This window comes from Tachysurus fulvidraco, chromosome 15, assembly GCF_022655615.1.
Source record: "Tachysurus fulvidraco isolate hzauxx_2018 chromosome 15, HZAU_PFXX_2.0, whole genome shotgun sequence".
In the NCBI taxonomy this organism is placed as follows: Eukaryota; Metazoa; Chordata; class Actinopteri; order Siluriformes; family Bagridae; genus Tachysurus; species Tachysurus fulvidraco.
In genome coordinates this window covers 23550760-23675759 of record NC_062532.1, presented here as the reverse complement: position 1 = coordinate 23675759, position 125000 = coordinate 23550760, and the positions used below count along the sequence as shown (strand labels likewise).

At 41.0% G+C, this 125000-nt stretch overlaps 6 protein-coding genes, 4 long non-coding RNA genes and 4 pseudogenes across 16 annotated transcripts in view; 6 read left to right on the top strand and 8 right to left on the bottom strand.

The window, feature by feature from the left end:
* Nucleotides 1-1533, top strand: part of bcl2l12 (BCL2 like 12) — a 10149-nt gene extending 8616 nt beyond the window's left edge. For all 3 annotated transcript variants that reach the window (XM_027155754.2, XM_027155753.2, XM_027155752.2), the window contains 2 exons: nt 673-933; nt 1208-1533. In XM_027155754.2, the coding sequence (XP_027011555.2) occupies nt 673-933; nt 1208-1246 (300 nt within the window). In that variant the 3' untranslated portion in view covers nt 1247-1533. The remainder of the gene's footprint in view (nt 1-672; nt 934-1207) is intronic.
* LOC113648515 (sialidase-2-like) lies at nt 1508-5272 on the bottom strand. The gene is made up of 4 exons (XM_047800673.1): nt 5092-5272; nt 4818-4908; nt 3099-3335; nt 1508-3000 (listed from the first exon to the last, which is right to left on the bottom strand). Exons 3-4 carry the CDS (start codon nt 3312-3314, stop codon nt 2023-2025), a joined length of 1194 nt encoding a protein of 397 aa, XP_047656629.1. The 5' UTR covers nt 3315-3335; nt 4818-4908; nt 5092-5272; the 3' UTR covers nt 1508-2022.
* Nucleotides 5273-16746: 11474 nt separating this feature from the next.
* Nucleotides 16747-19650, top strand: LOC113648536. Its single transcript, XR_007137894.1, has 2 exons — nt 16747-16964; nt 19264-19650. It is a non-coding gene; the product is annotated as an uncharacterized LOC113648536 (long non-coding RNA).
* A 16924-nt stretch (nt 19651-36574) lies between these two features.
* LOC113635391 lies at nt 36575-37842 on the top strand (annotated as a pseudogene).
* Nucleotides 37843-48566: 10724 nt separating this feature from the next.
* LOC113635392 (sialidase-3-like) lies at nt 48567-51846 on the top strand. The gene is made up of 3 exons (XM_047800674.1): nt 48567-48797; nt 50282-50509; nt 50608-51846. Exons 2-3 carry the CDS (start codon nt 50303-50305, stop codon nt 51490-51492), a joined length of 1092 nt encoding a protein of 363 aa, XP_047656630.1. The 5' UTR covers nt 48567-48797; nt 50282-50302; the 3' UTR covers nt 51493-51846.
* Nucleotides 51847-53367: 1521 nt separating this feature from the next.
* LOC113648518 lies at nt 53368-57214 on the top strand. The gene is made up of 2 exons (XR_003441939.2): nt 53368-54699; nt 56011-57214. It is a non-coding gene; the product is annotated as an uncharacterized LOC113648518 (long non-coding RNA).
* A 10443-nt stretch (nt 57215-67657) lies between these two features.
* LOC125138648 lies at nt 67658-70558 on the bottom strand. Its single transcript, XM_047800675.1, has 3 exons — nt 68856-70558; nt 68488-68770; nt 67658-68394 (listed from the first exon to the last, which is right to left on the bottom strand). Exons 1-3 carry the CDS (start codon nt 69305-69307, stop codon nt 68143-68145), a joined length of 987 nt encoding a protein of 328 aa, XP_047656631.1. The 5' UTR covers nt 69308-70558; the 3' UTR covers nt 67658-68142.
* Nucleotides 70559-71292: 734 nt separating this feature from the next.
* Nucleotides 71293-92498, bottom strand: LOC125138650. The gene is made up of 3 exons (XR_007137896.1): nt 92418-92498; nt 71596-71657; nt 71293-71500 (listed from the first exon to the last, which is right to left on the bottom strand). It is a non-coding gene; the product is annotated as an uncharacterized LOC125138650 (long non-coding RNA).
* Nucleotides 72279-73601, top strand: LOC125138651. The gene is made up of 4 exons (XR_007137897.1): nt 72279-72609; nt 72839-72967; nt 73139-73214; nt 73393-73601. It is a non-coding gene; the product is annotated as an uncharacterized LOC125138651 (long non-coding RNA).
* On the bottom strand, nt 74033-77096 carry LOC113635383 (sialidase-3-like). The gene is made up of 3 exons (XM_027134750.2): nt 76939-77096; nt 75528-75752; nt 74033-75429 (listed from the first exon to the last, which is right to left on the bottom strand). The coding sequence occupies exons 2-3, from the start codon at nt 75729-75731 to the stop codon at nt 74548-74550; spliced, it is 1086 nt and encodes a 361-aa protein (XP_026990551.2). The 5' UTR covers nt 75732-75752; nt 76939-77096; the 3' UTR covers nt 74033-74547.
* On the bottom strand, nt 84709-87820 carry LOC125138377 (annotated as a pseudogene).
* Nucleotides 92499-95054: 2556 nt separating the features above from the next.
* On the bottom strand, nt 95055-97828 carry LOC125138647 (annotated as a pseudogene).
* Nucleotides 97829-101747: 3919 nt separating this feature from the next.
* Nucleotides 101748-107601, bottom strand: LOC113635382 (tetraspanin-4-like). Of its 5 annotated transcripts, none has more exons than XM_047800681.1 (8): nt 107228-107601; nt 104710-104779; nt 104214-104405; nt 104026-104100; nt 103629-103724; nt 103438-103551; nt 103083-103166; nt 101748-102135 (listed from the first exon to the last, which is right to left on the bottom strand). In XM_047800681.1, exons 2-8 carry the CDS (start codon nt 104776-104778, stop codon nt 102067-102069), a joined length of 699 nt encoding a protein of 232 aa, XP_047656637.1. In that variant the 5' UTR covers nt 104779; nt 107228-107601; the 3' UTR covers nt 101748-102066. The 5 variants fall into 5 exon arrangements, with proteins under 5 accessions (XP_047656637.1, XP_047656635.1, XP_026990550.2 ...); XM_047800679.1 differs by lacking the exon at nt 107228-107601 and adding an exon at nt 107060-107214 and having other exon boundaries at nt 104214-104377; XM_027134749.2 differs by lacking the exon at nt 107228-107601 and adding an exon at nt 107060-107199.
* A 3256-nt stretch (nt 107602-110857) lies between these two features.
* LOC125138627 overlaps nt 110858-125000 on the bottom strand; it is a 17722-nt pseudogene continuing 3579 nt past the window's right edge.

The window sequence follows — 125000 nt, the reverse complement described above, 5'->3', positions numbered from 1 at the left end:
TCACTCACTCACTCACTCACACACTCACTGACTCACTCACACACTCACTGACTCACTGACTCACTGACTCACTCACACACTCACTCACTCATCTTTCACTTATTCATTCATTTATCAAATTTATACACATTTATAATACTCTCATTCCACTTTAATTCACTGATTCACAAACTCACTCATTCATTCACACACTGAGTCACTCATTGCTTCACTCAGAGATTGACTCACTCACTGATTCATTCACCAATTGACTCATTTACTGATTTATACATTAATTGACTAACATACTAGTTCATTCACTAATTGACTCACCCATGGATTCATTCACTAATTGACTCACCCACTGATTTATTCACAGATTGAATCACTCACTGATTTATACACTTATTGACTCACATACTAGTTCATTCACTCATTGACTCATTTACTGATTCATTCACTGATTGACTCACTCAGTGATTCACTTACTCACTCTGTAAGAACATTAGCAGGAAAGATTCCAGTATTTTTTTTTTATTTTTTTGCCAAAATTGAAGACATTGGTGATTAATTTTTAAATATGGAGATGATTTATGGGTATTACTAAATTAATATTTAGACTCATTTGTTATAAATGAGTAAATATTCTGGAGTGTGTGTAAGTGTTAGACATGTTGGATATTTATTTTACAGATTAAAGCTAATCCTCTGCTGCATAAGTCTCTGAGCCGGATGTCCTACGCGTCCTTCGCCACGCTGCTCGACTCCTGTGCCAACGAAGCTGTAGACCCGCCCCTTCCTGTGTCCGAGAGCCCCACCTTGCGGCGTGTGGCCGTCACCATGGAGATGACCCGGCGGGTCGTCATGACGACGGGCGTGACGCAGCGTGTGGAAGGATATGCTGAGCGCTACATGGAGAACTTCGCTCCCTGGGTGAAGAGTCAGGGAGGATGGGTAAGGAGCAGAGACTCTCGTTCATTCACCCACTCCCTCTCTTTTTGTCTCCCTATCATTCATTCCTATCTTCCTGTTTTTTAATCTGTTATTTTTTTCCTCATTCTTCTGTTGTTGGTGCTGTAATCTGTTTCCACACTCTAGATCTATTAGTTAGTTCAGTGTGGAGCTGTTCATCTCACCAGCAGGTGGCAGTAAATCACTTGTATTTAATAATGTGTGTGTGTGTGTGTGTGTGTGTGTGTGTGTGTGTGTGTGTGTGTGTGTTTTACAGGAAAGCATTGTGCAGAAGGAGGTGCAGGAGTTCGACTAACTGCATTGAACAATTACTGTGTGATGGAGCTCACTGTGTGTGTGTGTGTGTGTGTGTGTGTGTGTGTGTGTGTGTGTGTGTGTGTGTGTGTGTGAGCTGTGAACACACCGAGCTACATGTAAACACTACTGATGACACTTTTCTTGTCTCTTTTATACAGTCGTCTGTTTTATGTTTGAACGTTATGAATGTTTCTTTTTTTAATGTGCTGGGATTTTTTTAAACCAAAATAGAAGTAAAAATAAAATATTAATAATAAAATAAAATTATAATCTGTCTGTATTATTTTTCTTTGTAACAGAAGATTTATTAGTTTGAACATTTATGTCTTTATTGTCGTTGTTGTACACGGTCAGTAGTTCAGTAAATGTCTCTGACTCTATAATAAGGACTAAGATGCATTAAAAAGAGTTACAGGTCAAACAGGAAATGTGTAATGAAGAGTGAGAGATGGAAATGAACACAGATACAGTGGTTATAGATGTTTTTACAGCCCTGTAATAACTGCAGGGTTTTCAGTAGTCAGAAGGTTAAATCTCTGCTTTAATCTCTGTCTGTCTTTAAGACGATCTGTTCTCATCTCTGACACAAAAAGCAAGTCATTTTTTTACTCATGGTCACAAATCTTGGTAAATAAACTGTAACTGAAGGTGTGTGTGTTTCTGAACCCTGTGTCTGTCACTGAGGGGTTCAGCATCAGTCGCCTCGCCTCTGCCCTGAGTTCTGTTCTGTTTCACGTGTAGAGTCGCTTATTTTTACAGCGCAGGTAAATACAGCTACAGATTTGGATTGATATAATTGAGCTTAAACTCCACAAAAGCGATTTCTTCGCAGTTAACCGTCTTACGCTCCAGGAGGCAAGCAAAGTTTTTCTCGCCACACTGAACCACATCAGAGTATGCACTGGAGGAGGGATTGATGATCTTTGGTTCAGTCCATCCTGAGGGATCCTCAGGAGTCTTATTCAAATAAATCCCAAGATTCATTCTGTCCTTTTTGTCAGTTGTGTGTGAAAACATGAGCCATGTTTTGTCGTCATGCTTGAAGCTCACTACACTCCCCTGGCAGCCTTTAGGGGGCTCCACCAATTTCGAATTACTTTGGATTACTTGAAAACTCTCTCCTCTGTCCTCACTCAAAGCCTCCACTCTATAACCCTCAGTGCCTCTTGCACTGCAGTATAACACTTTCTTGCCCTTGATTTCCACCTCTGCCATCTCACACTCAGTGGATGTGACACTTAATCTTTTTCCAAATTTCCAGTTAGCACCATGATCGTCACTATAGAATGCAAAAGAATAGTGACTGGCGCAACAACCGCAATCACCACAACCACAGAGATTAACACAAAAACAGAAATTAGCCCAACAAATGAGATTAACACAACAACAGAGTTTACCACAAGGCCTATCTTTATAATAAACATAAGCAGGAACGATGAGTCTGCCATCAGTCATCTGAAGGCCGTGTCCAGGTCCTACACTGAACGTGGCCCAATTATGAATCTCATCACCAATCACACGTTCTGTCAAATCTGTGAAATCTGTCCAACTCTCACCTTTGTCTTTGCTTTTAATGTAACACAACTTAGCAACGTTCTTTCCTGTATTTATCTGGCAATACTCACTGACACTATCATACACACAGTTAAAAAACAGAAAGAGACATTCGGTTCGTTTGTCATAGACAGGACACGGGCTCATGGTGCGATGATCCGGCATCTGTGCTTCTGTGAGCTCTCGAACACCTGACCACTGAAAAGGAAAATGAGCAAATCAATGGCCATGATATTAAAACTTGGATTAGAGCATTTTTAAATGAAAGCTAGCCGTGTCTGCTTCAGCATTATCACCTTCACACTTCCATCCTGCAGCCGTGTTCCCCTGTTGAAGACCAGCAGTTTCGCATCCTCATCCTTAGGTGAGGTTCGCTTCTCAGCAAAAGCAAGAAAGGTTTGGTCAATGTAGATTAGAGCTGGGATTCGGTAGAACGTTTTTTCAGCATTTATGAACAGAGCTGTTGGGGACAATTCTGGCATCTCTGTGTCTCCCCCTGTGCAGTTTCCCATTTCTCCAAAATGTGACTTTATCTGAAAACACATGAGATCAGAGTCAGATGAAGTGACTTTTCTGCTCCTGATGCAGCTTGTGTTTTATTCACAAAAACATCTTATTCTAATAGATTATTAAATGAATGACACTGTAGATCCTGTATCTGTATCTGATTAAAGTGTTAAATCCCATCACTTCAGCAGGAACAGCCCTGGAGGTTAGAGGGGATCGGGGCATTTCACTCATCTCTCAGTGTGACTACGGGGTAAAATCAGCAGGCGTGTGGAGGAGCACAGGCCCGAGCTGCTGTTTTATTACTGTATGAAAGGAGACTAAAAATATTTTACATGCAGAACAGAAGAAATGTTGACTTTCATTCATCCTAATTGTAGAAAAACAATTATGTTAGATAATGAAATGAATATAAAAGTGTGTGTGTGTGTGTGTGTGTGTGTGTGTGTGTGTGTGTGTGTGTGTGTGTGTGTGTGTGTGTGTGTAAAGCTGACAACATCTTAATTAACTCACTTCCTAATATCTACTGGATATATTTTGCATGCTGGAATCCTGAGCTGATTTCATGTTGTCTTTTGTCTGTGACCTCATCTTATGATTAGGGGCATTACTGGGGTTCGAAGGGATTTGGGGGTAATTATTATTACCTCACCAACTGTTCCAATGAATGAACGACTGTCCAATGTCCGTGTAGTAACAACAGTGCCACCTGCTGAACGGTAAAGGTACTGTTCTGTTTAACGGCTCGACACGTAGGTTTTAACGTGTTAACGTGTAAAATAAGCTCTAACGGACAGTTAGACACTGGTACTCATATGTCTTGCACTTTATTTGTGGTGTAAAATGGTTTGTCTTCATAAGACCTGGGGCTTTAGACAGTACATGAGGGGATTAAACCCCACTCTCATAACTCCACTGTTTATATCACAATATAATTTAAGACCAAAAGTAATTCTTTGTTCAGTTTGAATAAAGGATGTGTTGGGTACAGACACTCTGCACACCTAACACCAGCTCCTGTTCACACCTTTATTGCAAATTGTTAATGGCTTTTGTTGCACATAAATCATGACACAGACCATCTTCCCAGTCTGTCTCACTGCAACACTGCTCGAACCCTGACTCTGTGGTTCTTCTCCAAACTAAAGCTAAACCTCAACTGGACTTGTACACAGCTCACTGTACAAATATTGACTAAACCTGCACACATTTTGCTCCTTACTCAGAAACAGATGCCACATTCATCTCAGTGGTTGTAGTACATTCATACACTATAGTTTTCTATATTTGTCTACATATATTTTCCTTGTACAGCTAATTCCAGTTATTGTACAGTTTATTCCACGTCGTGTCTGTTTGTATTTTACTTTCATGATAAGTATCAAACAGCATTTGACTACATGTCGTAAAGAGGACAAACGTGGAAGTGAGAAATCAAACCTGAATTTGAATCTAAAACACCAAACTGTGTTAAAGCTGCATGAGAATATGATCCAGATGCTGCTCACCTGCTCAGGTTCCTTCTGCACCACAGACTTTTGGTCTGTCTATATTGTGGAGGATCCTCAGAGGTGGAGAGAGAATGAAGTCAGCTACAATCTATACTCAAGCAGAGATCTATCTATTAAAGGATGAAGTTCTACAGAGAGAGTTGAAGAAAAGTCTCCTCTAAAGATGCAACATGGTTCACGATGAATATATACTCAGAAATGGGTGTTGTCAATTTACATATTATTGAATATTCATAAGGAACCAAGAAAAGTTCTCAAATAATTGGATAACCTAATCTCAAATTTTTGCTATTCATGAGTTCCCAGAAATAACAGGGTATGGATTTCCTGTGGATTTCCTGTGTTGAAAGGGTGGAGTGTGTGGAGCAGATAGCTGAGGGAGGTCCAGTGTCTCCAGTCTCTCATCTGAAACCAGCAAAATGTTGAAACTTGTTTCAGAAATCTATTTCACACAAAAAGAAATAAGGTGAAATTAGATGAGGGTGAAGGTGCAGCTAATTAATTCTAACTAATTATTATCTACAGACCCTCAGAGCCATCATCTACATTCATCACATTTAATTATCTTTCTTTCTTTCTTAATATGCTTATTGTAAGAAACTACAGTTAAATGCACCAGATTCCACTCCAAGATACACATCTAAAAGAGCTTGTTCCTAAAAAGGTTTAAGTATCATAAGGTAATACGTTTAGAACTCTAAATGAATAAAACGTAATTAAATCGTAAGTATGGGAGCCGCAGCAGGACATCAAGGATCACCAAAAACAAAGGGTCTGTGATTGTGATCACCATTTAAAGTGACCACTTGGGTGATAACTGTAACAATAACAAGCCAAGGTGTACGTGACCGCGATTAACATCCGGCTAGATCCGGCAACCTAACTTGGATTCATCGGTTCTTGCTAATTTTAGACCCATTTCAAAACTCCCATTTCTCTCCAAAATATTGGAAAAAGTTGTTTTTAGTCAATTATTAACCTATCTAGACTTGCACGGCTTGCAAGAGTTGTACCAATCTGGTTTTAAATCACTTCACAGCACGGAAACGGCCCTGTTAAAAGTTTATAATGATTTATTATTGACCACTGATGCAGGTAACTATGCTGTTCTTATGCTGTTAGATCTTACTGCTGCGTTCAACACCATAGATCACAATATACTAATCTCTCGCCTTGAGCATTGTGTTGGTATAAAGTGTGCCGCGTTACAATGGTTTAAATCTTTTCTGGGTGAAAGAACTTTCTTTGTACGTCTTGGGGAATTTGTGTCTTCTATTGCATCTCTTGTATGTGGAGTCCCTCAGGGTTCCATTCTTGGACCGATTTTATTTTCTTTATATATATTATCTTTAGGGTCCATTTTTAGGAAACATGGCATTTAATTTCACTGTTATGCAGATGACTTGCAACTCTATCTGCCTTTGAAACGGAAGGATGCAAACTCTGTAGCACCTTTGCTGAGATGTCTTGAAGATATTAAAGCCTGGATGTCCTCCAACTTCTTAAAGTTTAATGAAGATAAAACTGAAATCATTTTATTTCGACCTGGCGGTAAGATTAATACTCATGATGTAGATCTGGGTGACTTAAAGTCATTTGTGAAGCCTGTTGTCAAAAACCTGGGGGTTTTAATGGATGGTGACTTTAAACTAGAAAAACAGATTAATTTGGTAGTTAAATCGTGTTTTTTTCAGTTAAGGCAATTATCTAAAGTCAAGTCATTTGTACCTTTTACTGATTTTGAGAGGGTCATCCATGCTTTTATATCATCCCGCCTGGACTATTGTAATAGTCTCTATGTAGGCATTGGTGAGGCATCTCTAACACGCTTGCAAAGGGTACAAAACGCAGCTGCACGTTTATTAATGGGGACACGCAAACGAGAACACATTACACCTATATTGGCTTCCCTTCATTGGTTGCCCGTTCATTTTAGAATTGATTTCAAGATTTTACTTTTAGTTTTTAAATCATTAAATAAGATTGGTCCTAAGTATCTTTCAGACCTATTAAAGCCATATGCTCCATCCAGAGCACTTAGGTCTGCTGGGCAACTGCTTTTAGTCTCCCCCAACACAAGATTAAAGAGCAGAGGTGACCGTGCCTTTGCAGTAGCGGCCCCCAAACTCTGGATTAATCTGCCTTTGTACATTAGGCGGCTCCTTCACTTGCTGTTTTTAAATCACATTTAAAAACATATTTGTATGGTGCAGCATACAACTCAGTATGAGAGTTACCTGTTAGGAGTTTTTTTTAGTGTGTGTTACTAAATATTATTGTATTTATTGCATTTTTATTACTTTTATTTAGTTTTTATTTTATTTATTATTATTATTATTATTATTATTATTATTATTTTATGCTTTTTAGTTCTATTGTTTATTTTATATTGTTTGTACAGCACTTTGGAGAACACCTGCTGTTTTAAAAAGGTGCTCTATAAATAAACTTTGATTTGATTTTGATTTGAAATAACAATGTGTATCCCAGCCATTTGGGAGAGACTCAGTTCTTACGCCCAATACACATTTAAAGGGAAACATCATGCAAACTACAGAAAGGATAAACAGTATAAAATGCTTAAGCAGGATTTGTTCTGTGTTCTTACTGACTCTGATGAACCCAAAGTACTTCATGTATTTTGTCACTGCTACGTTGGAATAAACTTCTTGTTCTTCATTAAGATCTACGGTTCAGATCTAAGATTAAGATTAACGGTTAACTAGACAGCCTGTAGTCACGGAAACTGTGTATACGATTTAAGAAAGGTTTTGAGTTTGTAAAAAGTTTGAAAATGACCCTAAAAAGCCCAAGAACAACAAAGGAAAAGTTGCCAATGCACTGCAAGCAGTTCCTGCATCGTACACAGTCACTAGGAAGACTTTAAATGCATTAAAGGCAGAAAATGAGCAGACTAGTGAAATACTCTAGAAAGAAGAAATGATTAGGATGCAGAATGAGATTGCACAAATACATGGAAATATTGTTCGAAGATTTAGAGGAAGCAAAGTTTACTTTTAAATTCCTGGTAAAAAATAAAAAAACACAACTGCACAACTAGCAGCAGTAAGACATCTATATATGGCATGTTGTGTAATCAAGTTCCTGAAATGTTAGAAAGTGATGAGAACTTGGAAATAGATTCTCAGTCAGTCAGCAGTTAGAACTCAGACTGCACAGTTACAGTAGATTCCCTATGGCACCAATTCACTCAACTACAATTTCAAATACACTTCAAATACAAAACTTAAAATACTCCAATTCACTCAACTACTCTACTACTATCTGTGCTCTGTAGAGTTTAAAGGTACGGTGGTTTTGTCCCACGTACTGAGACATCGTTTTAAACTAATGTTTTAAGTCCAAAAGTGCTGTGGCTAAGAAGACAAAAGAACCTGATGTACTGTGGTTTTGTCTGACTTACTGTGAATGTGTTACATTTATACTGTTTGTTTGTTAGTGTTTGTGAGTTGTGAGTGTTTTTGTTTGTGAGTTGTGAGTGTTTTTGTTTGTGAGGTGTAAGTGTTTTTGTTTGTGAGGTATAAGTGTTGTTGTTTGTGAGGTGTAAGTGTTTTTGTTTGTGAGTTGTGAGTGTTTTTGTTTGTGTATTGTGAGTGTTTTTGTTTGTGAGTTGTGAATGTTTTTGTTTGTGAGGTGTAAGTTTTGTTTGTGAAGTGTATGTTTTTGTTTGTGTGTTGTGAATGTTTTTGTTTGTGAGGTGTGAATGTTTTAGTTTGTGAGGTGTATGTGTTTTTGTTTGTGAAGTGTGTGTTTTTGTTTGTGTGTTGTGAATGTTTTTGTTTGTGTGTTGTGAGTGTTTTTGTTTATTAGTGTTTTGTTTGTGAGGTGTGAATGTTTTTGTTTGTGAGTTGTGAATGTTTTTGTTTGTGAGTTGTGAGTGTTTTTGTTTGTGAGTTGTGAATGTTTTTGTTTGTGAGGTATAAGTGTTTTTGTTTGTGAAGTGTGTGTTTTTGTTTGTGAGTTGTGAGTGTTTTTGTGTGTTGTGAGTGTTTTTGTTTGTGACTTGTGAATGTTTTTGTTTGTGAGGTTTGAATGTTTTTGTTTGTGAGTTGAGTGTTTTTGTTTGTGAGGTGTAAGTGTTTTTGTTTGTGAGTTGTGAATGTTTTTGTTTGTGAGGTGTAAGTGTTTTTGTTTGTGAGTTGTGAATGTTTTTGTTTGTGAGGTGTGAATGTTTTTGTTTGTGAGTTGTGAGTGTTTTTGTTTGTGTGTTGTGAATGTTTTTGTTTGTGAGTTGTGAATGTCTTTGTTTGTGAGGTGTGAATGTTTTTGTTTGTGAGGTGTAAGTGTTTTTGTTTGTGAGGTGTGAATGTTTTTGTTTGAGTTGTGAGTGTTTTTGTTTGTGTGTTGTGAATGTTTTTGTTTGTGAGTTGTGAGTGTTTTTGTTTGTGAAATGTGTTTTTGTTTGTGTGTTGTGATTGTTTTTGTTTATTAGGTGTAAGTGTTTTTGTTTGTGAGGTGTGTATTTTTGTTTGTTACTTGTGATTGTTTTTGTTTGTGAGGTATAAGTGTTTTTGTTTGTGAGTTGTGAGTGTTTTTGTTTGTGAGGTGTGAATGTTTTGTTTGTGTGTTGTGAATGTTTTTGTTTGTGAGTTGTGAATGTTTTTGTTTGTGAAGTGTGTGTTTTTGTTTGTGAGTGTTTTTGTTTGTGAGTTGTGAATGTTTTTGTTTGTGAGGTATAAGTGTTTTTGTTTGTGAGGTATAAGTGTTTTTGTTTGTGAAGTGTGTGTTTTTGTTTGTGAGTTGTGAGTGTTTTTGTGTGTTGTGAGTGTTTTTGTTTGTGACTTGTGAATGTTTTTGTTTGTGAGTTGAGTGTTTTTGTTTGTGAGTTGTGAATGTTTTTGTTTGTGAAGTATCTGTTTTTGTTTGACTTGTGAATGTTTTTGTTTGTGAGGTATGTGTTGTTGTTTGTGAGGTATGTGTTGTTGTTTGTGAGGTATAAGTGTTTTTGTTTGTGAGGTATGTGTTTTTGTCTGTGAGTTATAACTGTTTTTGTTTGTGAGTTGTGAATGTTTTTGTTTGTGAAGTATGTGTTTTTGTTTGTGAGTTGTGAGTGTTTTTGTTTGTGTGTTGTGAGTGTATTTGTTTGTGAGTTATAAGTGTTTTTGTTTGTGAAGTATGTGTTTTTGTTTGTGAGTTGTGAGTGTTTTTGTTTCTGAGTTAGTGTTGTTGTTTGTGATTTGTGATTGTTTTTGTTTGTGAGGTATGTGTTGTTGTTTGTGAGGTATAAGTGTTTTTGTTTGTGAGGTATAAGTGTTTTTGTTTGTGAGGTTGAGTGTTTTTGTTTGTGAAATATGTTTTTGTTTGTGAGTTGTGAGTGTTTTTGTTTGTGAGGTATGTGTTGTTGTTTGTGAGGTGTAAGTGTTTTTGTTTGTGAGGTGTAAATGTTTTTGATTGTGAGGTGTAAGTGTTTTTGTTTGTGAGGTGTGAGTGTTTTTGTTTGTGAGATGTAAGTGTTTTTGTTTGTGAGTTGTGAGTGTTTTTGTTTGTGAGGTGTAAGTGTTTTTGTTTGTGAGTTGTGAGTGTTTTTGTTTGTGAGGTATGTGTTTGTTATGAATGAAACATCTGCCACATCTCCCGTCCGCCACCAGAGGGAACCTTCACCTTCACAATCCACCACTCCTGTCATGATTACACCACCATGATTTGTTTACCGATTCTGATTATTTGCTCTCTACATTGTTGTGTTTGCCGGCTCTGACCCCCAACTATTGTACTACGATCTCCTAATAAAGCGTGCATATGGATCCTCCGTCTCCTGAGCTTTGTTACAGTGTTTTTGTTTGTGAGGTGTAAGTGTTTTTGTTTGTGAGGTGTAAGTGTTTTTGTTTGTGAGGTGTAAGTGTTTTTGTTTGTGAGGTATGTGTTTTTGTTTGTGAGTTGTGAGTGTTTTTGTTTGTGAGGTATGAGTGTTTTTGTTTTTGAGGTGTAAGTGTTTTTGTTTGTGAGGTGTAAGTGTTTTTGTTTGTGAGGTGTAAGTGTTTTTGTTTGTGAGGTATGTGTTTTTGTTTGTGAGTTGTGAGTGTTTTTGTTTGTGAGGTATGTGTTTTTGTTTGTGAGTTGTGAGTGTTTTTGTTTGTGAGTTGTGAGTGTTTTTGTTTGTGAGGTGTGAATGTTTTTGTTTGTGAGGTATGAGTGTTTTTGTTTTTGAGGTGTAAGTGTTTTTGTTTGTGCGTGTTTGTGAATGTTACTGTAGTTGAACTCGAGGACAGGTGCAGTGTGTTTGTGCCCAAAGCAGGGAGACTGTTGAGTTCAAAAGCCTGACGTTTTGTGGCTGATTTGTTCGTTTGTGTCCGAAGTAATGGAGCTGTGAATAAATCGACGAAAGGTTAACTAGACAGCCTGTAGTCACAGAAACTGTGTACAAGATTTAATAAAAGCTTTGAGTTTGTAAAAATGGAACAGCTGATTGTTAAGTACATCTCTAAACACGGTTCTCAGGGAATCTTTGATGGAATAGAGAACATTGTTCATAAACCGTATGAGTATGAGGGCTATTAATAAGATTGAAAATGACCCTAAAATGCCCAAGAACAACAAAGGAAAAGTTGCCAATGCACTGCAAGCAGTTCCTGCATCGTACACAGTCACTAGGAAGACTTTAAATGCATTAAAGGCTGAAAACGAGCAACTGCAATCTAGACTAGATGATGCAATAATGTCTAAAAGACAATGAGATTGCACTGCTTAGAACTAACAATAGCATGCTTAGTTCATCTGTGGAAAAATTGTTCAAAGATTTAGAGGACGCAAAGTTTGTGTGTCAAATCCTGATAATAAAATAGCACAACTGCACAACTAGCACCAGTAAGATATCTATATGTGACATGTTGTGTAATCAAATGTTCCTGAAATCTTGGTATCTGAAGTATGTAACTGTAATGAGGAGTCGTAAGGCTGGTGATCCATTTGCAGCGTTTAATCGACACTCGTAAGCAGGCAGGCAGGGTCAGAATCGGCAAACACGATATCGTAGGGCAGGCAGAAATCAGACACGAAAAGACAGGCAGAAGGTCAGGGCAGGCAGCAAACAATCAGGGAACCAGAACACAGACACTAGATCAAAACCGGAACTAAGACAAACGAGGACGGTCAGAATGATTGCTAACGCAGATCGAGACTTCGCACAAGAGTCAAGGTCAAGTTCTTATATATAGGAACTGGCTGATAGGAATCAGGTGGCGAAGCAATCGGTCTTCGTGATGGGTGATGGGAGGTGTAGTCCGAAAGCGATTATCGGAGGCATTTAAAACTTTCAGTGGCAATCCTGATATTACACCTAATAATGATGCTTTGATTAACAAATGTGACCCACTCACCTGTTCTGGGTTGCAAATTTCCCCTTAAGAGCACAGGCCCTAAAACGGCCTTAACCCAGTTACAGGCTACAGTAAACACACTGAGAAAGGAGCTCAAGAATCTGTGAACAACCTGCCTGTTGTTGTTCACCAAGCTACTCAGCAAATTTGCCAAAGCCAGAAAAACAAAATGCATTCTGGTCAGAATGTTCACCATCACAAATTTGGAATTAGTGTTGAAGTCATGGTAAAGAATGACCAACTTGAGGGTCCATGATCTGAGACCATGCAGAGATTCATGTCACAAGCTGTGCCACAAAAGTAAAAACTGACAACCGATCATTCCACATAGATCCATTAATAGCATAAAAATCTGTTGGCAGTCATAAGCACCTATGTAAACAGGCAAGTTTATGTTGTATGTGTTTGTCATGTTTTTTTTGTGTTGTGTTTATAAAAAACAAGAGGGGGGGGGGTAAATTTAGTATGTTTTCAAGTGTTTTTCAGATCAAATAGAAATAAAGATGTGGGGATGGACAAGAAAGGCAGCTCTCGTGGCATCATTAAAAGCCCTGTTCGGACGGGACTAGTTTTACAGGGGGTCGTTAGAGACATTTCAGTTTCACAGACGTACTTTGTGATTTTAATCCCGTCCGAATCTGCCATGTCTGGCTTTTTCTCACACGACCTGTGTAAAAATCCCAGAGCAAATTACCTACAAACTCAACGCTCCTCTGAGAAATCTAATCCCATCCGAATGCAAATATCTGTGATTGGCAAAATTTCTTTTTTCCAAAACGCGTTTTCTTGTCTGTTTTGTTCAACGTGAACTAACGTATTAACTCTAGCACACCTGTATTCAGGTTTCTGCTTTCTGCACACCAATAATGGATGTTAATGTGTTTGTTACCCGAGAAGAAATAAAAAAAATAAATCAACAAGAAGAGCCAAATCACGTAAATTGTTAAGACTGGCTTCTGTAATATCAGTTTCAGGTATCAGTTTTTCATGTCCATAGTCAATTACACAAAAAATTGTGTAATTCACGTGAAAAATCACGTGAAATTATATCAAACGTATTTATTCCCGTGGGTTTCTAAGAAGTTCTATATAAAACCATATGATGTTCATTTTTTACATTTGTTTTTTTTTATTATTATTTTTAATATCATTATAACGTGTATAACATTTTTAAACACTTAACAAGTTAGAATGTTTACATTTTTTTAAGTGCTTAAATATAAATCTACTTAATTTCAAAATACATTTTATCATATTTTATCACATATGACCATACGCAATCCACGCATCCTGGACATGTGGTCTTGTGCAACGCCCACATGTAAAACACAGACACTCCTACCTCCGTAATAAACACAGAGATGTTAGTCCCGTCCGAATCCATACATGAAATGACAGACGTCGGCTGAAAAAATTCTAACTCTAACGACCCCCTGTAAATCTAATCCCGTCCGAATAGTGCTAAAGACACAAGAGTGCCCAACGCTGTCCCAAAGTGCTTATCTACAATGGATCCATGTTCCGGTCTTGGTGAACCTTACAGCATGGTCTCCAGACCAAGATGAACAGTGAAACAGAGAGTGTGACAGGAATGTATAAGGTCTTCTTGACAACAGCATTCCTGAGGTATCACAGTGCTGTTGCAACCAGTTCATCACCTCTTTAGAGAACATCTTCAATTAAATAATCACAAGGGACAATTGTTTGATAGGATTCTAAGCATTCTAAAATGTTATCGGTCAGACAGGTAGGATCTAAACCAGCTTAAAGCCTGACCATGAATACCTGTGTAAGTTTGTAAGCGATCTAGAAGAATCTTGTGATCTATAGTGTCGAATGCAGCACTAAGGTCAAGTAGAACTAATAGTGACATACAGTCTTGGTCCAAAGCTAAGAACAAGTCATTTGTAACTTTAACAAGTGAAGTTTCTGTGCTATGGTGGGGCCTGAAACTTGACTGAAACTCTTTGAGGATGTTCTCCTGTAAGATGGAGCTCAGGTGAACAGACACAACCTTTTCTAGTATTTTAGACATAAACTGGAGATGTGAGATAGGTCTGTAATTTGATAGGTCATTTGATCTAAATTAGGTTTTTTGATGAGTGGCCTAATAACTGCCAACTTGAAGGATTTGGGGATGTAACCTAAAGATAGCGAGGAGTTAATAATATAAAGAAGAGGCTCACCAGCTTTATGTAACATTGAAGACATTGGTGATTAATTTTTAAATATGGAGATGATTTATGGGTATTACTAAATTAATATTTAGACGATTAATTTGTTATAAATGAGTAAATATTCTAGAGTGTGTGTAAGTGTTAGACATGTTGGATGTTTATTTTACAGATTAAAGCTAATCCTCTGCTGCATAAGTCTCTGAGCCGGATGTCCTACGCGTCCTTCGCAACGCTGCTCGACTCCTGTCATAGATATCTACAGACTAGATGTCGCCTTGGGGTCCTAAAAATGACATGATAATCTAATCCATGATAGTTACCCATTAGTTAGTGACAGTTAGGGAAACAGACAATGTTAGTAGATTCTGAAGCTCTTAATAAGGACATTAAAAATTGACCCATGCTTTTTTGCTTAAAGGTGAAAAGACCCCACTTTATGTATGTTCTGTAAGATTCCCTTATCTGTCTAACATGTTTTATTAGATTGTCCTGGACTTAACACAAGCAGAATGCTCTTTTATTAAGTTACTTCACTTAAGGACAGATTTAATGACATTATGCCTGAAAAAGGTTTGGATTTTTTTTTGTTAATTAAAATAAAAAAATTATAATATGACTTGCTGTTTATATTTGTTTTGTTTTTATTGCATTTATATGATATTTGTATTTTTGTAATTGAATTTTGCCATGAAAATAGCTTTTGATTGCTGACATGGTATTAAATAAAATAATCAGAATCTGAATCTGTTTGTAGATTCCCAAGTGATGAACAGAGACGTCAGTCATGGACAAGTTGCAGGGAAACTAAACACTTTTTTTAATGGTTAACTCAGCTGATAGTCCTGGAAGGATGTCACCAGTTAGGTTGGCAGTGTAACTGTAACGTGTCTGTCTGTTTCCCCTTGTTTCTGTCTGCCGTCTCTCCCTGATGTTAATTGTTGACCCCGCCCACCTATCTGTTACCATGGACACTAATTACATTCAATCTCTTCCTCAGGTGTTTTGTCTTAGTCCTTGTCTGTCTCTGTTTTGTGATTGGTTCTCGTTCACCATATATACTCTGTCTGTTCACTTCAATGTTGTTGGTCGTTGTTGGTGTGTGCATGTCCGTGTTCCCGTTTCCTGTTTGTTCCGCGTTGCCTGCCTGTTTGTTTGTGTTTTGTTTATTAAAAACCTTAAACTGAGTTTGGATCCTCACCCGCCTTTGTCTCACCGTGTCACATCGTGACAGTAACACACAAGTTCAGCCTCAAAGTCAAACTTTTTATTTATTTATTTTATTTATATGACTTTATTATATACTTATTTAATCTGGCAAAAGTATTGCAGAAAAGGAATAAATATAAGATTGAACGGTCTTTAGCACCTCGACTATCTAACTTTCACATTATGTTCCTCTTGAATTTGTGTATCATATTTAATAAACAATATATATAACAATAATATATTAATACAATTTAAATATTTAAATGAACATCTATAGTCACACCATTGTAGCAGTGTTACATGCAGTAGAGATTACTCAAGTGGAAGAATGTAAGTAATAAACTTACACCTACTAGCACTACTAACACATTATATTGTGAAAAAGTAGATTATCTTAATATCAAAGCCTTAAATTTTCTCTGGACTTAATGATAAATACATGTCTGACCTTTGGAACGAATAAAAAAAACTAGAAACGCATTAATGACGACTTATGGTGATTTTATTTCTTTGCCTACATTGACGCTACTGCATTAAGAGGAGGGGGTCGCCGTACCAAGATGGCGGCTCAATTGACGCATTCGTTCCAATGTACTGCCCTATATAAGGCGACATCTAGTGTGTAGATATCTATGACAGGAGTCGAGCAGCGTGGCGAAGGACGTGTAGGACATCCGGCTCAGAGACTTATGCAGCAGAGGATTAGCTTTAATCTGTAAAATAAACATCCAACATGTCTAACACTTACACACACTCCAGAATATTTACTATATTTACTCATTTATAACAAATTAATCGTCTAAATATTAATTTATTAATACCCATAAATCATCTCCATATTTAAAAATTAATCACCAATGTCTTCAATTTTGGCAAAAAAAAATAAAAAATACTGGAAACTTTCCTGCTAATGTTCTTACAGAGTGAGTAAGTGAATCACTGAGTGAGTCAATCAGTAAATGAATCAGTAAATGAGTCAAAGAGCGAATGAACTAGTATGTGAGTCAATAAGTGTATAAATCAGTGAGTGACTCAATCTGTGAATAAATCAGTGGGTGAGTCAATTAGTGAATGAATCAGTAAATGAGTCAATTAGTGAATAAATCAGTAATTGAGTCAATCTGTAAATGAACTAGTATGTGAGTCAATTAATGTATAAATCAGTGGGTGAGTCAATTAGTGAAAAAGCTGGATTTAGCAAAATTATACAATTCTATAAAATACAATTCCGAATTTTTCATTTATTTATGTTTATTATTAACATCATGTTAAATTTGAAGATGATTTCAGCAGCAGCAGCAGTGTGGTGGTGATCTCACTTGTCTGTCTCTGTGTCACAGCCTTGTTATGAAAAGGCCAAGGCTTGGGTTCTAGACAACATCACCTGGGTTCTGGGCTTCGGCATGTGTCTTGGCATCGTGCAGGTAAATTCATTTGTGAAATTTCATCCCTGTTAGATGTTCCACAGTCGACTGTTAGTGACATTATTGGAAAGTGGAAACATTTAAGAACAGCAGAAGCAGAAGACATGTAAACTCACCAAGCGGTGACTGAGTGCTGAGGTCCATCCATCTTCTACCACTTATCCGGGGCCGGGTCGTGGGAGCAGCAGTCTAAGCAGGGATGTAAACAGTGTGGGCAGGGCACTGCTTCCCTCTCCTGAGGCTCCGGACGGTTTGTCAGAATATCTTCGAGGCCAACCGATAGTCCTTCTCCATGGCCTCACCGAACTCCTCCCAGACCCGAGTTTTTGCCTCCGTAACCACCCGACCTGAAGCTCGCTTGGCTCTTCGGTACTTATCAGCTGCCTCCGGAGTCCCCCGAGCCAACCAGGCTCGATAGGACTCCTTCTTCAGCTTGACGGCATCCCTTACTTCCGGGGTCCACCACAGGGCTCGGGGATTGCCACCACGACAGGCACCGGAGACCTTACGACCACAGCTCCGAGCGGCCACGTCGACAATGGAGGTGGAAAACATGGTCCACTCGGACTCAATGTCTCCAACCTCCCTCGGGATCTGGGTGAAGCTCTGCCGGAGGTGGGAGTTGAAGATCTCTCTGACCGGAGACTCTGTCAAACGTTCCCAGCAGACCCTCACAGTACGTTTGGGTCTGCCAAGTCTGTCCTCTTCCTCCCCCGCCATCGGATCCAACTCACCACCAGGTGGTGATCAGTTGACAGCTCCGCCCCTCTCTTTACCCGAGTGTCCAAGACATACGGCCGGAGGTCAGATGAAACAACCACAAAGTCGATCATCGACTTCCGACCTAGGGTGTCCTGGTGCCATGTGTACTGATGGACACCCTTATGCTTGAACATGGTGTTCGTTATGGACAAACTGTGACTAGCACAGAAGTCCAATAACAGAACACCACTCGGGTTTAGGTTGGGGGGCCGTTCCTCCCAATCCCGCCCATCCAGGTGTCACTGTCACTGCCCACGTGAGCGTTGAATTCCCCCAGTAGAACGACGGAGTCCCCCGTCGGAGCACTTTCCAGCACCCCTTCCAGACACGCCAAGAAGGTCGGGTATTCTACACTGCCATTTGGCCCGTAAGCACAAATAACCATGAGAGACCTATCCCTGACCCGTAGGCACAGGGAAATGACCCTCTCGTTCACTCGGGTTCAACCAATGCTCCAACACATGGTTGCTGAGTTGGGGGGCTATGAACAAGCCCACAACCCCCCGCCCGCCGCCTCTCACCATGGGCAACTCCAGAGTAGTAGAGAGTCCAGCCTCTCTCAAGGAGTTGGATTCCAGAGCCCAAGCTGTGTGTTGAGGTGAGCCCAACTATATCTAGTCGGTATCTCTCAACCTCCCGCACCAGCTCAGGCTCCTTCCCCCCCAGCGAGGTGACATTCCATGTCCCTGGTGCCAGATTCCATGTCCGGGGATTGGGTCACCGAGGCCCCTGCTGAGGTGGAACAGGTTTTGTGTCTCCATGTCTGAGCAGCTGTATGCAAGCCTCACATCACCAAGTAGAATGCTAACGTGTGGTGTAAAGCTGGTCGGCTCTGCACTGTCGAGTCACGCAGTCTGATGAGTCGGCCTGACTTTGGTGGATGCCAGGAGAACATAATCTGCCTGAGTGCACTGTAAACATTGGTGGAGAAAGTTTCAGACCAGTTTGTGGAAGAGTGTTTTCTGTATCACAATGACTGAGCCTCAGTGCACAAAGTGTGGAAGAATTTGTCTAGAACCCTGACCTCAACTCCATCTGGAGAAGAGACTGTGAGCCATTCCTTCTTATTCTACATCTGTGCCTGACCTCAAAAATGCTCTACTGGTTGAAAGGGCAAATATTCCCTCAGAAACACTCCAGAATCTGGTGGAAACTCTGTCAAGAAAAGTTGAACCTCTTATAACTGCAAAGCAGGGAACCAACTCCAAGCAGTGTTCATCACTTTCTAGATCAACATTATAAATCAACTGAATTATATTAGAGTTTTGTGAAATGTGTAAAAGTATAAAAAGGTAATATTTCAGTGTGACAGATGAGGTGTAAGGTCCTGGTCTTGAGTTTTGCTTTTAATACTGAACCCCAACACAAGCCAACACTTCAGTATCTGATATTCAGAACCTCTGTCAGTGGCTTTTATCATGACTGATATTGATTTCCTGAAAATGACTTCACCTTTCCTGATAAACACACAAACCTTCAGTGTGTGTAATTTGTGGTTTGTAGATGGACTCACAAGACTTTTCTTTTCCTCCCTCAGATCCTGGCTCTGGCCTTCTCCATGCTGATGTACTGCCAAATCCTGAGAGTGGAAAAGTACATGGACTGATCCTGAGCTTTAATAAGAGCTAAGAGAATTCCAGTGTACCAGGACGCCAAATTCAACAAAACCCTGATTTACTGGTTTTAGTTTAATTTACTTCCATGTTTTTCAGCTGAACTTTTCTACCTGTTTCTGTAGTTTATTAAAGTCCACTTCCATGCAGATGAAGTGGTTTACTCCAATACTGCACACTTTAGTTATTAATAAACTGTGTGTACTGATCACATGTATTACTTTAAATATGTTGAGAGTGATGATGAAGTTGAGCTTAATGAGCGTTCTGTATGACGTGTTACTGTCTAATAAAGTCTTGTCAAATATTAACAACTGTTTTGTTTATTAGAACAGATAGAACAGTACAACAGCTAAACCAACAACATGTTCACTAGACCCCATTCCAACTAAATTACTGAGAGAAGTGTTACATAAAGCTGGTGAGCCTCTTCTTTATATTATTAACTCCTCGCTATCTTTAGGTTACATCCCCAAATCCTTCAAGTTGGCAGTTATTAGGCCACTCATCAAAAAACCTAATTTAGATCAAATGACTTATCAAATTACAGACCTATCTCACATCTGCAGTTTATGTCTAAAATACTAGAAAAGGTTGCGTCTGTTCACCTGAGCTCCTTCCTACAGGAGAACGTCCTCAAAGAGTTTCAGTCAAGTTTCAGGCCCCACCATAGCACAGAAACTTCACTTGTTAAAGTTACAAACGACTTGTTCTTACAGTAGCTTCGGACCAAGACTGTATGTCAATCAAGCCTCACGTTAGTTCAGGCAGGTCATGCAGTAAGCTGCATCTGCTGCTAATCAGCCGTCCACAGGCGCACCAATCCGGTTACGACTTCTGTAATCTCCTCCCTTTAAAACCTCGCCTGCGACACGACGAACCTCAACGAACCTCACCGATTCTACAACACCTGCTCTGCCGGCCCCCGGTGCTTCCTCAATCTCCTCACCAGCTTTCAGGAACATTTGATTACACAACATGCCACATATAGATATCTTACTGGTGCTAGTTGTGCAGTTGTGCTATTTTATTATCAGGATTTGACACACAAACTTTGCGTCCTCTAAATCTTTGAACAATTTTTCCACAGATGAACTAAGCATGTTATTGTTAGTTCTAAGCAGTGCAATCTCATTGTCTTTTAGACATTATTGCATCATCTAGTCTAGATTGCAGTTGCTCGTTTTCAGCCTTTAATGCATTTAAAGTCTTCCTAGTGACTGTGTACGATGCAGGAACTGCTTGCAGTGCATTGGCAACTTTTCCTTTGTTGTTCTTGGGCATTTTAGGGTCATTTTCAATCTTAGAAATAGCCCTCATACTCATACGGTTTATCAACAATGTTCTCTATTCCATCAAACATTCCCTGAGAACCGTGTTTAGAGATGTACTTAACAATCAGCTGTTCCATTTTTACAAACTCAAAGCTTTTATTAAATCTTGTACACAGTTTCTGTGACTACAGGCTGTCTAGTTAACCTTTCGTCGATTTATTCACAACTCCATTACTTCGGACACAAACGAACAAATCAGCCACAAAACGTCAGGCTTTTGAACTCAACAGTCTCCCTGCTTTGGGCACAAACACACTGCACCTGTCCTCGAGTTCAACTACAGTAACATTCACAAACACGCACAAACAAAAACACTTACACCTCACAAACAAAAACACTTACACCTCAAAAACAAAAACACTCATACCTCACAAACAAAAACACTCACACCTCACAAACAAAAACACTCACAACTCACAAACAAAAACACTTACACCTCACAAACAAAAACACTCATACCTCACAAACAAAAACACACCTCACAAACAAAAACACTGTAACAAAGCTCAGGAGACGGAGGATCCATATGCACGCTTTATTAGGAGATCGTAGTACAATAGTTGGGGGTCAGAGCCGGCAAACACAACAATGTAGAGAGCAAATAATCAGAATCGGTAAACAAATCATGGTGGTGTAATCATGACAGGAGTGGTGGATTGTGAAGGTGAAGGTTCCCTCTGGTGGCGGACGGGAGATGTGGCAGATGTTTCATTCATAACAAACACATACCTCACAAACAAAAACACATACCTCACAAACAAAAACACTTATACCTCACAAACAACAACACATACCTCACAAACAAAAACAATCGCAAATCACAAACAAAAACACTTATACCTCACAAACAAAAACATTCACAACTCACAAACAAAAACATTCACAACTCACAAACAAAAACACTCACAACTCACAAACAAAAACACATACTTCAAACAAAAACACTTATACCTCACAAACAAAAACACTCACAACACACAAACAAAAACACATACTTCACAAACAAAAACATTCACAACTCACAAACAAAAACAGTTATAACTCACAGACAAAAAACACCACATACCTCACCAAACCAAAAACACGTACACCTTCACAAACAAAACACTTATACCTCACAACAACAACACATACCTCACAAACAAAAACATTCACAACTCAAACAAAAACAGATACCCACAAAAACAAAAACACTCACTCACAAACAAAAACATTCAAACCTCACAAACAAAAACACTTACACCTCACAAAACAAAAACAACTCACACCTCACAAACAAAACTACATACTTCACAAACAAAAAAACACTTATACCTCACAAACAAAAACACTTACACCTCACAAACAAAAACACTTACACCTCACAAACAAAAACACTCACAACTCACAAACAAAAACACTCACAACACACAAACAAAAACACTCACAACTCACAAACAAAAACACTTACACCTCACAAACAAAAACATTTAAACCTCACAAACAAAAACACTTACACCTCACAAACAAAAACACTTACACCTCACAAACAAAAACATTCACAACTCACAAACAAAAACACTCACAACACACAAACTAAAACACACCTCACAAACAAAAACACTCATACCTCACAAACAAAAACACTCACACCTCACAAACAAAAACACTCACAACTCACAAACAAAAACACTTACACCTCACAAACAAAAACACTCATACCTCACAAACAAAAACACACCTCACAAACAAAAACACTGTAACAAAGCTCAGGAGACGGAGGATCCATATGCACGCTTTATTAGGAGATCGTAGTACAATAGGTGGGGGTCAGAGCTGGCAAACACAACAATGTAGAGAGCAAATAATCAGAATCGGTAAACAAATCATGGTGGTGTAATCATGACAGGAGTGGTGGATTGTGAAGGTGAAGGTTCCCTCTGGTGGCGGACGGGAGATGTGGCAGATGTTTCATTCATAACAAACCATGACCTCACAAACAAAAACCATACCTCACAACAAAAACACTTATACCTCACAAACAACAACACATACCTCACAAACAAAAACAATCGCAAATCACAAACAAAAACACTTATACCTCACAAACAAAAACATTCACAACTCACAAACAAAAACATTCACAACTCACAAACAAAAACACTCACAACTCACAAACAAAAACACATACTTCAAACAAAAACACTTATACCTCACAAACAAAAACACTCACAACACACAAACAAAAACACATACTTCACAAACAAAAACATTCACAACTCACAAACAAAAACAGTTATAACTCACAGACAAAAACACACATACCTCACAAACAAAAACACTTACACCTCACAAACAAAAACACTTATACCTCACAAACAACAACACATACCTCACAAACAAAAACATTCACAACTCAAACAAAAACAGATACCTCACAAACAAAAACACTCAACTCACAAACAAAAACATTCAAACCTCACAAACAAAAACACTTACACCTCACAAACAAAAACACTCACACCTCACAAACAAAAATACATACTTCACAAACAAAAACACTTATACCTCACAAACAAAAACACTTACACCTCACAAACAAAAACACTTACACCTCACAAACAAAAACACTCACAACTCACAAACAAAAACACTCACAACACACAAACAAAAACACTCACAACTCACAAACAAAAACACTTACACCTCACAAACAAAAACATTTAAACCTCACAAACAAAAACACTTACACCTCACAAACAAAAACACTTACACCTCACAAACAAAAACATTCACAACTCACAAACAAAAACACTCACAACACACAAACTAAAACACACCTCACAAACAATAACAATCACAAATCACAAACAAAAACACTTATACCTCACAAACAAAAACACTTACACCTCACAAACAAAAACACTCACAACTCACAAACAAAAACACTTACACCTCACAAACAAAAACACTTACACCTCACAAACAAAAACATTCAGAACTCACAAACAAACACACATACCTCACAAACAAAAACACTCACAGCTCACAAACAAAAACACATACTTCACAACCAAAAACATTCACAACTCACAAACAAAAACACTCACAATACACAAACAAAAACACATACCTCACAAACAAAACACTTATACCTAGCAAAAAAAACACTCACAAATCACAAACAAAAACATTCACACCTCACAAACAAAACACTTATACCTAGCAAACAAAAACATTCACAAATCACAAACAACAACACTTACACCTCACAAACAAAAACATTCAGAACTCACAAACAAAAACACATACCTCACAAACAAAAACAATCACAACTCACAAACAAAAACACTTATGCATCACAAACAAAAACACACACTTCACAAACAAAAACACTTATAACTCACAAACAAAAACACTCACAACCCACAAACAAAACTTACACCTCACAAACAAAAACACTTATAACTCACAAACAAAAACATTCACACCTCACAAACAAAAACACTTATAACTCACAAACAAAAACACTTATAACTCACAAACAAAAACACTCACACCTCACAAACACTAACAAACAAACAGTATAAATATAACACATTCACAGTAAGTCAGACAAAACCACAGTACATCAGGTTCTTTTGTTATTTTTTAAAACAGTCTTCTTAGCCACAGCACTTTTGGACTTAAAACATTAGTTTAACACGATGTCTCAGTACGTGGGACAAAACCACAGTACCTTTAAACTCTACAGAGCACAGATAGTAGTAGAGTGGTTGAGTGAATTGGAGTATTTTAAGTTTTGTATTTGAAGTGTATTTGAAATTGTAGTTGAGTGAATTGGTGCCATAGGGAATCTACTGTTACTGTGCAGTCTGAGTTCTAACTGCTGACTGACTGAATCTATTTCCTAGTTCTCATCACTTTCTAACATTTCAGGAACTTGATTACACATGTTTGTGATTTGTGATTGTTATTGTTTGTGAGGTATGAGTGTTTTTGTTTGTGAGGTGTAAGTGTTTTAGTTTGTGAGTTGTGAGTGTTTTTGTTTGTGTGTTGTGAGTGTTTTTGTTTGTGAGTTGTGAATGTTTTTGTTTGTGAGGTGTAAGTGTTGTTGTTTGTGACTTGTGAATGTTTTTGTTTGCTAGGTATAAGTGTTTTGTTTGTGAGGTGTGAATGTTTTTGTTTGTGATTTGTGAGTGTTTTTTTTTTTTGCTAGGTATAAGTGTTTTGTTTGTGAGGTATGTGTTTTTGTTTGTGTATTGTGAGTGTTTTTGTTTGTGAGTTGTGAATGTTTTTGGTTGTGAAGTATGTGTTTTTGTTTGTGAGGTGTGAATGTTTTTGTTTGTGAGCTGTGAGTGTTTTTGTTTGTGAGGTGTAAGTGTTTTTGTTTGTGAGGTGTAAGTGTTTTTGTTTGTGAGGTATAAGTGTTTTTGTTTGTGAAGTATGTATTTTTGTTTGTGAGGTGTGAGTGTTTTTGTTTGTGAGGTGTGAATGTTTTTGGTTGTGAAGTATGTGTTTTTGTTTGTGAGCTGTGAGTGTTTTTGTTTGTGAGTTGTGAGTGTTTTTGTTTGTGAGGTGTAAGTGTTTTTGTTTGTGAGGTGTAAGTGTTTTTGTTTGTGAGGTATAAGTGTTTTTGTTTGTGAAGTATGTATTTTTGTTTGTGAGGTGTGAGTGTTTTTGTTTGTGAGGTGTGAATGTTTTTGTTTGTGAGTTGTGAGTGTTTTTGTTTGTGAGGTGTAAGTGTTTTTGTTTGTGAGTGTTTTTGTTTGTGAGTTGGGAATGTTTTTGTTTGTGAGGTGTAAGTGTTTTTGTTTGTGAGGTTTGAATGTTTTTGTTTGTGAGTTGAGTGTTTTTGTTTGTGAGGTATCTGTTTTTGTTTGAGTTGTGAATGTTTTTGTTTGTGAGGTATGTGTTGTTGTTTGTGAGGTATAAGTGTTTTTGTTTGTGAGGTGTAAGTGTTTTTGTTTGTGAGGTATGTGTGTTTTTGTCTGTGAGTTATAACTGTTTTTGTTTGTGAGTTGTGAATGTTTTTGTTTGTGAAGTATGTGTTTTTGTTTGTGTGTTGTGAGTGTTTTTGTTTGTGAGTTATAAGTGTTTTTGTTTGTGAGGTGTAAGTGTTTTTTTTTGTGAGTTGTGAGTGTTTTTGTTTGTGAGTTGTGAATGTTTTTGTTTGTGAGTTGTGAATGTTTTTGTTTGTGAGGTATAAGTGTTTTTGTTTGTGATTTGCGATTGTTTTTGTTTGTGAGGTATGTGTTGTTGTTTGTGAGGTATAAGTGTTTTTGTTTGTGAGGTATATGTGTTTTTGTTTGTGAGGTATGTGTTTTTGTTTGTGAGGTATGTGTTTGTTATGAATGAAACATCTGCCACATCTCCCGTCCGCCACCAGAGGGAACCTTCACCTTCACAATCCACCACTCCTGTCATGATTACACCACCATGATTTGTTTACCGATTCTGATTATTTCTCTCTACATTGTTGTGTTTGCCGGCTCTGACCCCCACCTATTGTACTACGATCTCCTAATAAAGCGTGCATATGGATCCTCCGTCTCCTGAAGCTTCGTTACAGTGTTTTTGTTTGTGAGGTGTAAGTGTTTTTGTTTGTGAGGTGTAAGTGTTTTTGTTTGTGAGGTGTAAGTGTTTTTGTTTTTGAGGTGTAAGTGTTTTTGTTTGTGAGGTATGAGTGTTTTTGTTTTTGAGTTGTGAGTGTTTTTGTTTGTGAGTTGTGAGTGTTTTTGTTTGTGAGGTGTGAGTGTTTTTGTTTGTGCGTGTTTGTGAATGTTACTGTAGTTGAACTCGAGGACAGGTGCAGTGTGTTTGTGCCCAAAGCAGGGAGACTGTTGAGTTCAAAAGCCTGACGTTTTGTGGCTGATTTGTTCGTTTGTGTCCGAAGTAATGGAGCTGTGAATAAATCGACTAAAGGTTAACTAGACAGCCTGTAGTCACAGAAACTGTGTACAAGATTTAATAAAAGCTTTGAGTTTGTAAAAATGGAACAGCTGATTGTTAAGTACATCTCTAAACACGGTTCTCAGGGAATGTTTGATGGAATAGAGAACATTGTTGATAAACCGTATGAGTATGAGGGCTATTTCTAAGATTGAAAATGACCCTAAAATGCCCAAGAACAACAAAGGAAAAGTTGCCAATGCACTGCAAGCAGTTCCTGCATCGTACACAGTCACTAGGAAGACTTTAAATGCATTAAAGGCTGAAAACGAGCAACTGCAATCTAGACTAGATGATGCAATAATGTCTAAAAGACAATGAGATTGCACTGCTTAGAACTAACAATAACATGCTTAGTTCATCTGTGGAAAAATTGTTCAAAGATTTAGAGGACGCAAAGTAAGTGTGTCAATTCCTGATAATAAAATAGCACAACTGCACAACTAGCACCAGTAAGACATCTATATGTGGCATGTTGTGTAATCAAATGTTCCTGAAATCTTGGTATCTGAAGTATGTAACTGTAATGAGGAGTCGTAAGGCTGGTGATCCATTTGCAGCGTTTAATCGACACTCGTAAGCAGCAGGCAGGGTTCAGAATCGGCAAACACGATATCGTAGGGCAGGCAGAAATCAGACACGAAAAGACAGGCAGAAGGTCAGGGCAGGCAGCAAACAATCAGGGAACCAGAACACAGACACTAGATCAAAACCGGAACTAAGACAAACGAGGACGCTCAGGAATGATTGCTACAGCAGATCGAGACTTCGCACAAGAGTCAAGGTCAAGTTCTTATATATAGGAACTGGCTGATAGGAATCAGGTGGCGAAGGAATCGGTCTTCGTGATGGGTGATGGGAGGTGTAGTCCGGAAAGCAATTATCGGAGGCATTTAAAACTTTCAGTGGCAATCCTGATATTACACCTATAATGATGCTTTGATTAACAAATGTGACCCACTCACCTGTTCTGGGTTGCAAATTCCCCTTAAGAGCACAGGCCCTAAAACGGCCTTAACCCAGTTACAGGCTACAGTAAACACAACTGAGAAAGGAGCTGAAGAATCTGTGAACAACCTGCCTGTTGTTGTTCACCAAGCTACTCAGCAAATTTGCCAAAGCCAGAAAAACAAAATGCATTCTGGTCAGAATGTTCACCATCACAAATTTGGAATTAGTGTTGAAGTCATGGTAAAGAATGACCAACTTGAGGGTCCATGATCTGAGACCATGCAGAGATTCATGTCACAAGCTGTGCCACAAAAGTAAAAACTGACAACCGATCATTCCACATAGATCCATTAATAGCATAAAAATCTGTTGGCAGTCATAAGCACCTATGTAAACAGGCAAGTTTATGTTGTATGTGTTTGTCATGTTTTTTTTTGTGTTGTGTTTATAAAAAACAAGAGGGGGGGGGTGGTAAATTTAGTATGTTTTCAAGTGTTTTTCAGATCAAATAGAAATAAAGATGTGGGGATGGACAAGAAAGGCAGCTCTCGTGGCATCATTAAAAGCCCTGTTCGGACGGGACTAGTTTTACAGGGGGTCGTTAGAGACATTTCAGTTTCACAGACGTACTTTGTGATTTTAATCCCGTCCGAATCTGCCATGTCTGGCTTTTTCTCACACGACCTGTGTAAAAATCCCAGAGCAAATTACCTACAAACTCAACGCTCCTCTGAGAAATCTAATCCCATCCGAATGCAAATATCTGTGATTGGCAAAATTTCTTTTTTCCAAAACGCGTTTTCTTGTCTGTTTTGTTCAACGTGAACTAACGTATTAACTCTAGCACACCTGTATTCAGGTTTCTGCTTTCTGCACACCAATAATGGATGTTAATGTGTTTGTTACCCGAGAAGAAATAAAAAAAATAAATCAACAAGAAGAGCCAAATCACGTAAATTGTTAAGACTGGCTTCTGTAATATCAGTTTCAGGTATCAGTTTTTCATGTCCATAGTCAATTACACAAAAAATTGTGTAATTCACGTGAAAAATCACATGAAATTATATCAAACGTATTTATTCCTGTGGGTTTATAAGAAGTTCTATATAAAACCATATGATGTTCATTTTTTACATTTGTTTTTTTTTATTATTATTTTTAATATCATTATAACGTGTATAACATTTTTAAACACTTAACAAGTTAGGATGTTTACATTTTAAAGTGCTTAAATATAAATCTACTTAATTTCAAAATACATTTTATCATATTTTATCACATATGACCATACGCAATCCACGCATCCTGGACATGTGGTCTTGTGCAACGCCCACATGTAAAACACAGACACTCCTACCTCCGTAATAAACACAGAGATGTTAGTCCCGTCCGAATCCATACATGAAATGACAGACGTCGGCTGAAAAAATTCTAACTCTAACGACCCCCTGTAAATCTAATCCCGTCCGAATAGTGCTAAAGACACAAGAGTGCCCAACGCTGTCCCAAAGTGCTTATCTACAATGGATCCATGTTCCGGTCTTGGTGAACCTTACAGCATGGTCTCCAGACCAAGATGAACAGTGAAACAGAGAGTGTGACAGGAATGTATAAGGTCTTCTTGACAACAGCATTCCTGAGGTATCACAGTGCTGTTGCAACCAGTTCATCACCTCTTTAGAGAACATCTTCAATTAAATAATCACAAGGGACAATTGTTTGATAGGATTCTAAGCATTCTAAAATGTTATCGGTCAGACAGGTAGGATCTAAACCAGCTTAAAGCCTGACCATGAATACCTGTGTAAGTTTGTAAGCGATCTAGAAGAATCTTGTGATCTATAGTGTCGAATGCAGCACTAAGGTCAAGTAGAAACTAATAGTGACATACAGTCTTGGTCCAAAGCTAAGAACAAGTCATTTGTAACTTAACAAGTGAAGTTTCTGTGCTATGGTGGGGCCTGAAACTTGACTGAAACTCTTTGAGGATGTTCTCCTGTAAGATGGAGCTCAGGTGAACAGACACAACCTTTTCTAGTATTTTAGACATAAACTGGAGATGTGAGATAGGTCTGTAATTTGATAGGTCATTTGATCTAAATTAGGTTTTTTGATGAGTGGCCTAATAACTGCCAACTTGAAGGATTTGGGGATGTAACCTAAAGATAGCGAGGAGTTAATAATATAAAGAAGAGGCTCACCAGCTTTATGTAACATTGAAGACATTGGTGATTAATTTTTAAATATGGAGATGATTTATGGGTATTACTAAATTAATATTTAGACGATTAATTTGTTATAAATGAGTAAATATTCTAGAGTGTGTGTAAGTGTTAGACATGTTGGATGTTTATTTTACAGATTAAAGCTAATCCTCTGCTGCATAAGTCTCTGAGCCGGATGTCCTACGCGTCCTTCGCAACGCTGCTCGACTCCTGTCATAGATATCTACAGACTAGATGTCGCCTTGGGGTCCTAAAAATGACATGATAATCTAATCCATGATAGTTACCCATTAGTTAGTGACAGTTAGGGAAACAGACAATGTTAGTAGATTCTGAAGCTCTTAATAAGGACATTAAAAATTGACCCATGCTTTTTTGCTTAAAGGTGAAAAGACCCCACTTTATGTATGTTCTGTAAGATTCCCTTATCTGTCTAACATGTTTTATTAGATTGTCCTGGACTTAACACAAGCAGAATGCTCTTTTATTAAGTTACTTCACTTAAGGACAGATTTAATGACATTATGCCTGAAAAAGGTTTGGATTTTTTTTTGTTAATTAAAATAAAAAAATTATAATATGACTTGCTGTTTATATTTGTTTTGTTTTTATTGCATTTATATGATATTTGTATTTTTGTAATTGAATTTTGCCATGAAAATAGCTTTTGATTGCTGACATGGTATTAAATAAAATAATCAGAATCTGAATCTGTTTGTAGATTCCCAAGTGATGAACAGAGACGTCAGTCATGGACAAGTTGCAGGGAAACTAAACACTTTTTTTAATGGTTAACTCAGCTGATAGTCCTGGAAGGATGTCACCAGTTAGGTTGGCAGTGTAACTGTAACGTGTCTGTCTGTTTCCCCTTGTTTCTGTCTGCCGTCTCTCCCTGATGTTAATTGTTGACCCCGCCCACCTATCTGTTACCATGGACACTAATTACATTCAATCTCTTCCTCAGGTGTTTTGTCTTAGTCCTTGTCTGTCTCTGTTTTGTGATTGGTTCTCGTTCACCATATATACTCTGTCTGTTCACTTCAATGTTGTTGGTCGTTGTTGGTGTGTGCATGTCCGTGTTCCCGTTTCCTGTTTGTTCCGCGTTGCCTGCCTGTTTGTTTGTGTTTTGTTTATTAAAAACCTTAAACTGCGTTTGGATCCTCACCCGCCTTTGTCTCACCGTGTCACATCGTGACAGTAACACACAAGTTCAGCCTCAAAGTCAAACTTTTTATTTATTTATTTTATTTATATGACTTTATTATATACTTATTTAATCTGGCAAAAGTATTGCAGAAAAGGAATAAATATAAGATTGAACGGTCTTTAGCACCTCGACTATCTAACTTTCACATTATGTTCCTCTTGAATTTGTGTATCATATTTAATAAACAATATATATAACAATAATATATTAATACAATTTAAATATTTAAATGAACATCTATAGTCACACCATTGTAGCAGTGTTACATGCAGTAGAGATTACTCAAGTGGAAGAACGTAAGTAATAAACTTACACCTACTAGCACTACTAACACATTATATTGTGAAAAAGTAGATTATCTTAATATCAAAGCCTTAAATTTTCTCTGGACTTAATGATAAATACATGTCTGACCTTTGGAACGAATAAAAAAAACTAGAAACGCATTAATGACGACTTATGGTGATTTTATTTCTTTGCCTACATTGACGCTACTGCATTAAGAGGAGGGGGTCGCCGTACCAAGATGGCGGCTCAATTGACGCATTCGTTCCAATGTACTGCCCTATATAAGGCGACATCTAGTGTGTAGATATCTATGACAGGAGTCGAGCAGCGTGGCGAAGGACGCGTAGGACATCCGGCTCAGAGACTTATGCAGCAGAGGATTAGTTTTAATCTGTAAAATAAACATCCAACATGTCTAACACTTACACACACTCCAGAATATTTACTATATTTACTCATTTATAACAAATTAATCGTCTAAATATTAATTTATTAATACCCATAAATCATCTCCATATTTAAAAATTAATCACCAATGTCTTCAATTTTGGCAAAAAAAAATAAAAAATACTGGAAACTTTCCTGCTAATGTTCTTACAGAGTGAGTAAGTGAATCACTGAGTGAGTCAATCAGTAAATGAATCAGTAAATGAGTCAAAGAGCGAATGAACTAGTATGTGAGTCAATAAGTGTATAAATCAGTGAGTGACTCAATCTGTGAATAAATCAGTGGGTGAGTCAATTAGTGAATGAATCAGTAAATGAGTCAATTAGTGAATAAATCAGTAATTGAGTCAATCTGTAAATGAACTAGTATGTGAGTCAATTAATGTATAAATCAGTGGGTGAGTCAATTAGTGAAAAAGCTGGATTTAGCAAAATTATACAATTCTATAAAATACAATTCCGAATTTTTCATTTATTTATGTTTATTATTAACATCATGTTAAATTTGAAGATGATTTCAGCAGCAGCAGCAGTGTGGTGGTGATCTTACTTGTCTGTCTCTGTGTCACAGCCTTGTTATGAAAAGGCCAAGGCTTGGGTTCTAGACAACATCACCTGGGTTCTGGGCTTCGGCGTGTGTCTTGGCATCGTGCAGGTAAATTCATTTGTGAAATTTCATCCCTGTTAGATGTTCCACAGTCGACACTAGTGTCATCCATCTTCTACCACTTATCCGGGGCCGGGTCGTGGGGGCAGCAGTCTAAGCAGGGATGTAAACAGTGTGGGCAGGGCACTGCTTCCCTCTCCTGAGGCTCCGGACGGTTTGTCAGAATATCTTCGAGGCCAACCGATAGTCCTTCTCCATGGCTTCACCGAACTCCTCTCAGACCCGAGTTTTTGCCTCCGTAACCACCCGACCTGAAGCTCGCTTGGCTCTTCGGTACTTATCAGCTGCCTCCGGAGTCCCCCGAGCCAACCAGGCTCGATAGGACTCCTTCTTCAGCTTGACGGCATCCCTTACTTCCGGGGTCCACCACAGGGCTCGGGGATTGCCACCACGACAGGCACCGGAGACCTTACGACCACAGCTCCGAGCGGCCACGTCGACAATGGAGGTGGAAAACATGGTCCACTCGGACTCAATGTCTCCAACCTCCCTCGGGATCTGGGTGAAGCTCTGCCGGAGGTGGGAGTTGAAGATCTCTCTGACCGGAGACTCTGTCAAACGTTCCCAGCAGACCCTCACAGTACGTTTGGGTCTGCCAAGTCTGTCCTCTTCCTCCCCCGCCATCGGATCCAACTCACCACCAGGTGGTGATCAGTTGACAGCTCCGCCCCTCTCTTTACCCGAGTGTCCAAGACATACGGCCGGAGGTCAGATGAAACAACCACAAAGTCGATCATCGACTTCCGACCTAGGGTGTCCTGGTGCCATGTGTACTGATGGACACCCTTATGCTTGAACATGGTGTTCGTTATGGACAAACTGTGACTAGCACAGAAGTCCAATAACAGAACACCACTCGGGTTTAGGTTGGGGGGGCCGTTCCTCCCAATCCCGCCCATCCAGGTGTCACTGTCACTGCCCACGTGAGCGTTGAATTCCCCCAGTAGAACGACGGAGTCCCCCGTCGGAGCACTTTCCAGCACCCCTTCCAGACACGCCAAGAAGGTCGGGTATTCTACACTGCCATTTGGCCCGTAAGCACAAATAACCATGAGAGACCTATCCCTGACCCGTAGGCACAGGGAAATGACCCTCTCGTTCACTCGGGTTCAACCAATGCTCCAACACATGGTTGCTGAGTTGGGGGGCTATGAACAAGCCCACAACCCCCCGCCCGCCGCCTCTCACCATGGGCAACTCCAGAGTAGTAGAGAGTCCAGCCTCTCTCAAGGAGTTGGATTCCAGAGCCAAAGCTGTGTGTTGAGGTGAGCCCAACTATATCTAGTCGGTATCTCTCAACCTCCCGCACCAGCTCAGGCTCCTTCCCCCCCAGCGAGGTGACATTCCATGTCCCTGGTGCCAGATTCCATGTCCGGGGATTGGGTCACCGAGGCCCCTGCTGAGGTGGAACAGGTTTTGTGTCTCCATGTCTGAGCAGCTGTATGCAAGCCTCACATCACCAAGTAGAATGCTAACGTGTGGTGTAAAGCTGGTCGGCTCTGCACTGTCGAGTCACGCAGTCTGATGAGTCGGCCTGACTTTGGTGGATGCCAGGAGAACATAATCTGCCTGAGTGCACTGTAAACATTGGTGGAGAAAGTTTCAGACCAGTTTGTGGAAGAGTGTTTTCTGTATCACAATGACTGAGCCTCAGTGCACAAAGTGTGGAAGAATTTGTCTAGAACCCTGACCTCAACTCCATCTGGAGAAGAGACTGTGAGCCATTCCTTCTTATTCTACATCTGTGCCTGACCTCAAAAATGCTCTACTGGTTGAAAGGGCAAATATTCCCTCAGAAACACTCCAGAATCTGGTGGAAACTCTGTCAAGAAAAGTTGAACCTCTTATAACTGCAAAGCAGGGAACCAACTCCAAGCAGTGTTCATCACTTTCTAGATCAACATTATAAATCAACTGAATTATATTAGAGTTTTGTGAAATGTGTAAAAGTATAAAAAGGTAATATTTCAGTGTGACAGATGAGGTGTAAGGTCCTGGTCTTGAGTTTTGCTTTTAATACTGAACCCCAACACAAGCCAACACTTCAGTATCTGATATTCAGAACCTCTGTCAGTGGCTTTTATCATGACTGATATTGATTTCCTGAAAATGACTTCACCTTTCCTGATAAACACACAAACCTTCAGTGTGTGTAATTTGTGGTTTGTAGATGGACTCACAAGACTTTTCTTTTCCTCCCTCAGATCCTGGCTCTGGCCTTCTCCATGCTGATGTACTGCCAAATCCTGAGAGTGGAAAAGTACATGGACTGATCCTGAGCTTTAATAAGAGCTAAGAGAATTCCAGTGTACCAGGACGCCAAATTCAACAAAACCCTGATTTACTGGTTTTAGTTTAATTTACTTCCATGTTTTTCAGCTGAACTTTTCTACCTGTTTCTGTAGTTTATTAAAGTCCACTTCCATGCAGATGAAGTGGTTTACTCCAATACTGCACACTTTAGTTATTAATAAACTGTGTGTACTGATCACATGTATTACTTTAAATATGTTGAGAGTGATGATGAAGTTGAGCTTAATGAGCGTTCTGTATGACGTGTTACTGTCTAATAAAGTCTTGTCAAATATTAACAACTGTTTTGTTTATTAGAACAGATAGAACAGTACAACAGCTAAACCAACAACATGTTCACTAGACCCCATTCCAACTAAATTACTGAGAGAAGTGTTACATAAAGCTGGTGAGCCTCTTCTTTATATTATTAACTCCTCGCTATCTTTAGGTTACATCCCCAAATCCTTCAAGTTGGCAGTTATTAGGCCACTCATCAAAAAACCTAATTTAGATCAAATGACTTATCAAATTACAGACCTATCTCACATCTGCAGTTTATGTCTAAAATACTAGAAAAGGTTGCGTCTGTTCACCTGAGCTCCTTCCTACAGGAGAACGTCCTCAAAGAGTTTCAGTCAAGTTTCAGGCCCCACCATAGCACAGAAACTTCACTTGTTAAAGTTACAAACGACTTGTTCTTACAGTAGCTTCGGACCAAGACTGTATGTCAATCAAGCCTCACGTTAGTTCAGGCAGGTCATGCAGTAAGCTGCATCTGCTGCTAATCAGCCGTCCACAGGCGCACCAATCCGGTTACGACTTCTGTAATCTCCTCCCTTTAAAACCTCGCCTGCGACACGACGAACCTCAACGAACCTCACCGATTCTACAACACCTGCTCTGCCGGCCCCTGGTGCTTCCTCAATCTCCTCACCAGCTGGCGTAAACCTAAGCTTCCTCCCCCTCGGCACGCTAGCGACGGCCCTTCCAGCTCCCACCGCCAGCGCCCCCTTCTTTCCACCTGCAGCTGCGATCTCTCCCCACCTGTGCGCCCAGATTCTCGCAGGTAATGACATTAACCTAGTTAAGATCCTGCTGGGCTCCGAAGTCCAGGACAAACGCATGGTCGACTGCGGGGACGTTTCCGTGTTCTTAAAAGACAACGACCTGAGGCTGTCCAATCGCCTAACCATGCCCGAGTTCAATGTAGGTTTCGCCGTTTTTAGAGACGTCATCTGCAACTCCTATCCGGAGCGCAGGGCAGAGCTAGTCACCTACCTGGCTATCATCTCGGACCTCGCCATGACTTATGGAGGGACCCTTTTCTATGACTATCACAAATCCTTCTCGGCCAAGTCAGCTATGTTCATCCAAAGGCTCAACCAAAGATTAGATTGGTCGGCCATAGACCTAGCTCTTATCAGCAGGCATTTCACCGGTCACCGTGCGGCGCTTTCACGCACACCCCTCCTCTGTGCCCGAGGTCCGCCAAATTCGCCACTCCGGCCGAACGCCCCCCCAAAGCCAAAGACAACGAACAGGTCTATCCCACGATTCGTACTCCCATGTGTTATAGTTTTAATGAAAGCGTATGCACCTTTTGTAATTGCAAATTTATCCACGCTTGCAGCTACTGCGGAGACGGGCATCCAAAGTCCGTCTGCCCCCGGCGAACGCACGCTCCCTCCAGAAAGAGGAAGTAATACCAACTCCGGTCAATATCCCCAAACTGGACAAAGCACATACAAAGCATCCTGACCGCTGTTTCATCCATTATCTGATCACCGCACTCACCCAAGGCGTTCCTACATCTGCAACAACCTCCAGTCCGCTCTCAAAGAACCCGACGCGGTTGATTATCTCCTGGCTAAAGAGGTAGATAAGGGGTACATGATCGGCCCTTTCGACAATCCCCCCTTCCCAATCGGCGTGGCGACACGCAAGTATTCCGGCAAGAAACGTCTAATCATAGACTCTTCAGTTCCCCATGATATCGCTCACGTCCCGAGCATTAACAGCCTGATTCCTCTCCCCAAATTTTCCCTGTTCTACGCCTCGGTCGACAATGCCATTCAACTCATCAAGACAGCCGGAAACGGGGCTTGGCTGGGCAAAGCCGACATCGTGGATGCCTTCAAAATTATGCCGCTCCACCCATCCCAGTGGCACCTGTTCGGAGTGCAATGGCGCGGCAAACAATGGTGCTGCAATTCGTCCTCCACCTTTTAGACAACTTCCTCGTCATCGACTATCCCAATTCTCTCCCCGAGCGAAGTATCAACATCCTGAAGGAAAGCTTTAAGAAATTGGGCATCACCCTCTCGGACAAAAAAACCGTGGGTCCCTCAAGTTCTTTAGAATTCCTCGGAATTAATCTAAATAGCAATCTCATGCAAGCTTCGCTACCCCTCGATAAACTCGTCCGCATAAGGGAAATTATGTCAGACACAGTGGAACGTGACTCCATTTCCAAAAGAGAGCTGCTCTCTCTGCTAGGACATTTCAATTTCGCCATGCGTATCATCCCGCAATGTCGCTTATTCATTTGTAGACTCCTAGACATTTCAAAAACGGCCAAGCATTTGCACGATTCTTTAACTCTGGACCCTGGCTGCAAGTCCGACTTGCATTTCTGGTCCCTGCTATGTGCAGGATGGAACGGAATCTCCTTCTTTTACAACGATACGGTCGAGACTTCCGTCGCGCTTAAATTCTATAAAATCCCCTCAAGAGGCTCCGGAGGTCTTTTTAATGGCCAGTGGTTCGCCAGCCCATGGCCAGAAGAGTTGTCAGCCCTTCCCCCCAATGCTCTCTCTACCGCTTTATTAGAATTATATCCCATAGTCATGGCGTGCATCCTCTGGGGCGATCAGTGGTCCAGGAAACGAATTCTGGTGTACTGCGACAACGAAGCAACCGTCCACATCATCAACAAAGGGCGTTCCTCCATCCCCTTCATTAACAAGTTGCTAAGACGCCTTACGTGGACATGTGTCACCTGCAACTTCATATTGCGCACGGCTCACATTCCCGGGATTGACAATAAAATTGCTGACTGTCTGTCTCGTTTTAAATTTCAGGAGTTCCAGGCGCTGTGACCAGATGCCTCTCCCTCAGGCCTGCCCTGCCCAGCATTCGCCCTGACCTTCCTCGACTAAGCTCTACCCTGCAGTCTTACCTCTCCGCAGCCTCACTGTACATGAGATCAAGCCTAGCCGAATCCATTTAAAAGCCTACGACTCCGCGTGGTTTCGCTTCACCAGCTTTAGCGCCGCCTGCTCAGCCCCCTTTCTGCCAGTCAACCTAGCCATCGTGAGCACCTACATCGTGCACTGTATTCAGGCTCAAAAAATGCAACCCTCCTCCGTCAAAAGCCAAGTCGCAGGCATCCAATTCCACCTGAGGTGTTTGGACCTGTCCGCATGCAGTCTGCTGGGGCATCCGTCCATCCGTCTGCTCCTCACCGGCATCAGGAAACAGACACCAAAAGGCGCAGACAAGAGTCTCCCTCTCACCCTCCCTCTCGTCAAAAAACTGGTCACTAGGCTGAGACAGGGGCGCTTCAGTCCTTACCAGGATCTTCTCCTGGAAGTGGTGTTTTTATGTGCCTTCTACGGCTTCTTCAGGGTGGGTGAATTCACGACACATAGCAACAAATTCAACGCCTCCCATGACCTCACGGTGTCAGACATCAAGCTAGACAAACATTATTTTTCAATTTTCCTAAAACACTCATAATCCGACAAACATTTCAAAGGTATTCCCGCACTAATAACTCGCACTAACACAGAGTTCTGCCACTTTTTTTCCATGTCCCGTTATCTGGGTCTTCACCCTCACACCTGGCCCGACGAACCGTTGCTACTGACCGAGGAGAGTAAAGCCATGTCAAAGTCATGGTTCGCCGCCCATCTACGCATGGCCTGCCAATTCTGCAGCATCTCACCGGAGCTTTACAAACCACATTCCTTCCGCATCGGAGCCGCGACAACCGCAGCCTCGGTCACCTCAACTCCCGACCTAAAAAATCTAGGACGATGGTCCTCCACGGCTTATGAACGCTACGTCCGTCCGGGAACCACGGACATGTTAAAGGCCCAAAAAGCTATGGAACCCCCTAATCTTGTCTGCCCTCCATGCTGGTTCCCTTCCCACCCTCTTACCAACTCCGCTCCTCGCACCCCCACTCAGCCGTCCCCCCATAGCGCGCCACTCTCACCGCTCCCAACTCCGCTCCCCAGGACGCACCGCTCCGCCCCCCCCCCCCCCCCTAGCGCAAGACGCGTGTGTTTGGCCGGGATCCGGTGCTAAGCTGCTCGTGGGATTCCAATAATAAATAAATCAATAAACGAATGACCAACCTTCGGCCAGCAGCGGGGCCCCTGGCTCCCTCTTCCCACGACCCACGCTTAGCTCCGACCCAGCCTCGCACTCCGCACGCCGCCCGCTCTGCAAATACGCCGCCCGCGTTTCATGGTCCCTTCGCCACGCATCGGTTATGTTGGGGGGTCCCCCTCTGGCATATGGTTTTGTTTTGGGGGTCTATTCTTTCCCCAGCTGCTGCTTCCCCGCCCCGTCCATGCATGCGCACGGACAGGCGCGCGGGAAAAATTCTCCCAGAACAGAACCATCCCGCCAACACTAACTGTATGCTCTCATCCTTCTTTACGAAGTGGTCCTGACTGAACTATTAGTTCTACTTGACCTTAGTGCTGCATTCGACACTATAGACCACAACATTCTTCTAGATCGCTTACAAAATTACACAGGTATTCATGGTCAGGCTTTAAGTTGGTTTAGATCCTACCTGTCTGATCGATACCATTTTAGAATGCTTAGAATCCTTTCAAATAATTGTTCCTAGTGATTTTTTAATTGAAGATGTTCTCTAAAGAGGTGATGAACTGGTTGCAACAGCACTGTGATACCTCAGGAATGCTGTTGTCAAGAAGACCTTATACATTCCTGTCACACTCTCTGTTTCACTGTTCATCTTGGTCTGGAGACCATGCTGTAAGGTTCACCAAGACCGGAACATGGATTCATTGTAGATAAGCACTTTGGGACAGCGTTGGGCACTCTTGTGTCTTTAGCACTATTCGGACGGGATTAGATTTACAGGGGGTCGTTAGAGTTAGAATTTTTTCAGCCGACGTCTGTCATTTCATGTATGGATTCGGACGGGACTAACATCTCTGTGTTTATTACGGAGGTAGGAGTGTCTGTGTTTTACATGTGGGCGTTGCACAAGACCACATGTCCAGGATGCGTGGATTGCGTATGGTCATATGTGATAAAATATGATAAAATGTATTTTGAAATTAAGTAGATTTATATTTAAGCACTTAAAAAAATGTAAACATTCTAACTTGTTAAGTGTTTAAAAATGTTATACACGTTATAATGATATTAAAAATAATAATAAAAAAAAAACAAATGTAAAAAATGAACATCATATGGTTTTATATAGAACTTCTTAGAAACCCACGGGAATAAATACGTTTGATATAATTTCACGTGATTTTTCACGTGAATTACACAATTTTTTGTGTAATTGACTATGGACATGAAAAACTGATACCTGAAACTGATATTACAGAAGCCAGTCTTAACAATTTACGTGATTTGGCTCTTCTTGTTGATTTATTTTTTTTATTTCTTCTCGGGTAACAAACACATTTACATCCATTATTGGTGTGCAGAAAGCAGAAACCTGAATACAGGTGTGCTAGAGTTAATACGTTAGTTCACGTTGAACAAAACAGACAAGAAAACGCGTTTTGGAAAAAAGAAATTTTGCCAATCACAGACATTTGCATTCGGATGGGATTAGATTTCTCAGAGGAGCGTTGAGTTTGTAGGTAATTTGCTCTGGGATTTTTACACAGGTCGTGTGAGAAAAAGCCAGACATGGCAGATTCGGACGGGATTAAAATCACAAAGTACGTCTGTGAAACTGAAATGTCTCTAACGACCCCCTGTAAAACTAGTCCCGTCCGAACAGGGCTTTTAATGATGCCACGAGAGCTGCCTTTCTTGTCCATCCCCACATCTTTATTTCTATTTGATCTGAAAAACACTTGAAAACATACTAAATTTACCCCCCCCCCTCTTGTTTTTTATAAACACAACACAAAAAAAACATGACAAACACATACAACATAAACTTGCCTGTTTACATAGGTGCTTATGACTGCCAACAGATTTTTATGCTATTAATGGATCTATGTGGAATGATCGGTTGTCAGTTTTACTTTTGTGGCACAGCTTGTGACATGAATCTCTGCATGGTCTCAGATCATGGACCCTCAAGTTGGTCATTCTTTACCATGACTTCAACACTAATTCCAAATTTGTGATGGTGAACATTCTGACCAGAATGCATTTTGTTTTTCTGGCTTTGGCAAATTTGCTGAGTAGCTTGGTGAACAACAACAGGCAGGTTGTTCACAGATTCTTGAGCTCCTTTCTCAGTGTGTTTACTGTAGCCTGTAACTGGGTTAAGGCCGTTTTAGGGCCTGTGCTCTTAAGGGGAAATTTGCAACCCAGAACAGGTGAGTGGGTCACATTTGTTAATCAAAGCATCATTATTAGGTGTAATATCAGGATTGCCACTGAAAGTTTTAAATGCCTCCGATAATTGCTTCCGGACTACACCTCCCATCACCCATCACGAAGACCGATTCCTTCGCCACCTGATTCCTATCAGCCAGTTCCTATATATAAGAACTTGACCTTGACTCTTGTGCGAAGTCTCGATCTGCGTTAGCAATCATTCTGAGCGTCCTCGTTTGTCTTAGTTCCGGTTTTGATCTAGTGTCTGTGTTCTGGTTCCCTGATTGTTTGCTGCCTGCCCTGACCTTCTGCCTGTCTTTTCGTGTCTGATTTCTGCCTGCCCTACGATATCGTGTTTGCCGATTCTGACCCTGCCTGCCTGCTTACGAGTGTCGATTAAACGCTGCAAATGGATCACCAGCCTTACGACTCCTCATTACAGTTACATACTTAAGATACCAAGATTTCAGGAACATTTGATTACACAACATGCCACATATAGATGTCTTACTGGTGCTAGTTGTGCAGTTGTGCTATTTTATTATCAGGAATTGACACACTTACTTTGCGTCCTCTAAATCTTTGAACAATTTTTCCACAGATGAACTAAGCATGTTATTGTTAGTTCTAAGCAGTGCAATCTCATTGTCTTTTAGACATTATTGCATCATCTAGTCTAGATTGCAGTTGCTCGTTTTCAGCCTTTAATGCATTTAAAGTCTTCCTAGTGACTGTGTACGATGCAGGAACTGCTTGCAGTGCATTGGCAACTTTTCCTTTGTTGTTCTTGGGCATTTTAGGGTCATTTTCAATCTTAGAAATAGCCCTCATACTCATACGGTTTATCAACAATGTTCTCTATTCCATCAAACATTCCCTGAGAACCGTGTTTAGAGATGTACTTAACAATCAGCTGTTCCATTTTTACAAACTCAAAGCTTTTATTAAATCTTGTACACAGTTTCTGTGACTACAGGCTGTCTAGTTAACCTTTAGTCGATTTATTCACAGCTCCATTACTTCGGACACAAACGAACAAATCAGCCACAAAACGTCAGGCTTTTGAACTCAACAGTCTCCCTGCTTTGGGCACAAACACACTGCACCTGTCCTCGAGTTCAACTACAGTAACATTCACAAACACGCACAAACAAAAACACTCACACCTCACAAACAAAAACACTCACAACTCACAAACAAAAACACTCACAACTCAAAAACAAAAACACTCATACCTCACAAACAAAAACACTTACACCTCAAAAACAAAAACACTTACACCTCACAAACAAAAACACTTACACCTCACAAACAAAAACACTTACACCTCACAAACAAAAACACTGTAACGAAGCTTCAGGAGACGGAGGATCCATATGCACGCTTTATTAGGAGATCGTAGTACAATAGGTGGGGGTCAGAGCCGGCAAACACAACAATGTAGAGAGAAATAATCAGAATCGGTAAACAAATCATGGTGGTGTAATCATGACAGGAGTGGTGGATTGTGAAGGTGAAGGTTCCCTCTGGTGGCAGACGGGAGATGTGGCAGATGTTTCATTCATAACAAACACATACCTCACAAACAAAAACACATACCTCACAAACAAAAACACATATACCTCACAAACAAAAACACTTATACCTCACAAACAACAACACATACCTCACAAACAAAAACAATCGCAAATCACAAACAAAAACACTTATACCTCACAAACAAAAACATTCACAACTCACAAACAAAAACACTTATAACTCACAAACAACAACACATTCTTCACAAACAAAAACACTTACACCTCACAAACAAAAACACTTACACCTCACAAACAAAAACACTCACAACTCACAAACAAAAACACATACTTCACAAACAAAAACATTCACAACTCACAAACAAAAACAGTTATAACTCACAGACAAAAACACACATACCTCACAAACAAAAACACTTACACCTCACAAACAAAAACACTTATACCTCACAAACAACAACACATACCTCACAAACAAAAACATTCACAACTCACAAACAAAAACACTTACACCTCACAAACAAAAACACTCAACTCACAAACAAAAACATTCAAACCTCACAAACAAAAACACTTACACCTCACAAACAAAAACATTCCCAACTCACAAACAAAAACACTCACAAACAAAAACACTTACACCTCACAAACAAAAACACTCACAACTCACAAACAAAAACATTCACACCTCACAAACAAAAACACTCACACCTCACAAACAAAAATACATACTTCACAAACAAAAACACTTATACCTCACAAACAAAAACACTTACACCTCACAAACAAAAACACTTACACCTCACAAACAAAAACACTCACAACTCACAAACAAAAACACTCACAGCTCACAAACAAAAACACATACTTCACAACCAAAAACATTCACACCTCACAAACAAAAACACTCACACCTCACAAACAAAAATACATACTTCACAAACAAAAACACTTATACCTCACAAACAAAAACACTTACACCTCACAAACAAAAACACTTACACCTCACAAACAAAAACACTCACAGCTCACAAACAAAAACATTCACACCTCACAAACAAAAACACATACTTCACAACCAAAAACATTCACAACTCACAAACAAAAACACTCACAATACACAAACAAAAACACATACCTCACAAACAAAACACTTATACCTAGCAAAAAAAAAAAACACTCACAAATCACAAACAAAAACATTCACACCTCACAAACAAAACACTTATACCTAGCAAACAAAAACATTCACAAGTCACAAACAACAACACTTACACCTCACAAACAAAAACATTCACAACTCACAAACAAAAACACTCACAACACACAAACAAAAACACTCACAACTCACAAACTAAAACACTTACACCTCACAAACAAAAACACTCATACCTCACAAACAATAACAATCACAAATCACAAACAAAAACACTTATACCTCACAAACAAAAACACTTACACCTCACAAACAAAAACACTTACACCTCACAAACAAAAACATTCAGAACTCACAAACAAAAACACACCTCACAAACAAACACACATACCTCACAAACAAAAACACTCACAGCTCACAAACAAAAACACATACTTCACAACCAAAAACATTCACAACTCACAAACAAAAACACTCACAATACACAAACAAAAACACATACCTCACAAACAAAACACTTATACCTAGCAAAAAAAAACACTCACAAATCACAAACAAAAACATTCACACCTCACAAACAAAACACTTATACCTAGCAAACAAAAACATTCACAAGTCACAAACAACAACACTTACACCTCACAAACAAAAACAATCACACCTCACAAACAAAAACACTTATAACTCACAAACAAAAACATTCACACCTCACAAACAAAAACACTTATAACTCACAAACAAAAACACTTATAACTCACAAACAAAAACACTTACACCTCACAAACAAAAACACTTATAACTCACAAACACTAACAAACAAACAGTATAAATATAACACATTCACAGTAAGTCAGACAAAACCACAGTACATCAGGTTCTTTTGTCTTCTTAGCCACAGCACTTTTGGACTTAAAACATTAGTTTAACACGATGTCTCAGTACGTGGGACAAAACCACAGTACCTTTAAACTCTACAGAGCACAGATAGTAGTAGAGTAGTTGAGTGAATTGGAGTATTTTAAGTTTTGTATTTGAAGTGTATTTGAAATTGTAGTTGAGTGAATTGGTGCCATAGGGAATCTACTGTAACTGTGCAGTCTGAGTTCTAACTGCTGACTGACTGAGAATCTATTTCCAAGTTCTCATCACTTTCTAACATTTCAGGAACTTGATTACACAACATGCCATATATACAGTGCCTTGCGAAAGTATTCGGCCCCCTTGAACTTTGCGACCTTTTGCCACATTTCAGGCTTCAAACATAATGATATGAAACTGTAATTTTTTGTGAAGAATCAACAACAAGTGGGACACAATCATGAAGTGGAATGAAATTTATTGGATATTTCAAACTTTTTTAACAAATCAAAAACTGAAAAATTGGGCGTGCAAAATTATTCGGCCCCTTTACTTTCAGTGCAGCAAACTCTCTCCAGAAGTTCAGTGAGGATCTCTGAATGATCCAATGTTGACCTAAATGACTAATGATGATAAACAGAATCCACCTGTGTGTAATCAAGTCTCCGTATAGATGCGCCTGCACTGTGATAGTCTCAGAGGTCCGTTTAAAGCGCAGAGAGCATCATGAAGAACAAGGAACAAACCAGGCAGGTCAGAGATACTGTTGTGGAGAAGTTTAAAGCCGGATTTGGATACAAAAAGATTTCCCAAGACATCCCAAGGAGCACTGTGCAAGCGGTAATATTGAAATGGAAGGAGTATCAGACCACTGCAAATCTACCAAGACCTGGCCATCCCTCTAAACTTTCAGCTCATACAAGGAGAAGACATCAGAGCTGCAGCCAAGAGGCCCATGATCACTCTGGATGAACTGCAGAGATCTACAGCTGAGGTGGGAGACTCTGTCCATAGGACAACAGTCAGTCGTATACTGCACAAATCTGGCCTTTATGGAAGAGTGGCAAGAAGAAAGCCATTTCTTAAAGATATCCATATAAAGTGTTGTTTAAAGTTTGCCACAAGCCACCTGGGAGACACACCAAACATGTGGAAGAAGGTGCTCTGGTCAGATGAAACCAAAATTGAACTTTTTGGCAACAATGCAAAACGTTATGTTTGGCGTAAAAGCAACACAGCTCATCACCCTGAACACACAATCCCCACTGTCAAACATGGTGGTGGCAGCATCATGGTTTGGGCCTGCTTTTCTTCAGCAGGGACAGGGCAGGTGGTTAAAATTGATGGGAAGATGGATGGAGCCAAATACAGGACCATTCTGGAAGAAAACCTGATGGAGTCTGCAAAAGACCTGAGACTGGGACGGAGATTTGTCTTCCAACAAGACAATGATCCAAAACATAAAGCAAATTCTGTCAGGACCACTTTGTCACAAGGGAATGATGATATGCATACAGTTAGTGTTGGCGGTATGGTTCTGTTCTGGGCAGGAATCCACGTGCCCGTCAGAGCGGGGAGAGCAGCGACTAGAAAATAGAATAGACCCCCCCCCCCAACAGAACCACTAGCATGCATAGTATTGATAATCTCACTCACACATTTTTGGAAAGTAATAAATGAATGGATAGATAGATAATCAAATACTTAGAGAGAGAGGGAGAGAGAGAGAAAAATATGTGGAGATTTAAGACAACTGGTACAGCGAACACGGGTTCCGGCGTGGTGGAGACGGGGTCGGAGGAGGGAGTTTAGATCGCGGCAGCAGCGAAGCGCTGAACGGCTCTATGAATGGGAATTTAAATGGTCGGGTAATACGGATGTCGTAACCGGATTGGTGCACGTCGTGGACAGCTGATTAACAGCTGATGCACGCTTGATGACGTGACCTGCCAGAACTAACGCCATGCTTGATATCTACAATGGAATGGTTCAAAAATAAACATATGCAGGTGTTAGAATGGCCAAGTCAAAGTCCGGACCTAAATCCAATCGAGAATCTGTGGAAAGAACTGAAAACTGCTGTTCACAAACACTCTCCATCCAACCTCACTGAGCTCGAGCTGTTCTGCAAGGAGGAATGGGCAAAAATTTCAGTCTCTCGATGTGCAAAACTGATAGAGACATACCCCAAGCGACTTACAGCTGTAATCGCAGCAAAAGGTGGCGCTACAAAGTATTGACTTAAGGGGGCAGAATAATTTTGCATGCCCAATTTTTCACTTTTAGATTTGTTAAAAAAATTTTTGAATATCCAATAAATTTCGTTCCACTTCATGATTGTGTCCCACTTGTTGTTGATTCTTCACAAAAAATTACAGTTTCATATCAAAGTTCAAGGGAGGCGAATAATTTCACAAGGCACTGTAGATTTTTTTAATCAAGAATTGAAAACTAAACTTTGCTTCCTCTAAATTTTTGAACAATGAACAATTGAATTGAACAATATTTCCATGTATTTGTGCAATCTCATTCTGCATCCTAATCATTTCTTCTTTCTAGAGTATTTCACTAGTCTGCTCATTTTCTGCCTTTAATGCATTTAAAGTCTTCCTAGTGACTGTGTACGATGCAGGAACTGCTTGCAGTGCATTGGCAACTTTTCCTTTGTTGTTCTTGGGCTTTTTAGGGTCATTTTCAAACTTGGAAATAGCCCTCATACTCATACGGTTTATGAACAATGTTCTCTATTCCATCAGACATTCCCTGAGAACCGTGTTTAGAGATGTACTTAACAATCAGCTGTTCCATTTTTACAAACTCAAAACCTTTCTTAAATCGTATACACAGTTTCCGTGACTACAGGCTGTCTAGTTAACCGTTAATCTTAATCTTAGATCTGAACCGTAGGTCTTAATGAAAAATAAGAAGTTTTCCAACGTAGCAGTGACAAAATACATGAAGTACTTTGGGTTCATCAGAGTCAGTAAGAACACAGAACAAATCCTGCTCAAGCATTTTATACTGTTTATCCTTTCTGTAGTTTGCATGATGTTTCCCTTTAAATGTACATTTGGCGTAAGAACTGAGTGTCTCCCAAATGGCTGGGATACACATTGTTATCTAGCCGGATGTCTTTAAATGTTAATCGCGGTCACGTACACCTTGGCTTGTTATTGTTACAGTTATCACCCAAGTGGTCACTTTAAATGGTGATCACAATCACAGACCCTTTGTTTTTGGTGATCCTTGATGTCCTGCTGCGGCTCCCATACTTACGATTTAATCACGTTTTATTCATTTAGAGTTCTAAACGTATTACCTTATGATACTTAAACCTTTTTAGGAATGAGCTCTTTTAGATGTGTATCTTGGAGTGGAATCTGGTGCATTTAACTGTAGTTTCTTACAATAAGCATATTAAGAAAGAAAGAAAGAAAGATAATTAAATGTGATGAATGTAGATGATGGCTCTGAGGGTCTGTAGATAATAATTAGTTAGAATTAATTAGCTGCACCTTCACCCTCATCTAATTTCACCTTATTTCTTTTTGTGTGAAATAGATTTCTGAAACAAATTTCAACATTTTGCTGGTTTCAGATGAGAGACTGGAGACACTGGACCTCCCTCAGCTATCTGCTCCACACACTCCACCCTTTCAACACAGGAAATCCACAGGAAATCCATACCCTGTTATTTCTGGGAACTCATGAATAGCAAAAATTTGAGATTAGGTTATGCAATTATTTTAGCACTTTTCTTGGTTCCTTATGAATATTCAATTATATGTAAATTGACAACACCCATTTCTGAGTATATATTCATCGTGAACCATGTTGCATCTTTAGAGGAGACTTTTCTTCAACTCTCTCTGTAGAACTTCATCCTTTAATAGATAGATCTCTGCTTGAGTACAGATTGTAGCTGACTTCATTCTCTCTCCACCTCTGAGGATCCTCCACAATATAGACAGACCAAAAGTCTGTGGTGCAGAAGGAACCTGAGCAGGTGAGCAGCATCTGGATCATATTCTCATGCAGCTTTAACACAGTTTGGTGTTTTAGATTCAAATTCAGGTTTGATTTCTCACTTCCACGTTCGTCCTCTTTACGACATGTAGTCAAATGCTGTTTGATACTTATCATGAAAGTAAAATACAAACAGACACGACGTGGAATAAACTGTTCAATAACTGGAATTAGCTGTACAAGGAAAATATATATAGACAAATATAGAAAACTATAGTGTATGAATGTACTACAACCGCTGAGATGAATGTGGCATCTGTTTCTGAGTAAGGAGCAAAATGTGTGCAGGTTTAGTCAATATTTGTACAGTGAGCTGTGTACAAGTCCAGTTGAGGTTTAGCTTTAGTTTGGAGAAGAACCACAGAGTCAGGGTTCGAGCAGTGTTGCAGTGAGACAGACTGGGAAGATGGTCTGTGTCATGATTTATGTGCAACAAAAGCCATTAACAATTTGCAATAAAGGTGTGAACAGGAGCTGGTGTTAGGTGTGCAGAGTGTCTGTACCCAACACATCCTTTATTCAAACTGAACAAAGAATTACTTTTGGTCTTAAATTATATTGGGATATAAACAGTGGAGTTATGAGAGTGGGGTTTAATCCCCTCATGTACTGTCTAAAGCCCCAGGTCTTATGAAGACAAACCATTTTACACCACAAATAAAGTGCAAGACATATCAGTACCAGTGTCTAACTGTCCGTTAGAGCTTATTTTACACGTTAACACGTTAAAACCTACGTGTCGAGCCGTTAAACAGAACAGTACCTTTACCGTTCAGCAGGTGGCACTGTTGTTACTACACGGACATTGGACAGTCGTTCATTCATTGGAACAGTTGGTGAGGTAATAATAATTACCCCCAAATCCCTTCGAACCCCAGTAATGCCCCTAATCATAAGATGAGGTCACAGATAAAAGACAACATGAAATCAGCTCAGGATTCCAGCATGCAAAATATATGCAGTAGATATTAGGAAGTGAGTTAATTAAGATGTTGTCAGCTTTACCCACACACACACACACACACACACACACACACACACACACACACACACACACACACACACACACACACTTACATTTATATTCATTCCATTATCTAACATGTTTTTCTACAATTAGGATGAATGAAAGTCAACATTTCTTCTGTCTTGCATGTAAAATATTTTTAGTCTCCTTTCATACAGTAATAAAACAGCAGCTCGGGCCTGTGCTCCTCCACACGCCTGCTGATTTTACCCCGTAGTCACACTGAGAGATGAGTGAAATGCCCCGATCCCCTCTAACCTCCAGGGCTGTTCCTGCTGAACTGATGGGATTTAACACTTTAATCAGATACAGATACAGGATCTACAGTGTCATTCATTCAATAATCTATTAGAATAAGATGTTTTTGTGAATAAAAAACAAGCTGCATCAGGAGCAGAAAAGTCACTTCATCTGACTCTGATCTCATGTGTTTTCAGATAAAGTCACATTTTGGAGAAATGGGAAACTCCAAAGGGGGAGACACAGAGATGCCAGAATTGTCCCCAACAGCTCTGTTCATAAATACGTTCTACCGAATCCCAGCTCTAATCTACATTGACCAAACCTTTCTTGCTTTTGCTGAGAAGCGAACCTCACTCAAGGATGAGGATGCGGAACTGCTGGTCCTCAACAGGGGAACACGGCTGCAGGATGGAAGTGTGAAGGTGATAATGCTGAAGCAGACACGGCTAGCTTTCATTTAAAAATGTTCAAATCCAAGTTTTAATAACATGGCCATTGATTTGCTCATTTTTCTTTTCAGTGGTCAGGTGTTCGAGAGCTCACAGAAGCACAGATGCCGGGTCATCGCACCATGAATCCGTGTCCTGTCTATGACGAACGAAACAAACGTCTCTTTCTGTTTTTTAACTGTCTGTATGATCGTATCAGTGAGCAACACCAGATAAGGACAGGGAAGAACGCTGCTAAGTTGTGTTACATTACTAGCAGTGACAAAGGTGAGAGTTGGACAAAATTGATAGATTTGACAGAACGTGTGATTGGTGATGAGATTCTTAATTGGGCCACGTTCAGTGTAGGACCTGGACACGGCCTTCAGATGACTGATGGCAGACTCATCGTTCCTGCTTACGCTTATTATAACTACTGGTTGTGGGTTACACCCTATTCTTTTGCATTCTATAGTGATGATGGTGCTAACTGGAGATTTGGAAAAAAATTAAGTGTCACATCCACTGAGTGTGAGATGGCAGAGGTGGAAATCAAGGGCAAGAAAGTGTTATACTGCAGTGCAAGAGGCACTAAGGGTTATAGAGTGGAGGCTTTGAGTGAGGACAGAGGAGAGAGTTTTCAAGTAATCCAAAGTAATTCGAAATTGGTGGAGCCCCCTAGTGGCTGCCAGGGGAGTGTAGTGAGTTTCCAGCATGAAGATAAAACATGGCTCATGTTTTCACACACAACTGACAAAAAGGACAGAATGAATCTTGGGATTTATTTGAATAAGACTCCTGAGGATCCCTCAGGATGGACTGAACCAAAGATCATCAATCCCTGCTCCAGTGCATACTCTGATGTGGTTCAGTGTGACCAGGACAACTTTGCTTGCCTCCTGGAGCGTAAGACGGTTAACTGCGAAGAAATCACTTTTGTGGAGTTTAAGCTCAGCGACATTAAGCCAAATCTGTAGCTGTATTTACCTGCGCTGTAAAAATAAGCGACTCTACACGTGAAACAGAACAGAACTCAGGGCAGAGGCGAGGCGACTGATGCTGAACCCCTCAGTGACAGACACAGGGTTCAGAAACACACACACCTTCAGTTACAGTTTATTTACCAAGATTTTTGACCATGAGTAAAAAAATGACTTGCTTTTCTTGTCAGAGATGAGAACAGATCGTCTTAAAGACAGACAGAGATTAAAGCAGAGATTTAACCTTCTGACTACTGAAAACCCTGCAGTTATTACAGGGCTGTAAAAACATCTATAACCACTGTATCTGTGTTCATTTCCATCTCTCACTCTTCATTACACATTTCCTGTTTGACCTGTAACTCTTTTTAATGCATCTTAGTCCTTATTATAGAGTCAGTGACATTTACTGAACTACTGACCGTGTACAACAACGACAATAAAGACATAAATGTTCAAACTAATAAATCTTCTGTTACAAAGAAAAATAATACAGACAGATTATAATTTTATTTTATTATTAATATTTTATTTTTACTTCTATTTTGGTTTAAAATAGAATTTTAGTAATAGTAATTGTTAGTCGAACTCCTGCACCTCCTTCTGCACAATGCTTTCCTGTAAAACACACACACACACACACACACACACACACACACACACACACACACACACACACACACACACACACACACACACACACACACATTATTAAATACAAGTGATTTACTGCCACCTGCTGGTGAGATGAACAGCTCCACACTGAACTAACTAATAGATCTAGAGTGTGGAAACAGATTACAGCACCAACAACAGAAGAATGAGGAATCTCAGAAACAGGAAGGGGCGGGTCTACAGCTTCGTTGGCACAGGACATAGATATATACACACTAGATGTCGCCTTGTATACAGCAGTACATTGGAACGAATGCGTCAATTGAGCCGCCATCTTGGTACGGCAACCCCATCCTCTTAATGCATTAGCGTCAATGTAGGCAAAGAAATAAAATCACCATAAAGCGTCATAAATGCGATTCTATTTTTTTTTTGGTTCGTTCCAAAGGTCAGACATGTATTTATCATTAAGTCCAGAGAAAATTTAAGGCTTTGATATTAAGATAATCTACATTTTCACAATATAATGCATAGTGCTAGTAGGTGTAAGTTTATTACTTACATTCTTCCACTTGAGTAAACTTCATATGAACAATCACTACTTACCTTATAACCTACTGCATGCAACACTGCTGTGTGACTATACATGTTCATTTAAACATTTAAATTATATTGGTTTATTAAATAGGATTCACAAATTCAAGAGGAACATAATGTGAAAGTTAGTCAAGGTGCTAAAGACTGTTCAATCTTATATTTATTCCTTTCCTGCAATATTTTTGCCAGATTAAATAAGTATATAATAAAGTCATATAAATAAAATAAATAAATAAATAAAAAGTTTGACTTTGAGGCTGAACTTGTGTGTTACACTGCCAACCTAACTGGTGACATCCTTCCAGGACTATCAGCTGAGTTAACCATTAAAAAAAGTGTTTAGTGTCCCTGCAACTTGTCCATGACTGACGTCTCTGTTCATCACTTGGGAATCTACAAACAGATTCAGATTCTGTTTATTTTATTTAATACCATGTCAGCAATCAAAAGCTATTTTCATGGCAAAATTCAATTACAAAAATACAAATATCATATAAATGCAATAAAAACAAAACAAATATAAACAGCAAGTCATATTATAATTTTTTTATTTTAATTAACAAAAAAAAATCCAAACCTTTTTCAGGCATAATGTCATTAAATCTGTCCTTAAGTGAAGTAACTTAATAAAAGAACATTCTGCTTGTGTTAAGTCCAGGACAATCTAATAAAACATGTTAGACAGATAAGGGAATCTTACAGAACATACATAAAGTGGGGTCTTTTCACCTTTAAGCAAAAAAGCATGGGTCAATTTTTAATGTCCTTATTAAGAGCTTCAGAATCTACTAACATTGTCTGTTTCCCTAACTGTCACTAACTAATGGGTAACTATCATGGATTAGATTATCATGTCATTTTTAGGACCCCAAGGCGACATCTAGTCTGTAGATATCTATGACAGGAGTCGAGCAGCGTTGCGAAGGACGCGTAGGACATCCGGCTCAGAGACTTATGCAGCAGAGGATTAGCTTTAATCTGTAAAATAAACATCCAACATGTCTAACACTTACACACACTCCAGAATATTTACTCATTTATAACAAATTAATCGTCTAAATATTAATTTAGTAATACCCATAAATCATCTCCATATTTAAAAATTAATCACCAATGTCTTCAATTTTGGCAAAAAAAAAAAAAAAAAAAAAATACTGGAAACTTTCCTGCTAATGTTCTTACAGAGTGAGTAAGTGAATCACTGAGTGAGTCAATCAGTGAATGAATCAGTAAATGAGTAAATGAGTGAATGAACTAGTATGTGAGTCAATAAGTGTATAAATCAGTGAGTGACTCAATCTGTGAATAAATCAGTGGGTGAGTCAATTACCGAATAAATCAGTGGGTGAGTCAATTAGTGAATAAATCAGTGGGTGAGTCAATCTGTAAATGAACTAGTATGTGAGTCAATTAATGTATAAATCAGTAAAAGAGTCAATTAGTGAATGAATTAGTGAGTGAGTCAATCAGTGAGTGAATCAGTAAATGAGTCAATGAGTGAATGAACTAGTATGTGAGTCAATAAGTGTATAAATCAGTGAGTGACTCAATCTGTGAATAAATCAGTGGGTGAGTCAATTAGTGAATGAATCAGTGGGTCAGTCAATTAGTGAAAAAGCTGGATTTAGCAAAATTATACAATTCTATAAAATACAATTCAGAATTTTTCATTTATTTATGTTTATTATTAACATCATGTTAAATTTGAAGATGATTTCAGAAGCAGCAGCAGTGTGGTGGTGATCTCACTTGTCTGTCTCTGTGTCACAGCCTTGTTATGAAAAGGCCAAGGCTTGGGTTCTAGACAACATCACCTGGGTTCTGGGCTTCGGCATGTGTCTTGGCATTGTGCAGGTAAATTCATTTGTGAAATTTCATCCCTGTTAGATGTTCCACAGTCGACTGTTAGTGACATTATTGGAAAGTGGAAACATTTAAGAACAGCAGAAGCAGAAGACATGTAAACTCACCGAGCGGTGACTCAGTGCTGAGGTCCATCCATCTATCTTCTACCGCTTATCCGGGGCCGGGTTGGGGGGGCAGCAGTCTAAGCAGGGGTGTAAACAGTGTGGGCAGGGCACTGCTTCCCCCTCCAGAGGTGCCGGACGGTTTGCCAGAATTTGTTCGAGGCCAACCTTCTAGTAGTCCTTCTCCATGGCCTCACTGAACTCCTCCCAGACCCGAGTTTTTGCCTCCGTAACCACCCGAGCTGAAGCTCGCTTGGCTCTTCGGTACCTATCAGCTGGCTCCGGAGTCCCCCGAGGCAACCAGGCTCGATAGGACTCCTTCTTCAGCTTGACGGCATCCCTTACTTCCGGGGTCCACCACAGGGCTCGGGGATTGCCACCACGACAGGCACCGGAGACCTTACGGCCACAGCTCCGAGCGGCCACGTCGACAATGGAGGTGGAAAACATGGTCCACTCGGACTCAATGTCTCCAACCTCCCTCGGGATCTGGGTGAAGCTCTGCCAGAGGTGGGAGTTGAAGATCTCTCTGACCGGAGACTCTGTCAAACGTTCCCAGCAGACCCTCACAGTACGTTTGGGTCTGCCAAGTCTGTCCTCTTCCTCCCCCGCCATCGGATCCAACTCACCACCAGGTGGTGATCAGTTGACAGCTCCGCCCCTCTCTTTACCCGAGTGTCCAAGACATACGGCCGGAGGTCAGATGAAACAACCACAAAGTCGATCATCGACTTCCGACCTAGGGTGTCCTGGTGCCATGTGTACTGATGACTAGCACAGAAGTCCAATAACAGAACACCACTCGGGTTCAGGTTGGGGGGCCGTTCCTCCCAATCCCGCCCATCCAGGTGTCACTGTCACTGCCCACGTGAGCGTTGAATTCCTCCAGTAGACCGACGGAGTCCCCCGTCGGAGCACTTTCCAACACCCCTTCCAGACACGTCAAGAAGGTCGGGTATTCTACACTGCCATTTGGCCCGTAAGCACAAATAACCGTGAGAGACCTATCCCTGACCCGTAGGCGCAGGGAAACGACCCTCTCGTTCACGGGGGTGAACTCCAACACATGGTTGCTGAGATGGGGGGCTATGAACAAGCCCACACCAGCCCGCCGCCTCTCACCATGGGCAACTCCAGAGTAGTAGAGAGTCCAGCCTCTCTCAAGGAGTTGGATTCCAGAACCCAAACTGTGTGTGGAGGTGAGCCCAACTATATCTAGTCATGTCTCTCAACCTCCCGCACCAGCTCAGGCTCCTTCCCCCCAGCGAGGTGACATTCCATGTCCCTAGTGCCAGATTCCGTGTCCGGGGATTGGGTCGCCGAGGCCCCTGCTGAGGTGGAACAGGTTTTGTGGAATGGGTCTCCATGTCTGAGCAGCTGTATGCAAGCCTCACATCACCAAGTAGAATGCGAACGTGTGGTGTAAAGCCAGTCGGCTCTGCACTGTCGAGTTACGCAGTCTGATGAGTCGGCCTGACTTTGGTGGATGCCAGGAGAACATAATCTGCCTGAGTGCACTGTAAACATTGGTGGAGAAAATTTCCAACGTTGAAACAGTTTGTGGAAGAAGAGAGTTTTCTGTACCACAATGACTGAGCCTCAGTGCACAAAGTGTGGAAGAATTTGTCTATAACCCTGACCTCAACTCCATCTGGAGAAGAGACTGTGAACCATTCCTTCTTATTCTACATCTGTGCCTGACCTCAAAAATGCTCTACTGGTTGAAAGGGCAAATATTCCCTCAGAAACACTCCAGAATCTGGTGGAAACTCTGTCAAGAAAAGTTGAACCTCTTATAACTGCAAAGCAGGGAACCAACTCCAAGCAGTGTTCATCACTTTCTAGATCAACATTATAAATCAACTGAATTATATTAGAGTTTTGTGAAATGTGTAAAAGTATAAAAAGGTAATATTTCAGTGTGACAGATGAGGTGTAAGGTCCTGGTCTTGAGTTTTGCTTTTAATACTGAACCCCAACACAAGCCAACACTTCAGTATCTGATATTCAGAACCTCTGTCAGTGGCTTTTATCATGACTGATATTGATTTCCTGAAAATGACTTCACCTTTCCTGATAAACACACAAACCTTCAGTGTGTGTAATTTGTGGTTTGTAGATGGACTCACAAGACTTTTCTTTTCCTCCCTCAGATCCTGGCTCTGGCCTTCTCCATGCTGATGTACTGCCAAATCCTGAGAGTGGAAAAGTACATGGACTGATCCTGAGCTTTAATAAGAGCTAAGAGAATTCCAGTGTACCAGGACGCCAAATTCAACAAAACCCTGATTTACTGGTTTTAGTTTAATTTACTTCCATGTTTTTCAGCTGAACTTTTCTACCTGTTTCTATAGTTTATTAAAGTCCACTTCCATGCAGATGAAGTGGTTTACTCCAATACTGCACACTTTAGTTATTAATAAACTGTGTGTACTGATCACATGTATTACTTTAAATATGTTGAGAATGATGATGAAGTTGAGCTTAATGAGCGTTCTGTATGACGTGTTACTGTCTAATAAAGTCTTGTCAAATATTAACAACTGTTTTGTTTATTAGAACAGATAGAACATTACAACAGCTAAACCAACACCTTGTTCACTAGACCCCATTCCAACTAAATTAGTGAGTGAGGTTAGCCTCTTCTTACTATCATTAACTCCTCGCTATCTTTAGGTTACGTCCCTAAATCCTTCAAGTTGGCAGTTATTAGGCCACTCATCAAAAAAACTAATTTAGATCAAATGACCTATCAAATTACAGACCTATCTCACATCTCCAGTTTATGTCTAAAATACTAGAAATGGTTGTGTCTGTTCACCTGAGTTCCTTCTTACAGGAGAACATCCTCAAAGAGTTTCAGTCAAGTTTCAGGCCCCACCATAGCACAGAAACTGCACTTGATAAAGTTACAAATGACTTGTTCTTAGCTTCGGACCAAGACTGTATGTCACAATTAGTTCTACTTGACCTTAGTGCTGCATTCGACACTATAGACCACAACATTCTCCTAGATCGCTTACAATATTACACAGGTATTTATGGTCAGGCTTTAAGTTGGTTTAGATCCTACCTGTCTGATCGATACCATTTTGTAGAATTAAATGGTGAATCCTCAAGTTTATTACCAGTTAATTATGGGGTCCCTCAAGGATCAGTTCTAGGACCTCTGCTTTTCTCGATATACATGCTTCCATTAGGGAACATTATTAGAAGGCATGGGATTAATTTCCCGACTTTGTGAGAATCCTGAAACATCTAAAGATCTACCAGCTCCAGTTGGACACTGTGATACTAAGAGGAGATCTGAACTCCATGTGATCCTTACACCAACATAACATTTGTTTGACTGTATATTTATGAGGATGAGATTCCCCTTTGAGTCGAGATAGATAGATAGATAGATAGATAGATAGATAGATAGATAGATAGATAGATAGATAGATAGATAGATAGATAGATAGATAGATAAACTTAATAAGATTGAAGAATGTGTGAAGGACATCAGACAGTGGATGCTTACTAACTTCCTCCTGCTTAACTCTGACACACAGAAGTTCTTGTACCAGGAGTGGTCAATTTAAATGGTAATCGTGCTCACAGACCCTTTGTTAGTGGCGATCCTTGATGTCCTGCTGCGGCTCACATACCGTACTTCGACTTAATCAAGTTTTATTCATTTAGAGTTCTAAACGTATTACCTTATAATTCTCAAACTGGAACTGTTTGCCGCGCGCCAGTCGCATTTATTTGCTTGGCTATGTATTTTGAGTTATTTTTTTGAGTTATCCTGAGTTTATACTTTACACTTCTTACTTTCTACAAAGGCAGTAGCATCTTAAGAGTAGTACTTGCTCGTAATACTTTTGATACCAACATTTTATTTGCTTTCCTGAAAACGTCTACTTCTAGCTAGTTAACATCACTAGCCTGTTAGCCGGTTACCCCTAGTACAACTTCTTCACACTATCCCTGTTGTACTTGCCCGATAACACCATGTAGCTTGTGTTGCTTTTGAGTGCAGGTGAGGACATGGTCGAGCTGCACTCGGTGGAACTGGAGCTGGAGGTGGTGGGGAAGCAAATCCGCGACCTACAGGTGAAGCAGGCCGAGCTGCGGGAGCGGAAAGCCGTGCTGGAAGCTTCCCGGTCGCTTGCTCACCCTTCTCAGACAAATTCCCGGCGTGAAATTACTACTCCCTCCACCTCTACTCCGTGTGTTTCTATGTCCAGGCCCAGCGCACCCAGGAAGCGGCCTGCCCAGGTGCTGTTCACTCCGGCACCAGGGTACCGTGGACCCTGGGTGCAGCAGCGGAATATGCGAGCCAGCCCCCGGGCCAGGATCTTCGTGTCTGGACTGCTTCCAACGTACCAGCGAGGAATTGAAAGGTTCAGTAGACTTTTTGCTTTAAATGAATGGTTACAGTCATGGTGTCAGGCTCAGAAACTGCTCTTTATCGATAATTGGAATGTTTTCTGGGAGTGTCCTAGGCTATTCCGTGCTGATGGCCTGCACCCCAGCAGACCCCTTCGGACTGGTAATCTACTCTTTAAATTTAAATCTCAATAGCCATCCTTCACCTCAGCACACAAAAAATGCACACATAGCTCACCCTATAGAAACTGTGTCTGTTCCCCGAGCAGTGAGATCAAAAAGTAAATACATGAGAAGTTCTCAAAATAATCTTACTTTAATTAGACCAGAAAAATGCCAAAGAAACAAACAAAAACAGTTCTTAAGGTTTGGACTTCTTAACATTAGATCGCTTGCACCCAATGCACTTATTGTAAATGAAATGATCTCAGATAATAGCCTTACTGCACTCTGCCTCACCGAAACGTGGATTAAACCAAATGAATACATCAGTCTAAACGAGTCTACACCATCAGGATATATCTATAAGCACGAGCCTCGTCTGACTGGTCGTGGAGGTGGTGTCGCCACTATCCTTAGTGATTACCTCACTGATTACCTCACTGAGAACACAGCATAGATTTAGTTCTTTTGAAGTGCTCGTCCTTAATGTTACACTATCGCACATGCACACGAAGAAATCCCTGATGTCTCTTGCTCTAGCGACCGTGTACAGACCCCCAGACCCCCAGGGCCCCAGACCCCCAGGGCCCTACACAGTTTTTCTTAGAGAATTCACAGATTTTCTCTCAGACCTACTGATTAACTTTGACAAAGCATTAATTGTAGGAGACTTTAACATTCATGTTGACGACACAAACGACGCTTTAGGACTCACATTTATGGACTTACTAAACTCATTTGGGCTCAAACAAAACATCACTAGTGCAACTCATCGACGTAACCACACACTAGATTTAATAATATCACACAGAATAGATGTCACTGATATCTATATCATACCTCAAAGTGATGACATCACAGACCATTACCTCATAATGTACACACTACCTATAGAACAGACTAACTGTGTCTCACCACGTTATCGACTCGGTAGAACCATTATTCCGACCACCAAAGACAGATTCACAAATAACCTGCCTGATCTGTCTGGACTTCTTACTGTACCCTTAAACTCAAACGACCTAGATGTAATGACTAACAGCATAGATGCTATATTCACTAGCACATTAGACACTGTTGTCCCAGTCAGATTACAGAAGGTTAGAGATAAAACACTTGCACCATGGTATAATAGTCATACTCACACCCTCAAGAGGGAGACCTGTAACCTCGAACGGAAATGGAGAAAAACTAAATTAGAGGTGTTTAGAATTACGTATAAGGACAGTATGTCCAGCTATAGACAGGCTCTAAAAGCTGCTAGGGCTCTGAGCACCTGAGCAAACTCATAGGAAATAACCAGAACAATCCCAGGTTTTTATTTTGCACAGTGGCTGGTTTAACAAAAACACAGAAATCTGAACACACTATTCCATCACATTTCAGTAGTGAGGACTTTATGAGATTCTTCACTGATAAAATCGAAAGTATCAGGAATAAAATAGGTGACGCTCAACATATGAGAGCAACCAGTGACACAATCTCACCTAAGGCTTTACACAGCTTTACAAGTACAGGACAGGAAGAGTTAGATAAACTTATTACTACAGCTAAATCAACAACATGTTCACTAGACCCCATCCCAACTCTTCTTAATATCATTAACTCCTCGTTATCTTTAGGTTACGTCCCGAAGTCTTTTAAGTTAGCAGTTATTAGGCCACTCATCAAAAAACCTAACTTAACCTTTAACTACTGTTAAGTATAGAATTGACTACAAACTGCTGCTACTTACATACAAGGCTCTTAATGGTTTAGCTCCCATGTATCTAACTAGTCTTCTAACACGTTACAATCCTTCACGCTCTCTGAGATCACAAAACTCAGGGCTTCTGCTAATTCCCAGAATATCTAAGTCTACTAAAGGTGGTAGAGCGTTTTCTTATTTAGCTCCCAAACTTTGGAATAGTCTTCCTGATAGTGTTCGGGGCGCAGACACACTTTCCCAGTTTAAATGTAGATTAAAAACTCAGCTCTTTAGTCAGGCGTAGACATAATACATCCCATAATATCATGCACCAGTACATCAGACCAGCACATTTTTATGAACAGCAGATATGTTAATCCCTTTCCACTGCTCCAGACAAAAAACCTGGGGTGGCATCCAGATACTGTACCAGCTCCCAACGTCCTCTGTGGGACGAAGCCTTTGGACGTCCACTGAGCCGAGGCCGACTCTAAGAATCCTGAGACATCTCCAGTTAGACTCTGTGGTACTCAGGAGATCAGAAGTCCTTGAACCTCACACCAATACAACATTTATCTGACTGTATATTACAATCACACCCCCAGTGTCACCCATATGAGGATGGGTTCCCCCTTGAGTCCGGTTCCTCTCAAGGTTTCCTCCTTTACCAATTTAAGGCAGTTTTTCCTCGCCACTGCTGCCTGAGTCACCTCAGACTTGCTCATAGGGGAATAAATACATACACACTGTGAACTATATACATCTAATAATAATCTAGAAATTTTATTCTGTTAATTCTTATTTCTTTTATTATTCGTTATTTCCTTTATCATTAATTATGTTTACCTTCTGCTCTGTGTTTATGTTCTGTAAAGCTGCTTTGAGACTATTGTAAAAAACGCTATACAAATAAACTTGAATTGAATTGAATTGAATACTCAGAGTGGGTGGGCCCTAACCCAGAAGTAGGCGGGACTTGTCTTGAAATGGGCGGGGCTTTAACCGGTATGTTATTAATTAATGTGCTTGCAAATCACATTCTTATTCTTTTGCATACTTATTATTATTCTTCCGGACACTTTTTCGGCGCGTAACTTGTCCTGCAGCTTTTGTTCTAGACCCATAAATGAGGTGTCAAATCGACCGGCTCATTGAGGAGAGGTGTGCAATGGTTTTTATAAGCGATCGGAATTCCAGAATTCCCAGTATGGAAGCTCAAAGGGGTGTTTTTTCCCCATAGACTTGAATGGGAAATTCTTAAAATCTCTCTGTAGATGTGCTAACATCCAAAAGAGGGCAGGAGACACCAGTGAATCTGTGTAAAGGTTTTTAAAGCTTGTTGCTATATTTCACAGTTGTTAGAATTGGTGAGCTTCCAGTTTCATTTCATATATATATATATTGTGGGATCGCCCCCTATTTTCATGATTTTCGTTTGATTTGTTTAGGCCCTGGACTACAAATCTGACGCCTCAGTGTAGTTTTATAAGCCTCCTAGGACAAGTGAGAGCCGAAACAAAAGACGGAAGTGAACTGCTGTTTACATTTTTCGGTCAGAAACGTAATATTTGTTCGGTCAGAAACATAATAGTTGTGAGGCGAGCGTTTTGGATTAAAGCGTTTTGGATTAAAAGGCTTACATATTCCAGTTCCTTAGACTCTTGGGGATTTTTTACAAGCATTTGTTTTGGAAATTATTACCCTAGTGAAGAAAGGGGAGCGTTTAAATGTAAGTAAACAACTGGACTAGCGCCACCTAGTTCATGTGACTATCAACTTGGATTAAATTAGTATGATGGCTATAAATCATATTATGCTTTGTGTGTGGGCTTCATAAAATCCTGAGAGTCTAAGCTTTCAAACAATATAACATTTAACTGTGTATTTAGAGGATTTAATGCTTAAAACTAGTGGTGGTGTGCCGTGGACAGTACGGCGGTCACATATGTTGTTTTTTCTGCCATTTGTAAAAAACTGACTTTTTGTTGTTTTCAACTATCAGTGTAGTTTTAATAATTTTTTATTTCAGTTTAAACTAATGTCCTTTTAAGAGCCACCCATTAATTCAAATTTTTTCTTTGTCTCCTCACATTACATAATTATTTTTTAAACATATGACACATGTACATCACAAAGAATGAGAAGAATGACTTTAATATAATAAAGTTTGGGTACTGAAAGACGCGCCATTCTTCACATTAGTGAATTAATACTTAAAACCGCAAAGGCTTTCTCGTGTTCCTGGATGGCCTAGTGGATAGCGATTCTGTTTAGCATGCAAGAGTTTCTGGGTTCGAAACCACCCTTGTACAGTATTTTTTCTAACACTTTATAATAAAGGTTCATTAGTTGACATTAGTTACCACATTACTTAACATGAACTAATAATGAACTGCACTTCTACAACATTTATTAATTTTGTTCATGTTAATTTCAACATTTACTAATACATTATTAACACCGTGTTAACGTTACTTAATATACTGTGAACTAACATGAACAAAGAATAAACTTTATTTTAACAAAGATTACTAAATACAATAATTTATTGCTCACGGTTAGTAAATGTTAGTTAATACATTACATTTGAACTAATGATCCTTATTGTAACGTGATTATATTTTTTCCCAGTAAAATCACTGATTGATGCTTTAGTTCAAGATCTTCATGGCGCTTGTTTCAGGAAAAGATAAATGGATTTTCAGGTGTGCTCTTTTGTTGCAGGTGAGAAACTAGTCTGAAAATATAACCATAGTAACTGTGCAGCCATACCCTAGCAACCATGTAGTGCACCTTACGAACCATATTGCAATATAAAGAAGCCATATCTCAGTTACACAACATAAAACACTCAGCACGATGAGGGGAACTGACATCACGTGTAGCCCCGCCCCAAAATTAGCGAAATAAAAAAATTAGCACAACATGGACATGTCATATATCAAAACACTCAGCACGATGAGGGGAACTTGCCACGTGCAAGCACATTCACATTTTCTTTAGGAAATGTACTGTTCTAGTTTTAAGCATGCAATTGATATGGGTTGATCAGAAATTGTTATATTTATTGCTGATTAGAAAAATATTTACAGGACAGCATCAGGATTGAGCTTCAGATCAATGGTTTTGATCACGATAGCAAACGAACTATATTACAGAACAAGTTTTGCAACAATGAAAACAAAACAATGCAGTGCAATTATGAAGTAAAATGTAATGAACAACATCACTTTCTTTTTTAACTTTTCATTTATTTATTTTTTTATTTCCACACCAGGTGTGTGTGTGTGTGTGTGTGTGTGTGTGTGTGTGTGTGTGTGTGTGTGTGTGTGTTTGAGAGAGAGAGAGAGAGAGAGAGAGAGAGAGAGAGAGAGAGAGAGAGAGAGAGAGAGTGGGGGGGACTGTATTCTACGGATCAAATAGTCCGACGCTGTTTTTCAGATCTGCACTACCTTTATTTTTTATGAAATACAGCAAAAAAGTGTCAGACACTCAGTGCGTGAAGTAAAAAAAAAAACTGGTTAGAACCAGCTGACTTTAAAAAACCTCTGTAGAGAGAGAGGGAGTGTGTGTAGCTTAATAATTAATTTGTAATATTTATAACACTAGCTTACTACCTTTATGTTTTTATGAAATACAGCAAAAACGTGTGAGACACTCAGTGTCTGGTTACTGGTTAGAGACAGCTGAAGGTTTAAAAAAGACAAAATCTCCGACAGGCAGAGACGCAATGCGAGACGCATTCTACCAAGCGAGCGAACGAACTCACGTTTACCAAAACTCTACTGGGGGGTATTCCAGAAAGCAGGTTATGTGACATACCTGGGTATGTTTAAGGGTAAGTTCGTGGATAACCTCAACTTTCGGTTCCAAAAACGGAGGTAACTTTCTGGGTATGTATGTAACCATAGCAACTGACTCTCTGAAGATAACCTGCTCTGGAGCAGGTTATGTTTCAGTGTAACGTCGTTGCAGAAGGTTGGTGAGCATGGCGTGTCCTTTTGATGAGGATCCTGTGGACGTAGAAGCACAAATTATACGAGTTTTTTTCGTCGGGAGAGGGTTATAAGACCGCGTATTGATGTGTTTGCATACCCTAATGTATATTTGAAAGAGCGTTATCGTTTTTCAAAAGATTCGTTAGTTTATTTAACACGTCTTTTAAAACCGCATATCGCGAATGTGACAAACCGTGGTTCTGCATTTTTTGTACAGTGTGGGCGATTCAGAGCATGTGGGAAAGGCAACTGTGTGTAGAGCCGTTCGTACAGTATGTCTGGCACTTAAACAGTTCTTACCCACGTTTGTGCAGTTCCCTGGCCATAAACCTCTGCTTGTTATTACAGTTTTTTCTGATTGCTTAAGCACATTTTTTATAACTATTGGCTATTTTTGCAAAACTCTACACACAAATAAGAAAACCTTTCACCCAATTATCAAAACATTGTAGTTCTCTTGCAAAAGCGAACACAGCTAGATAAACTCTTCACACCTTCATAAAAATTGTGTTTTTGTATCAAACAGTAAACACAAGCCATCATCTACTAAGCAGATTCAAGGAACACAGGATAAGATGTTACTATCCTTTGTGCAAGCATTTCCAAGAGTTCATGATCAGAGAACCTGAAGAAATTTAGGAACGCATCATCAGTAGTGTACCTTTGGTTCCTAGGGTGTTTTGGCCTTTCACACTATACACCCTCCCCAGAGGCGGCCAGCGACAGGGTGATCAGTCCTACGCTTGCGTCCCATACCCAATTAGTCATAGGAGTTGCCTTGTTGTTGATAGCCAACATCCCATGGGACTATGCATGGCAGGGGCGTCCTCCTCCCTGAGTCAAACATTCTTGACCGCATACCTCCTGATCCTCTCACTTCGGGGCCCAGCTTGGGTCTTTCCTCTTCATCCAGAGCCATTGACTGCTGCCTTCTGCCGCCTCCGATACAGCTCTGATTGCCGAACACTGGCTCTGGCCCTTAATTCCCAGGTCTCTAAACAGTCTGGTCAAAGATGTTGCCACAAAACCTCTGCAGCCCACCTCCACTGGTCGGACTTCTGTGTTCCAGCCATGATGCCATGCTTTGGCAGCTAGATCGGCATAGCGCAGATGTTTTCGCTCATAGGCCTCATCTACCGAGTCCTCCCAGGGTACTGTGAGCTCAATAATGAAGAGCTTCTTTAGCGAACAGGACCAGAGCACCATGTCAGGTCTTAGGGTGGTGGTTGCGATCTCCGGCGGAAACACAAGTTGCCGACCAATGTCAGCTAGCATTTTCTAATCGCGGGCCAAGCACAGCTGGTCTCGCTCTGATGGCGTAGAGCTGCTCTTCTGTGGTTTTGCCCCTTCGCGGACAAAAGTCGTCCATAAGGGGTGTGATGCTGCTGGGGGGTGGTAGGGAGTTAGTGGCAACTCGTTTGTCCTCCAGGGCAGACGCAAGGTTTTTTAAGACTTGGTTGTGATGCCAAGTGTAGCGTCCTTGGGTGAGGCTTGTTTTACACGCTGTGAGAATGTGCCTGAGGTTAGCTGGCATGGAACAGAGGGCACATTCCGGATCTTCACCACACCATTGGTGAAGATTATCTGGTGTTGGAAGGACATCATATGTTGCTCTGATGGAAAAGCTCAACCGCTTCGCTTCCATGGCCCACAGTTCCTTCCAGCTGATCTTCCTCTTTTCCACACTGTCCCATCGAGTCCTCTGTCCCTGTTTGCCAAGAGAGACTGCCTTAGCCCACCTTGCAGCCTCCTGCTGATGGCGTACTTCCTGCACTACCATTATACACCGCTCTGGTGCAGTGGCCTTACTCCAGACAGCATGGCTAGTTAGCCCAAGGCCTCCTCTTCCTTGCTGGACATGACCCACAATGTCAGCATGTCTGAGGGCTGCTATTGCCTGGACTGCCTTTCCTGGCCTCCATTTGCACCCGGTTGCCAAGGTCGTTGCATTATTGCTCACCACTGGGTCTCGAGATTCATTCAGTGTCATCTGGAGCCTGCTTTTTGCACACTTGAATTCCTCTGTTAGACTTGTGAGGGGCAGCTTGAGGACACCATCTCCATAGAGGCATATGGTGGTAAGGCATTGTGGAACTCCAAGCCACTTCTTTAGGTAGGCTGTGACTCCTCTTTCTATCTTCTCCACTATTGAGATTGGAACCTCATACACTACTAGGGGCCACAACACCCGGGGTAGGAGACCAAACTGCAGACACCAGGCCTTTAGCTTTCCAGGTAGCTGGGTATTGTCGATGGACTACTGATGTCTTTGCGCAGCTGTTGCACCTGGTCTTTATCGTTCAGGCTTGCATCATACCACCTTCCAAGGCTTTTTACTGGCTGCTCAGACACTGTTGGGATTTGGACATCTCTGATGAAGAATTTCAGATGAGAGAGTACTCCCTTCACAATCGAGATGCTGCGTGACTTGGATGGATTGATCTTCATACGGGCCCAGTGGATGTTCTCCTCGAGTTTTCTGAGCAGTCTCCTGGTGCATGGAACAGTGGTGGTCAGTGTTGTAATGTCGTCCATGTAGGCTCTGAGTGGAGGGAGGCGGAAACCAGAGTCGACTCGCTGTCCACCAGCAACCCATTTTGAGGATCTGATGATAACCTCCATTGCCATTATACACAATGTGCCAACTACACACTGATGGTATGAATACAAAACACATCTGGCTTTTGCTTTCTCTGTGTACAGATGTCAATTTGAGGTCATACTTTTGTCATAGTGTCATGTAAACATACAAGGATCCAAACTTCAAGTATTGGTGTTTATTCACACTCAGCAAAACCAAGACAAAGTCAGAACACAAAATAGTAATTTCACAAAAAAAAAAACAACAAACAACAATCAGCCTACATCATGTCGTCTTTCTGGGTTCGGCCACAAAATTTCGTTCACATCGCATGCGATATCCTTCAGTCCAAGGCACCGGGGAAAATATCTCCTTGAATGCCGTATCCAGGCCTGACATGATGCCTGATCAATATCTCCACATGCCTCCTCCATTGCCTGTAAAAGGGCTACCTGTTGATGAGGATGACGGTCATACACTTTCCAGCACCAGGCAGAGAAGAACTCCTCGAAGGGATTTAAGAATGGAGAGTATGGAGGGAGGTCGAGTGCCATGAAGAATGGGTGGTCTGTAAACCAGTTGCGGACCAAAGCAGCCCTATGGCAACTAACATCGTCCCATATGATGACATATCGGGTATGCTCTGGTCTCTGAACAGTGAGCATGTCATGTAAGGTGTTCAGGAATGCAATAATGTGTGCAGTATGGGCCTATGGTTGCATGATGGTGAACAACACCATTTTGGCTTATAGCTGCACACATGGTTATGTTACCACCACGTTGTCCTGGGACATTGATGATGGCATGGTGTCCAATAATGTTCCTGCCAGGTCTCCTGGTTTTACTGAGGTTAAAACCGGCCTCATCTACAAAAAGTAGCTCATGTCCCATGGCATCTGCTTCTAGTTCCATCACTCTCTGGACAAGACAAAACAAATGCAACACATCAGGCCCATGCACAGCACTACAGTATGCACTTCCAAATTCAGAACCAATGACACTATAGCTTACCTGCACATAGTCATATCGCAGTTGCTTTACACGTTCTGTGTTTCTCTCGAAAGGAACTCTGTAAATTTGCTTCATTCTTATTCTGTGGCGCGCAAGTACACGACTTAGTGCAGAAATGCTTACACTGTGTATATTTTGAAAGATGGTGTCATTATCAATTATGCACTGTTGTATTTCACGCAGTCTTATTGCATTATTGGCAATCACCATGTTCACTATATGGGTCTCTTGCTCTGGAGTGAACATTCTTCCTCTGCCCCCAGCATCTGGATGTCTCGCAATTCTGTAAAGTAAGAGTTTCAGCATTTTTGCATGTATGGTACTGTTGTGTTTCTCATTAGAGTATGACAGGGCCACAAAGTACTTACCGATTCTCATTTCGAAATGTCCTAATGATGCTTACTACAGTGTAGAGGCTCAAATTAGGCTGGACCCGTTGGCCAGCTTCCCTCCGGGTCATCCCATGGTTGATGACATGGTCCACTATTGTAGCTCTGATGTCATCAGTTATTCCATTTCTTACTCTTCTTACCCTTCCTCTTTCCCCTCCTCGTCCTCTTCTTGCTCCTCCTTGTCCTCTTCCTCTAACTTCCTCTAACCCTCTCGCTTCTTCAACTCCATGTCCTCTTCCTCCTACTTCTACACCTCCACGTCCTCTTCCTCCTCCTCTTCCTCCTACTTCTTCACCTCCGTGTCCTCTTCCTCCTCTTTCTTCACCTCCGCGTCCTCTTCCTGCTCTTCCTCCTCTTTCTTCACCTCCACGTCCTCTCCTTCGGCCTCCTCTGATTCTCACTCTTCTCACTCTTACTGCTCCTTCCATCGTACTCCACACAGACAGCTTACCTGTGGCTTATTTATAGTGCTTAGGCTGATTGCAAAGTGAACTAATTATCTAAAACAGTTTTCACATGTGAAAGTGTGCCAGACAGTTGGCAAAATAGTGTTAATGATAGCCATACATGTGTATAATTTTGCTAGGAGTGTGTTGGAAATTTGGTAATTGAGTGTAAGCAGTGAGTTGTGTTTAAAGTTCTGCAAAAAGAGTGTTGTGCAGTGAATTGTGCCTACAGTTTTGCAAAGTGTGTGTTACAAAATTGCAAACTGAGTGCAAAGCAGTGTTTGTGTTTTTTAGTTTTGCAAACTCAGTGAGTGGTTTTGCTATACGTATTAATAGTTTTAGAAATTGTGCTACAAGAATCACGATTAGCGCTTAAGCATTCAGAAAAAACTGTAAAGACGAATTCCACAGAGTGGCAGGTTTCTCCTTTGTAGTAAAATCTATGACACATATTTAATATTTAGTCATATTATTTATATCTATACATGTATTCATTATGCGCACACACACACTTCATACTTCCATAACTTTCTGTTTCATGGTTTCCAAATGTAATTGGGTGCATTGATGACACTCACATTCCTATTAAAGCTCCACCAATAAATGAGGGAGACTATGTTAATAGGAAATCTATTCATAGTATCAATGTGCAGATAACAACTTATTTTTTCCCTTCTTAAAATCATTAAAGTCATTACTTTTTCCACTAACTAGGTAATATGTGAGGCAACCCAAATCATTACCAATGTCTAGGCAAAATGGCCAGGATCTGTGCATGTGTTATGAGAGCCACGAGGGCTCCCTCTGCTGGCCTGCAGAGGATTTGCTGCACTTGAGCATCAGGACTCTATTTCCCACTATTCATTGCACAGCACACCTGTTTCCTATTTGTAATCACCCGGTCTATTTAAGCTCACTCACAACGCTTTCGTGTTGCGAGGTATTGTTAGCACTGTCTTCATACTAAGTGTTTATTCTGTTCTGTTTCCCTGTTTTTGACCTTGCTTGTTGTTTGTGTTTGTGAATGTTCGCTGCCTGCCCTGACCTACGCCTGGACTATTGACTTCTGCTTTTGGATTTCCTTTGATGTTGTTGTTTGCCTGATGTGTGACCCTTTCCTGTCTTGGATACTGCCTAATAAACCAGCATTTGGATCTAACCTGTTTCACGTCGTGACAGCATGATGCCAGAATTTTCCGCGAGTAATCTTTATGCCAGACATTTCAGCAGGGTATGTTTTGCTTTATACAATTTTTTATTTTTTTTTTTTTTTTTTTTTACATTCTATTTGTGTTGTACACTTCAATCATTACAGGACAGTACAATGGTTACTTGCTGGGGGACAGAGGATACCCTTGTCTGCCCTATTTAATGACACCCTACCCTGAACCTGAGCCTGGACCACAGACACGGTTTAACCTGGCTCACAGCCGAACACGGGCCAAGGTGGAGATGACTATAGGATCCTCAAATCTCGGTTTCAGTGTCTGCGTGGGCTCCGGGTTAGTCCAGAGAGGGCATGCGACATTATAGTGGCTTGTGTTGTGCTTCACAATATTGCCACTATAAGAGGAGAGAGCCACCCTCCTTGTAATGAGGAAGATGGTCCAGAGGAACACCTACATTTTAGAGGTAGACTAAGTCTTTTAGACCGAAGACTTTTGAGAGACAGGATCTGTCAATTACTTTTATTAATTTTTTTGCACTGGTCTGCCAGGCAGGTTATTTCTTTATTTCCTGAAAAACAAAAGTAAAATTCAATAAAATGTTTTGTTTATATTGCTTTACACATACAAACACACACAGCTGTATAAGGTCCATCTCCATGTCACTTTCTTATTTGTTTTTGAAGATGGACCTTATACAGCTCCTTTGCTGGCAACTAGGAAGGTGGAAAAAATGTAACGAATGAGGTTGTTTGGTCAGACAATAAAATTCAAATATGGACACCTGGACACAAATTCTTACCCTGCTTCGATTGTGTGCTGAGGTTGAAGGACCCTCATGTGTGGGCAAATCCCTAGGTATGTACTGTGAAAGGACAATGACAGTTTGTAATGCCAAAAGGGGCCATACATTATAATGGTATGCATCATACCTCAGTGGATCTACAAGCATTGTCCACTTCTGTCACAGCAGATGTGGTCTCTTCATCGTCATCTTCATCATCTTCATCTTACAGGAGAAATATTCAAGTATACATTATCTGGCAAATAAAAAAACAAAAAAACCTAAAAGCAACTAAAGGTACCTGACAACAAATCACTTACAACTGTGACAGACTGTGTTCTTTCTGGAGGGTCCAATAATACAATCCGTCCATCATCAGTATCTATAAGAACACACAACCCATTAAATTCTCAATATTATCAAAGAAAATAATACATGAAAAGAGTAACATGTCAGACTAAGATCACAGTAGCCTTTACATCATATGCAGTTAAATAAAATAAGCCTACATAAAAATTAATCTTGTTCAAAAAGCCTTTGTGACAGAGATAGTAATTTATTAGGACAAAAAATTAAAACAAATCAGAGGTAAACTTACATGTCACCATTTTTTCACCATCAACTGTGGTGCATGGTGTGTGCGAGGAACTGCCCCCTGGAATGCCAGCAACCACTGGTCGCCCTTTATTAAGGGACAGAGCCAGCTCCTCAGATGGGGTGAGGGGAGGTGGTGGTGGGCCCCCACCAGTTAGACGGGCTTCAGTCTTCTTTCTGTTAGCTACATGACTGAATGAATATACTAAATCCTGTTATAATAATAGTTCAGTAATTGTGTAATCAAATATTACCTTTTTGCAGAATGTATTTGTGTTTCATTTTGACTTGCCCCACATGGAAAGAATCTATATGTGGATATATGCGCATATATGGCAATATATATGCTGCATATATGCGTATATATGCAGCATATAGGCAAAAGTGAGGTGCATATATGCGTATACAGGCCTCCTATTGCTTCACATATATCCACATATAAGCCCTATACATACAAGATATGTCTTCTATATAGCTAATGGCAGGATCATTTTGTAGCTCATATCTCATTTTGGCAACTGTGGATCCATACTAATGCTTTTCTTGCGTCTTATTTCCATAACGTTATTGTACTGGCAAGCTCAGATCGACCGCTACAGCGTCGCGTAGTTGATGACGTTATCCGCATGCGGCCCAGCGCACTGCGTAGTTGATGACATCACCCGAATGCGTCCAGCGAGCTGTATTTCATTTTTGGCGCCGAAAGATAGTGGCTGGGAGCACCGAGCCAGAATTATTCAGTAAGTTAAAGTTACACGCAAACTTTACCTGCCGTTATGTAGTTAAATACCACATTAAATGGTTTTGCTCGTACTTAGAGAAGTATAAAATGAATCTTGCTAGGTACCTGAATATAGCTTAGCTTTCATGTTAGCCATGTTAAATAATTTGCTTTAGTTGTTAGATTTGGTAAACATGATTAGACAAACGTTTGCAGTTCATGATAACATTTAAATGTTATTGCACCAGAACTTGAAAAAACTCTCCAGATTAAACTGATCGAGATGGAGAAAGATGGCACACAATGGCAAATAAAACGTCCTCAACTCAAAGTACAGTGAGCAGCAGGGGCCGAATGAGAAGGCTTCAACGTAAAAGGTAACTGACTTGGTTATCTCTCTCTCTCTTGTTTCTTAATGTGTAGGCATGTGTGTAGATTTGTAATTGTGTCATCTATGATGATTTTATGTGCTGTGTTGACAAGATGCATATGCAAGGTGGTGTAAATAAGTTAAAGTTGGGCTAATCAGTTTGTTTCTCTCTCTCAAGGTTGACAATAAAAAGGGAGGGGCTTCCAAATACGAGCGCCAGGAGGGAGGGTCATGACAGACTTTCAAAGAATAAGGTACACTACCAGTCTGCATCCTGTGTGTGTTGTTACATTACAATACATCCATGATGAGTAAGATTTTTATGGGGGATAAGGGAATCTTATTTGTATAGTGTTTTTTATAAGACACAAGTCCTGATGAAACCTATAGTATAATAATAATAATAATGTCTTATTATTTTGTCTTCTCTAGATGCTACGTTGAAGAAGTGGCGGCAGCCAGCCGAGGGCAGATAGGCACATCTATTAATTCGAAGCTCACGGAGCTGAGAAGAGCAAAAAGATAATTTTTTTTTTCTGTTCAGTTTTTTGTCTTATTTTTGTTCTTGTACTATTTGATTGTTCTTGTAAATACATAATGTACAGTACATTTCTATATTTTGGACTTTTATTTATGGTGCCTAGTAGTTTTTTTTCTTATTTTTGTTGTACTATATTTTGTTTTGTACCATTTGATTGATCTGAAGTAAATAAATAATGTACATTTCTACATTTTGGACTTTTATTTATGTTGCCTAGCAGCTATGGATTTTAATTTTACTATTATATAGGTGAACATATAGGTGCATAATATACGTGCATATATGTACATATAATATAGGGAAACGGCCAATTTTTGTCGCATATATCAAAACCTACATTGAAACATATGTTTATATAGGTTTTTTCCATGTGGGCACCGAGCTACATGTAAACACTACTGATGACACTTTTCTTGTCTCTTTTATACAGTCGTCTGTTTTATGTTTGAACGTTATGAATGTTTCTTTTTTTAATGTGTTGGGATTTTTTTAAACCAAAATAGAAGTAAAAATAAAATATTAATAATAAAATAAAATTATAATCTGTCTGTATTATTTTTCTTTGTAACAGAAGATTTATTAGTTTGAACATTTATGTCTTTATTGTCGTTGTTGTACACGGTCAGTAGTTCAGTAAATGTCTCTGACTCTATAATAAGGACTAAGATGCATTAAAAAGAGTTACAGGTCAAACAGGAAATGTGTAATGAAGAGTGAGAGATGGAAATGAACACAGATACAGTGGTTATAGATGTTTTTACAGCCCTGTAATAACTGCAGGGTTTTCAGTAGTCAGAAGGTTAAATCTCTGCTTTAATCTCTGTCTGTCTTTAAGACGATCTGTTCTCATCTCTGACACAAAAAGCAAGTCATTTTTTTACTCATGGTCACAAATCTTGGTAAATAAACTGTAACTGAAGGTGTGTGTGTTTCTGAACCCTGTGTCTGTCACTGAGGGGTTCAGCATCAGTCGCCTCGCCTCTGCCCTGAGTTCTGTTCTGTTTCACGTGTAGAGTCGCTTATTTTTACAGCGCAGGTAAATACAGCTACAGATTTGGCTTAATGTCGCTGAGCTTAAACTCCACAAAAGCGATTTCTTCGCAGTTAACCGTCTTACGCTCCAGGAGGCAAGCAAAGTTTTTCTCGCCACACTGAACCACATCAGAGTATGCACTGGAGCAGGGATTGATGATCTTTGGTTTAGTCCATCCTGAGGGATTCTCAGGAGTCTTATTCAAATAAATCCCAAGATTCTTTCTCTGCTTTTTGTCAGTTGTGTGTGAAAACATGAGCCATTTTTTATCTTCATGCTGGAAGCTCACTACACTCCCCTGGCAACCATAAGGGGGCTCCACCAATTTCCTATCACCTGGGATTACTTGAAAACTCTCTCCTCTGTCCTCACTCAAAGCCTCCACTCTATAACCCTTAGTGCCTCTTGCACTGCAGTATAACACTTTCTTGCCCTCGATTTCCACCTCTGCCATCTCACACTCAGTGGATGTGACACTTAATCTTTTTCCAAATCTCCAGTTAGCACCATCGTCACTATAGAATGCAAAAGAATAGGGTGTAACAGAACTATCTTTATAATAAACATAAGCAGGAACGATGAGTCTGCCATCAGTCATCTGAAGGCCGTGTCCAGGTCCTACACTGAACGTGGCCCAATTAAGAATCTCATCACCAATCACACGTTCTGTCAAATCTATCAATTTTGTCCAACTCTCACCTTTGTCACAGCTAGTAATGTAACACAACTTAGCAGCGTTCTTTCTTTTCTTTATCTGCTCTTGCTCACTGATATGATCATACACACAGTTAAAAAACAGAACGAGACGTTTGTTTCGTTCGTCATAGACAGGACACGGATTCATGGTGCGATGATCCGGCATCTGTGCTTCTGTGAGCTCTCGAACACCTGACCACTGAAAAGAAAAATGAGCAAATCAATGGCCATGTTATTAAAACTTGGATTTGAACATTTTTAAATGAAAGCTAGCCGTGTCTGCTTCAGCATTATCACCTTCACACTTCCATCCTGCCGTGTTCCCCTGTTGAGGACCAGCAGTTCCGCATCCTCATCCTTGAGTGAGGTTCGCTTCTCAGCAAAAGCAAGAAAGGTTTGGTCAATGTAGATTAGAGCTGGGATTCGGTAGAACGTATTTGTGAACAGAGCTGTTGGGGACAATTCTGGTATCTCTGTGTCTCCCCCTGTGCAGTTTCCCATTTCTCCAAAATGTGACTTTATCTGAAACCACATGAGATCAGAGTCAGATGAAGTGACTTTTCTGCTCCTGATGCAGCTTGATTTTAATGCTAAAAGATTATTAAACTGTAGATCCTGTATCTGTATCGGTGATCCCATCACTTCAGCAGGAACAGCCCTGGAGGTTAGAGGGGATCAACTGTGTAAAGCTGACAACATCTTAATTAACTCACTTCCTAATATCTACTGCATATATTTTGCATGCTGGAATCCTGAGCTGATTTCATGTTGTCTTTTATCTGTGACCTCATCTTATGATTAGGGGCATTACTGGGGTTCGAAGGGATTTGGGGGTAATTATTATTACCTCACCAACTGTTCCAATGAATGAACGACTGTCCAATGTCCGTGTAGTAACAACAGTGCCACCTGCTGAACGGTAAAGGTACTGTTCTGTTTAACGGCTCGACACGTAGGTTTTAACGTGTTAACGTGTAAAATAAGCTCTAACGGACAGTTAGACACTGGTACTGATATGTCTTGCACTTTATTTGTGGTGTAAAATGGTTTGTCTTCATAAGACCTGGGGCTTTAGACAGTACATGAGGGGATTAAACCCCACTCTCATAACTCCACTGTTTATATCCCAATATAATTTAAGACCAAAAGTAATTCTTTGTTCAGTTTGAATAAAGGATGTGTTGGGTACAGACACTCTGCACACCTAACACCAGCTCCTGTTCACACCTTTATTGCAAATTGTTAATGGCTTTTGTTGCACATAAATCATGACACAGACCATCTTCCCAGTCTGTCTCACTGCAACACTGCTCGAACCCTGACTCTGTGGTTCTTCTCCAAACTAAAGCTAAACCTCAACTGGACTTGTACACAGCTCACTGTACAAATATTGACTAAACCTGCACACATTTTGCTCCTTACTCAGAAACAGATGCCACATTCATCTCAGTGGTTGTAGTACATTCATACACTATAGTTTTCTATATTTGTCTACATATATTTTCCTTGTACAGCTAATTCCAGTTATTGAACAGTTTATTCCACGTCGTGTCTGTTTGTATTTTACTTTCATGATAAGTATCAAACAGCATTTGACTACATGTCGTAAAGAGGACAAACGTGGAAGTGAGAAATCAAACCTGAATTTGAATCTAAAACACCAAACTGTGTTAAAGCTGCATGAGAATATGATCCAGATGCTGCTCACCTGCTCAGGTTCCTTCTGCACCACAGACTTTTGGTCTGTCTATATTGTGGAGGATCCTCAGAGGTGGAGAGAGAATGAAGTCAGCTACAATCTATACTCAAGCAGAGATCTATCTATTAAAGGATGAAGTTCTACAGAGAGAGTTGAAGAAAAGTCTCCTCTAAAGATGCAACATGGTTCACGATGAATATATACTCAGAAATGGGTGTTGTCAATTTACATATTATTGAATATTCATAAGGAACCAAGAAAAGTTCTCAAATAATTGGATAACCTAATCTCAAATTTTTGCTATTCATGAGTTCCCAGAAATAACAGGGTATGGATTTCCTGTGGATTTCCTGTGTTGAAAGGGTGGAGTGTGTGGAGCAGATAGCTGAGGGAGGTCCAGTGTCTCCAGTCTCTCATCTGAAACCAGCAAAATGTTGAAACTTGTTTCAGAAATCTATTTCACACAAAAAGAAATAAGGTGAAATTAGATGAGGGTGAAGGTGCAGCTAATTAATTCTAACTAATTATTATCTACAGACCCTCAGAGCCATCATCTACATTCATCACATTTAATTATCTTTCTTTCTTTCTTAATATGCTTATTGTAAGAAACTACAGTTAAATGCACCAGATTCCACTCCAAGATACACATCTAAAAGAGCTCATTCCTAAAAAGGTTTAAGTATCATAAGGTAATACGTTTAGAACTCTAAATGAATAAAACATGATTAAATCGGAAGTATGGGAGCCGCAGCAGGACATCAAGGATCGCCAAAAACAAAGGGTCTGTGATTGTGATCACCATTTAAAGTGACCACTTGGGTGATAACTGTAACAATAACAAGCCAAGGTGTACGTGACCGCGATTAACATTTAAAGACATCCGGCTAGATAACAATGTGTATCCCAGCCATTTGGGAGACACTCAGTTCTTACGCCAAATGTACATTTAAAGGGAAACATCATGCAAACTACAGAAAGGATAAACAGTATAAAATGCTTGAGCAGGATTTGTTCTGTGTTCTTACTGACTCTGATGAACCCAAAGTACTTCATGTATTTTGTCACTGCTACGTTGGAAAACTTATTTTTCATTAAGACCTACGGTTCAGATCTAAGATTAAGATTAACGGTTAACTAGACAGCCTGTAGTCACGGAAACTGTGTATACGATTTAAGAAAGGTTTTGAGTTTGTAAAAATGGAACAGCTGATTGTTAAGTACATCTCTAAACACGGTTCTCAGGGAATGTCTGATGGAATAGAGAACATTGTTCATAAACCGTATGAGTATGAGGGCTATTTCCAAGTTTGAAAATGACCCTAAAAAGCCCAAGAACAACAAAGGAAAAGTTGCCAATGCACTGCAAGCAGTTCCTGCATCGTACACAGTCACTAGGAAGACTTTAAATGCATTAAAGGCTGAAAACGAGCAGACAGGTGAAATACTCTAGAAAGAAGAAATGGTTAGGATGCAGAATGAGATTGCACAAATACATGGAAACATTGTTCGAAGATTTAGAGGAAGCAAAGTTTAGTTTTCTATTCCTGATAAAAAAAAACACAACTGCACAAATAGCAGCAGTAAGACATCTATATATGGCATGTTGTGTAATCAAGTTACTGTGAATGTGTTACGTTTTATACTGTTTGTTTGTTAGTGTTTTGTGAGGTGTAAGTGTTTTTGTTTGTGTGTTGTGACTGTTTTTGTTTGTGACTTGTGAATGTTTTTGTTTGTGAGTTGTGAATGTTTTTGTTTGTGAGGTATAAGTGTTTTTGTTTGTGAGTTGTGAGTGTTTTTGTCTGTGTGTTGTGATTGTTTTTGTTTGTGAGGTGTAAGTGTTTTTGTTTGTGAGGTGTGTGTGTTTTGGTTTGTCAGTTGTGAGTGTTTTTGTTTGTGAGTTGTGAGTGTTTTTGTTTGTGTGTTGTGAATGTTTTTGTTTGTGATTTGTGAATGTTTTTGTTTGTGAGGTGTAAGTGTTTTTGTTTGTGAGTTGTGAATGTTTTTGTTTGTGAGGTGTAAGTGTTTTTCATTGTGAGTTGTGAGTGTTTTTTTTGTGAGGTATGATTTTTGTTTGTGAGTTGTGAGTGTTTTGTTTGTGTGTTGTGAATGTTTTTGTTTGTGAGGTATAAGTGTTTTTGTTTGTGTTTTTTCTGTGTTGTTGTTTGTGTGTTGTGTGTTTTTGTTTGTGAAGTGTGAGTGTTTTTGTTTGTGAAGTGTGAGTGTTTTTGTTTGTGAGGTATAAGTGTTTTTGTTTGTGAGGTGTAAGTGTTTTTCATTGTGAGTTGTGAGTGTTTTTGTTTGTGAGGTATGATTTTTGTTTGTGAGGTGTAAGTGTTTTTGTTTGTGAAGTGTGAGTGTTTTTCATTGTGAGGTATAAGTGTTTTTGTTTGTGAGTTGTGAGTGTTTTTGTTTGTGAGGTGTAAGTGTTTTTCATTGTGAGGTATAAGTGTTTTTGTTTGTGAGTTGTGAGTGTTTTTGTTTGTGAAGTGTGAGTGTTTTTGTTTGTGAGGTATAAGTGTTTTTGTTTGTGAGGTGTAAGTGTTTTTCATTGTGAGTTGTGAGTGTTTTTGTTTGTGAGGTATGATTTTTGTTTGTGAGGTGTAAGTGTTTTTGTTTGTGAAGTGTGAGTGTTTTTCATTGTGAGGTATAAGTGTTTTTGTTTGTGAGTTGTGAGTGTTTTTGTTTGTGAAGTGTGAGTGTTTTTGTTTGTGAGGTATAAGTGTTTTTGTTTGTGAGTTGTGAGTGTTTTTGTTTGTGAGGTATGATTTTTGTTTGTGAGGTGTAAGTGTTTTTGTTTGTGAAGTGTGAGTGTTTTTCATTGTGAGGTATAAGTGTTTTTGTTTGTGAGTTGTGAGTGTTTTTGTTTGTGAGGTGTAAGTGTTTTTCATTGTGAGGTATAAGTGTTTTTGTTTGTGAGTTGTGAGTGTTTTTGTTTGTGAAGTGTGAGTGTTTTTGTTTGTGAGGTATAAGTGTTTTTGTTTGTGAGGTGTAAGTGTTTTTCATTGTGAGTTGTGAGTGTTTTTGTTTGTGAGGTATGATTTTTGTTTGTGAGGTGTAAGTGTTTTTGTTTGTGAAGTGTGAGTGTTTTTCATTGTGAGGTATAAGTGTTTTTGTTTGTGAGTTGTGAGTGTTTTTGTTTGTGAGGTGTAAGTGTTTTTGTTTGTGAGGTGTAAGTGTTTTTGTTTGTGACTTGTGAATGTTTTTGTTTGTGAGGCATAAGTGTTTTTGTTTCTGTTTTGTCTGTGTTTTTGTTTGTGTGTTGTGTGTTTTTGTTTGTGAGGTATGAGTGTTTTTGTTTGTGAGTTGTGAGTGCTTTTGTTTGTGAGGTGTAAGTGTTTTTGTTTGTGAGGTGTGTTTTTGTTTGTGAGTTGTGAGTATTTTTGTTTGTCATTTGTTAGTGTTTTTGTTTGTGAGTTGTGACTGTTTTTGTTTGTGACTTGTGAATGTTTTTGTTTGTGAGGTGTGAATGTTTTTGTTTGTGAGGTATAAGTGTTTTTTTGTGAGGTATGATTGTTTTTGTTTGTGAGGTGTAAGTGTTTTTGTTTGTGAAGTGTGAGTGTTTTTGTTTGTGAGGTATAAGTGTTTTTGTTTGTGAGGTGTAAGTGTTTTTCATTGTAAGTTGTGAGTGTTTTTGTTTGTGAGGTGTAAGTGTTTTTGTTTGTGAGGTGTAAGTGTTTTTGTTTGTGACTTGTGAATGTTTTTGTTTGTGAGGCATAAGTGTTTTTGTTTGTGAGGTGTGAATGTTTTTGTTTGTGAGGTATACGTGTTTTTGTTTCTGTTTTGTCTGTGTTTTTGTTTGTGTGTTGTGTGTTTTTGTTTGTGAGGTGTGAGTGTTTTTGTTTGTGAGTTGTGAGTGCTTTTGTTTGTGAGGCGTAAGTGTTTTTGGTTGTGAGTTGTGAGTATTTTTGTTTGTCAGTTGTTAGTGTTTTTGTTTGTGAAGTGTGAATGTTTTTGTTTGTGAGGTATAAGTGTTTTTGTTTGTTAGTTGTGAGTGTTTTGTTTGTGTGTTGTGAATGTTTTTGTTTGTGAGGTATAAGTGTTTTTGTTTGTGTTTTTTCTGTGTTTTTGTTTGTGTGTTGTGTGTTTTTGTTTGTGTGTTGTGAATGTTTTTGTTTGTGACTTGTGAATGTTTTTGTTTGTGAGGCATAAGTGTTTTTGTTTGTGAGGTGTGAATGTTTTTGTTTGTGAGGTATAAAAGTTTTTGTTTCTGTTTTGTCTGTGTTTTTGTTTGTGTGTTGTGTGTTTTTGTTTGTGAGGTATGAGTGTTTTTGTTTGTCAGTTGAGTGTTTTTGTTTGTGAGGTGTGAATGTTTTTGTTTGTGAGGTGTAAGTGTTTTTGTTTGTGAGGTGTGTTTTTGTTTGTGAGTTGTGAGTGTTTTTGTTTGTGAGGTGTGAGTGTTTTTGTTTGTGAGGTGTGAGTGTTTTTGTTTGTGTGTTGTGAATGTTTTTGTTTGTGAGGTGTGAGTGTTTTGTTTGTGAGTTGTAAGTGTTTTTGTTTGTGAGGTATGTGTTTTTGTTTGTGAGTTGTGAGTGTTTTTGTTTGTGAGTTGTGAGTGTTTTTGTTTGTCAGTTGTGAGTGTTTTTGTTTGTGAGTTGTGAGTGTTTTTGTTTGTCAGTTGTGAGTGTTTTTGTTTGTGAGGTGTGAGTGTTTTTGTTTGTGAGGTGTAAGTGTTTTTGTTTGTGAGGTATGTGTTTTTTTGTGAGTTGTGAGTGTTTTTGTTTGTCAGTTGTGAGTGTTTTTGTTTGTGAGGTGTGAATGTTTTTGTTTGTGAGGTGTGAATGTTTTTGTTTGTGAGGTATGTGTTTTTGTTTGTTAGTTGTGAGTGTTTTTGTTTGTGAGTTGTGATTGTTTTTGTTTGTGTGTTGTGAATGTTTTTGTTTGTGAGGTATAAGTGTTTTTGTTTGTGAGGTGTGAGTGTTTTTGTTTGTGAGGTATGATTTTTGTTTGTGAGGTGTAAGTGTTTTTGTTTGAGGTGTGTTTTCGTTTGTCTGTTCTGATTGTTTTGTTTGTGAGGTATAAGTGTTTTTTGTTTGTGAGTTGTGTATGTTTTTGTTTGTGAGGTATGATTTTGTTGTGAGGTTGTAAGTGTTTTTGTTTGTGAGGTATAAGTGTTTTTGTTTGTGAGTTGTGTATGTTTTTGTGTGTGAGGTATGATTTTTGTTTGTGAGGTATAAGTGTTTTTGTTTGTGAAGTGTGAGTGTTTTTGTTTGTGAGGTGTGAGTGTTTTTGTTTGTCAGTTGTGAGTGTTTTTGTTTGTGAGGTGTAAGTGTTTTTGTTTGTGAGTTGTGAATGTTTTTGTTTGTGAGGTGTGATTTTTGTTTGTGAGGTGTAAGTGTTTTTGTTTGTGAAGTGTGAGTGTTTTTCATTGTGAGGTATGATTTTTGTTTGTGAGGTGTAAGTGTTTTTGTTTGTGTTTTGTCTGTATTTTTGTTTGTGTGTTGTGTGTTTTTGTTTGTGAGGTGTGAGTGTTTTGTTTGTGAGTTGTAAGTGTTTTTGTTTGTGAGGTATGTGTTTTTGTTTGTGAGTTGTGAGTGTTTTTGTTTGTGAGTTGTGAGTGTTTTTGTTTGTCAGTTGTGAGTGTTTTTGTTTGTGAGTTGTGAGTGTTTTTGTTTGTGAGTTGTGAGTGTTTTTGTTTGTCAGTTGTGAGTGTTTTTGTTTGTGAGGTGTGAGTGTTTTTGTTTGTGAGGTGTAAGTGTTTTTGTTTGTGAGGTATGTGTTTTTTTGTGAGTTGTGAGTGTTTTTGTTTGTCAGTTGTGAGTGTTTTTGTTTGTGAGGTGTGAATGTTTTTGTTTGTGAGGTGTGAATGTTTTTGTTTGTGAGGTATGTGTTTTTGTTTGTTAGTTGTGAGTGTTTTTGTTTGTGAGTTGTGATTGTTTTTGTTTGTGTGTTGTGAATGTTTTTGTTTGTGAGGTATAAGTGTTTTTGTTTGTGAGGTGTGAGTGTTTTTGTTTGTGAGGTATGATTTTTGTTTGTGAGGTGTAAGTGTTTTTGTTTGAGGTGTGTTTTCGTTTGTCTGTTCTGATTGTTTTTGTTTGTGAGGTATAAGTGTTTTTGTTTGTGAGTTGTGTATGTTTTTGTTTGTGAGGTATGATTTTTGTTTGTGAGGGTAAGTGTTTTTGTTTGTGAGGTATAAGTGTTTTGTTTGTGAGTTGTGTATGTTTTTGGTGTGAGGTATGCTTTTTGTTTGTGAGGTATAAGTGTTTTTGTTTGTGATGTGTGAGTGTTTTTGTTTGTGAGGTGTGAGTGTTTTTGTTTTTCAGTTGTGAGTGTTTTTTTTTGTGAGGTGTAAGTGTTTTTGTTTGTGAGTTGTTAATGTTTTTTTTTTTGAGGTGTGATTTTTTTTTGTGAGGTGTAAGTATTTTTGTTTGTGAAGTGTGAGTGTTTTTCATTGTGAGGTATGATTTTGTTTGTGTGGTGTTTGTTTTTTTGTTTGTGTTTTGTCTGTATTTTTGTTTGTGTGTTGTGTGTTTTTGTTTGTGAGGTGTGAGTGTTTTGTTTGTGAGTTGTAAGTGTTTTTGTTTGTGAGGTATGTGTTTTTGTTTGTGAGTGTGAGTGTTTTTGTTTTGTGAGTTGTGAGTGTTTTTGTTTGTAGTTGTGAGTGTTTTTGTTTGTGAGGTGTGAGTGTTTTTGTTTGTGAGGTGTAAGTGTTTTTGTTTGTGAGGTATGTGTTTTTTTGTGAGTTGTGAGTGTTTTTGTTTGTCAGTTGTGAGTGTTTTTGTTTGTGAGGTGTGAATGTTTTTGTTTGTGAGGTGTGAATGTTTTTGTTTGTGAGGTATGTGTTTTTGTTTGTTAGTTGTGAGTGTTTTTGTTTGTGAGTTGTGATTGTTTTTGTTTGTGTGTTGTGAATGTTTTTGTTTGTGAGGTATAAGTGTTTTTGTTTGTGAGGTGTGAGTGTTTTTGTTTGTGAGGTATGATTTTTGTTTGTGAGGTGTAAGTGTTTTTGTTTGAGGTGTGTTTTCGTTTGTCTGTTCTGATTGTTTTTGTTTGTGAGGTATAAGTGTTTTTGTTTGTGAGTTGTGTATGTTTTTGTTTGTGAGGTATGATTTTTGTTTGTGAGGTGTAAGTGTTTTTGTTTGTGAGGTATAAGTGTTTTTGTTTGTGAGTTGTGTATGTTTTTGTGTGTGAGGTATGATTTTTGTTTGTGAGGTATAAGTGTTTTTGTTTGTGAAGTGTGAGTGTTTTTGTTTGTGAGGTGTGAGTGTTTTTGTTTGTCAGTTGTGAGTGTTTTTGTTTGTGAGGTGTAAGTGTTTTTGTTTGTGAGTTGTGAATGTTTTTGTTTGTGAGGTGTGATTTTTGTTTGTGAGGTGTAAGTGTTTTTGTTTGTGAAGTGTGAGTGTTTTTCATTGTGAGGTATGATTTTTGTTTGTGAGGTGTAAGTGTTTTTGTTTGTGTGTTGTGAGTGTTTTTGTTTGTGACTTGTGAATGTTTTTGTTTGTGAGGTATAAGTTTTTTTGTTTGTGTTTTGTGTTTTTGTTTGTGAGGTATAAGTGTTTTTGTTTGTGTTTTGTGTTTTTGTTTGTGAGGTATGTGTTTTTGTTTGTGAGTTGTGAGTGTTTTGTTTGTCTGTTCTGAGTGGTTTAATAATAACTAATAACTGCCAACTTGAAGGATTTAGGGATGTAACCTAAAGATAGCGAGGAGTTAATAATATAAAGAAGAGGCTCACCAGCTTTATGTAACACTTCTCTCAGTAATTTAGTTGGAATGGGGTCTAGTGAACATGTTGTTGGTTTAGCTGTTGTACTGTTCTATCTGTTCTAATAAACAAAACAGTTGTTAATATTTGACAAGACTTTATTAGACAGCAACACGTCATACAGAACGCTCATTAAGCTCAACTTCATCATCACTCTCAACATATTTAAAGTAATACATGTGATCAGTACACACAGTTTATTAATAACTAAAGTGTGCAGTATTGGAGTAAACCACTTCATCTGCATGGAAGTGGACTTTAATAAACTATAGAAACAGGTAGAAAAGTTCAGCTGAAAAACATGGAAGTAAATTAAACTAAAACCAGTAAATCAGGGTTTTGTTGAATTTGGCGTCCTGGTACACTGGAATTCTCTTAGCTCTTATTAAAGCTCAGGATCAGTCCATGTACTTTTCCACTCTCAGGATTTGACAGTACATCAGCATGGAGAAGGCCAGAGCCAGGATCTGAGGGAGGAAAAGAAAAGTCTTGTGAGTCCATCTACAAACCACAAATTACACACACTGAAGGTTTGTGTGTTTATCAGGAAAGGTGAAGTCATTTTCAGGAAATCAATATCAGTCATGATAAAAGCCACTGACAGAGGTTCTGAATATCAGATACTGAAGTGTTGGCTTGTGTTGGGGTTCAGTATTAAAAGCAAATCCCAAGACCAGGACCTTACACCTCATTTGTCACACTGAAATATTACCTTTTTATACTTTTACACATTTCACAAAACTCTAATATAATTCAGTTGATTTATAATGTTGATCTAGAAAGTGATGAACACTGCTTGGAGTTGGTTCCCTGCTTTGCAGTTATAAGTGGTTCAACTTTTCTTGACAGAGTTTCCACCAGATTCTGGAGTGTTTCTGAGGGAATATTTGCCCTTTCAACCAGTAGAGCATTTTTGAGGTCAGGCACAGATGAAGAATAAGAAGGAATGGTTCACAGTCTCTTCTCCAGATGGAGTTGAGGTCAGGGTTATAGACAAATTCTTCCACACTTTGTGCACTGAGGCTCAGTCATTGTGGTACAGAAAACTCTCTTCCACAAACTGTTTCAACGTTGGAAACTTTCTCCACCAATGTTTACAGTGCACTCAGGCAGATTATGTTCTCCTGGCATCCACCAAACTCAGGCCGACTCATCAGACTGCGTGACTCGACAGTGCAGAGCCGACTGGCTTTACACCACACGTTCGCATTCTACTCGGTGATGTGAGGCTTGCATACAGCTGCTCAGACATGGAGACCCATTCCACAAAATCTGTTCCACCTCAGCACTGAGTCACCGCTCGGTGAGTTTACATGTCTTCTGCTTCTGCTGTTCTTAAATGTTTCCACTTTCCAATAATGTCACTAACAGTCGACTGTGGAACATCTAACAGGGATGAAATTTCACAAACAAATTTACCTGCACGATGCCAAGACACACGCCGAAGCCCAGAACCCAGGTGATGTTGTCTAGAACCCAAGCCTTGGCCTTTTCATAACACGGCTGTGACACAGAGACAGACAAGTGAGATCACCACCACACTTCTGCTGCTGCTGAAATCATCTTCAAATTTAACATGATGTTAATAATAAACATAAATAAATGAAAAATTCTGAATTGTATTTTATAGAATTGTATAATTTTGCTAAATCCAGCTCTCGCTCTTGATGATCTTCCACATGGCACAGATTTTGAATGCCAGAGTGAGTTGGACCCCCCCCCCCCCAGCCGATCCCTGCATTTTAACTGTGACCCCTGACCTCTTCCCAGCGGTGACAGGGGGGCGAGTGGTCTCTGCAGCAGGAGGCAGGGTGCAGTCCTTCTGTCGTCTGGTTGTACCAGTCACTGTGGTTGCTCACGCCGCAGCATTTAAACTGCATCAGACACAAAAATAGATTTAAAATCAGATCTATCCTGAAGATGGATAAAGAGAAAAGTAAAATCCTCTCACGATTCTCTGCATGCTGTCCCAGGACTTCTTCAGATTAGGGTCCCTGTCATATTTCTTCATTCCATCAATCAGGTTCTTCTTCGCTTTTTGGTCCAGCTGGAAAACACACAAAAAAAACAGAGGACAAATCAGTCAGAAGAAACCTTTATTAATGTCCCAGAATCATTACAGAACAGAAAAGTTTTTTCTTCACATATCCCAGAGCTGGAAGGTGGAGTCAGAGCACAGGGGAACATGTTGGTGTCTGTACAGAACCTTGATTGACAGGAAGCCTCCCTCTGTGGCAGGGTTTTAAGTAGAAGAGTTTGAAGAACCTTTGTGTTACCATAGTAAGAATGGACTGAAGAATCTCTGCATGTGTGGGTGCAGCCATGTGTGAGGCTCTGCAGGTCCTCACCTCTTTGTGGAAGAGCCCTAGAAGGAGGACGAGTGCTGCTTCAATCAGGAACAAAAGCAGGAGGATCACGAAAAACTGGGAAAAGAACAGAAGAACCGTGAGCCCTCTGAGCACCGGATGAGAACCTCATGTGCTCCATGTTAGCTGTAGTGGCTGTGATGTCATCAGTCTGTGCCAGAGCGCCTCACCGTCATTAGCAGACACCGCTGCTCCTTCAGAGCCCCCAGACAGCCCAGGAACCCCGTCACCCATGGTAACACCCCCAGCGACCAGTAGCAGATTGGCGACCGAGAGCGACGGGAAGGAGAGTGGGAGGTATGAGATCTCAGCCTGGCGGAAGGAAAGCCACACCCCTACGCCAAATAGGCCACACCCACCCAACTATTCATCAGACAAGCACATGTAAGGATAAAGTCATTCCTCTTCTTCTTCCTCTTATTATTATTATTATTATTATTATTATTATTATTATTATTATTATTATTATGTTGTTGTTGTTGTGCTTAGTTATTATAATAATAGTTATACAGTAGAATGAAGAGACTTGATGATAACAAACAAAAAAACAAACCAACAATAGCATTAATCAGAAGGTGAGAGTTTGGTGTTAAAGGTGAGCTGCTGAAGCGTAATCCTGCTCCATCGCACTCCTAAAGATTCACACTTCCAGTCACTGAACTCACCCAGAAGATGAGGTTGAAGATGAACATGAGATATTTGACACAGCACAAACAGCCTCGCGACACGGCCATGCTGCAGGAGACACCAGACATGCTTAGTCACATGGAGAACATCACCAACACACACTGTTACACACTACATCCATCCACCCACCCATCTATTTATACTGTGTGGTGTGTGTGTGTTGTGTGTGTTGTGTGTGTGTGTGGTGTGGTGTGGGTGTGTGTGTGTGTGTGTTTTCAGTCCACAGAAGCCTGTACGGTACTGAGCATCTCATCACTCTTCAGCCCCTCCACACCATCTTCTTATCCTCTCATTATATCATCTTCTCAGAAACCTGTTCACTTCTCACTCCTTTTTTTCCTCACTCACCTCTCTCCTCACTCCTCTTCCTTCTTCCTCACGCCTCACTCTCTTTCCTTCCTCTTTCCTCACTCCTCTCTCCACAACTGCTCTTTCCTCACTCCTCTCTCCACACTGCTCTTTCCTCACTCTCTCTCCTCTCTCCTTTCCTCTCTCCTTTCCCTCTCTCCTCTCTCCTCTCTCCTCCTTTCCTCACTCCTCTCTCCTCTCTCCTCCCTCCTTTCCCTCACTCTTCTCTCCTCTCTCCACCTCCTCTCTCCTTTCCTTCATCCTCCTCTCTTCCTTCCCTCCCTCCTCTTTTCCTTTCCTCACTCCTCTTTCCTTTCCTCACTCCTCACTCCTCTCATCCTCTCTATAGAACTCTCTAACGTCCTTTCCTTATACAAAAGGGTTTCAGTACAAAACCTTTCTGAGTCGAAGCACCACTTAGTAACACTATTTGTAGAGCTTTACACAGAAGAACAACTCCTCATTTCTCTTCGGTAATATTACAAACCTTCCCTTATGTAATGTCTCTGTGTGTTATTGGGGATTTATTTAAGATCAGTAAGAGAATGTAGATAAAGAAAGGATCAATATATAGAAATGTTTTACTATGTAATGCATGTCTTCTTTGTTTTAGCTGAAATCATTGTACTGTGTGTGTGTGTTTGTGTGTGTGTCTGTGTGTGTGTGTGTGTGTGTGTGTGTGTATGTGTGTGTGTGTGTGTGTGTGAGAGAGAGAGAGAGATAGGGAGGATATCAGCCTTCACTTTGACTCCAGTGGTATTCCATGACCTCCTCCATGAACAGGAAGTGCCTTTTTCCTGACAGGAAGTAAACACCCAAGTATGTAATGCTGATATTGTTTAATTACTCAGACAGAACAGATCTGAGTCTCACTTACAACAACGACTAACAGTTTCTCCTTGTGTCGTGTCACTGGTAGGAGGAAAAGTGGTATCACATGCAGGTATGATCAAAAGATATTACATACACACACTTAGGGCATTTAGCAGACACCCTTATCCAGAGTGACTTACAACTGAGCAACTGAGGGTTAAGGGCCTTGCTCAGGGGCCCAGAAGTGGCAGCTTGGTGGACCTGGGGTTCAAACTCATGACCTTCCGATCAATAGCCCAACACCTTAACCACTGAGCTACCACATACACACACACATACTCACACAAACACACACACCTACACATACACACACACATACTCACACAATCCTACACATATTCAAAACACACACACACTCACACATATTCAACAGAAACACATATACACACACACATATATATACACACTCAAAACACATATACACACACACATATATACACACTCACACAACACATATACACACACTCACACACACACAGATACTGACACACACACACAGAGATACTGACACACATACTGCAAACACACACCCTCACATTTACACACAAAAAACACACATATACACACATACACCCACACAACTCACACAAACACCACACATACTCAAACACCACCACCCCCTCACACATATTCACACCACAAACACTAACACACACACACACACGCATACACACTCACACACACATATACACACACATATACACACTCACACACACATATACACACTCACACACACTCACACACACACACAGAATCTCCAAGCTACAGATGTGTCCTGAGGAAATGACCCTGATCTCATGTACAAAAGGAAACAGAGAAGAGTTTATACTTCAGTGCAAAAGTTTGTACCCCTGTTTCTTGTTTGTGGATGAAAAAAGGTCAAAATTTTAGATCTTCAAAAAGATTTATCAACATAATCAACATGTGAAGATATTTCCCACCACCTGCAGATGTGATTACTCGAGTCATCTGAAGGCACATTCTTCATCACAGTGTCTAATGAGTCAAACATCCACATGCAGAAAGTCTTTCAGCTGAGCTGTCGAGCGATCAGTCACAATTATCTCTCCACAACAATCATCACACACATACTGTACTACTGCAAAACTCACATGAAAGGGCTCTGTAGTAAAGATTAAAACTTGGATTTGAACATTTTTAAATGAAAGCTAGCCGTGTCTGCTTCAGCATTATCACCTTCACACTTCCATCCTGCAGCCGTGTTCCCCTGTTGAGGACCAGCAGTTCCGCATCCTCATCCTTGAGTGAGGTTCGCTTCTCAGCAAAAGCAAGAAAGGTTTGGTCAATGTAGATTAGAGCTGGGATTCGGTAGAACGTATTTATGAACAGAGCTGTTGGGGACAATTCTGGCATCTCTGTGTCTCCCCCTTTGGAGTTTCCCATTTCTCCAAAATGTGACTTTATCTGAAAACACATGAGATCAGAGTCAGATGAAGTGACTTTTCTGCTCCTGATGCAGCTTGTTTTTTATTCACAAAAACATCTTATTCTAATAGATTATTGAATGAATGACACTGTAGATCCTGTATCTGTATCTGATTAAAGTGTTAAATCCCATCAGTTCAGCAGGAACAGCCCTGGAGGTTAGAGGGGATCGGGGCATTTCACTCATCTCTCAGTGTGACTACGGGGTAAAATCAGCAGGCGTGTGGAGGAGCACAGGCCCGAGCTGCTGTTTTATTACTGTATGAAAGGAGACTAAAAATATTTTACATGCAAGACAGAAGAAATGTTGACTTTCATTCATCCTAATTGTAGAAAAACATGTTAGATAATGGAATGAATATAAATGTAAGTGTGTGTGTGTGTGTGTGTGTGTGTGTGTGTGTGTGTGTGTGTGTGTGTGTGTGTGTGTGTGTGTGTGGGTAAAGCTGACAACATCTTAATTAACTCACTTCCTAATATCTACTGCATATATTTTGCATGCTGGAATCCTGAGCTGATTTCATGTTGTCTTTTATCTGTGACCTCATCTTATGATTAGGGGCATTACTGGGGTTCGAAGGGATTTGGGGGTAATTATTATTACCTCACCAACTGTTCCAATGAATGAACGACTGTCCAATGTCCGTGTAGTAACAACAGTGCCACCTGCTGAACGGTAAAGGTACTGTTCTGTTTAACGGCTCGACACGTAGGTTTTAACGTGTTAACGTGTAAAATAAGCTCTAACGGACAGTTAGACACTGGTACTGATATGTCTTGCACTTTATTTGTGGTGTAAAATGGTTTGTCTTCATAAGACCTGGGGCTTTAGACAGTACATGAGGGGATTAAACCCCACTCTCATAACGATACCCTTGTCTGCCCTATTTAATGACACCCTACCCTGAACCTGAGCCTGGACCACAGACACGGATTAACCTGGCTCACAGCCGAACACGGCCAAGGTGGAGATGACTATAGGATCCTCAAATCTCGGGTTCAGTGTCTGCGTGGGCTCCGGGTTAGTCCAGAGAGGGCATGCGACATTATAGTGGCTTGTGTTGTGCTTCACAATATTGCCACTATAAGAGGAGAGAGCCACCCTCCTTGTAATGAGGAAGATGGTCCCGAGGAACACCTACATTTTAGAGGTAGACTAAGTCTTTTAGACCGAAGACTTTGAGAGACAGGATCTGTTCAATTACTTTTATTAATTTTTTGCACTGGTCTGCAGGCAGGTTATTTCTTTATTTCCTGAAAAACAAAAGTAAAATTCAATAAAATGTTTGTTTATATTGCTTTACACATACAACAACACACAGCTGTATAAGGTCCATCTCCATGTCACTTTTTCTTATTGTTTTTGAAGATGGACCTTATACAGCTCCTTTGCTGTTGGCAACTCGGAAGGTGGAAAAAATGTAACGAATGAGGGTGTTTGGTCAGACAATAAAATTCAATATGGACACACCTGACACAAATTCTTACCCCTGCTTTCGATTGTGTGCTGAGGTTGAAGGACCCTATGTGTGGGCAAATCCCTAGGTATGTTACTGTTAAAGGACCATGACAGTTTGTAATTGCCAAAAGGGGCCATACATTATAATGGTATGCATCATACCTCAGTGGATCACAAGCATTGTCCACTTTCTGTCACAGCAGATGTTGGTCTCTTCATCGTCATCTTCATCATCTTCATCTTACAGGAGAAATATTCAAGTATACATTATCTGGCAAATAAAAAACAAAAAAACCTAAAGCAACTAAAGGTACCTGACAACAAATCACTTACAACTGTGACAGACTGTGTTCTTTCTGGAGGGTCCAATAATACAATCCGTTCCATATCATCAGTATCTATAAGAACACACAACCATTAAATTCTCAATATATCAAAGAAAATAATACATGAAAAGAGTAACATGTCAGACTAAGATCACAGTAGCCTTTACATCATATGCAGTTAAATAAAATAAGCCTACATAAAAATTCATCTTGTTCAAAAAGCCTTTGTGACAGAGATAGTAATTATTAGGACAAAAATTAAAACAAATCAGAGGTAAACTTACATGTCACCATTTTTTCACCATCACTTGTGGTGCATGGGTGTGTGCGAGGAACTGCCCCCTGGAATGCCAGCAACCACTGGTCCGCCCTTTATTAAGGGACAGAGCCAGCTCCTCAGATGGGGTGAGGGGAGGGTGGTGGTGGGCCCCCACCAGTTAGACGGGCTTTCAGTCTTCTTTCTGTTAGCTACATGACTGAATGAATATACTAAATCCTGTTATAATAATAGTTCAGTAATTGTGTAATCAAATATTACCTTTTGCAGAAGGTATTTGTGTTTCATTTTGAACTTGGCCCCACATGGAAGAATCTATATGTGGATATATGCGCATATATGGCAATATATATGCTGCATATATGCGTATTATGCAGCATATAGGCAAAAGTGAGGTGCATATATGCGTATACAGGCCTCTATTGCTTCACATATATCCACATATAAGCCCTATACATACAAGATATGTCTTCTATATAGCTAATGGCAGGATCATTTTGTAGCTCATATCTCATTTTGGCAACTGTGGATCCAACTAATGCTTTTTCTTGCGTCTTATTTCCATAACGTTATTTGTACTGGCAAGCTCAGATCGACCGCTACAGCGTCGCGTAGTTGATGACGTTATCCGCATGCGGCCCAGCGCACTGCGTAGTTGATGACATCACCCGAATGCGTCCAGCGAGCTGTATTTCATTTTTGGCGCCGAAAGATAGTGGCTGGGAGCACCGAGCCAGAATTATTCAGTAAGTTAAAGTTACACGCAAACTTTACCTGCCGTTATGTAGTTAAATACCACATTAAATGGTTTTGCTCGTACTTAGAGAAGTATAAATGAATCTTGCTAGCCTACCTGAATATAGCTTAGCTTTCATGTTAGCCATGTAAATAATTTGCTTAGTTGTAGATTTGGTAAACATGATAGACAAACGTTTGCAGTTCATGATAACATTTAAATGTTATTGCACCAGAACTTGAAAAACTCTCCAAATTAAACTGATCGAGATGGAGAAAGATGGCACACAATGGCAAATAAAACGTCCTCAACTCAAGTACCAGTGAGCAGCAGGGCCGAATGAGAAGGCTCAACGTAAAAGGTAACTGACTTGGTTATCTCTCTCTCTCTCTTGTTTCTTAATGTGTAGGCATGTGTGTAGATTTGTATTGTGTCATCTATGATGATTTTATGTGCTGTGTTGACAAGTGCATATGCAACGGTTGGTGTAAATAAGTTAAAGTTGGGCTAATCAGTTTGTTTCTCTCTCTCAAGGTGACATAAAAGGGAGGGCTTCCAAATACGAGCGCCAGGATGGGAGGGTCATGACAGACTTTTCAAGAATAAGGTACACTACCAGTCTGCATCCTGTGTGTGTTGTTACATTACAATACATCCATGATGAGTAAGATTTTTATGGGGGATAAGGGAATCTTATTTGTATAGTGTTTTTTATAAGACACAAGTCCTGATGAAACCTATAGTATAATAATAATAATAATGTCTTATTATTTTGTCTTCTCTAGATGCTACGTTGAAGAAGTGGCGGCAGCCAGCCGAGGGCAGATAGGCACATCTATTAATTCGAAGCTCACGGAGCTGGAAGAGCAAAAAGATAATTTTTTTTTTTCTGTTCAGTTTTTTGTCTTATTTTTGTTCTTGTACTATTTGATTGTTCTTGTAAATACATAATGTACAGTACATTTCTATATTTTGGACTTTTATTTATGGTGCCTAGTAGTTTTTTTTTCTTATTTTTGTTGTACTATATTTTGTTTTGTACCATTTGATTGATCTGAAGTAAATAAATAATGTACATTTCTACATTTTGGACTTTTATTTATGTTGCCTAGCAGCTATGGATTTTAATTTTACTATTATATAGGTGAACATATAGGTGCATAATATACGTGCATATATGTACATATAATATAGGGAAACGGCCAATTTTTGTCGCATATATCAAAACCTACATTGTCGCATATATCAAAACCTACATTGAAACATATGTTTATATAGGTTTTTTCCATGTGGGCACCGAGCTACATGTAAACACTACTGATGACACTCTTCTTGTCTCTTTTATACAGTCGTCTGTTTTATGTTTGAACGTTATGAATGTTTCTTTTTTTAATGTGTTGGGATTTTTTTTAAACCAAAATAGAAGTAAAAATAAAATATTAATAATAAAATAAAATTATAATCTGTCTGTATTATTTTTCTTTGTAACAGAAGATTTATTAGTTTGAACATTTATGTCTTTATTGTCGTTGTTGTACACGGTCAGTAGTTCAGTAAATGTCTCTGACTCTATAATAAGGACTAAGATGCATTAAAAAGAGTTACAGGTCAAACAGGAAGAATGTGTAATGAAGGAGTGAGAGAATGGAAATGAACACAGATACAGTGTTATAGATTGTTTTTACAGCCTGTAATAACTGCAGGGTTTTCAGTAGTCAGAAGGTTTAAATCTCTGCTTTAATCTCTGTCTGTCTTTAGACGATTGTTCTCATCTCTGACACAAAAAGCAAGTCATTTTTTTACTCATGGTCACAAATTCTTGGTAAAATAAACTGTAAACTGAAGGTGTGTGTGTTTCTGAAACCTGTGTCTATCACTGAGGGGTTTCAGCATCAGTCGCCTCGCCTCTGCCCTGAGTTCTGTTCTGTTTCACGTGTAGAGTCGCTTATTTTTACAGCGCAGGTAAATACAGCTACAGATTTGGCTTAATGTCGCTGAGCTTAAACTCCACAAAAGTGATTCTTCGCAGTTTAACCGTCCTTACGCTCCAGGAGGCAAGCAAAGTTTTTCTCGCCACACTGAACCACATCAGAGTATGCCACTGGAGCAGGGATTGATGATCTTTGGTTCAGTCCATCCTGAGGGATCCTCAGGAGTCTTATTCAAATAAATCCCAAGAATCCTTTCTCTGCTTTTTGTCAGTTAGTGTGTGTGAAAACATGAGCCATTTTTTATCTTCATGCTGGAAGCTCACTACACTCCCCTGGCAACCATAAGGGGGCTCCACCAATTTCCTATCACCTGGGATTACTTGAAAACTCTCTCCTCTGTCCTCACTCAAAGCCTCCACTCTATAACCCTTAGTGCCTCTTGCACTGCAGTATAACACTTTCTTGCCCTTGATTTCCACCTCTGCCATCTCACACTCAGTGGATGTGACACTTAATCTTTTTCCAAATCTCCAGTTAGCACCATCGTCACTATAGAATGCAAAAGAATAGGGTGTAACAGAACTATCTTTATAATAAACATAAGCAGGAACGATGAGTCTGCCATCAGTCATCTGAAGGCCGTGTCCAGGTCCTACACTGAATGTGGCCCAATTAAGAATCTCATCACCAATCACACGTTCTGTCAAATCTATCAATTTTGTCCAACTCTCACCTTTGTCACAGCTAGTAATGTAACACAACTTAGCAGCATTCTTTCTTTTCTTTATCTGCTCTTGCTCACTGATATGATCATACACACAGTTAAAAAACAGAACGAGACGTTTGTTTCGTTCGTCATAGACAGGACACGGATTCATGGTGCGATGATCCGGCATCTGTGCTTCTGTGAGCTCTCGAACACCTGACCACTGAAAAGAAAAATGAGCAAATCAATGGCCATGTTATTAAAACTTGGATTTGAACATTTTTAAATGAAAGCTAGCCGTGTCTGCTTCAGCATTATCACCTTCACACTTCCATCCTGCCGTGTTCCCCTGTTGAGGACCAGCAGTTCCGCATCCTCATCCTTGAGTGAGGTTCGCTTCTCAGCAAAAGCAAGAAAGGTTTGGTCAATGTAGATTAGAGCTGGGATTCGGTAGAACGTATTTGTGAACAGAGGTGTTGGGGACAATTCTGGTATCTCTGTGTCTCCCCCTGTGCAGTTTCCCATTTCTCCAAAATGTGACTTTATCTGAAACCACATGAGATCAGAGTCAGATGAAGTGACTTTTCTGCTCCTGATGCAGCTTGATTTTAATGCTAAAAGATTATTAAACTGTAGATCCTGTATCTGTATCTGTGATCCCATCACTTCAGCAGGAACAGCCCTGGAGGTTAGAGGGGATCAACTGTGTAAAGCTGACAACATCTTAATTAACTCACTTCCTAATATCTACTGCATATATTTTGCATGCTGGAATCCTGAGCTGATTTCATGTTGTCTTTTGTCTGTGACCTCATCTTATGATTAGGGGCATTACTGGGGTTCGAAGGGATTTGGGGGTAATTATTATTACCTCACCAACTGTTCCAATGAATGAACGACTGTCCAATGTCCGTGTAGTAACAACAGTGCCACCTGCTGAACGGTAAAGGTACTGTTCTGTTTAACGGCTCGACACGTAGGTTTTAACGTGTTAACGTGTAAAATAAGCTCTAACGGACAGTTAGACACTGGTACTGATATGTCTTGCACTTTATTTGTGGTGTAAAATGGTTTGTCTTCATAAGACCTGGGGCTTTAGACAGTACATGAGGGGATTAAACCCCACTCTCATAACTCCACTGTTTATATCCCAATATAATTTAAGACCAAAAGTAATTCTTTGTTCAGTTTGAATAAAGGATGTGTTGGGTACAGACACTCTGCACACCTAACACCAGCTCCTGTTCACACCTTTATTGCAAATTGTTAATGGCTTTTGTTGCACATAAATCATGACACAGACCATCTTCCCAGTCTGTCTCACTGCAACACTGCTCGAACCCTGACTCTGTGGTTCTTCTCCAAACTAAAGCTAAACCTCAACTGGACTTGTACACAGCTCACTGTACAAATATTGACTAAACCTGCACACATTTTGCTCTTTACTCAGAAACAGATGCCACATTCATCTCAGCGGTTGTAGTACATTCATACACTATAGTTTTCTATATTTGTCTACATATATTTTCCTTGTACAGCTAATTCCAGTTATTGTACAGTTTATTCCACGTCGTGTCTGTTTGTATTTTACTTTCATAATAAGTATCAAACAGCATTTGACTACATGTCGTAAAGAGGACGAACGTGGAAGTGAGAAATCAAACCTGAATTTGAATCTAAAACACCAAACTGTGTTAAAGCTGCATGAGAATATGATCCAGATGCTGCTCACCTGCTCAGGTTCCTTCTGCACCACAGACTTTTGGTCTGTCTATATTGTGGAGGATCCTCAGAGGTGGAGAGAGAATGAAGTCAGCTACAATCTGTACTCAAGCAGAGATCTATCTATTAAAGGATGAAGTTCTACAGAGAGAGTTGAAGAAAAGTCTCCTCTAAAGATGCAACATGGTTCACGATGAATATATACTCAGAAATGGGTGTTGTCAATTTACATATTATTGAATATTCAAACGGAACCAAGAAAAGTTCTCAAATAATTGGATAACCTAATCTCAAATTTTTGCTATTCATGAGTTCCCAGAAATAACAGGGTATGGATTTCCTGTGGATTTCCTGTGTTGAAAGGGTGGAGTGTGTGGAGCAGATAGCTGAGGGAGGTCCAGTGTCTCCAGTCTCTCATCTGAAACCAGCAAAATGTTGAAACTTGTTTCAGAAATCTATTTCACACAAAAAGAAATAAGGTGAAATTAGATGAGGGTGAAGGTGCAGCTAATTAATTCTAACTAATTATTATCTACAGACCCTCAGAGCCATCATCTACATTCATCACATTTAATTATCTTTCTTTCTTTCTTAATATGCTTATTGTAAGAAACTACAGTTAAATGCACCAGATTCCACTCCAAGATACACATCTAAAAGAGCTCATTCCTAAAAAGGTTTAAGTATCATAAGGTAATACGTTTAGAACTCTAAATGAATAAAACATGATTAAATCGTAAGTATGGGAGCCGCAGCAGGACATCAAGGATCACCAAAAACAAAGGGTCTGTGATTGTGATCACCATTTAAAGTGACCACTTGGGTGATAACTGTAACAATAACAAGCCAAGGTGTACATGACCGCGATTAACATTTAAAGACATCCGGCTAGATAACAATGTGTATCCCAGCCATTTGGGAGACACTCAGTTCTTACGCCAAATACACATTTAAAGGGAAACATCATGCAAACTACAGAAAGGATAAACAGTATAAAATGCTTGAGCAAGATTTGTCCTGTGTTCTTACTGACTCTGATGACCCAAAGTACTTCATGTATTTTGTCACTGCTACGTTGGAAAACTTCTTATTTTTCATTAAGACCTACGGTTCAGATCTAAGATTAAGATTAACGGTTAACTAGACAGCCTGTAGTCACGGAAACTGTGTATACGATTTAAGAAAGGTTTTGAGTTTGTAAAAATGGAACAGCTGATTGTTAAGTACATCTCTAAACACGGTTCTCAGGGAATGTCTGATGGAATAGAGAACATTGTTCATAAACCGTATGAGTATGAGGGCTATTTCCAAGTTTGAAAATGACCCTAAAAAGCCCAAGAACAACAAAGGAAAAGTTGCCAATGCACTGCAAGCAGTTCCTGCATCGTACACAGTCACTAGGAAGACTTTAAATGCATTAAAGGCTGAAAACGAGCAGACAGGTGAAATACTCTAGAAAGAAGAAATGATTAGGATGCAGAATGAGATTGAACAAATACATGGAAACATTGTTCGAAGATTTAGAGGAAGCAAAGTTTAGTTTTCTATTCCTGATAAAAAAAAACACAACTGCACAACTAGCAGCAGTAAGACATCTATATATGGCATGTTGTGTAATCAAGTTACTGTGAATGTGTTACGTTTTATACTGTTTGTTTGTTAGTGTTTTGTGAGGTGTAAGTGTTTTTGTTTGTGTGTTGTGACTGTTTTTGTTTGTGACTTGTGAATGTTTTTGTTTGTGAGTTGTGAATGTTTTTGTTTGTGAGGTATAAGTGTTTTTGTTTGTGAGTTGTGATTGTTTTTGTTTGTGAGGTGTAAGTGTTTTTGTTTGTGAGGTGTGTGTGTTTTGGTTTGTCAGTTGTGAGTGTTTTTGTTTGTGAGTTGTGAGTGTTTTTGTTTGTGTGTTGTGAATGTTTTTGTTTGTGATTTGTGAATGTTTTTGTTTGTGAGGTGTAAGTGTTTTTCATTGTGAGTTGTGAGTGTTTTTTTTGTGAGGTATGATTTTTGTTTGTGAGTTGTGAGTGTTTTGTTTGTGTGTTGTGAATGTTTTTGTTTGTGAGGTATAAGTGTTTTTGTTTGTGTTTTTTCTGTGTTGTTGTTTGTGTGTTGTGTGTTTTTGTTTGTGAAGTGTGAGTGTTTTTGTTTGTGAAGTGTGAGTGTTTTTGTTTGTGAGGTATAAGTGTTTTTGTTTGTGAGGTGTAAGTGTTTTTGTTTGTGACTTGTGAATGTTTTTGTTTGTGAGGCATAAGTGTTTTTGTTTGTGAGGTGTGAATGTTTTTGTTTGTGAGGTATACGTGTTTTTGTTTCTGTTTTGTCTGTGTTTTTGTTTGTGTGTTGTGTGTTTTTGTTTGTGAGGTATGAGTGTTTTTGTTTGTGAGTTGTGAGTGCTTTTGTTTGTGAGGCGTAAGTGTTTTTGGTTGTGAGTTGTGAGTATTTTTGTTTGTCAGTTGTTAGTGTTTTTGTTTGTGAAGTGTGAATGTTTTTGTTTGTGAGGTATAAGTGTTTTTGTTTGTTAGTTGTGAGTGTTTTGTTTGTGTGTTGTGAATGTTTTTGTTTGTGAGGTATAAGTGTTTTTGTTTGTGTTTTTTCTGTGTTTTTGTTTGTGTGTTGTGTGTTTTTGTTTGTGTGTTGTGAATGTTTTTGTTTGTGACTTGTGAATGTTTTTGTTTGTGAGGCATAAGTGTTTTTGTTTGTGAGGTGTGAATGTTTTTGTTTGTGAGGTATAAAAGTTTTTGTTTCTGTTTTGTCTGTGTTTTTGTTTGTGTGTTGTGTGTTTTTGTTTGTGAGGTATGAGTGTTTTTGTTTGTCAGTTGAGTGTTTTTGTTTGTGAGGTGTGAATGTTTTTGTTTGTGAGGTGTAAGTGTTTTTGTTTGTGAGGTGTGTTTTTGTTTGTGAGTTGTGAGTGTTTTTGTTTGTGAGGTGTGAGTGTTTTTGTTTGTGAGGTGTGAGTGTTTTTGTTTGTGTGTTGTGAATGTTTTTGTTTGTGAGGTGTAAGTGTTTTTGTTTGTGTTTTGTCTGTATTTTTGTGTGTGTGTTTTGTTTTTTTGTTTGTGAGGTGTGAGTGTTTTGTTTGTGAGTTGTAAGTGTTTTTGTTTGTGAGTTGTGAGTGTTTTTGTTTGTGAGTTGTGAGTGTTTTTGTTTGTCAGTTGTGAGTGTTTTTGTTTGTGAGGTGTGAGTGTTTTTGTTTGTGAGGTGTAACTGTTTTTGTTTGTGAGGTATGTGTTTTTTTGTGAGTTGTGAGTGTTTTTGTTTGTCAGTTGTGAGTGTTTTTGTTTGTGAGGTGTGAATGTTTTTGTTTGTGAGGTGTGAATGTTTTTGTTTGTGAGGTATGTGTTTTTGTTTGTTAGTTGTGAGTGTTTTTGTTTGTGAGTTGTGATTGTTTTTGTTTGTGAGGTATAAGTGTTTTTGTTTGTGAGATGTGAGTGTTTTTGTTTGTGAGGTATGATTTTTGTTTGTGAGGTGTAAGTGTTTTTTTTTGAGGTGTGTTTTCGTTTGTCTGTTCTGATTGTTTTTGTTTGTGAGGTATAAGTGTTTTTGTTTGTGAGTTGTGTATGTTTTTGTTTGTGAGGTATGATTTTTGTTTGTGAGGTGTAAGTGTTTTTGTTTGTGAGGTATAAGTGTTTTTGTTTGTGAGTTGTGTATGTTTTTGTGTGTGAGGTATGATTTTTGTTTGTGAGGTATAAGTGTTTTTGTTTGTGAAGTGTGAGTGTTTTTGTTTGTGAGGTGTGAGTGTTTTTGTTTGTCAGTTGTGAGTGTTTTTGTTTGTGATGTGTAAGTGTTTTTGTTTGTGAGTTGTGAGTGTTTTTGTTTGTGAGGTGTGATTTTTGTTTGTGAGGTGTAAGTGTTTTTGTTTGTGTGTTGTGAGTGTTTTTGTTTGTGACTTGTGAATGTTTTTGTTTGTGAGGTATAAGTTTTTTTGTTTGTGTTTTGTGTTTTTGTTTGTGAGGTATAAGTGTTTTTGTTTGTGTTTTGTGTTTTTGTTTGTGAGGTATGTGTTTTTGTTTGTGAGTTGTGAGTGTTTTTGTTTGTCTGTTCTGAGTGGTTTAATAATAACTAATAACTGCCAACTTGAAGGATTTAGGGATGTAACCTAAAGATAGCGAGGAGTTAATAATATAAAGAAGAGGCTCACCAGCTTTATGTAACACTTCTCTCAGTAATTTAGTTGGAATGGGGTCTAGTGAACATGTTGTTGGTTTAGCTGTTGTACTGTTCTATCTGTTCTAATAAACAAAACAGTTGTTAATATTTGACAAGACTTTATTAGACAGTAACACGTCATACAGAACGCTCATTAAGCTCAACTTCATCATCACTCTCAACATATTTAAAGTAATACATGTGATCAGTACACACAGTTTATTAATAACTAAAGTGTGCAGTATTGGAGTAAACCACTTCATCTGCATGGAAGTGGACTTTAATAAACTACAGAAACAGGGTAGAAAAGTTCAGCTGAAAAACATGGAAGTAAATTAAACTAAAACCAGTAAATCAGGGTTTTGTTGAATTTGGCGTCCTGGTACACTGGAATTCTCTTAGCTCTTATTAAAGCTCAGGATCAGTCCATGTACTTTTCCACTCTCAGGATTTGGCAGTACATCAGCATGGAGAAGGCCAGAGCCAGGATCTGAGGGAGGAAAAGAAAAGTCTTGTGAGTCCATCTACAAACCACAAATTACACACACTGAAGGTTTGTGTGTTTATCAGGAAAGGTGAAGTCATTTTCAGGAAATCAATATCAGTCATGATAAAAGCCACTGACAGAGGTTCTGAATATCAGATACTGAAGTGTTGGCTTGTGTTGGGGTTCAGTATTAAAAGCAAAACTCAAGACCAGGACCTTACACCTCATCTGTCACACTGAAATATTACCTTTTTATACTTTTACACATTTCACAAAACTCTAATATAATTCAGTTGATTTATAATGTTGATCTAGAAAGTGATGAACACTGCTTGGAGTTGGTTCCCTGCTTTGCAGTTATAAGTGGTTCAACTTTTCTTGACAGAGTTTCCACCAGATTCTGGAGTGTTTCTGAGGGAATATTTGCCCTTTCAACCAGTAGAGCATTTTTGAGGTCAGGCACAGATGTAGAATAAGAAGGAATGGCTCACAGTCTCTTCTCCAGATGGAGTTGAGGTCAGGGTTCTAGACAAATTCTTCCACACTTTGTGCACTGAGGCTCAGTCATTGTGATACAGAAAACACTCTTCCACAAACTGGTCTGAAATTTTCTCCACCAATGTTTACAGTGCACTCAGGCAGATTATGTTCTCCTGGCATCCACCAAACTCAGGCCGACTCATCAGACTGCGTGACTCGACAGTGCAGAGCCGACTGGCTTTACACCACACGTTCGCATCCTACTTGGTGATGTGAGGCTTGCATACAGCTGCTCAGACATGGAGACCCATTCCACAAAATCTGTTCCACCTCAGCACTGAGTCACCGCTCGGTGAGTTTACATGTCTTCTGCTTCTGCTGTTCTTAAATGTTTCCACTTTCCAATAATGTCACTAACAGTCAACTTTGGAACATCTAACAGGGATGAAATTTCACAAACAAAAATTTACCTGCACGATGCCAAGACACACGCCGAAGCCCAGAACCCAGGTGATGTTGTCTAGAACCCAAGCCTTGGCCTTTTCATAACACGGCTGTGACACAGAGACAGACAAGTGAGATCACCACCACACTGCTGCTGCTGCTGAAATCATCTTCAAATTTAACATGATGTTAATAATAAACATAAATAAATGAAAAATTCTGAATTGTATTTTATAGAATTGTATAATTTTGCTAAATCCAGCTCTCGCTCTTGATGATCTTCCACATGGCACAGATTTTGAATGCCAGAGTGAGTTGGTGGGCCCCCCCCCCCCCCCCCCCCCCCCAGCCGATCCCTGCATTTTAACTGTGACCCCTGACCTCTTCCCAGCGGTGACAGGGGGGCGAGTGGTCTCTGCAGCAGGAGGCAGGGTGCAGTCCTTCTGTCGTCTGGTTGTACCAGTCACTGTGGTTGCTCACGCCGCAGCATTTAAACTGCATCAGACACAAAAATAGATTTAAAATCAGATCTATCCTGAAGATGGATAAAGAGAAAAGTAAAATCCTCTCACGATTCTCTGCATGCTGTCCCAGGACTTCTTCAGATTAGGGTCCCTGTCATATTTCTTCATTCCATCAATCAGGTTCTTCTTCGCTTTTTGGTCCAGCTGGAAAACACACAAAAAAAACAGAGGACAAATCAGTCAGAAGAAACCTTTATTAATGTCCCAGAATCATTACAGAACAGAAAAGTTTTTTCTTCACATATCCCAGAGCTGGAAGGTGGAGTCAGAGCACAGGGGAACATGTTGGTGTCTGTACAGAACCTTGATTGACAGGAAGCCTCCCTCTGTGGCAGGGTTTTAAGTAGAAGAGTTTGAAGAACCTTTGTGTTACCATAGTAAGAATGGACTGAAGAATCTCTGCATGTGTGGGTGCAGCCATGTGTGAGGCTCTGCAGGTCCTCACCTCTTTGTGGAAGAGCCCTAGAAGGAGGACGAGTGCTGCTTCAATCAGGAACAAAAGCAGGAGGATCACGAAAAACTGGGAAAAGAACAGAAGAACCGTGAGCCCTCTGAGCACCGGATGAGAACCTCATGTGCTCCATGTTAGCTGTAGTGGCTGTGATGTCATCAGTCTGTGCCAGAGCGCCTCACCGTCATTAGCAGACACCGCTGCTCCTTCAGAGCCCCCAGACAGCCCAGGAACCCCGTCACCATGGTAACACCCCCAGCGACCAGTAGCAGATTGGCGACCGAGAGCGACGGGAAGGAGAGTGGGAGGTATGAGATCTCAGCCTGGCGGAAGGAAAGCCACACCCCTACGCCAAATAGGCCACACCCACCCAACTATTCATCAGACAAGCACATGTAAGGATAAAGTCATTCCTCTTCTTCTTCCTCTTATTATTATTATTATTATTATTATTATTATTATTATTATTATTATTATTATGTTGTTGTTGTTGTGCTTAGTTTATTATAATAATAGTTATACAGTAGAATGAAGAGACTTGATGATAAACAAACAAAAAAACAAACCAACAATAGCATTAATCAGAAGGTGAGAGTTTGGTGTTAAAGGTGAGCTGCTGAAGCGTAATCCTGCTCCATCGCACTCCTAAAGATTCACACTTCCAGTCACTGAACTCACCCAGAAGATGAGGTTGAAGATGAACATGAGATATTTGACACAGCACAAACAGCCTCGCGACACGGCCATGCTGCAGGAGACACCAGACATGCTTAGTCACATGGAGAACATCACCAACACACACTGTTACACACTACATCCATCCACCCACCCATCTATTTATACTGTGTGTGTGTGTGTGTGTGTGTGTGTGTGTGTGTGTGTGTGTGTGTGTGTGTGTGTGTGTGTGTGTTTTCAGTCCACAGAGCCTGTACTGTACTGAGCATCTCATCACTCTTCAGCCCCTCCACACCATCTTCTTATCCTCTCATTATATCATCTTCTCAGAAACCTGTTCACTTCTCACTCCTTTTTCCTCACTCCTCTCTCCTCACTCCTCTTTCCTTCTTTCCTCACTCCTCACTCCTCTTTCCTTCTTTCCTCACTCCTCTCTCCACACTGCTCTTTCCTCACTCCTCTCTCCACACTGCTCTTTCCTCACTCCTCTCTCCTCTCTCCTTTCCTCTCTCCTTTCCTCTCTCCTCTCTCCTCTCTCCTTTCCTCACTCCTCTCTCCTCTCTCCTCCCTCCTTTCCTCACTCTTCTCTCCTCTCTCCACACTCCTCTTTCCTTTCCTCACTCCTCTTTCCTTTCCTCACTCCTCTTTCCTTTCCTCACTCCTCACTCCTCTCTCCTCTCTATAGAACTCTCTAACTCCTTTCCTTATACAAAAGGGTTTCAAGTACAAAACCTTTCTGAGTCGAAGCACCACTTAGTAACACTATTGTGTAGAGCTTTACACAGAAGAACAACTCCTCATTTCTCTTCTGTAAATATTACACCTTCCCTTATGTAATGTCTCTGTGTGTTATTGGGGATTTATTTAAGATCAGTAAGAGAATGTAGATAAAGAAAGGATCAATATATAGAAATGTTTTACTATGTAATGCATGTCTTCTTTGTTTTAGCTGAAATCATTGTACTGTGTGTGTGTGTGTGTGTGTGTCTGTGTGTGTGTGTGTGTGTGTGTGTGTGTGTGTGTGTGTGTGTGTGTGTGTTTGTGTGTGTGTCTGTGTGTGTGTGTCTGTGTGTGTGTGTGAGAGAGAGAGAGAGATAGGGAGGATATCAGCCTTCACTTTGACTCCAGTGGTATTCCATGACCTCCTCCATGAACAGGAAGTGCCTTTTTCCTGACAGGAAGTAAACACCCAAGTATGTAATGCTGATATTGTTTAATTACTCAGACAGAACAGATCTGAGTCTCACTTACAACAACGACTAACAGTTTCTCCTTGTGTCGTGTCACTGGTAGGAGGAAAAGTGGTATCACATGCAGGTATGATCAAAAGATATTACATACACACACTTAGGGCATTTAGCAGACACCCTTATCCAGAGTGACTTACAACTGAGCAACTGAGGGTTAAGGGCCTTGCTCAGGGGCCCAGAAGTGGCAGCTTGGTGGACCTGGGGTTCAAACTCATGACCTTCCGATCAATAGCCCAACACCTTAACCACTGAGCTACCACATACACACACACATACTCACACAAACACACACACCTACACATACACACACACATACTCACACAATCCTACACATATTCAAACACACACACACTCACACATATTCACACAGAAACACATATACACACACACATATATATACACACTCACAAACACATATACACACACACATATATACACACTCACACACACATATACACACACTCACACACACACAGATACTGACACACACACACAGAGATACTGACACACATACTCAAACACACACACTCACATTTACACACAAACACACATATACACACATACACACACACACTCACACAAACACACACATACTCAAACACACACACACACTCACACATATTCACACACAAACACTAACACACACACACACACGCATACACACTCACACACACATATACACACACATATACACACTCACACACACATATACACACTCACACACACTCACACACACACACAGAATCTCCAAGCTACAGATGTGTCCTGAGGAAATGACCCTGATCTCATGTACAAAAGGAAACAGAGAAGAGTTTATACTTCAGTGCAAAAGTTTGTACCCTGTTTTCTTGTTTGTGGATGAAAAAAGGTCAAAAATTTTAGATCTTCAAAAAGATTTATCAACATATCAACATGTGAAGATATTTCCCACCACCTGCAGATGTGATTTACTCGAGTCATCTGAAGGCACATTCTTCATCACAGTGTCTAATGAGTCAACATCCACATGCAGAAAGTCTTTCAGCTGAGCTGTCGAGCGATCAGTCCACAATTATCTCTCACACACAATCATCACACACATACTGTACTACTGCAAAACTCACATTAAAGGGCTCTGTAGTAAAGGGTGCACTAATTTTTGCACGTATCCATTCGAACATTGAAGACAAAGTAAATATGGAATCGTAGATCACAGATCAGGCCTCTGCAACTGGAAGCCATTTATTACACCTCCGTAATGACATTGAGCTGAAAAGACAGTTTTAATTTACCTGCTACGTAAAGGAGGAGGAGGAGGAGGAGGAGGAGGAGGAGGAGGAGGAGGAGCGCAGACTGGAATGCGGGAAGAAAATCACAGACTGCTGCCAGGAATCATTCAGAAAAAAAGAATCGCAAAAGTTTGATAGTTTCAGAGTTAGATATCACCGCTGGGCTGCTTCAGATAACAGCAGATGAGAGGATGAGTTTATTCAGTGCTGGAGTTCTGATGGTCCTCGGTTCCTCGGTTCCTCGGTTCCTCGGTTCTTTTCCTGTTTCCTCCTTCAGCTCTTTGTTTTGTTTAAAAACGAGATTCAAAGCTTTTCATGGTCAGAGCAGGCGTCGACTTTTAATTCCAAACTCCACATTCTTCATTCTTCTCATGCCTGTCTCTTCTGTATAGATCTCTCCCTCTCTCTTTTCGTCTCTCTCTCCTCTCTCTTTTCTGTCTCTCTCTCTTCTCTCTCTGCTCTTTGTCTGTTTCCCCAATTAATAAGTTACAGATGTAGTTTAATGCCCTCCCCTCTTTCTCTCTCTCTCTCTCTCTCTCTCTCTCTCTCTCTCTCTCTCTCTCTATGTCTGTGTTCCCAATAAGTTCCAGATGTAGTTTAATGCCCTCCCCTCTTTCTCTCTCTCTCTCTCTCTCTCTCTCTCTCTCTCTCTCTCTCTCTCTCTCTGTCTGTGTTCCCAATAAGTTCCAGATGTAGTTTAAGCCCCCCCCTCTCTCCCTCTCTTTCTCTCCCTAGCTCTTTCTTCAGCTTTCCTTTTTGTCAAAGGAGAATCCATTTTATTCCAAGACCCTCCTACTGGTCTACTCTCTCTCTCTCTCTCTCTCTCTCTCTCTCTCTCTCTCTCTCTCTCTCTCTCTCTCTCTCTCTTTCTCAAACACACACACACACACACACACACACACAATTGTTTTAAACAGTTGTGATGGATTGTGTTTGCCCCCCCACACACACACACATTTACTTACCCACACATATACACACTCACACACACTTACACACACAATCATACACACACTCACAATAAGTACAACTGAAAGAAGGAGAAATGATGAACAGATATTGAAACTGGTAAAGCTTGGCAGAGGATCTGAGCATCACCTGTGTGTGGCGTGTGTGTGTGTGTGTGTGTGTGTGTGTGTGTGTGTGTGTGTGTGTGTGTGTGTGTGTGTTTGAGTGTTTGTGTGTGTGTGTTTGTATGTTATTGTGTGTGTGTGTGTGTGTGTGTGTGTGTGTGTGTGTGTGTGTGTGTGTGTGTGTGTGTGTGTGTGTGTTTGTATGTTGTTGTGTGTGTGGGTGTGTGTGTGTGTGTGTGTGTGTGTGTGTGTGTGTGTGTTTGAGTGTTTGTGTGTGTGTTGTAGTGTTTCACACGTGCGTCTTCAGCTGTCTGCTTTATTAGAACGGAGAAGCACAGGTACGTGCACGTGCACGCGCAGTCAGAGCTGGAGGCGTTTATCTATAACGTTAATCGGCGGAAAGACGCAAAGACGGCAACCAAAAGCAATGAAATGTCACTATTCTTATTACCAGAGTTGTCATATAATATATAATATAGAACTCTTCTTGTTTTAAATTCTCACTGAGGGCCAAAACCCCCTAAAGATGAAACCCTAGAACTGCCCCTGGTGTCAACCCAAAAAACACGAAGTGCTTAATTTAATGAACATTAATTTTGTCATTTGTAAAACATCACAATAATTTTGAGTTGTTTTGAAGCACAGAGCTGGAATATCCCTACAGTTTGGGATATGGCCTTGGTGATACACTTGGTATACATTATATTTCCAAAAGTATTGGGTCACCTGACCTTTCCTGCTATATGTGGTTGTTTTCTGATCTCATCCCTACTGAACACCTTTGGGATGAATGTGAACGCTGACACCACCCTACCTCTCACTCAACATTGACAAGACCAAGGAGCTGGTGGTTGATTTCAGGAGACAGAGCAGAGAACACAGACCCATCACCATCGACAAGACACCTGTGGAGCGTGTGAGCAGCTTTAAGTTTCCTGGTGTTAACATCAGTGAGGATCTCACCTGGTCCACACACCGACACAGTGCTGAAGAAGTCACACCAACGCCTCTTCTTCCTGAGATGGCTGAGGAAGTTTGGAATGAGCCCCAGCGTCCTCAGCACATTCTACACCTGCACTATAGAGAGCATCCTGACGGGTTGCATCACCGCCTGGTTTGGAAACAGCACCGCTGGCAACCGTAAGGCTCTGAAAAGGGTGGTGCAAACTGCCAGCCACATTGTTGGAGGTGAGCTTCCCTCCCTCCAGAACATCTACAACAGGCGGTGCATAAGGAAAGCTCGGAGGATCACTAATGACCCCAGCCACCCATCCCACAGACTGCTCTCTCTGCTCCCCTCATGAAGACGTCTCCGCAGCATCCGATCCCGCACTAGTCGACTGAGGGATAGCTTTTTCCCTCAGGCCATCAGACTAATTAACAGCCATAAATAACACAGCACACAGCATATTCAACAGTTCAACACCGGACTATACACACATGCACACACGCACACGGTATTCGTACTGCATCAATACACATGGGACTATACACACACGGTATTCGTACTGCATCAATACACATGGGACTATACACACACACTGCATTTAATTTAAAATAACAATCTATCTGACAATAAGCTATCGGTACCACAGGACATTTCTGTATCTGTACAGTCTGTTGCACCTTAACATGTTACATAATATTACATGTATATAATACTTTATATATATATATATATATATATATATATATATATATATATATATATATATATATATATATATATATATATTTATATTTATACTTATACATTACATATACTGTGTGCACTGACTATGTATGAACACATTGCATCCTTTCCACATTTTCCACATTTGCACATTTCAATGATACTGAGCATTTTGCACATTTTTTTCTAACCTGTCTGTAAACTGTTCTATTTATGTTTATGTTACTACTGTATGTAAACAATAAAGGTGACTTGACTTGACTTGACTTGTGTGTGTGTATCTGAGTGTGTGCGTGTGTGCAAGACTGTGTCTGAGTGTGTGTGTAAGAGTGTGTGTGTGTGTGTGTGTGTGTAAGAGAGTGTGTGTGCATGTGTGTAAGATTGTGTGCGTGTAAGATTGTGTGCGTACGTGTGTGTCTGAGTGTGTGTACATGTGTGTAAGAGTGTGTGTAAGATTGTGTGTGTGTGTAAGATTGTGTGTGTACATGTGTGTAAGTGTGTGTGTAAGATTGTGTGTGTGTAAGATTGTGTACGTGTGTGTAAGTGTGTGTAAGAGAGTGTGTGTGTGTGTGTGTGTGTGTGTAAGAAAGTGTGTGTGTGTGTAAGAGAGTGTGTGTGTGTGTAAGAGAGTGTGTGTGTGTGTAAGTGTGTGTAAGATTGTGTGTGTACGTGTGTCTGAGTGTGTGTACGTGTGTAAGAGTGTGTGTGTAAGATTGTGTGTGTGTGTAAGAGAGTGTGTGTGTGTGTGTGTGTAAGATTGTGTGTGTATGTGTGTGTAAGAGTGTACATGTGTGTAAGATTGTGTGTGTACGTGTGTGTCTTAGTGTGTGTATGTGTGTGTGTAAGATTGTGTGTGTGTAAGATTGTGTGTGTACGTGTGTGTCTGAGTAAGAGTGTGTGTAAGAGAGTGTGTGTGTGTAAGAGAGTGTGTGTACATGTGTGTCTGAGTGAGTGTGTGTACGTGTGTGCGCGTGTGTCAGTGAGTGTGCGTGTTTATGTGTGAGCGTAACGCTTCTCACGGTTATCAGCCACCATCTAAAAGCATTGAGGAACATCACACACGCTTCAGTAAACACACCTCACAGCAGGTACACATGAACCTACATGACGTCTGACAGGTGATGGGTTGAGGAACATCACATCACACACGCTTCAGTAAACACACCTCACAGCAGGTACACATGAACCTACATGACATCTGACAGGTGATGGGTTGAGGAACATCACACACACGCTTCAGTAAACACACCTCACAGCAGGTACACATGAACCTACGTGACGTCTGACAGGTGATGGGTTGAGGAACATCACACACACGCTTCAGTAAACACACCTCACAGCAGGTACACATGAACCTACATGACATCTGACAGGTGATGGGTTGAGGAACATCACACACACGCTTCAGTAAACACACCTCACAGCAGGTACACATGAACCTACGTGACGTCTGACAGGTGATGGGTTACTCAGGTACGTGTTCACACCTCACCACTGCTTTTACACTTAAACTTCGCCGTTAATAAATAATCTAAATACTGACCAGGAGTCAATGATTCGGTTAAACACTAGTTTATATTCTACATACGGAATTTAAATACGGATATGCAAATGAGCTTCTAACAAGAGGAAGGTGACTCGTCACATGACCGTCACATGACCATGAGAGCAGTTTGTACCTGTCTGATGTTCTGACCCACGTACTCGATGACCATCTCGTCTGCGGCGATGGGCTCCATGGCGAACAGACCCCACTCGTGGATGCAGCTGCGTCCGAAGCGCAGTTTCTTCTTGCGGAACTGCGGGCGGAGACGGAGACACGGACATCACATTAAAAATGTCTCGGCAGATTGTTTTGTTTGACTGTCAAACGCTCGGTAATGGAACACGAACCGGTCAAAGTTCAGACTTGGTGTAACATCATTCTGAGTTTCTGTTGTTATTCACAGATTCCTATCTTTCCACATCACAGACTGCACTTTATCTCACTTTAAATGCTCAGCAGGGGAAAAAAAAAAGGGTCGAAGTTGAATCTCCTTGAACTCTGAATGTGACATAAAATCAGAAGGTTTTAGATTTAAAGCAGCAGTGTGTGATTTTTACAGCCCCTGTAGTGAGAAGTGTGACTACAATAAAAACATCGACGGATCCCGTCCTTGCGTTTCTGAACCTTTTCGGTTCGACCTCAGACAATAAAACCCCACGACAAGGTCAGCACGCGGCCCGTGATCGGAGCCGAGCGTGCGATAAGGAGGAGTAAAGGTCGCAGTGTGATGCTTCACCTTGAGCTGGTTGAGTTTGAGCAGGTCCGAGTCCATGACGGCGGGCATGCCGATGGCGCTGAGGAGACGCCTCTGCTCCGAGCACCTCTCCGACAGCACGCGGTTCGATCCCTGAGGGCAAACAGCACCGTGTCAGAGTTCAGTTTAATAATAAACCTTCTGTAAACATCCATCAGCACACACACACACACACACACACACACACACACACACGTTTCTGTAACGATTAACCGTTAGATGGCCGTAAATTTAAATAAAACAATAATCGATACAGAACCGAACATGATTCAGATATAAAACTAAGACCACAATTATAGTAACGTTATTTTGAAAGAAAATATTAAAGATCCGGTTGTTGTAATTTAATGTGGGACTCTGTGTTCAGTGTAATGACAGTAAGTCTCTCTGTGAGTGGGGACACACCGAGATGTCGTAGTCTACGGACTCCTGCATGGCCTCGGCGAGGTCCAGGTCCAGGTACACGTCCTTCTCTTTGCGGCTGATGGCGTAGTAACCCTCGCTGCGGGCGCAACCTGTCACGTGCTGCCTCAGCTGGCTGTCCACTGCCTTCTTCTTACGCCGTGGGTTTGGGATGTTAGTGAGTGCAAACAGGGGTCAAGGGTCATAACTTACAGACTAGAAACATTAAGTACACATCAGAGACCAGTGAGACCAGAGGGAACAGTGAGACCAGAGAGACCAGAGGGACCAGTGGGACCAGAGGGATCAAAGAGACCAGAGGGACCAGTGAGACCAGAGGGAACAGAGAGACCAGAGGGAACAGAGGGACCAGTGAGACCAGAGGGAACAGTGGGACCAGAGGGAACAGTGGGACCAGAGGGAACAGAGGGACCAGTGAGACCAGAGGGAACAGAGAGACCAGAGGGAACAGAGGGACCAGTGAGACCAGAGGGACCAGAGGGAACAGTGGGACCAGAGGGAACAGTGAGACCAGAGGGACCAGTGGGACCAGAGGGATCAAAGAGACCAGAGGGACCAGTGAGACCAGAGGGAACAGAGAGACCAGAGGGAACAGAGGGACCAGTGAGACCAGAGGGAACAGTGGGACCAGAGGGAACAGTGGGACCAGAGGGAACAGAGGGACCAGTGAGACCAGAGGGAACAGAGAGACCAGAGGGAACAGAGGGACCAGTGAGACCAGAGGGACCAGAGGGAACAGTGGGACCAGAGGGAACAGTGAGACCAGAGGGACCAGTGAGACCAGAGGGAACAGTGAGACCAGAGGGAACAGAGGGAGCAGAGGGAACAGTGGGACCAGAGGGAACAGTGGGACCAGAGAGACCAGAGGGAACAGAGGGACCAGAGGGAACAGTGAGACCAGAGAGACCAGAGGGAACAGTGGGACCAGAGGGAACAGTGAGACCAGAGCTGCACAATATTTCATCATCATGATCATCACAAAACTGATGTTTACATCTACATTTCATTCAGAGCGCAGAAACAGAAACATGGGAAAGGATATTAGTGTGAGGGACCCAGTGTGTGTCGTTGAGCCAGTCTGCGTTGTGGTCATCCTGCAGCAGCTTCTCATACGTGACCCTCAACAGACACATGTCCTCCTGGTCCAGCCCGGTGTTCCAGATGTCATAAAGGATGGTCATCTGTTCAAACTCGCTGCGCTGTTTGTATGAGAACAGAGCGGCTGGGAGAGAAGGCAGGACCAGGTTGGACTTCCTCTGGGTCGACGGTGTGATTCCGGCTTCCTGCAGGAAGAGACGCTCACTTTTCCTCACCTCCTCACGTTCGAACCCGAGGTGCTCGTCCAGGCCGAAGTCCGAATCGCCGGAGTCTGAGCTGGAGGTGGAGCTGGACAGATCGGCTGTCTCCAACTGCTCCACGTCCACGTCCTCCTCCGGGGCGAAATCCTGACAGCAAACAGGGAACTTAGAGATTATAATCTGTGCTCCTTCTTACAGAACAGAATGAATAACATCTTACTCTCAGGTTATTATCTACACTGGAGCTACAATGCTAACGAATAATGATGACGTGGAAGCCTAGTGGTTAAGGTTTTAAACTGATCACAAGGTTGTGTGTTTGAATCCCAGGTCCTGCTAATCCTGGGCCCTGAGCACCTCGGGTTCTGTATATAATCCCAATCAGATTAAACTAGTATACAAAAAAAGTCTATAGCTGAAACATAAGACATTTTTAAGACAAAGAGGAAATGAGTGTCTGCTGATATATTTTCTTGTTTACAGGAAGTCCTAAACGCTCTAAACCACACCGACTCCACGTGTCACTTACGTCCGAAAAGTAACGACGTTTTATTGCGACGAAAACACTGAAATTCAGGAATGGAGAAATAACCACAACATGGCTGCTTGCACATGAAGCGGATGTTTGCAAATTATTCAACCTTATTTCATAAACCTGGTGTCAAAACGAGGCGGCAGCCTGGAGATACTCACCTCCAACTTCCCTCTCTTCTGTTTCCTGCCGTGGTCCTGCTTTCAGCAGGCTTGAACGAGCCTCTGCGTTTAGACACGGGGCTGAGCACACGCACTCCGGCCTCGTCTCCGAACAGCCCCATGCCGTAGAACTTGGGCGTGTCTGAGAGTCTTCGATGACCTCCTCCGGAGCCTCCTGGACGCAGTGTTGATGGAAGTCTGTAGGGAGCAACACTGCGGCGTCCTGTTTCTGCCTCCGTTGAACAGCGGAGGATGCAGGAGAAATAGGGGGAACGAGGAAAGGTGCAGACTTTGAGTAGTTGTGCTCCTGGAGGACGAGCATTCCGCCTGGATCTAACTTGAAAAGCCGAGCAACTTCGTCCTCTTCCAGTTTGTGCTCTTCGGCTTCATCTGACGTCTCGGTCTCTTCCGAGTCAATGTCTCCGTCCATCTCTGCAGCCACGTGAGCTAGCACGGAGAGATCGGGTATGGATGCGGATGCTAGCTGCAGCAAACTGGATGCTCCGAGCTGCTCCCTGAGCTTCAGTCGCTGCTCCAGAAGCTCCTCATTTTCATCTTCATCAAACTCATCCTCCTCCAGTAGCGACGGTGTGGAGGGAGACGACATGCTGACGGGACCTTTCTGATTGGCCGGGAGCGACATCGGGCCTCTTCGTAGGCCACCCGAACCAGAGAGGCATGGTCCAGCGGAAGGTTCTGGACAGTGAGGCAGACAGGAGTGGGAGGGGTTCTGGGCGATTCTTTGCCACGTCTGAGAGGAGACTTGGCAGGGGTCGACTGTGGGGATGGAGAATGTTTCCTGGGTTCCACTGGACGCAGCGAACGAACAGGAGGAGGGACTGTGAGAACCGAGGTGGGAGACGCTGAAGGGGGCGTGGCCTTGGTCGAACGTGAAGCGAACGGGCGAAGCATCGGGGCAGGTTTGGATGATGTGGCCAAAGTGGAAGCGGTGGGTGATGATGTAATAAGCTGATCTGGTGGTTGTGATTTGACCGGAGAAAGGAGGAGCGATGGAGAAGCGGAGGAGGAAGGTGAGAGAGGAGCTACAGGGACATGGATGGAGGGTTTGCTTTCACTCTCCTCCATGGAGAAGGACACGGTCTTGCGCCGTTTCTTCAGAGGAGGCAGGATGGGAGAAGACGGGCGAGGACAAGGAGGAGACGGTGGCCGGTGATTTACAGGCACGGCCGGAGCCATCTTGTCTTCTTTAATATAAAAAATAAAAAGTCACAAACCAAAAACAGTACTAATATTTATACTAGTATATAAAAATAATCAATGTTTATTTATATATAAACTCTGTGTAGATGCCGTTTTAATAAACTTTATGTAAACGAGTGTTTGTTCTGTAAATGTAAACATTTATAAACTTTTTGTAATTAAAGTCACTGACCTGATTTGACCTCAGCAGCAGCCACAGCAGGCGACTCGCCTCCGTTCGCTTTCTCCCTGTGACACAAAACAAACACACAATTAAACTGAAGTTCGTTTGTTCTGATGAGGAGAGGAAATATAAAACTACTACACACTTCTCCATGGCAACGCTGTCCATCGTCGACTCGTCCATCGTGTCCAAGGCCTCGCTCTCGTCTACCTGCTCCAGCTCCTCATCGTCTTCCTCATCTGAAGATGAAGACGACGACGACGACGACAGGCTTTCGGATGAAGAGGAGAGGCTCTCATCATCGCTGTCTGCACTGAGGGCTTCATCTGCAGTGACAAATAAATAAATAAATAAATAAATAAATAAATAAATAAATAAACTCGTTTGAAAACAGTTTTAAAAAAACGGGAATGAATTGAACCGGAACGCCGCTTACCCTCGGACTCGTCTTTCTCGCTGTCGTCTTCATCCTCCTCCTGAACACATTAACACAACGTTAATAACGTATCCACGTTAAAGTTATCAACGTTGTCAGATCTCCAGTCTAAACTGAAATCGCCAGAGCTTTGATCACACAAAGAACACTGCTGCCACCTACTGTTTACTCCATGCAATTACAAACACAATACAACCTAGTTTAGACAAAACTATGTGCACCCCTGACCATCACTGAGATGTGTGTGTGTGTGTGCTGTAGTGTTCTAGTTTCCCCTTCACTGAAAGTAAACCCTGTTCCAGCATGACGATGTCCTGGTGCACAAAGCAGCTCCAAGAAGACACGCTGTGTTAAGGTTGGAGAAAGTGGAAGATTCTGACACCACCCACTGAACACATCTGGGATGAACTGAAATCCCCACAGACCCTTCATGAGTGGAGCTGATTAGAACAGTAAAGAGGACAATAAACCTGGACTGAGACGTTCAACACACACAGACATGGGGTGTGATGCTCAGGGGTGCACATACTTTTGCAGCATTGTGTAGTACAGCGCTCTGGGTTGCGTCTCACCGACGGAAAATTAAATGTGCTGCTTTCGTTAAAAAAAGAAAGTTTCTTCTTAGGTTTAGAGTCATGATGGTTAAATGTCTTGCTCACTCACACACACACACACACACACACACACACACACACACACACACACACACACACACACACACACACACACAGTGCTCGTGTTCACAACCTACACTGTGAAAAAGATTTGCTCTCATATCAGTAAAGACTGCAGGGAGAGACTACAGTCACTACCCACTACCCAGTCACTCACTTCACACACACCCAGATAGACAGACACACACACAACCAGACAGACACACACACCCAGACAGACACACACACACAGACAGACACACACACACACACCCAGACAGACAGACACACACACAACCAGACAGACACACACACCCAGACAGACACACACACACAGACAGACACACACACACACACCCAGACACACACACACACACACACACACACACACACACACACACACACACACACACACAGACAGACACACACCCAGAGAGACAAACACACACACACAGACAGACACACACACCCAGACACAGACACACACACACCCAGACAGACACACACCCAGACAGACACACACACACACCCAGACAGACAAAGACACCCAGACAGACAGACACACACACACACACACACACACCCAGACACACACACACACCCCCAGACACACACACACACCCAGACAGACACACACACCCAGACAGACACACACACACACCCAGACAGAAACACACACACACAGACAGACACACACACACACCCAGACAGACACACACACACACACACACACACACACACACACACACCCAGACACACACACACCCAGACACACACACACACACCCAGACACACACACACACACCCAGACACACACACACACACCCAGACACACACACACCTTTTCAGATGACGACTCATCAGATGTCTCCTCTCCTTCACTGTCCAGGTCGTAAGCTTTGCGTGGTTTGCGTCTCTTCCTCCTCTGTACTGAGTCTCTCTCTGCTGCTCGGGTCTCCTCCGGCCGGCTTGGACGGTCAGACCCTTTACCCTGGTACGAGTCTAAGGGGGCACACACACAAATTAAGACATGACATACACACTACACTAAAACACTACACACACTCCGTATAACACTCAGCTATACTGAGGAGGGGACTGCACCTTTCTAAGCTTTTAAATCTAATGACATTCATAATTGTGTGTGTGTGTGTGTGTGTGTATATATATATACACACACACATATAATAATAATAATTGTCATATGTGTTTGGATATAACGCAGCAGAATGCCCAAATGCACCACGTGATGAAACCCGAGCTTGTGGGTAAAGGTCTGACTCGGCTGAAACGATAATTGCCCCGGTCTTGTGGTGTGTATGAGGCCTGAATATTTCACCTTCGTCCTCCTTGTCTGGTGGAGTCGAAGGCCTGACTCGTTTCAGTGACACGTCCTCTGCCAGTGACACGTCCTCTGTCCTCTTTTTTTTTCACCTGCATAAAAGAAAAGAAAAGTTAACTTTTTGGTTTAACTCGTACACTTACACTACACGTGTGTGTGTGTGTGTGTGTGTGTGTGTGTGTGTGTGTGTGTGTGTGTGTGTGTGTGTGTGTGTGTATCTGCAGGTAACGTAATTGAACAGGTCGACATGTCAGGTGAGATTCCACATGTACCTTGAATGAAGGCAGGCGCAGAGCCCCACGCAGAGAGAACCCTTCCATGCCTCCGCTCTTGGCCCAGTCCACCAGAGACATCAGCGGCTCACGCGGCCGACTGCTCGTCTTCTCTTCCTTCTTCTCGTCGTCCCGCACAGCAGACACGGCCCTCATCGCGGTCTGGAACGGCTGAGAGAAAGAAAAAGGTGAATAAACAGAAATGTCTGAACAACATTTTTTGGGTTAATTTTTAGAGCGTTATTTAGGACAGAAGAGTTAATCAGGCACACAAAAAAAACCTCACAGTGGATCAAAGCAGTGTTCGAACCATCATACCCATAATGCACTGCATGGTCTGGGGGTGACGTGTGGCTTTGCATAAACGTTACTGCATGTAAATTCTCAGTGGGCGATGTGGAGAGGGTTGTTTTATTGAAGCTCACGATACAACCAAAATACAACCAAAATGTTGACTAAGACGCGAGAGACCAGGGGCTTGGCGTGCTCTAAACCCTCCAGAAGCTTCCACATACACACATCAACACCTACCATCACTAGGTGCCATTACTTTTGGCCAAACAGCTAGTCTTTTTTTTTCCATTTACTGATTTATTTCCAAGTGAACAACGTGACGCAGATTTCACCTGAGGTTTACGCTAAAGAGATAAAAACGTTCATCTCCAAATTAAATGGATTTTCTCGAGCGTGTTTTTTATTGTGCGTCCTGAGCCTCACCTTAGCCTTCCTCTCTTTACGCTCCCACCACTCGTCGAAGGTTCCAAAGGCGACGTTCTCCACCATCTTGCGGTTCAGATCCCTCTGCATGATGTTCTTCATCTCATCGATAAGAGAAGCAAGAACCAGCTGGACCGTGGCCTCGTGAGGGTTCTGACCCATCATGGGAATGGTGTACTGCTCGCCTTCCAGCCCTTGCACAGCATTGTATGTCGGAGGTGGGTAGTGGGAGGGGTAATGCTGGGGTAGGACATGAGGAGGCCATGGGGAGTGAGGTGGTGGAGGCAGAGCGTGGGGGTGGTGAGGGGGCAGCTGGGCGGCGTGAGGGTCAGGGTACGGATACGTAGGCATGTGAGGGGGCATGTAGGGGTTCCCAGCAGCTCCATCTTGGTCCATGTAGGGGTGATGAGGATGTGGTGCATGTGAGGGAGGAGGCAGAGAGTGGAGGTGGTAAGAGGGTGGTTACTCTGAGCCAGGCGCGTGCTTTTCTCGTAGCTGGTGCAGACGACTGAGCATGTGTGCTTGCATCTGGAAGGACGTGCCGGCGTACTGGCACATCAGCTCTACGGAGTTGGCGTAGTCGTACAGGTGAGGCGGCATGGCGTACTCCGGGTGAAGCTCCATGTGAGGCAGGGGAGGGGGCACACCCGGGGGAGGATGACGGGGCTGGAGAGAAAATCCGGGCAGGGGTGGAGGTGGCAGGTGATGAGGGTATGAGGGTATGTGAGGGGGTGGCATCGAGGCGCCGAAGTGCTGCGTGTTATCTGGGGGCGAAGCGGACGAGAGGTCGGCGCTCTGAGAGGGCAGGGCCGACTGAGACGACGGGGCGAGACATCTCCAGAGGAATGTGGGGAAGGCTGAAAGAGGAGGAAGAGAAGATGATGAGAGATGTGACCAATAAACAGCAGGTTAATCCCACAGTGCAGGTGAACATGAACCCCGCCGGGACGTACAGGTCATATGTCTTACTGCACTGTACATAAGAACTCTCAGCATTTACAGAGTAAGCAAAAGAGACGAGAAATAGGGACCGCAAACGGGACACGAGTGTGTGTTATGCTGACGGCTGCGATGCTCGTCAATTCCCTCTGGGACCTTGTAGGGAAACTGCAGTATATGGAGCGGCCAATGAGGTACAATTTTATGGCCTTTGACCTTTGAGCTTGAAACTATCTCCTGAAATTGGATCATACATAGCAAGTGAAACAAGCACGGGGCTGATAGCTGGTAGGTAAGACTGCACTCACCTGTCGTTCTCCATTGTAGGTGGGTGGTGTGTGTGCACCTGCGACCTTCTGCGTGTCGGATGCTGCGTGTACCTCTTGTATGAGGACCTGCTGTCCCTGTGACGTCTCAGACAGTGACGCGGAGAGGTAGGCGGAGGATGGAGCCGTTTCCGTCCGTCTCTCAGTCTCCGCCCTCTTCCCGCAGCTTCCTCGAGCCTCCTTGGGCGCCTTCGTCCTTCTTGTCTTCGTCCTCGTCGTCAGAGGCAAGGAAGGACAACTTGGATTTCTGCTCCTTTAGCAGCATCTCAATGTGCGAGTCCAAACTGCTGCAGCGGTGAACAATCGGGAGGCTCTCGTTGGTGGAGTCCGGCTCCGGAGAGGAGGAGTCTCGTTGTGCGTGGGGTGGGGATAGAGACGCAGTGGACGAAGGGTGGTGGTGAGGCAGAGAGGTAGAGGATGGTGAAGTGGATGATGAAGGAATGGAGGCATGAGTAGGGGAGGATGGTGGAGGGGTATGGGGGGGCTGCTGTGGGGTGCCTCTTGGGTTTGCTCCATTGCTCCCACGTACTGGGCTCTCCTGGCCAAAATTTTATTTATTTATTTATTTGAATTAGGACAGTGCACATTAATCAACAAATCAGCAATAAGTATCAGTGTAAATAAGCCAGAATTATCACAATAGCTAAATTTCATCCGTTGTCCTAAGGCAAGTATCATAAAACACAAAATACAAATTACTTACAAACACAATATGCATGTAGAATGTTACACAGAACAACACAGACTAAGTACAGTAAACAGCAGTCACATAAAAGGCCACTATGAACAGACATCCAATGAGAAAAAGATTTACACATGGGTACACTGCTGGTTTGATTTCAGCCAATGTTTAGCGTTTTTTTTAAAGGTTAAGTAATTGTCACAATTCCTAACTTGAGTTGGTAATGTGTTCCAAGACTGTGTGCCTCTGATAGACACCACCATTTGGCTAAACATTGCGCCATTGTACATTACAGTCTCCTCTGGTTAATGCTCTAGTGTTTACTCTAATGTGGGGGGGATTTTTTGTATAAAATCTCTTAATGGTGACAGGGCAAGCCCATTCAAAACTTTAAAAATGAGACAGACATCCCAATACGTCTGATAACTGTCAAGATTTAAAATATTATATTTACATAGAATATTACAGTGATGAAAATGTATAGGCTTCCTGTCTAGAATATTCAATGTTTTCTTGAAGAGAGACTTGAGAGGTTTTAAGATGCTCTCGGTTGTATGAGACCAAGTTGTATAACAGTATGTTATGTGACTAAATATCATTGCATGCATATAAGCCTTTGCTGACTCAGCAGAAAGAAAAGGCCTTATATGTTGGAAATTTGACAAGTTAAATTTTATACTATTTGAGTTTTTTTTACATGCTGCTTAAATGTCAGATGTGAATCAAAGACCACACCAAGATACTTAAATTGTTCTACCACCTCTAGTCTCTATCCACTGACTAAGACAGATGGCTCTGGCCCCTCTGCTGGCTGCCGAGAAAAGAACATGCAAACAGTTTTTGTAATATTCAGATGTAAACATGAATTTCGGGGGCCAATGGGACACTGGTACCATGGCCCCAGAAAGTATTGCAGCAACTTCTTGTTTTGTTTTTGCATGAGTATACAATACTGTATCATCAGCGTATAATTGTATTTTGATATTTCAACAGACATTTGGTAAGTTATTAACATAGAGACTAAATAAAATTGGCCCCAATATTGAGCCTTGTGGGACTCCAGCAGAACAAGTAAGATAAGATGACTGTGAATTTCCTATTTGTACAGCTTGTGTTCTATCTGACAAATATGATTGCATCCAACAATGTGCTCTTTCAGAGAAATTAAAATGACGGAAGCAGGGGGAAGAGGGGGAAGTGGTGGAGGAGGAGAAGGGTGTACTAGTGGGTGGTGAGATTGATAATCGTTTTCTCCACCTCCGCTCAATCTCTCCCCTGACCCGAAGGATGAAGAAGGCTCCATGCGGGACGAAGATGGAGTGTCCTGGGTCGGAGCCTCTTTAGATTGATTGGAGGAGACATACTGTTGGAGGAGCGATGCCTGGAGTTGGAGTGGTTTCTGTATCGTGAATCAGAGCTGTTGGCATAATCTCCATCCCTGTCCCGCTCCCTATCTCTGTTTCTCTGTCCCCGGTCTCGTTCCCGTTCCCGCCCTCGTTCGGTCACTGGCGGAGACTCGTACAGGGTTCCTGAGGGGGGCATGTGAAGGTTAGGGGGCATGTGCATCCCAGTGGTGCCAGCGTTGTGATACGAGGGGTAACAGGGAAGAGGGGAGGAGGGGGGGGAAGCGGGCTGACCTCTGTACACCGTGGGGTCTTGAGGAGGAACTCTGTGAGGCTCATCATAAAAGCGAGACTTGAACCCGGACGAAGACGACACGCTGGATGAAGAGCAGGAAGATGAAGGAAGCATGTCCTGCGCGGGGAAACCTCCACCCACAGGACCACCGCTGTAACCTCCATGCCTGGAATAAACAGGTAATCGGTTTAGAGCATTTAGATGAGGCAGCAGGTTTTACAGAACAGCATGATCATGTAGGTAACAGCACCAACCTGCCCCCGGAGTATCCTGAATCCTGGGAAAAGGGGGTTCCAGAACGTGACGTGTAAGGAGTTCCTCCTCCCTGCGAAGAGCATAAAGAGCCCCCCGAGGGAGGATGGTGGTGTGTCCATACCCTTCGCCCAAAACCCGGTGTCCAAGGAGACGTGGAGCGTGACAAACGCATCTGAGAGAGTAAACGCAATCTGAATATTTCACTTTAATAAACTTTTGATTAAAGTGTGTGAGTCAATATGTTGCTCCTGCAGATGAAAAATAAAGGGTACAGTGTGTCCACTAGGGGGCAGAACAGACATCTCAACAACGTCATGTCATCAACACAATAAAACACAATTTTACATTTCAATATAACTTCAATATTCTTATCTGAACTTCTCGGGTCACGTGGAGCCTGTGCCTATCTCAGGCGTCATCGGGCATCGAGGCAGGATACACCCTGGACGGAGTGCCAACCCATCACAGGGCACACACACACTCTCATTCACTCACACACTCACACACTACAAACAATTTTCCAGAGATGCCAATCAATCTACCATGCATGTCTTTGGACCGGGGGAGGAATCCAGAGTACCCGGAGGTACCCCGCACTCCTTGAACCGCCACCTTATTGTGGTGGAGGGGTTTGCATGCCTGAATGATCCTAGGAGCTATGTTGTCTGGGGCTTTTTGCCCCTGGTAGGGTCTTCCAAGGCAAACAGGTCCTGGGTGACAGGCCAGACAAAGAGCGGCTCAAAAAACCCTTATGAGAAAAGTCAATCAAGGTCCGTGACGTCGCCTGGTAAGGCGCAACCGGGGCCCCGCCCTGGAGCCAGGCCCAGGGTTGTGGCTCTCATGCGAGCGCCTGGCAGCCGGGTCTTGCCCCACGGGGCCCGGCCGGGCTCAGCCCGAAAGAGCGACGTGGGGCCGATCTCCTGTGGGCCCCCCACCTGCAGGAGAAACCGTAAGGGGCCGGTGCAATGTGGATTGGGTGGCAGTCGAAGGCAGGGGCCTCGGCGACCCAATCCCCAGACACAGACTCTGGCACTAGGGACATGGAATGTCACCTCGCTGGGGGGAAGGAGCCTGAGCTGGTGCGGGAGGTTGAGAGATACATAGTTTTAGATATAGTTGCGCTCACCTCCACACACAGCTTGGGCTCTGGAATCCAACTCCTTGAGAGAGGCTGGACTCTCTACTACTCTGGAGTTGCCCATGGTGAGAGGCGGCGGGCTGGTGTTGGCTTGCTCATAGCCCCCCAGGTCAGCAACCATGTGTTGGAGTTCACCCCGGTGAACGAGAGGGTCGTTTCCCTGCTCCTTCGGGTCGGGGATAGGTCTTTCATGGTTATTTGTGCTTACGGGCCAAATGGCATTGTAGAGTACCCGACCTTCTTGGCGTGTCTGGAAGGGGTGCTGGAAAGGGCTCCGACTGGGGACTCCGTCGTTCTACTGGCGGACTTCAACGTCAAGCTGAAGAAGGAGTCCTATCGAGCTTGGTTGGCTTGGGGGACTCCAGAGGCAGCTGATAGGTACCGAAGGGCTAAGCTAGCTTCAGCCCGGGTAGTGAGGGCTTCCTGAGCGTATCACAGACCTCAGAACACCTGCACAACTGTCAATCATTCCATGTTTGGATGCTGATCAACTCTTTTTCCTGGAGAACTGAACACGGCTCTGTCACACACTGTG

Bases quoted from the DNA above. Each gene is read 5' to 3' on its own strand.
- LOC113635392 (XM_047800674.1), top strand. From the start codon at position 50,303: ATGGGAAACTCCAAAGGGGGAGACACAGAGATGCCAGAATTGTCCCCA. The intron at 50,510-50,607 runs GTGATAATGCTG...TTTTCTTTTCAG, and splicing joins TGCAGGATGGAAGTGTGAAG to TGGTCAGGTGTTCGAGAGCT.
- LOC113635382 (XM_047800678.1), bottom strand. From the start codon at position 106,928: ATGTGCCTTCAGATGACTCGAGTAAATCACATCTGCAG. The intron at 104,406-104,709 runs GTGAGTTCAGTG...TCTGATGAATAG, and splicing joins TCTTCAACCTCATCTTCTGG to TTGGGTGGGTGTGGCCTATT. The intron at 103,725-104,025 runs GTGAGGACCTGC...TGTGTTTTCCAG, and splicing joins TAGGGCTCTTCCACAAAGAG to CTGGACCAAAAAGCGAAGAA.
- LOC125138648 (XM_047800675.1), bottom strand. From the start codon at position 69,307: ATGGAAGGAGCAGTAAGAGTGAGAAGAGTGAGAATCAGAGGAGGCCGA. The intron at 68,771-68,855 runs GTAAGTACTTTG...CTTACTTTACAG, and splicing joins ACATTTCGAAATGAGAATCG to AATTGCGAGACATCCAGATG. The intron at 68,395-68,487 runs GTAAGCTATAGT...TGTCTTGTCCAG, and splicing joins TGCGATATGACTATGTGCAG to AGAGTGATGGAACTAGAAGC.
- LOC113648515 (XM_047800673.1), bottom strand. From the start codon at position 3,314: ATGGGAAACTGCACAGGGGGAGACACAGAGATGCCAGAATTGTCCCCA. The intron at 3,001-3,098 runs GTGATAATGCTG...TTTCCTTTTCAG, and splicing joins TGCAGGATGGAAGTGTGAAG to TGGTCAGGTGTTCGAGAGCT.
- LOC113635383 (XM_027134750.2), bottom strand. From the start codon at position 75,731: ATGGGAAACTGCACAGGGGGAGACACAGAGATACCAGAATTGTCCCCA. The intron at 75,430-75,527 runs GTGATAATGCTG...TTTTCTTTTCAG, and splicing joins GGCAGGATGGAAGTGTGAAG to TGGTCAGGTGTTCGAGAGCT.